Consider the following 142,798-nt stretch of genomic DNA (forward strand, 5'->3'; position numbering starts at 1 on the left):
CCCCAATTCTGTGAAGAAAGTCAGTGGTAGCTTGATGGGAAGAGCATTGAATCTATAAATTACTTTGGGTCATATGATCATTTTCACAACATTGATTTCTTCCCATCCATGAGCATGGAATGTTTTTCCATTTGTTTGTGTCCTCTCTTATTTTCTTGAGTGGTGGTTTGTAGTTCCCCTTGAAGCAGTCCTTCAGATCCCTTGTAAGTTTTATTCCTAGTTATTTTATTCTCTTTGTAGCAATTGTGAATGGGAGTTCACTCATGATTTGGCTCTCTGTCTGTTGTTGGTGGATAGGAATGCTTGTGATTTTGCACATTGATTTTGTATCCTGAGACTTTGCTGAAGTTGCTTATCAGCTTAAGGAGATTTTGAGCTGAGACAGTGGGGTTTTCTAAATATACAATCATGTCATCTGCAAAAAGAGACAATTTGACTTCCTCTTTTTCTGTTTGAATACCCTTTATTTCTTTCTCTTGCCTGATTGCCCTGGCCCGAACTTCTAATACTATGTTGAATAGGAGTGGTGAGAGAGGGCATCCTTGTCTTGTGCCAGTTTTCAAAGGGAATGCTTCCAGTTTTTGCTCTTTCAGTATGATATTGACTGTGGGTATGTCATAAATACCTCTTATTATTTTGAGATACGTTCCATCAATGCTTAGTTTATTGAGAGTTTTTAGCATGAAGGGCTGTTGAATTTTGTCAAAGGCCTTTTCTGTATCTATTGAAATAATCATGTGGTTTTTGTCTTTGGTTCTGTTTATGTGATGGATTACATTTATTGATTTTCATATGTTGAATCAGCCTTGCATCCCAGAGATGAAGCCAACTTGATCATGGTGGATAAGCTTTTTGATGTGCTGCTGGATTTGGTTTGTCAATATTTTATTGAGGATTTTTGCATCAATGTTATCATAGATATTGGCCTGAAATTTTCTTTTTTTGTTGTGTTTCTGCCAGGTTTTGGTATCAGTGTGATGCTGGCCTAATAAAATGAGTTAGGGAGGAGTCCCCCTTTTTCTTTTTTTTTTATTATTATTTTTTATTATTATTATACTTTAAGTTCTAGGGTACATGTGCATAACGTGCAGGTTTGTTACATATGTATACTTGTGCCATGTTGGTGTGCTGCACCCATCAACTCGTCAGCACCCATCAACTCGTCATTTACATTAGGTATATCTCCTAATGCTATCCCTCCCCGCTACCCCCTCCCCATGATAGGCCCCGGTGTGTGATGTTCCCCTTCCTGAGTCCAAGTGATCTCATTGTTCAGTTCCCACCTATGAGTGAGAACATGCGGTGTTTGGTTTTCTGTTCTTGTGATAGTTTGCTAAGAATGATGGTTTCCAGCTGCATCCATGTCCCTACAAAGGACACAAACTCATCCTTTTTTATGGCTGCATAGTATTCCATGGTGTATATGTGCCACATTTTCTTAATCCAGTCTGTCACTGATGGACATTTGGGTTGATTCCAAGTCTTTGCTATTGTGAATAGTGCCGCAATAAACATACGTGTGCATGTGTCTTTATAGCAGCATGATTTAGAATCCTTTGGGTATACACCCAGCAATGGGATGGCTGGGTCATATGGTACATCTAGTTCTAGATCCTTGAGGAATCGCCATACTGTCTTCCATAATGGTTGAACTAGTTTACAATCCCACCAACAGTGTAAAAGTGTTCCTATTTCTCCACATTCTCTCCAACACCTGTTGTTTCCTGACTTTTTAATGATCGCCATTCTAACTGGTGTGAGATGGTATCTCATTGTGGTTTTGATTTGCATTTCTCTGATGGCCAGTGATGATGAGCATTTTTTCATATGTCTGTTGGCTGTATGAATGTCTTCTTTTGAGAAATGTCTGTTCATATCCTTTGCCCACTTTTTGATGGGGTTGTTTGTTTTTTTCTTGTAAATTTGTTTGAGTTCTTTGTAGGTTCTGGATATTAGCCCTTTGTCAGATGAGTAGATTGCAAAAATTTTCTCCCATTCTGTAGGTTGTCTGTTCACTCTGATGGTAGTTTCTTTTGCTGTGCAGAAGCTCTTTAGTTTAATTAGATCCCATTTGTCAATTTTGGCTTTTGCTGCCGTTGCCTTTGGTGTTTTAGACATGAAGTCCTTGCCCATGCCTATGTCCTGAATGGTATTACCTAGGTTTTCTTCTAGGGTTTTTATGGTATTAGGTCTAACATTTAAGTCTCTAATCCATCTTGAATTAATTTTCGTATAAGGAGTAAGGAAAGGATGCAGTTTCAGCTTTCTACTTATGGCTAGCCAATTTTCCCAGCACCATTTATTAAATAGGGAATCCTTTCCCCATTTCTTGTTTCTCTCAGGTTTGTCAAAGATCAGATGGCTGTAGATGTGTGGTATTATTTCTGAGGACTCTGTTCTGTTCCATTGGTCTATATCTCTGTTTTGGTACCAGTACCATGCTGTTTTGGTTACTGTAGCCTTTTAGTGTAGTTTGAAGTCAGGTAGCATGATGCGTCCAGCTTTGTTCTTTTGACTTAGGATTGTCTTGGAGATGCGGGCTCTTTTTTGGTTCCATATGAACTTTAAAGCAGTTTTTTCCAATTCTGTGAAGAAACTCATTGGTAGCTTGATGGGGATGGCATTGAATCTATAAATAACCTTGGGCAGTATGGCCATTTTCACGATATTGATTCTTCCTATCCATGAGCATGGTATGTTCTTCCATTTGTTTGTGTCCTCTTTGATTTCACTGAGCAGTGATTTGTAGTTCTCCTTGAAGAGGTCCCTTACATCCCTTGTAAGTTGGATTCCTAGGTATTTTATTCTCTTTGAAGCAATTGTGAATGGAAGTTCATTCATGATTTGGCTCTGTGTTTGTCTGTTATTGGTGTATAAGAATGCTTGTGATTTTTGCGCATTAATTTTGTATCCTGAGACTTTGCTGAAGTTGCTTATCAGCTTAAGGAGATTTTGGGCTGAGACAATGGGGTTTTCTAAATATACAATCATGTCATCTGCAAACAGGGACAATTTGACTTCTTCTTTTCCTAACTGAATACCCCTGATTTCTTTCTCTTGCCTAATTGCCCTAGCCAGAACTTCCAACACTATGTTGAATAGGAGTGGTGAGAGAGGGCATCCCTGTCTTGTGCCAGTTTTCAAAGGGAATTTTTCCAGTTTTTGCCCATTCAGTATGATATTGGCTGTGGGTTTGTCATAAATAGCTCTTATTATTTTGAGGTACGTTCCATCAATACCGAATTTATTGAGCGTTTTTAGCATGAAGGGCTGTTGAATTTTGTCAAAAGCCTTTCCTGCATCTATTGAGATAATCATGTGGTTCTTGTCTTTGGTTCTGTTTATATGCTGGATTATGTTTATTGATTTGCGAATGTTGAACCAGCCTTGCATCCCAGGGATGAAGCCCACTTGATCATGGTGGATAAGCTTTTTGATGTGCTGCTGAATCCGGTTTGCCAGTATTTTATTGAGGATTTTTGCATTCATGTCAACATTAGACAGATCAACGAGACAGAAAGTTAACAAGGATATCCAGGAATTGAACTCAGCTCTGCAGCAAGCAGACCAAATAGACATCTATAGAACTCTCCACCCCAAATCAACAGGATATACATTCTTCTCAGCACGACATAGCACTTATTCCAAAATTGACCACATAATTGGAAGTAAAGCACTCCTCAGCAAATGTACAAGAACAGAAATTATAACAAACTGTCTCTCAGACCACAGTGCAATCAAACTAGAACTCAGGACTAAGAAACTCAATCAAAACCGCTCAACTACATGGAAACTGAACAACCTGCTCCTGAATGACTACTGGGTACATAACAAAATGAAGGCAGAAATAAAGATGTTCTTTCAAACCAATGAGAACAAAGATACAACATACCAGAATCTCTGTGACACATTTAAAGCAGTGTGTAGAGGGAAATTTATAGCACTAAATGCCCACAAGAGAAAGCAGGAAAGATCTAAAATTGACACTCTAACATCACAATTAAAAGAACTAGAGAAGCAAGAGCAAACAAATTCAAAAGCTAGCAGAAGGCATGAAATAACTAAGATCAGAGCAGAACTGAAGGAGATAGAGACACAAAAAACCCTCCAAAAAATCAATGAATCCAGGAGTTGGTTTTTTGAAAAGATCAACAAAATTGACAGACCGCTAGCAAGACTAATAAGAAAAGAGAGAAGAATCAAATAGACGCAATAAAAAATGATAAATGGAATATCACCACCGACCCCACAGAAATACAAACTACCATGAGAGAATACTATAAACACCTCTATGCAAATAAACTAGAAAATCTAGAAGAAATGGATAATTTCCTGGACACTTACACTCTTCCAAGACTAAACCAGAAAGAAGTTGAATCCCTGAATAGACCAATAGCAGGCTCTGAAATTGAGGCAATAATTAATAGCTTACCTACGAAAAAAAGTCCAGGACCAGATGGATTCACAGCCGCATTCTACCAGAGGTACAAGGGGGAGCTGGTACCATTCCTTCTGAAACTATTCCAATCAATAGAAAAGGAAGGAATCCTCCCTAACTCATTTTATGAGGCCAACATCATTCTGATACCAAAGCCTGGCAGAGACACAACAAAAAAAGAGAATTTTAGACCAGTATCCCTGAGGAGTCACCCTTTTTCTATTGTTTGGAATAGTGTCATAAGGATTGGTACCAGCTCCTGTTGGTACCTCTGGTAGAATTAGGCTGTGAATCCATCTGGTCCTGGGCTTCTTTTGGTTGGTAGGCGATTAATTTTTCCCTCAATTTCAGAACTTGTTATTTGTCTATTCAGAGATTCGACTTCTTCCTGGTTTAGACTTGGGAGGTTGTATGTGTTCAGGAATTTGTCCATTTTTCTTGATTTTTCTAGTTAATTTGCATAGGGGTGTTTATAGTATTCTTTGATGGTAGTTTGTATTTCTGTGGAATCAATGGTGATATCCCCTTTACCATTTTTTATTACATCTATTTGATTCTTCTCTCTTTTCTTTATTAGTCTGGCTAGCAGTCTAACTATTTTGTCAATCTTTTCAAAAAACCAGCTCCTGGATTCACTGATTTTTTTTGAAGGATTTTTTTGTGTCTCTGTCTGCTTCAGCTCTGACCTGATCTTAGTTATTTCTTGTCTTCTGCTAGCTTTTGAATTTGTTTGCTCTTGCTTCTCTAGTTCTTTTGTGATGTTAGGGTGTTGATTTTATATCTTTCCTGCTTTCTCCTGTGGGCATTTACCACTAAATTTCCCTCTACACACTGCTTTAAATGTGTCCCAGAAATTGTGTACATTGTGTCTTTGATTGGTTTCAAAGAACATCTTTATTTCTGCCATAATTTCGTTATTTACCCAGTAGTCATTCAGGAGCAGTTGTTCAGTTTCCATGTAGTTGTGTGGTTTTGAGTGAGTTTCTTAATCCTAAGTTCTAATTTCATTGCACTGTGGTCTGAGAGACTGTTTATGATTTTCATGTTTTGCATTCGCTGAGGAGTATTTTACTTCCAATTATGTGGTCAATTTTAGAATAAGTGCAATGTGGTGCTGAGAAGAATGCATATTCTGTTGATTTGGGGTGGAGAGTTCTGTGGATGTCTATTAGGTCCTCTTAGTCCAGAGCTGAGTTCAACTCCTGAATATCCTTGTTAATTTTCTGTCTCCTTGATCTGTCTAATATTGACAGTGGGGTAAAGTCTCCCATTATTATTGTGTGGGAGTCTAAGTCTTTTTGTAGGTCTCTCAGAACTTGCTTTATGAATCTGGGTGCTCTTGTATTGGGTGCATATATATTTAGGATAGTTAGCTCTTGTTGCATTGATCCCTTTACCCTTATGTAATGCCCTTCTTTGTCTCTTTTGATCCTTGTTTGTTTAAAGTCTGTTTTATCAGAGACTAGGATTGCAACCTCTGCTTATTTTGCTTTCTATTTGCATGGTAAATCTTCCTCCATCCCTTTATTTTGAGCTATTGTGTGTCTCTGTATGTGAGATGGATCTCCTGAATACAGCACACTGATGGGTCTTGACTCTATCCAATTTGTCAGTCTTTGTCTTTTAATTGGGGCATTTAGGACATTTACATTTAAGGTTAATATTTTTACGTGTGAATTTGATCCTGTCATTATGATCCTAGCTGGTTATTTTGCCCATTAGTTGATGCAGTTTCTTCATAGTGTCGATGGTCTTTACAAGTTGTTATGTTTCTGCAGTGGCTGGTACCAGTTGTTCCTTTCCAAGTTCAGTGCTTCCTTCAGGAGCTCTAGTAAGGCAGGTCTGGTGGTGACAAAATCTCTCAGCATTTGCTTGTCTGTAAAGAATTTTATTTCTCTTTCACTTATGAAGCTTAGTTTGGCTGGATATGAAATTCTAGGTTGAAAATTATTTAAGAATGTTGACTATTGGCCCCCAGCCTCTTCTTGCTTGTAGGGTTTCTGCTGAGAGATCTGTTAGTCTAATGGGCCTCCCTTTGTGGGTAAGCTGACCTTTCTCTCTGGCTGCCTTTAACATTTTTCCTTCATTTCAATCTTGCTGAATCTGACAATTATGTGTCTTGGTGTTGCTCTTCTTGAGTAGTATCTTTGCAGTATTTCCTGAATTTGAATGTTGCCCTGTCTTGCTAGGTTGGGAAAGTGCTCCTGGATAATATCCCGAAGAGTGTTTTCCAACTTGGTTCCATTCTCCCCCTCACTTTCAGGTACACCAATCAAATGTACATTTGGTCTTTTCACATAGTCCCATATTTCTTGGAGACTTTGTTCATTCCTTTTCATTCTTTTTTCTCTAATCTTGTTTTGAAACTTTATTTCATTAAGTTAATCTTCAATCTCTGATATCCTTTCTTCCACTTGATCGATTTGGTTATTGATATTTTTGTATGCTTCATGAAGTTCTCATGTTGTGTTTTGCAGCTCCATCAGGTTATTTATATTCTTCTCTAAACTGGTTATTCTAGTTAGCAACTCCTCTAACCTTTTTTCAAGGTTCTTAGCTTCCTTGTATTGGGTTAGAACACGCTCCTTTAGCTCGGAGGAGTTTGTTATTACCCACCTTCTGAAGCCTACTTCTGTCAATTTGTCAAACTCATTCTCCATCCAGTTTTGTCCCTTTGCTGGTGAGGAGTTGCGATCCTTTGGAGACGAGGCATTCTGGTTTTTAGAATTTTCAGCCTTTTTGTGGTGATTTCTCTCCATCTTTATGGATTTATCTACCTTTGCTCTTTGATGTTGGTGACCTTCAGATGGGGTCTCTGCATGGACATCCTTTTTGTTGATGTTGATACCATTCCTCTCTGTTTGTTTGTTTTCCTTCTAACAGTCAGGCCTCTCTGCTGCAGGTCTGCTGGAGTTTGTTGGAGGTCCACTGCAGACCATGTTTTCCTGGGTATCACCAGCAGAAGCTGCAGAACAGCAAAGATTGCTGCCTGTTCCTTCCTCTGGAAGCTTCATCCCAGAGGGGCACCCACCAGATGCCAGCCAGAGCTCTCCTGTATGAGGTGTCTGTCGACCCCTGCTCGGACGTTTCTCTCAGTCAGGATAAACGGGGGTCAGGGATCCCCTTGAGGAGGCAGTGTGCCTGTTAGCAGAGCTTGAACACTGTGCTGGGAGATTAGCTGCTCTCTTCAGAGCTGTCAGGGAGGGACATTTAAGTCTGCTGAAGCTGCACCCATAACTGCCCCTTCTCCCAGGCACTCTGTCCTAGGCAGATGGGGGATTTATCTATAAGCCCCTGACTGGGCTACTGCCTTTTTTTCAGAGATAACCTGCTCAGAGGAGGAATCTAGAAAGGCATTCTGGCCACAGTGGCCTTGCTGAGCTGCAGTGGGCTTTGCCCAGTTCGAACTTCTCAGTGGCTTTGTTTACACTGTGAGGGTAAAACCTCCTACTTAAGTCTCAGCAATGGTGGTTGCCCCTTCACCCACCAAGCTTGAGCATCCCAGGTTGACCTCAGACTGCTGTGCTGGCAGTGAGAATTTCAAGCCAGTGGAACTTAGCCTGCTGGGCTCTGTGGGGGTGGGACCTGCCAAGCCAGACCACTTAGCTCCCTAGCTTCAGCCGCCTTTCTAGGGGAGTGAACAGTTCTGTTTCACTGGTGTTCCAGGTACCACTGGAGTATGGAGGAAAAAAACAAAAACAAAAAAAAACTGCAGCTAGCTCAGTGTCTGCCCAAATGGCTGCCCAGTTTTATGCTGGAAACCCAGGACCCTGGTGGTATAGGCACTGCAGGGAATCTCCTGGTCTGCAGATCATGAAGACCATGGAAAAAGCACAGCATCTGGGCCAGAGTTCACTGTTCCTCATGTCACAGTCCTTCACAGCTTCCCTTGAGTAGGGGAGAGAGAGAATTCCTTGACCCTTTATGCTTCCCAGGTGAGGCAAAGCCCCTCCCTGCTTCAGCTTGCCCTCCATGAGCTGCACCCACTGTCCAAGCAGTCCCAATGAGATGAACCAGGTACCTCAGTTGGAAATGCAGAGATCACCCACCTTCTGCATCGATCTTGCTGGGAGCTGCAGACCAGAGCTGTTCCCATTTGGCCATTTTGATGGACTTTTCTAGATATAAAATCATGTCATCTGCAAACAAAAAGAGTTTGACTTCCTTTCTTCCTATTTAAATACGCTTTATTTCTTTCTCTTGCCTGATTGCCCTGGCCAGAACTTCCAATACTATGTTGAATAGGAGTGGTGAGAGAGGGTATCCTTGTTGATATGGTTTAGGTGTGTCCCCACCCAAATCTCATCTTGAATTGTAGCTCCCACAATTCCCATTTGTTGTGGGAGGTAATTGCATCACAAGGGTCACACTTTCCAGTGCTGTTGTCGTGATAGTGAGTAAGCCTCATGAGATCTGATGGTTTTATAAGGGGAAATCCCTTTTGCTTGACTCTCATTCTGTCTTGCCTGCTGCCATGCAAGACATGCCTTTCACCTTCTGCCATGATTGTGAGGCCTCCCCAGCCACATAGAATTGTGAATCTATTAAACTTAAGTTTCTTCATAAATTGCGCAGTCTCAGGTATGTCTTCATCAGCAGTGTGAGAACAGACGAATACACTCGTCTTATGCTGATTTTCAAGGGGAAAGTTTCCAACTTTTACTCATTCAGTATGATATCAACTTTGGGTTTGTCATTTATGGCTCTTATTATTTTGAGGTATATTCCTTCAATACCTAGGTTTTTGAGTTTTTGACATGAAGCAATGTTAAATTTTATGGAAGGACTTTTCTGCATCTATTGAAATAATCATGTGATTTTTGTATTTAGTTTTCTTATGTGATGAATCACATTTATTGACTTGTGTATGTTGAACCAGCCTTGCATCCTGGGGATGTAGCCTACTTGATTGTGGTGGATAAGCTTTTTGATGTACTGCTGAATTCAGTTTGCCAGTATTTTGTTGAGAATTTTTGCATCAATGTTCATCAAGGATATTGGCTTGCAGTTTTCTTTCCTTTCTTTTTCTTTCTCTCTCTCTCTCTCTCTTTTTTTTTTCCATGAGACAGAGTCTTGCTCTGTTGCCCAGCCTGGAGTATACTAGTGTGATCTCAGCTCACTGCAACCTCTGACACCTGGGTTCAAGTGATTCCCTTGTCTCAACTTCCCAAGTAGCTGGTATTACAGGAGAGCACCACCACACCCAGCTAATTTTTAGTAGAGACAAATTTTCACCATATTGGCCAGGCTAGTCTTGAACTCCTGAGCACAAGTGATCCATCCACCTTGGCCTCCCAAAAGTACTGGGATTACAGGTGTGAGCCACCATGCCCAGCCTGAAGTTTTCTTTTTTAATTTTATATCTGCTGGGTTTTGGTATCAAGACGATACCAGCTTCATAGAATGAGTTAGGGAGGAGTCTCTCCTTTTTGATTTTTTCTCTGAATAGTTTCAGTCAGAATGGTACCATCTCTTCTTTGTACCTCTGGTAGAATTCATATGGTCCTGGGCTTTTTTTTGGTTGGTAAGCTATTTATTACTATCTCAATTTCAAAATGTGTTGTTCTATTCAAAGATTCAATTTCTTTCTGGTTCTCATGTTTGGGGGCTTATCTGTCTTCATTCTTTGAGGTTGCTGACCTTTGGATGTGGGGTTGGGGGTGTGTGTGTGTTGTTGTTTTGGTTTGTTTTTAACAGTTTGGCCACTCTCCAGCAGGGCTGCTGCAGTTTGCTGGGGGTCTGCTCCAGATCCTAGTCATCTTGGTTTTTCCAGTACCTGGAGGTATCACCGGTGAAGGCTGTGAAACAGCAAAGATGGCAGCCTGCCCCTTCCTCTGGAAGCTTCCTTTCAGGGGAATACCAATCTGTTGTTGGGCTGAATGCACCTGTAGGAAGTGGTTGGAGAACCCTGTTGGGAGATCTCACCCAGTTGTGAGGAACAGGATCAGGGACCTTCTTAAATAAGCAGTCTAACTGCATTTGGTAGAGCAGTTGTGCTGTGCTGGGGATCCCTTCATCCCCCAATTGATTTGGGCTCTCCAATGCCTGCAGGCTAGACTGACTGAGACACCTAAACAGCAAAGGTGGCAGCCAGCCTTCTACACCTGGGCATTTCATTCATCCCAGGGAGAAATTAGAACTCTGAAGGCTGTAGAACATGGGTGGGGATGGCTGGAGGCCCCAGCTGGGAGGATTGGTCCAGTGAGAAAAAATGGATCTGGATCCTGTTTAAAGCAGCATTCTGGCCATGCCTCTACAAAACAGCCATACTGTGCTGGGAAACCACCTCTGCCCTGGTTTGCTGGGACTCTCCAAAGCCTGTAGGCTGAACAGCCCAGTTGTCCAAACACCAAAGGTGGCATCCCACCCCTCCCCCAGGGCACTCCATCCCAGGGAGAGATCAGAACTCTTTCTAGAATACCCGCAGATGAGGGTGGCTGGAGGCCCTGGCTGGGAGGTCCCACCCCATGAAGAGGAACAGATCAGAGTCCTCCTTAAAGAAGCAGTCTGACCACATTCTGGCAATGCAGTTGTGCTGCACTGGGGGAACCCTTCCTCAGACTGTCTGGACTCTCTAAAGCTTGCAGGCTGGAAGGGCTGAGTCGACCATACAGCTAAGATGGCAGCCTGCCCCTTCCTTTGGGACCTCCACAGGCAGGCTCCACCCTGTTGCCAGTGGCTGGTTGGAATTCCAAGGCAGTGAGTCTTATCTTGTGAGATGCTGTGGGAGTGGGTCTGCAGACTGACACTGCTCAGAACCCTGAATTCAGCCCTCTTCCTAGGGCTGGATTTTTACAGTTTCAGGTCTTAAATATATTTAAGTTTTTAACCCAATTTAATTTTTATATATAATGTGAGATAAGGATCAAATTTCATTCTTCTGCATGCGGATAGCTAGTGTTCTAGATGCCACTTATTAAAGAGATTATTTTTCTCCATTGTGTATTCTTGGTACCTTTATTGCAAATCAATTATTTGTAAAAGTGTGGGTTTAATTTTGGATACTGTATCCGGTCTCACTGGTCAATGTGTCTGCTTTTGTGATAATATTATGCTGTTTTGATTACTGTAGTTTTGTAGTATATTTTGATGTCAGGTAGTATGCCTTGAGCTTTGCTCTTTTTGCTTATAATTGTTTTAGTTACTGAGATCTTTTTGTGGTTCCATACAACTTTTAGGACTTTTTCTTTTTTTTCTATTTATGTGAAAAATGTTATTGTAATTTTAATAGGAATTTCATTGAATCTGCAGATTACATTGGGTAGTCTAGATACTTCAGTATTTTTCCAATTTATGAATATGGGATATCTTCCCCAATTTGTGTTTTTGTTCAATTTCTTTCACCTAAATTTTTGTTGTTGTGCAATTATTTAACACTCTCACTTTAACAGTAGACGCCTTGTGAGGCTGGAAGTTTGTTGTAACTCAGCCAAGTGCAAGATGAGGTCTAGTGTTTATTTTCAGCAATTATAGCCTTGTGGCTCTAGGAGATGAGATTCTCTCTCAGGGCACACTAGAAGCTCTTAAATTATTTATGCATTGCCTGAGCCAGAAATTCAAATCTCTGAGCTCATCCGTTTAAAAATTACTTTGTCCAGCAACATTAGGGGTAAGCAACTGACATAATTATATTCCTTAGTTTTCCACACGTGTTTGAAAGTATCATATACAGAATCACTAAATTACATGCCTCTTACAAGTGGTTGATCAGGAGTACTCAATCCAGATGTTTTGTGTATCACAATAAGCAGTTCATCCCATTAATCCTATAGACTATTAGTGCTCCCTGTACTGTTGGAAATAGACTCCTTAGCACTTGAAGTCCAATCAGATTAGAAAGCAAACTCTAGAAACCCCAAAACCAATTAAAGAAACTCATCCTAAAAGTTCTATTCCCCTAGAATAACTCCTGGTGCCACAAATCTGTATTAGGGTTCTTTAGAGATGTAGATCAAGATTTATCATGGGAGTTGGTTGACACATGATGGAGGGGCATAAGTCCCATGATATGCAACATGCAAGCTGGAGAAATGAAAGCCAGTGGTGTAGTGCTGTCCAAGTCCAACACAGCCTGAGAACCTGGGGGACACTGGTTTAAGTCCTGGAGTCTGAAGGCTAGAAAACTTACAGTTCTGATGTTCAAGATCAGAAGAAGGGTGTCTTAGCTCCAGAGAGAGGGTGCAAATTTGTCTTTCCTCTGCCTTTTTGTTCTATATGGGCCCTCAACCATTGGATGGTGCCTGTCCACATTGTGTGAGGATGGATCTTCCTTACTCGGTCTACTGATTCAAATGCCAATCTCTTGAGCAACAGCTTCACAGACATAGCCAGAAACAATGCTTTAGCAGCTCTCTGGATATCTCATAATCTAGTGGAGGTGACATCTAAAATTAACAATCACACTAGGAGAAGACAGATCACTTCTGGAGCTTGAATCTTTATAAAAACAGCCAGATGTATCCATCTTCTGTGTCCTCATCCTGGCCCCTAAGTGCAATGATTAAGGAATAGGATATGGCTGCTGGGTTTTTAGTTTTAACTAATAACTTTTAGAGTACTTACGGATCTTTACATATAGAACCGAAGACCTGCCATATACGTATATAGCTTATTCCAAAATAGAATATAGAATCGTCATCAAAATAGGATATACCTTTTCTGAAAGTAATTATATGATGTGTGGGGGAAAGAGAGATCATACTGTTACTGTGTCTATATAGAAAGAAGCAGACATAAGAGACTCCATTTTGTTCTTTATTGGAGATGCTGTTAATCTGTGACCCTAACCCCAACCCTGTCCTTGCAAGAGACATGTGCTGTGGTGACTCAAGGTTTAACGAACTTGGGGCTGTGCAGGATGTGCTTTGTTAAACAAGTGCCTGAAGGCAGCATGCTTGTTAAAAGTCATCACCATTCTCTTAATCTCAAGTACCCAGGGTACTGCGGAAGGTCGCAGGGACCTCTGCCTAGGAAGCTAGGTATTGTCCAAGGTTTCTCCCCACCTGATAGTATTAAATATGGCCTCGTAGGAAGGGAAAGACCTGATCCTCCCCCAGCCTGACACCCGTGAAGGGTCTGTGCTGAGGATTAGTATAAGAGGAAAGAAGGCCCATTGGCAGTTGAGATAGAGAAAAGCATCCGTCTCCTGCCCGACCCGGGGCAATGGAACATCTCAGTGTAAAACCCGATTGTATGTTCTATTTACTGAGATAGGAGAAAACTGCCTTAGGGCTGAAGGTGGGACTTGCTAGTGGCAATGCTGCTCATTATGCACTAAAAAGGTTTATGGAGATATTTGCATATGCATATCAAGGCACAGCACTTTTCCTGAAACTTACTCATGTCACAGAGATCTTTATTCATATGTCTTATTGCTGACCTTCTCCCTGCGATGATCCTATTATCCTGTCACTTCCCTTTTTCTGAGATGGTAAAGATAATGATCAGTAAATACTGAGGGAACTGAGACCGGGTGCCAGTGTGGGTCCTCTCTATGCTGAGTGCCGGTCCCCTGGGCCCACTTTTTCTTTCTCTGTACTTTGTCTCTGTGTCTCATTTCTTTTCTCAAGTCTCTGGTTCTACCTAACGAGAAACGCCCACAGGTGTGGAGGGGCAGGCTACCCCTTCATGATGTTCGCACGTCCCTGTGTTCCAGAACCAGGCACTGCTTGCATTTGGAATGAATGGCCTACAGACAGTCAAAAGGACAAAGGAAAGGATGGGTGCAGCTATACATTAATAGGCTCACAGATAAAAATACACAAAACACACTCAATAAAATAAATTACTTATAGCTTAAAATTTCTTTTACATAAAAAATAGCAAACCGTAATACTTTTACTACCTTCCAGGCATATGGTTACGGAGCACTTGAAATATGGCTAGTCCAAACTGGGATATGCTGTAACTGTAAAATGTATTTTGAAGATTTAGTATGACAAAATGCAAAAACTCAATTTTTATATCAATACTGGTAATATTTAGGTAGATTATATAAATTCGTTTCACTTGCTTTTTACCTTTTTATTTTTTAATTTTTTTTTTTTTTACAGGCAGGGTCTTGCTCTGTTCCAGGCTGAAGTGCAGTGGTGCAATCATAGCTCACTGCAGCCTTGAATTCCTGGACTCAAGCAGTCCTCCTATCTCAGCCTCCTGAGTAGCTGGGACTATAGGCACGTGTCACTACACCTGGCTAATTAAGAAATATTTTTTAAGAGATGGGGGCTTTCCTATACCATGGTGTGGTATCTTCCTATACCATGGTGGAATGAAATTAGAAATCAATACCAAAAGGAACTCTCAAAACTACACAAACATGGCCAGGCGCGGTGGCTCACGCCTGTAATCCCAGCATTTTGGGAGGCCGAGGCGGGCAGATCACCTGAGGTCAGGAGTTCAAGACCAGCCTGGTCAACACGGTGAAACCCCATCTCTACTAAAAATACAAAAAATTAGCCAGGTGTGATGGCGGGCGCCTGTAATCCCAGGTACTTGGAGGCTGAGACAGGAGAATTGCCTGAACCCAGGAGGCGGAGGTTGCAGTGAGCCGAGATTGCACCATAGCATTCTGGCCTGGGTGACAGAGCAAGACTGCGTCTCAAAAACAAACAAAAACTGCGCAAGACATGAAAACAAAACAACTTGCTCCTAAATGACTCCTGGGTAAACAATGAAATCAAGGCAGAAATAAAAAAATTCTTTGAAATAAATGAAAATAAGAGACATAACATACCAAAACCTTTTGGGATAAAGCAAAAGTAATGTTAAGAGGAAAGTTTATAGAATAAATGCCTACATAAAAAGACAGAAAGATCTCAAATTAACAACCTAACATCGTACCTCAACCTCAAGGACCTAGATAAATAAATGGTGCTGGGAAAACTGATTTGCCATATGCAGAAGAAATAAACTAGACCCTTACCTCTCATCATATACAAAAATTAATGCAAGATGGATTAAAGACCTAAATGTAAGACTTAAAACTATTAAAATGTTAGAAGAAAACCTAGGAAAAACTCTTCTGGATGTTGGCCTTGGCAAAGAATTCACAATGAAGACCCTAAAAGCAAATGCAACAAAACCAAAAATAGATACATGGAACTGAATTAAAATTAAAGGCTTCTGCACAGCAAAATAATCAACTAAATAAACAGAAAACCTACATAATGGGGGAAAAATATATGCAAATTATTTCCCTGAGATAGGATTAATATTCACCATCTAGAAGGAACTAAAACAATAAGAAAAAACCCCAAACAATCCCATTACAAACTGGGCAAAGGACGTGAACAGACATTTATCAGAAGAAATACAACTGACCAACTAACACGTGAAAAAATGGTCAACATCACTAACCATTACAGAAATACAAAAACCACTCTGAGATATCATCTTATACCAGTCACAATGGTTATTATTAAAAAGCCGTAAAACAACAGATGATGGTGTCAATGTGTAGAAAAGGGAACATGCGATAGTTTGCTGAGAATCCCAAGAACAGAAAGCCAAACACTGCATGTTCTCACTCATAAGTGGGAACTGAACAATGAGAACACTTGGACACAGGAAGGGGAACATCACACAATGGGGTCTGTTGAGGGGTGGGGGAGAGGGGAGGGATAGCATTAGGAGATATACCTAATGTAAATGACAAGTTAATGCATGCAGCACACCAACATGGCACATGTATACATATGTAACAAACCTGCACGTTGTGCACATGTACCCTAGAACTTAAAGTCTAAAAAAAAAAAAAAGGAACATGAATACTCTTTTGGTGGGAATGAAAATTAATTCAGCCTCTGTGGATAGCAGAGATTTTTCAAAGAAGTAAAAATAGAACAATCTCATTACTGGGAATCTACCCAAAGGAACAGAAATTATTATATAAAAAAGATACCTGCACATGTATGTTTATTGCATCAATATTTACAACAGCAAATTCATGGAACCAACTTAAGTATCTACCAACAATTGACTGGATAAAGAAAACGTGAGAGAGATATATATATAGAGATACATATAAATGGAGTATTATGCAACTATAAAAAAGAATGAAATCATGTCATTTGCAGCAACATGGATGGAGCTGGAGGCCATTATCTTACGTGAACTAAATCAGAAGTAAAAAATAAAATATTGCACATATGTTCTCACTTAAAAGTAGGAGCTAAACAATGGGTATACACAGACATAAAGATGCAGATTAGACACTGGGGACTCCAATAGGGTAAAGAGTGTGAGGGGCAGTAAGGGTTGAAAAATTACCTACTGGGTACAGTGTTTAATATTTAGGTGATGAGTACACTAGAAGCCCAATTCCCACCATTATTCAATACACCCATGTTACAACAAGCACATATATCCCCTGGATCTAAAATAAAAATTAAAAAAATCCCACATTATCAATAAAAATGTGGCACAGTATGTTCAATTTTCTTTTCTTTCTATTTCTAGCATACAAGTGAGACCTTCTCGGCTATAAAGGAACCTGTCCATAAATCACTTAAAATGTGACTGGTTAATGATTTTTAGTAAAATACACCATGATATGTTTTTATTGGTTAAAGGCAATTTATTTTGAAATGTTGCTTTGGTTGTTTGCTTTCTGGAAACATACTGGAACACTTGTTTTTCATAACCTGTCCTGGCAGTGGCACAATCCCATCCATTTTTTAGGCCTTTTAATAAGGTCATTATGAAATCTGAGTTTCTAGGAATACTCTGGTGCATTCACTTCATCTGCAAAAGCAACTGGCACAACCACCCCTTGCCGGTGCAGCTCTCGGAGAACATCTAATATTGAGTCTAGTTCTATGCGGAACTTCTCCAGCTCACGATTCTTTAACTGTGCCAGTCTTTTCCATTTTTCAACTTCTTTGTTTTGCTCAGTTTCCACTGCTTGGTGTGTTTGCTGTATTATCTGCAAATACAAAAATTCCACATTGCTATCATAGTTCATAGTGGTGGGTGAGGAACCTTTAACAATCTTAAAGTAGGCAAACCTGGGGTTTCTTTGGGGAACTCAGGTAAACTATAATGCTCTGCATGGATGCAGCATTTTCTGTCTTCAAGGAGTATATACATCCCAACTGTGTTAGGGACTAAATGTTTGTGTCCCCCTCAAATTCATATGTTGAGGTCCTAACCCTTAATGTGGCTGTGTGTGGAGTAAGGAAATAATGAATGTTAAGTGAGATCATAAGGGTGGGGACTTGATTTGATAATAATTAGTGTTTTCACCACTAGAGACACCAAAGAGATTCTCAGCAGAAGAGACACCAAGGAGATATCTCACCCCTCTTCCTCACCTCCGCGCACATGGCACTGAGGAAAGATCATGTTAGAATGAGAAAAAAGGTGGCTATCTGCAAGCTGGGAAGAGAGACCTCACCAGAAACCTAACTGACCAAAACCTCAATCTGGGACTTCTGGCCTACAGAACTGTGAGAAAATAAATTTCTCCTGTTTAACCACCCAATTTATGGTATTTTGTTACATCAGCCCAAGCAGACTATATACTGTTCAAACAAGTAAAATTTCAGCACCAAGGCAAGTGCCTAAAAACACATCATGCCTTTAGATCTGCTATTTTAATTAATCTGTTTGTAATTAAGTATAGTAATATTACTAGTGCTAGCTATATAATTTAAATAATCATATTAAAACAATTTATTTCTTATAAACATTTGCTGAAATGACTTGAATATGGAACACCATGCCTTGTTCCAGGGTAAGATGTGTAAGTTTTTAGGAACCCATCAATAATTAAGAACATGAAACAAAGTTTTGCTTTTTTTCCAGATATAAGGATACCAATCTTCAAGCACTTGAGATATAAAGTCTCATTTTTCTCGTAAAAGTTATAAATTTATTAAATTTTTAACAAGATCAAAATACACTGGAAACACTTTAAGTGGTAATTTTTGCTAGGGATGACAAAACTATAGCAAAGTAAAGGCATTTAAAAGTAAAGACCTATATAAATATGTAAAATGATTTACTTTACCTGTTGAAGTTCCAGTTCTCTTTGTGCATGTCTCATTTCCATCTGCTTAATTTTCTTTTCTAAGCCCACGAAATGTTTCATCTCTGGTGTATGGTTTTCTTTGGCTTCTCTCAATTCTTCTAAGAGTTTTGTAACCTAAAATTGACATTGAAGCAAATTGAAGCAAATGAAAACCTATGATCACAAGAACTAATTATTTTTTAATAGGTAATCTTGAAAATCAGAATATTTGTATAAAATTTCTCTATATAAGTAAGAGGCATCTTGGATTGTTAGATTAATTAATAGCTTTCATTCTCTATATCCAGAAAGTAAAGGCTCATCCTAGCTCTGAGTTGACCTCACAGTCTAAGAGGTTCCAGATGAATGGACCATTTTCTACCTCCCAAGTATGGCAGTCTGGTAAAGGGGCTGAAAATGAAGTTGGCACGTTCTTTAATGCATTAAGTTTCACTACAACGTATTTGTTAGTAAGGTGGTTACTTTCAGAATTTGAAAAAGTATATTTAAAGCACTCAACACAGTATAGTGCCCCATGTACAGAAAGAGTTCAATGAAAATGTATTTTTCTTCTGTTAACTCCCTATAATTCTATTTGTAATTCTCTATGGCCCTATCACTTTATAATTTGTAGTAGTTCATTCCACAAATAAATGTATACATATAAAAACAGAGATAAGGAAGTACTGAGCCCTTTCTGTGTTGGCTGCTGTCTTAGGACCTGGGGATCCAGAGATTAAAGACATAGACCCCACCCTCATAGAGTGTAATGCAGTGCCTTCATATTGAGCTTGGGAAAACAATTAATTGTATCTTCTTTATTCCATATAATCATGAACAGAAATTCCAACAAGAATCAGATCTTGCTAATTGTTTACATCAAAAGGCAACAAAAACCAAATGAAAATGGATAGAATTAATCACTCCTGTTTTCTATGAAAACACCCATTACCTAATAACAATAATAGCAAAAAATCCCAGTATCTTACCTACATTAGTTGAAAAACATGCAAAGATACAAGCAAATTAAATCAGAGGCAATCTATTTTAAATGTGGAGCGTCCCTGATGGTATGATCACTGAACAAAGAACTATGCAGACTATCCTTGGGATGATTTGCAGAGAGCTCAGGGAGAGGCCTCACAGAACATGCTGTGCTGATGAGTGTTGGTTGGGCATAAAAACTGTATGTGTGAAAATAGTGTTTACTAAAATGATTGTTTAAAGAACTAATGATGACTAACCTAAGAAAGCTGATAAAGGCACAGTCATACACAGAATGGTCAAATATTACTTCAATTCCTGTAACCTTTTTAATGGTTGAAAAATGATTTTGAGTAACATTTCCAGCTGTTACTATCTTGTGATACACCTGTTCCTGGTACACCAGTTAGGAAGCTCCGGTTTTCTGAATGAAGCAGTCAAGTGAATGAGAACTCTAATATGGTGTGCTATGATACAGAGATGGCCAATGAGTAGTGAGATAAGTGAGAACACCTCACTCGAAGAGAAGATGGGCCACAGAGAATTCCTAAGGCAGCTGTGCTTGAATTGAGTCTTAAAGGGTAAGTAGTAGTCAGTCATTACATTATGATGTGCTAGGGGTAGGCTAAGCACTTTACAGATGTTGTCTCATTTTTTATTAAACCTTATATATGTTTACTGTCTGATTCCTCACATAAAATGTAAACATCATAAGAGCAAAGATTTTTGTCTTTGTTCTCTTCACTATTCCTAGCACCTAGAGCTGCCCATGGCAGAGAGGTAGATGTTCAACAATTATTCATGAATTAATTAGTGCATTCACCTTTCGATGATTAAACATTCATTGGTAAATCATATAAACTTAGAAATCTGGTTTTAGGAAAATAGACAAAATTTCCTTTTAATTGCATGTACCTAAAAGAACCTTTAAGAATATAATGAAAACTGAATACGTATATTTTAAAAATCCTTTTATTTTAATGAATTATCCTATAGAGATAACTGAATACTTAATAAACACATATGAAAAAAAACACTTCCTGCTATGTACATATTATTAAAAAAACTGGAAACAACCCGCATACCAACAATAAGGGATTTGTGAAATAAATTAGTAATGATTAATAAGAGCCTGAGACCTAGAGTCACAGGCAACAGGTTCTAATGGTGGCACTTCTATATAGTGGTTGGTAAGCCTGGACAAGCTTTTTCACTTTCCTTAGCATCAGTATCTTCATCTAAAATAGGAATAATAGTAGTAACTACTCTTTTGGTTGTGATGAGAATCAAATAAAATAAGGCATATAAAACACTTTGTACAGTTCCTAGTACACATTAAACTTTTTAAAAAAATTATACTTTGTTCTGGAGTACATGTGCATAGGTTTGTTACATAGGTATACACATGCCATGATGGTTTGCTGCACCCATCAACTTGCCACCTACATTAGGTATTTCTCCTAATGCTATCCCTCCCCTAACCCCCAACCTCCCAACAGGCCCCTGCATGTGATGTTCCCCTCCCTACGTCCATGTGTTCTCATTGTTCAACTCCCACTCATGAGTGAGAACACGCTGTGTTTGGTTTTCTGTTCTTGCCTTAGTTTGCTGAGAATGATGGTTTCCAGCTTCATCCGTGTCCCTGCAAAGGACATGAACTCATTTTTTTTTATGACTACATAGTATTCCATGGTGTATATGTGCCACATTTTCTTTATCTAGTCTATCATTGATGGGCATTTGGGTTGGTTCCAAGTCTTTGCTATTGTGAACAGTGCCACAATAAACATATGTGTGCATGTGTCTTAATAGTAGCATGATTTATAATCCTTTGGGTATATAGCCAATAATGGGATGGCTGGGTCAAATGATATTTCTAGTTCTAGATCCTTGAGGAATTGCCACATTGTCTCCCACAATGGTTGAACTAATTTATACTCCCACCAACAGTGTGAAAGCATTCCTATTTCTCCACATCATCTCCAGCATCTGTTTTTCTTGACTTTTTAATGATCACCATTCTAACTGGCCTGAGATGGTATCTCATTGTGGTTTTGATTTGCATTTCTCTAATGACCAATGATGAGCTTCTTTTCATATGTTTGTTGACTGCATAAACGTCTTCTTTCGAAAAGTGTCTGTTCATATCCTTTGCCCATTTTTTTGATGGGATTGCTTCTCTTCCTGTAAATTTGTTTAAGTTCTTTGTAGATTCTGGATATTAGCCCTTTGTCAGATGGATAGATTGCAAAAATTTTCTACCATTCTGTAGGGTGCCTGTTCACTCTGATTACAGTTTCTTCTTCTGTGCAGAAGCTGTTTAGTTTAAAGATCCCATTTGTCAGTTTTGGCTTTTGTTGCCACTGCTTTTGGTTTTTCAGTCATGAAGTCTTTGCCCATATTGATTTTGGACTGAGATGATGGGGTTTTCTAAATATACAATTGTGTCATCTGCAAACAGACACACTTTGACTTCCTCTCTTCCTATTTGAATACCCTTTATTTATTTATTTTTTCTTGCCTGATTGTTCTGGCCAGAACTTCCAATACTAAGTTGAATAGGAGTGGTGAGAGAAGGCATCCTTGTCTTGTGCCAGTTTTCAAAGGGAATGCTTCCAGTTTTTGCCCATTCAATATGATATTGGCTGTGGGTTTGTCATAAATAGTTATTATTTTGCAATACGTTCCATCAATACCTAGTTTGTTGAGAGTTTTTAGCATGAAGGGCTGTTGAATTTTGTCAAAGGCCTTTTCTGCCATCTACTGAGATAATCATGTGATTTTTGTCCTTGGTTCTGTTTATGTGATGGATTATGTTTACTGATTTGCGTATGGTGAACCACACTTGCATCCCAGGGATGAAGCTGACTTGATCATGGTGGATAAGCTTTTTGATGTGCTGCTGGATTCGGATTACCAGTATTTTATTGAAGATTTTTGCATTGATGTTCATCAGGGATATTGGCCTGAAATTTTCTTATTTTGTTGTGTTTCTGCCAGGTTTTGGTATCAGGATGATGCTGGCCTCATAAAATAAGTTAGGGAGGAGTCCCTCTTTTTCCATTGTGTGGAATAGTTTCAGAAGGATTGGTACCAGTTCCTCTTTGTATCTCTGGTAGAATTCGGCTGTGCATCCATCCAGTCCTGGACTTGTTTTGGTTGGTAGGCTATTACTTCCTCAATTTCAGAACTTGTTATTGGCCTATTCAGGGATTCGACTTCTTCCTGGTTTAGACTTGGGAGGGTGTTATGTGTCCAGGAATTTTTCCACTTCTTCTAGATTTTCTAGTTTACTGGTACAGAGGTGTTTATAGTGTTCTCTGATGGTAGTTTGTATTTCTGTGGGATCAGTGGTGATATCCCCTTTATCATTTTTTCTTGTGTCTTTTATTCTTCTCTCTTTTCTTCTTTATTAATTTGTGCTAGCAGTCATATCTATTTTGTTGATCTTTTCAAAAAATCAGCTCCTGGATTCACTGATTTTGAAAGGTTTCTCGTGCCTCTATCTCCTTTAGTTCTGCTCTGATCTTAGTTATTTCTTGTCTTCTGCTAGCTTTTGAATTTGTTTGCTTCTCTAGTTCTATTTTGTGATGTTAGGGTGTTGATTTTAGATCTTTCCTGCTTTCTCTCATGCGCATTTAGTGCTATAAATTTCCCTCTAAACACTGCTTTAGCTGTGTCCCAGAGATTCTGGTATGTCATGTCTTTGTTCTCAGTGGTTTCAAATAACTTATTTATTTCTGCCTTAATTTCATTATTTACCCAATAGTCCTTCAGGAGCAGGTTGTTCAGTTTCCATGTAGTTTGTGGTTTTGAGTGAGTTTCTTAATCCTGAGTTCCAATTTGATTGCACTGTGGTCTGAGAGACTGTTATGATTTCCATTCTTTTGCATTTGCTGAGGAATGTTTTACTTCCAATTATGTGGTCAATTTTAGAATAAGTGTGATGTGGTGTTGAGAAAAATTCTGTTGATTTGGGGTGGAGAGTTCTGTAGATGTCTATTAGGTCTGCTTGGTGCAGAGCTGAGTTTAAGTCCTGAATATCCTTGTCAACTTTCTGTCTCATTGATCTGTCTAATGTTAACAGTGGGGTGTTCAAGTCTCCCATTATTATTGTATGGGAGTCTAAGTCTCTTTGTAGGTCTCTGAGGACTTGGTCTATGAATCTGGGTGCTCCTGTATTGAGTGCATATATATTTAGTTTAGCTCTTCTTGTTGAATTAATACCTTTACCATTATGTAATGGCCTTGTCTCTTTTGATCTTTGTTGGTTTAAAGTCTGTTTTATCAGACACTAGGATTGCAACCCCTGCTTTTTTTTTTTTTTTCCATTAGCTTGGTAGATCTTCTGCCATCCCTTTATTTTGAGCCTATGTGTGTGTCTCTGTACCTGAGATGGGTCTCCTGAATACAGCAAACTGATGGGTCTTGACACTTGATCCAATTTGCCTGTCTGTGTCTTTTAATTGGAGCATTTAGCCCATTTACATTTAAGGTTAATATTGTTATGTGTGAATTTGACCCTGTCATTGTGATGTTAGCTGGTTATTTTGCTCGTTTGTTGGAGCAGTTTCTTCCTGGCATTGATGGTCTTTACAATTTGGTGTGTTTTTGCAGTGGCTGGTATCAGTTGATCTTTTTCATGTTTAGTGCTTCCTTCAGGAGCTCTTGTAAGGCAGGCCTGGTGGTGAAAAAATCTCTCAGCATTTGCTTCTCTGTAAAGGATTTTATTTCTCCTTCACTTATGAAACTTAGTTTGGCTGGATATGAAATTCTGGGTTGAAATTCTTTTCTTTAAGAATGTTGACTATTGGCCCCCAGTCTCTTCTGGCTTGTAGAGTTTCTGCCAAGAGATCTGCTGTTAGTCTGATGGGCTTCCCTTTGTGGGTAAGCTGACCTTTCTCTCCGGTTGCCCTTAACATTTTTTCCTTCATTTCAACTTCGGATAATCTGACAATTACATGTCTTGCAGCTGTTCTTCTCAAGGAGTATCTTTTTGGCGTTCTCTGTATTTCCTGAATTTGAATGTTGGTGTGCCTTGCTAGGTTGGGGAAGTTCTCCTGGATAATATCCTGAAGAGTGTTTCCCAACTTGGTTCCATTCTCCCCGTCAGTTTCAGGTACACCAGTCAGACGTAGATTTGGTCTTTTCACATAGTCCCATATTTCTTGGAGACTCTGTTCATTTCTTTTTCCTTTTTTTCCTCTAAACTTCTCTTCTCACTTCATTTCATTCATTTGATCTTCAATCACTGATACCCTTTCTTCCACTTGATCAAATTGGCTACTGAAGCTTGTGCATGCATCACGTAGTTCTCATGCCATGGTTTTCAGCTCCATCAGGTCATTTAAGGTCTTCTCTATGCTGTTTATTTTAGCCATTCGTCTACTCTATTTTCAAGGTTTTTAGCTTCTTTGCGATGGGTTCGAACATCCTCCTTTAGCTTGGAGAAGTTTGTTATTACTGATCTTCTGAGGCCTACTTCTGTCAACTCCTCAAAGTTATTCTCCGTCCAGCTTTGTTCCATTGCTGGTGAGCAGCTGCGTTCCTTTGGAGGAGAATAGGTGCTCTGATTTTTGGAATTTTCAGCTTTTCTGCTCTGTTTTCTCCCCATCTTTGTGGTTTTATCTACCTTTGGTCTTTGATGATGATGACCTAGAGATGGGGTTTTGGTGTGTATATCCTTTATGTTTGTTAGTTTTCCTTCTAACAATCAGGACCCTCAGCTGCAGGTCTGCTGGAGTTTGTTGGAGGTCCACTCCAGACCCTGTTTGCCTGGGTATCACCAGCGGAGGCTGCAGAACAGCAAATGTTGCTGCCTGATTCTTCCTGTGGAAGCTTCATTTCAGAGGTGTCAGTCGGACCCTACTGGGGGGTGTCTCCCAGTTAGGCTACTTGAGGGTCGGGGACCCACTTGAGGAGTCAGTCTGTCCATTCTCAGATCTCAAACTCCGTGCTGGGAGAACCACTACTCTCTTCAAAGCTGTCAGACAGGGACACTTAAGTGTGAAGAAGTTTCTGCTGCCTTTTATTTATCTATGCCCTGCCCCCAGAGATGGAGTCTACAGAGGCAGGCAGGCCTCCTTGAGCTGTAGTGGGCTTCACCCAGTTTAAGCTTCCCGACAGCTGTTTACCTACTCAAGCCTCAGCAATGGCAGATGCCCCTCCCACAGCCTCGCTGCTGCCTTGCAGTTCGATCTCAGACTGCTGTGCTAGCAGTGAGCAAGGCTCCGTGGGCGTGGGACCTTCCGAGCCAGGCGCAGGATATAATGTCCTGGTGTGCTGTTTGCTAAGACCGTTGGAAAAACGCAGTAGTAGGGTGGGAGTGTCTTGATTTTCCAGGTACCGTCTGTCACGGCTTCCCTTGGCTAGGAAAGGGAATTCCCCGGCCCCTTGTGCTTCCTGGGTGAGGTGATGCCCTGCCCTGCTTCAGCTCACACTCCTTGGGCTGCAGCCACTGTCCACCAAGCCCCAGTGAGATGAACCCAATACCTCAGTTGGAAATTCAGAAATCAACCGTCTTCTGCATCGCTCACGCTGGGAGCTGTAGACTGCAGCAAAAGTTCCTATTCTGCCATCTTGCATTTCAGATGGGGGTTTTTTCTATAAGACCCTGACTGGGGCTGCTGCCTTTCTTTAAGAGATGCCCTGCCCAGAGAGGAGGAATCTAGAGAGGCATTCTGGCTACAGCAGCTTTGCCAAGCTGCAGTGGGCTCTGCCCAGTTCGAACTTCCTGTAGGCTTTGTTTATGCTGTGAGGGGAAAACCACTTACTCAAGCCTCAGTAATGGTGGACACCATTCCCCCCACCAAGGTTGAGTGTCCCAGGTCACTTCAGACAGTTATGCTGGCAGCGAGAATTACAAGCCAGTGGATCTTAGCTTGCTCGGCTCTGTGGGGGTGGGATCTGCTGAGCTAGTCCACGTGGCTTCCCGGCTTCAACCCCCTTTCCAGGGGAGTGTCTTGCTGGCATTCCAGGTGCCACTGTGGTATGAAAAAAAAAAAAAAAAAAACAACTCCTGCAGCTAGCTCAGTGTCTGCCCAAATGGCCTCCCAGTTTTGTGCTTGAAACCCAGGGCCTTGGTGGCGTAGGCACCCAAGTGAATCTTCTGGTGTGTGGGTTGCGAAGATTGTGGGAAAAGTGTAGTATCTGGGCTGGAGTGCACCATTCCTCATGGCACAGTGCCCCACGGCTTCCCTTGGCTAGGGGAGGGAATTCCCTGACCCCTTGCACTTGCCAGGTGAGGCAATGCCCCACCCTGCCTTGGTTCGCCCTCTGTGGTTTGCACCCACTGTCTAACCAGTCCCAATGAGATGAGCCAGGTACCTCAGTAGGAAATGTAGAAATCACCTGCCTTCTGTGTTGATCTCACTGAGAGCTGTAGAACAGAGCTGTTCCTATTTGACCATCTTGCCAGCCTCCCCCAATAGATTAAACTTTTGATAAATAATTATTACTACTATTATAATGCCTCTATTTTGAAATGGTATAACAGAAGTGCCAACAAAGATAATATACTGTCATGAAAAGATTTTATGCACACATACACACGCACACTATTACATTAAAAATGCTTTGAAAATCATATGCATGCATACATATACATGAACAAACATGTATTTGCATGTGTACACACATGAGAACCATATCCACAATATTTGTATTTCTCTATATTTATGAATAGAAAAAAATCTGGAAGGATATAGAGCAAAATATAACTAGGTAGTGGGATTATAGTGTTTTATACCTTCTAATTGCTAATACTAATTATCATGTATTAATAGTATAAAAACACATTGCATATTGAATCCATGCTCAACTAAGGACAGAAATAGCACCAATAAAAAGCATATATTCTTTAATGAATAAAACTCTATTATCTTATTCATTGTTTATTACTTTGCTAAAGTAAAAAAGAGTGATTTCACCCAGATGATGTCACTTAAAGGTGAGTGAAGATGCTTTTCTACTAGAGAAGACAGATATCACTGACTGCTGGCAGGAGTTGGCTCAGGTGCTAGAGTTCAAACAATCTGTGCATAGCCCAGAGACTGCTTCTCAGAGAAGACATTTGTCTTCGTTCTCTTACTTGTTGGTGAGTAGATAATCTTACAAATTACACATTTCAATTTACACTGAACCACAAAATTACTACTATTTTTATTACTTTAAACGAGCCTGGGCCGGTCGTGGTGGCTCACGCCTATAATTCCAGCACTTTGGGAGGTCGAGGTGGGTGGATCACTAGAGGTCAGGGGTTCCAGACCAGCCTGGCTGACATGGTGAAACAACTCCATCTCTACTAAAAATATAAAAATTAGCCGGGTATGGTGGCACAACCCTGTAATCCCAGCTACTCGGGAGGCTGAGACATAAGAATCACTTGAACAAGGGAGGCAGAGGTTGCAGTGAGACGAGATTGTGCCACTGCACTCCAGCCTGGGCGACAACAGTAAGACTGTCTCAAAAGAAAAAAAAAATGAGCCTGGTACACTGTGTCTGTGTACTTTTCAATCATGTCATGTACCTTCGTGCTTTGTGACTATTGGCATAAGTTTTCCTGGTCACTTTGCTAGAGGAATTGTGAGTGCTTACTTAATCTAGAGGGCTTAGATTCTAACTAGGCTGGCACTGAAGGAGATACTGGGCACTGTGTCTTAAGCAGCCATTCCTGCCTTCTTTGCTGACAAGGCCTTGATATTGTTCAGGTGTTCATGTCATGCTGGGGTAAATTCTGATCAGTTTTACTGTCAGTTTACTGGACAACTACTGGACAAAAACAACTGATTAGTTATAGCTGTCCAGTTTTTCTTGGCAGTGATTGGTTTAGAGGTGGGCACATGTCTTAGTCTGTTTTCTGCTGGTATAACCAAATACCACAGACATTTATTTGGCTCACAGTTCTGGCATCTGGACAGTCCAAATGCATGGTACTGGCATCTGGGAAGGGCCTTTTGCTGCGCTAACCCACGATGGAAGGGCAGGCGGGTGATGAGACAAGAGGGAATGAGAACCACTGAACTTATTCTTTGATCATGAGCCCACTCCTGTGATAACTAACCCATTCCTGCTTTAACATCAACTAAATTTTTCCTGGTCCTTCTTTTCCATATTCAGATTGGTAGAAGAAAAAAATTTGTACAGTTCTTTGAATTTGTGACTCTTGTGGGTTTGGTTTTGGCGACCTATTCGTTATTATCTTTAGCCTCCTTGAAAAGGTCATTGTTTTCTATTGTCTTTTGCATCATTTGTTGTAAGGAGGAGAATCACAGTATAGAACGCAGACATAGGTCATAAAAGCCTGTTGTTCCAGCCACCCTCTCAGGCTGATGAGTTTATGGTTCTCATCAGACTGGTGTGCTCACGGTTCTCACCAGACTGGTGTCTGTTTAGACAAACTTTGCTGAGGGTCCCCAGTAAGAAAAAGAAAGGATGAGGTTCACCTTTTGTCTTGTTTTATGTCGTGAGAGCTTGGCTTTTATGACCACTAAGAACACTCTCTCTGGTCTCTGCCAGGTGGGGGGGCACAAGCGTGTTGGCTTGTGTCAGGCAGCCAGGTGAACAGGGTGGGAACCCAAGACACAAGTGACAAGCAGCGTTCTCTTTGTCTGATGCAGCTCAGGGGAGTTTGTCTGAATAAGAGATGCCAGTCCATAAGGAGCCTTTGGCGTTTCAAACTTTGTTGCTTGGTTCATACTGGGAGAGTCCTATCCCAGTAATGCCTGTGTGGTGTCACAGATTAGCAGGTCTGTGACTGGAGTTGTCTCTGTGGGAGGCTTGAAACACCATTTTCACACAACTATTCTGTCTGCAGAGCAATGAAGGCCTTTGTTTTCTTAGGCTATTTTTGGGAGAAGCTTTGCATATTGAGGGAGATTTGATCTTTTGCAGACTTTTTGAGGAAGCCCCCGGCAACCATGGTTAAGCTACAAAAGGCTTCTTGGTTGTTTTTTTTTTTTTTTTTTTTTTGTAAAGACAGGGTCTTGCTCTGACACCCAGGCTGGGGTACAGTGGCACAGTCAGCTCACTGAAGCCTTGAACTCCTGGGCTTAAGCAATCCTCTCACCTCAACCTCTTAAGTAGCTGGGACTACAGGCGCATGTTACTGCACAAGCTAATTTTTATATTTTTTGTAGAGATGGTGTCTTGCCATATTACCCAGGCTGATGTCAAACTCCTGGCCTTGAGAGATCCTCTCACTTCAGTCTCCCAAAATGCTGTGATTTACAGGCGTGAGTAACCCTGCATGGCTGACTTATTTTAAACCATAAAAAAAGCTTATTGGTCTAGAATAGCAGTTCCCAGCCTTTTTGGTACCAAGGACTGGTTTTGTGGCAGACAGTTCTTCCACGAAAAGGAGGATGGTTTTGGGATGATTCAAGCTCATTACATTTATCATTAGATTCCCAAGAGCCCACAACCTAGATCACATGCATGTGCAGTTTACAACAGGGTTCACACTTCTATGAGAATCTAATGCTGCTTCTGATCTGACAGGAGGCGGAGCCCAGGCAGTAATGCTCACTTGAACCCTGCTCATCTCCTACTGAGAGGCCAGGTTCCTAACAGGCCACAGACTGGTACTGGTTTGTGGTCCAGGGGTTGGGGACCTCTGGTCTAGAGTCACATTAAAATGGGTATACCTTTAAAAATTTGAGCTTTTATATTGAAAAATGATTTTTTTTTTAATTTTAAAGGGAGCATTCATTCTAAACAAATGTCTTACTGGTACTTATGGTAAAATAAAATTTAAAAGAGGGCGTAAAAGAGTATCAAGTCTAGTCCAAAAAAGAAAAAAATAAACAAAAGTCAGATTAGACTTAAGACCGAAGTTAATATCCACACCTGCTATGGATTCCTTCTCACCTACCTATAGTTTCCTTTACTCCCAACTGCCTGACGTTGATCTACCAGAAGATCTTCCGATCTCTGGGTCCCTGACTAAAAAATCCAGTCTCATCCTCTGAACAAATTCTTTTAATCTTAAAACTCCTCCAACTTCCCCAGGAAATCTTTTAAATGCCCAGCTGCCTACTAACTTGCCTTCCTCTGAAAGATTTACAGAAAGTACTCCACTGACATACAGGGCCGGGGTGTATAGGTTACTTGTGTAAATACTGCCAACCAGGAAGTAAACAGAACACTGTCTCAGGGAACTGGCAGCCAGGCTGGCTTTGCTGTACCTACATTCCACCTACTTTCCAGGGCTCTATAATCAACTCCATCAGCTCCAGGCCTTCCTATAGTTTGGGTCCCCACTACAAAAATATTCCTTAAGACTGTCCTGTGCTCCAGGAAAAGAAAAACTAAAAAAAAAAAAAAAAATACCCGGATCTTTCATAATAGACAAATATGTCCTAAAACTCCTTCTTGGAGAAAAACTTCCGTCCTTTCTCAGTCCCTCAGAGATGTAAATCTTACCATGTCTTTGAAATTTAAACATTCAAGGAGTTAACTAAAACAACCCCCACATACATTTGAGACTAAAGAGAAAAAGGTGGCCCAGGCGGAGAAGAGTTTGTTTTTTTAAACACACTGCTATAAAAACTCCTTTACCCCAAATTTAGTCCATACCCTCCATAAGATTACCTACAAAGGGCAAATGAAAAATTTTAAGTCTTCCTCAGAAATACTAGTAAAAAGTTTGGCCATCTAAACAGGTAACCTTAATTTATTCTATCTGCCAAATATACAATTTGCATTCAACTATTCTTTTATAAACTAGTGAGTTTTTGGGGCACACCCAAGAGGGCCGAATAGGAACAGCTCCAGCCTCCAGCTCCCAGTGTGAGTGACACAGAAGACAGGTGATTTCTGCATTTTCAACTGAGGTACTGGGTTCATCTCATTGGGGAGTGCTGGACAATCAGTGCTGGTCAGCTGGTGCAGCCCGACCAGCAAGAGCTGATGCAGGGCGAGGCGTCTCCTCACCTGGGAAGCCCAAGGGGGAAGGGAATCCCTTTTCCTAGCCAAGGGAAACCGAGACACACAACACCTGGAAAATTGGGTAACTCCCACCCTAATACTGCCCTTTACCAAGGGTCTTAGTAAATGGCACACCAGGAGACTATATCTCACACCTGGCCAGGAGGGTCCCATGCCCACAGAGCCTCCCTCATTACTAGCACAGTAGTCTGAGATCTAACTGCAAGGCAGCAGCAAGGCTGGGGGAGGGGCACCTGCCATTGCTGAGGCTTAAGTGGGTAAACAAAGCCATAGGGAAGCTCAAACTGGGTGGAGCCCACCACAGATCAAGGAGGCTGGCCTGCCTCTGGGGACAGGGCATAGCTAAACAAAAAGCAGCAGAAACCTCGGCAGAGGTAAATACCCCTGTCTGATAGCTTTGAAGAGAGCAGTGGATCTCCCAGCATGGAGGTTGAGATCTGAGAACGGACAGACTGCCTGCTCAAGTGGGTCCCTGACTCCTGAGTAGCCTAACTGGGAGACATCCTCCACTAGGTGCAGACCGACACCTCACACCTCACATGGTGGGGTACACCCCTGAGATGAAGCTTCCAGAGCGAGAATCAGACAGCAACACCCGCTGTTCAGCAACACTCTACCTTCTGCAGCCTCCACTGCTGATATCCAGGCAAAGAGAGTCTGCAGTGGACCTCAAGCAAACTCCAACAGACCTACAACTGAGGGTACTGACTGTCAGAAGGAAAACTAACAAACAGAAAGGACACCCATACCCAAAACCCCATCAGTACGTCACCATCATCAAAGACAAAAGGGAGATAAAACCACAAAGATGGGGAAAAAGCAGTGCAGAAAAGCTGGAAATTCAAAAAATCAGAGCGCATCTCCCCCTCCAAAGGAACGCAGCTCATCACCAGCAACGGAACAAAGCTGGACGGAGAATGACTTTGACGAGAGAAGAAGGCTTCAGTCAATCAAACTTCTCAGAGCTAAAGGAGGAACTACGTAACCAGTGCAGAGAAACTAAAAACCTTGAAAAAAGAATGAATGAAGGGATAACTAGAATAATCAATGCAGAGAAGACCTTAAAATAACTGATAGAGATGAAAACCATAACACGAGAACTACGTGACAAATGCACAAGCTTTAGTAAAGACTCGATCAACTGGAAGAAAGAGTATCAGCGATTGAAGATTAAATGAATGAAATGAAGTGAGAAGATAAATGTGGAGAAAAAAGAGTAAAAAGAAATGAATAAAGCCTCCAAGAAGTATGGGATTATGTGAAAAGACCAAATCTACGTCTGATTGGTGTGCCTGAAACTGACGGGGAAAATGGAACCAAGTTGGAAAACACTCTGCAGGATATCATCCAGGAGAACTTCCCCAACCTAGTAAGGCAGGCCAACATTCAAATTCAGGAAATACAGAGAATGCCACAAAGATACTCCTCGAGAAGAGCAACTCCAAGACACATAATTGTCAGATTCACCAAAGTTGAAGGCACACATAGGCTCAAAATAAAGGCATGGAGGAAGATCTACCAAGCAAATGGAAAACAACAACAACAAAAAAGCAGGGGTTGCAATTCTAGTCTCTGATAAAACAGACTTTAAACCATCAAAGATCAAAAGAGACGAAGAAGGCCATTACATAATGGCAAAGGGATCAATTCATCAGGAAGAGCTAACTATCCTAAATATATATGCACCCAATACAGGAGCACCCAGATTCATAAAGCAAGTCCTTAGAGACTTACAAAGAGACTTAGACTCCCATACAATAATAATGGGAGACTTCAACACCCCACTGTCAACATTAGACAGATCAACAAGACAGAAAGTTAACAAGGATATCCAGGAATTGAACTCAACTCTGCACCAGGCGGACCTAATAGACATCTACAGAACTCTCCACCCCAAATCAACAGAATATACATTCTTCTCAGCACCACATCGCACTTATTCCAAAATTGACCACATAATTGGATGTAAAGCACTCCTCAGCAAATGTACAAGAACAGAAATTATAACAAACTGTCTCTCAGACCACAGTGAAGTCAAACTAGAACTCAGGACTAAGAAACTCAATCAAAACCGCTCAACTACATGGAAACTGAACCACCTGCTCCTGAATGACTACTGGGTACATAACAAAATGAAGGCAGAAATAAAGATGTTCTTTCAAACCAATGAGAACAAAGATACAACATACCAGAATCTCTGGGACACATTTAAAGCATTGCACAGAGGGAAATTTAGAGCACTAAATGCCCACAAGAGAAAGCAGCAAAGATCTAAAATTGACACCCTAACATCACAATTAAAAGAACTAGAGAAGCAAGAGCAAACACATTCAAAAGCTAGCAGAAGGCAAGAAATAACTAAGATCAGAGCAGAACTGAAGGAGATAGAGACATAAAAAACCCTCCAAAAAAATCAATGAATCCAGGAGTTGGTTTTTGAAAAGATCAACAAACTTGATAGACCGCTAGCAAGACTAATAAAGAAGAAAGAGAGAAGAATCAAATAGACACAATAAAAAATGATAAAGGGGATATCACCACCAACCCCACAGAAATACAAACTACCATCAGAGAATACTATAAACACCTCTATGCAAATAAACTAGAAAATCTAGAAGAAATGGATAATTTCCTGGACACTTACACTCTCCTAAGACTAAACCAGGAAGAAGCTGAATCCCTGAATAGACCAATAGCAGGCTCTGAAAGTGAGGCAATAATTAATAGCCTACCAACCAAAAAAAGTCCAGGACCAGATGGATTCACAGCCGCATTCTACCAGAGGTACAAGGAAGAGCTGGTACCATTCCGTCTGAAACTATTCCAATCAGCAGAAAAAGAGGGAATCCTCCCTAACTCATTTTATGAGGCCAACATCATCCTGATACCAAAGCCTGGCAGAGACACAACAAAAAAAGAGAATTTTAGACCAATATCCCTGACGAACGCCGATGCAAAAATCCTCAATAAAATACTGGCAAACCGAATCCAGCAGCACATCAAAAAGCTTATCCACCATGATCAAGTGGGCTTCATCGCTGGGATGCAAGGCTGGTTCAACATACGCAAATCAATAAACATAATCCAGCATATAAACAGAACCAAAGACAAAAACCATATGATTATCTCCATACATGCAGAAAAGGCCTTTGACAAAATTCAACAGCCCTTCATGCTAAAAAACTCTCAATAAATTCGGTATTGATGGAACATATCTCAAAGTAATAAGAGCTATTTATGACAAACCCACAGCCAATATCATACTGGATGGGCCAAAACTTGAAGCATTCCCTTTGAAAACTGGCACAAGACAGGGATGCCCTCTCACCACTCCTATTCAACATAGTGTTGGAAGTTCTGGCTAGGGCAATCAGACAAGAGAAAGAAATAAAGGGTATTCAGATAGGAAAAGAAGTCAAATTGTCCCTGTTTGCAGATGACATGATTGTATATTTAGAAAACTCCATCATCTCGGCCCCAAATCTCCTTAAGCTGATAAGCAACTTCAGCAAAGACTCAGGATAGAAAATCACTGTGCAAAAATCACAAGCATTCTTATTACACCAGTAACAGACAAACAGAGAGCCAAATCAGGAATGAACTTCCATTCACAATTGCTTCAAAGAGAATAAAATACCTAAGAATCCAACTTACAAAGGATGTAAACCACCTCTTCAAGGAGAACTACAAACCACTGCTCAGTGAAATAAAAGAAGACCAAACAAACGGAAGAACATACCATGCTCATGGATAGTAAGAATCAATACCGTGAAAATGGCCATACTGCCCAAGGTAATTTATAGATTCAATGCCATCTCTATCAAGCTACCAATGACTTTCTTCACAGAATTGGAAAAAACCGCTTTAAAGTTCACATGGAACCAAAAAAGACCCTGCATTGCCAAGACAATCCTAAGTCAAAAGAACAAAGCTGGAGGCATCACACTACCTGACTTCAAACTATACTACAAGGCTACAGTAACCAAAACAGCATGGTAATGGTACCAAAACAGAGATATAGACCAATGGAACAGAACGGAGCCCTCAGAAATAATACCACACATCTACAGCCATCTGATCTTTGATGAACCTGAGAAAAACAAGAAATGGGGGAAAGGATTCCCTATTTAATAAATGGTGCTGGGAAAATTGACTAGCCATAGTAGAAAGCTGAAACTGGATCCTTTCCTTATTCCTTATACGAAAATTAATTCAAGATGGATTAGAGACTTAAATGTTAGACCTAATACTATAAAAACGCTAGAAGAAAACCTAGGTAACATCATTCAGGACATAGGCATGGGCAAGGACTTCATGTCTAAAACACCAAAAGCAATGGCAACAAAAGCCAAAATTGACAAATGGGATCTAATTAAACTAAAGAGTTTCTGCACAGCAAAAGAAACTACCATGAGAGTGAACAGGCAACCTACAGAATGGGGGACAATTTTTGCAATCTACTCATCTGACAAAGGGCTAATATCCAGAACTTACAAAGAACTCAAACAAATTTACAAGAAAAAAACAACCCTATCAAAAAGTGGATAAAGGATATGAACAGACATTTCTCAAAAGAAGATATTCATACAGCCAACAGACACATGAAAAAATGCTCATCATCACTTGCCATCAGAGAAATGCAAATCAAAACCACAATGAGATACCATGTCACACCAGTTAGAATGGCCATCATTAAAAAGTCAGGAAACAACAGGTGTTGGAGAAGATGTAGAGAAATAGGAACACTTTTATACTGTTGGTGGGACTTTAAACTAGTTCAACCATTGTGGAAAACAGTATGGCGATTCCTCAAGGATCTAGAAATACCATTTGATCCAGCCATCCCATTACTGGGTATATACCCAAAGGATTCTAAATCATGCTGCTATAAAGACACATGCACACGTATGTTTATTGCGGCACTATTCACAATAGCAAAGACTTGGAATCAACCCAAATGTCCATCAGTGACAGACTGGATTAAGAAAATGTGGCACATATACACCATGGAATACTATGCAGCCACAAAAAAGGATGAGTTTGTGTCCTTTGTAGGGACATGGATGCAGCTGGAAACCATCATTCTCAGCAAACTATCACAAGAACAGAAAACCAAATACCGCATGTTCTCACTCATAGGTGGGAATTGAACAATGACATCACTTGGACACAGGAAGGGGAGCATCACACACCGGGTCCTATAGTGGGGAGGGGGTAGTGGGGAGGGATAGCATTAGGAGATATACCTAATGTAAATGATGAGTTAATGGGTGCAGCACACCAACATGGCATATGTATATATATATATGTAACAAACCTGCACATTGTGCACATGTACCCTAGAACTTAAAGTATAATTAAAAAAAAAAAAAGAAAGAAAAAAGACAACCCTTTTCCTAGGTGAATTCATCTATGTCCTAAGCACCTGCCATCGCGAGTGGAAGTGTGAAATATACTTTAGATTGCATCCTCTTGACTTAGTGCCCTTGCACTAGGTACACGATTAAGGCAGTTAAGTGATAACTGCAAAAGCAAATGGTCAGCAAGTGACAAGGAACTCATTATATGATACTCTGAGGGCTGTGTGGTTTGGGGAAGTGTGTATGCTAGAGAAATTTATTAAATTTTATTCTATATAAAAAAAATTGGTGAGTTTTATATTATTGTGCCTGTCTCATGGCTAAAACTTTAAAATGAAATCTATATGATCTCTGCATTATGTTTACATACATCTATGTGTGTGTGTATATATGTATACATATTTTTTTCTACCTCTGGATGGTACTGTCAACAGTAATTCATAAAAGAGCACTATTTAATTGGCTTAAAGAAAAAGAAGCACTTACATAAATTAAGAATTCCAAAAACTCTCAGAAATATAGAAACTAACCCAAATGCTTTTCAAGTTCATGTGTCTCAGGTAATTCTGGTATATGATTAGTTTAACATTATTGACTTAATAAAAATAGGCATGCCTTCAGAGTTGTCAACAGTAAGTATAACGCAGACATACAACCCTTATGCTACCTGGGTTTACTAGTCAAAAAAGTATCTCTGCTAGATATTTAAAATTAAAGACCTAGGAGTTCTTTCCCAAATCAAACGTGCAAGTCGAAGTACAGTATCCATTATTCCATGTATATTAAGCACAGCAGGAAAAGAAAAACATGTATTTAACTTTGCTGCTTGCCTAACATGCATGTGTTGTAAAAACAGTTAACAGGAAAATAAGATGATGACTAGCTGTTTAATGGCTCATGAATTTTCATGAGCAATCCAAGCATAATTGTTAATAACAAGTACATTAAGTAAATATTAGTGGGATAAAATTTATAGTCTTCAATAATGATTGTTTTATGTTTGCAGAAAAAAATTAGTTACCCAAATCTTTTTGGTATAACTTACATCCTTGGGGTTTTGCTAAGTTAAATAATAAATATTCATTGAATATCTAGATCATTTCCAAATATACTGAAACACTAACTTATGTTTCATAGACTCATGTTGCTGAATGTAAGATTATCTACCTTGGCTTCTTAATTTTTACAGAGAAACAAATCACCTGTTCTTATTGTCACATTAAAAAAAAACTATAAAAATATGCTTCTAGAAATCATGAAATGATAATCTACAAAATGCTGGTATATGACAAGTCATAGCTGCTTTGTAGTAAAGAAATTAATGTTACTAAGGATTAAAAGTTCTAATATACATATATTTAACACTACTAAAGATTAGGGAAACAACTTTGTATGCAAAATATACAAGAAAAATAATATGTAGTTTTGGTAAGCAAAGTTATAAGGAATGAAGATGTGTTTTTGTTAAAGGAAAAAGGATAATTAAATCTGCACTAAAGTAGAATGACAGACTGTTTTAGAATGAAAAAGGAGAATGAAGAACAAAAAAATGAATGAATATAGAAAGCTTGGAGAGGGAGAGAGAAAGTTAGAATGCATGAATATCTTATGTGTCTGAGCAGAAGATAAACAGAATGTATTTATTATAAGGGTTTTAAAAATGAGCCTTAATGTCAGAAGTACAGTGGAGAAAACTAGAAACTGGTTTTCTCTTTTAAAACAACAAAGCTTTCTTGGAGCACTGGTCTGCTCTTGATAAGATTAAGATTTTCTTTAACTTTAAGTTAATTTACGTAGAAAGCGAAGATTTTGTGTTTCAGTAAAATAACTTCCTGTGTTTCCTATGGTCTCTATCAGTTCTTTGATTACTTAGGGAAACTGAGTCTTCTCACTATGTGATTTTCTGTATTTGCCTTTAGAATCTACTTTGGATAACTAAGTATTGTTTCATAATGACCTGTGATCCTATTTAACCAAATGTTTTAAACTTCTTGACATTTTTGACAACTTCCCCAAATCAAATTATATATTAAATTCTTTTGACCTCAAACTAGCTTTGGGATGTTCCAGAGGGCCCTGGAAAATCTCAAAAGAATCTGTTCTTTCTCCCAGATAAATTCAAAGGAATTAGGCTTATTTGACATGATAAATTGTATGGGAATCACTGACAAAGACAATGTTTAATCTTCTTTGAGTTATTTTTGTATAGATATATTATTAACAAATGTTCCAGAAGTTGTATACAATTCCTAAAAATCTGGTATGCCTTGGCATGATGTTATCAGTAATAATTCTAATTAATATCTTAAAATGTTGTATTGTCACAAAAATAACTAAATTTCCATATCAAGTGCATTATAATGAACTCTCATCAGATGTTTAACCATGGCAAGTTTAAAGTCTTGTCATCCACAGAGAGTTAATTGTTTTACTCTGTTACTTTCCTAAGAGCTTTTGTAAGCAACTATAAATACGAAGTGTTTTATCTTCAGAAAGATTCATGGAAAGGACTCTGACAAGTACAGGTTTCTGATAACTTCAAGATTATAACATTTGGCCGGGTACTAATTTTTCAGAATTCTAATGAAAAGAATGATTGGTTCATAGAAGTGCTAACCCAACATCAAGCAGAACAAGAATTAATTACATGGGACTAAATAAACTGATGAAGAATTCTTTTTAGGGACTTTGTTTAAAACACTGCTGATTCTTTAATATTCTGCAAGAGAAGTTTTTCTCTTAAGCTATCCATAGCTTACAGCAATTTGGTAAATTATACTTTTGTAAACAGAATTGAAATATTTATCTTTTTTCCCTCTCTCTCTCCAGAAACCATTAGTTGAGTATTCTTATTTTCATAGCTATGTAAGTATTTGCGTAAGTTCAGTAAGAATCTGTTCTCTTTAACACAACTGGAAACATCAGTTACATTACCAAGGCTTTGACTGGAATATCATATTTCAGAATGTGCATCGAATCAGATATAATCAGACAGTTTCAAAAAATACATTGACTTTCTGACGCCAATAAAGTCCCTTGGAAAAAACTGGCTTGGTACCTTATATACACGGTTTCCTTACAGATGAGTAAGAAATGTCACTTCCTGGCAAGCCCAGGAGCCTCAGAATATTTGGGGGATCTCTAGAAAATAAAAGAATTTACCTGGATCTATCGGTATCGGAGGCAAAAATCTGAGGCAAGCCTTTGGCATGCATTCCTAGCCTGGAGAAACTAATGAAGGGCCAATCTGAGAATCCTTATGATAAGTTCCAGCAAAACGGACTTATAAAAGAGCCTATATGATTAATCACTATTCTTGCTGCACTTTTTATGCAAATAACCAAGCCAAGTTTAATGAGACTAGACTTATTTTTGCCAACAAATTGGTCTTATTGTGATTATCTCTGATAGAAATCAGGGTGACTGCAGAGAGAAAAATACTGTGCTTCATTAGAAAACTGTAACACACCCTTGTAGATATCAGATTCTAGCCTTGTTCTTTATCTCTGGGGTTTTATTATTTACATGTAATCTAGTCTAGATTTCTGTCAATAATTCTCCAAACTAGTATTTCGAATTTTTCTCCTACCCTCCTGGCTTGGAATCACTAAAATATTTAACTGCCCTTTTCCTAAAATCCTAATAAGCTGAAGCTGAATAACTTGATATAAACTGCAGAGAATCACCACAACAGCTCATATATGGACAATTTTCATGCCAGTTGCTGCATGGGCCACACACTTTATAACTAGATATTCAAACTGTAAAAAATGCTTTGAGATCAACATCTAGAACTCTTGATTAGCTGCTCTTAGGATTCAGAAATTAGTATATAGACTACTCCTACCATTAACTTTTGTTTTTCTTTTGTTTCCACAGAAATGCCTCTTATTAAATCACCATATAGAGGCCTAACTTTGATGACAGCACACCTGCAATATCTCCTGAAATGAGACACAATTGCTTAATTGAATTGACCTGTTCTCAGCACTAAGACAATTATTTGATATGGGACGATGTACTTAAATTTGTTCAGTTGCACTTGTTCCAATCGATGTTTTTCTCTTCCTTTGCCAATCTCTGATCTCACAATCTCTAATCCAAATCTCTTCAAAGCTACCAACTCGGAGAGTCCTAAGCCACCATTTTGAATTACTTTGTGTTGCAGTTTCTCCCGTATCGTGTGCTGCACGTGTTAATAAACTTGTTTTTCTCTTATTAATCTGTCTTTTTTTATGGGGTCTGTCTCAACTAAAAACTCATGAGGGTTGAGGAAAAAATTATTTTTCCTCCTTGACAGTACTTAACACAGAAACGGCCTTCACTATTCAATTGTCTCCTGAAGAAAACAAACAGAACACCCAAACATCTCCCATCCCATTTTCCCCACTATCCACAAAATCTCAACAGCAAATAAAACGTAGACAACTTAATGACTTAATATCTGAACTTCATCTGGGGAAAGCAGACTTTACATAAGCATGCTACTAATATTTTCTTGACACGTGATACTTTCAGGTTATGTCTGTACGTTTAGGTAAAAAATTTATAAATATGAGTATGATTGAAATGCCTAAGAAACTTATTTTAGCCCAATATTTTTGCTATTTCTTACCCCTTTCTGTAGAATTTCTTCGCGAACTTGAAACTTATTTTAGCCCAATATTTTTGCTATTTCTTACCTCTTTCTGTAGAATTTCTTCTCGAACTTGAGAAACTACAAGAGACTCTTGTTTACTCTGCAGCTCATTAACTTGACTTTGGAAATGTCTTATAAGTACCTAGGAAATTGTTAGAAGTGCTGAGTTAATAAAGCTCCTCCTTGAACACTATCTGAAAAATATAAGAAGCCAACTCACAAAAGGAAACTTATATACTGTTGGTGGGAATGTAAGTTAGTACAACTACTATGGAAAAAAATTATAGAGAGTTCTCAAAAAACTAAAACCAAAATTATTGTATTATCCAGCAATCCCACTACTGGGTATCTATCCAAAGGAAAAGAAATTTGTGTATCAAAGGGACACCTGGCACTTGCATGTTTATTGCAGCACTATTCACAATAGTAAAGATATGGAATCAACCTAAGTTCCCATCAACAGACGAAAAGAAATGTGGCATATATACCCAATGGAATACAATTCAGCCTTAAATAAGAAGGAAATAATATCATATGTAGCAAAATGGACGGAACTGAAGGTCATTATGTTAAGTAAGCTAGGCACAGAAAAATACTGCATGTTCTCACTCATATATAAGAGCTAAAAAACTTGATCTCATGAACACAGAGAATAGAACAATAGATACCAGAGATGGGAGTGGGGGGTTGGGAAGGATGAAGAGAGGTTGGTTATGGGTACAAACATACAGTTAGATAGATGAAATAAGTTCTAATGTTTAATAGCAGATCAGAGTGGCTATACTTAGCAACAATAATATGTGTATTTCAAGGTAACTAGAAGAGAAGGTTTGAAGTGATACCAAGACATAAAAATGAATGCTCAAGGTGACAGAAATCCCAGTTACCCTGAGTTGATTATTACACATTCTTTGCACGTAGCAAACATTCACATGTATCCCATAAATATCTAAATCATTATATATCAATAAAGGGGGAAAATAAACATGAACATTTTTCATGACTAGAAAAAGTCCTTTTAAAATAAAGCTCTAGAAAGTCTACACATTTGGAAAAAGGTAGACAACACTACCTTTATACTCTGTAGTTAAGTGTGATAGTTTTTATTTAAGAACTATTGATTAAATATAACACAAGCCTCATAATACCTGTGAAATAATGTCAGTCTCATATTTTTAGGTAAACTGAAATACATGTACAGATACTTTCATTAAGAAACTAAGAGAAATTGTGAAAAATTTATCTTATCTCTAATGCTGTACTTTTAATGATCAGACTATGCTGACTTCTCTTTAACTCAATTTTACAATATTACCTTTATAACTCTGGGAAAATAACATTTATGGCACTACGGCATCATAATACTACCTTTCCTACCTCTCCCAGACTATTCCTTACTACAAAATCACTTGATAGAATGCTTACAGTTGCCTTCTGACACCCTATTCCTATGGAGGATAAGGCCAGAGAGGTTCTCTGTAAGGCTGTATGGATTGTTACTTTCGAAAGGCACTTTAAGTATTTTTCATTAATGTAGTCAAACAGTCCTTTTTTTTCTCAGGGATCTGAAGTTCAGTTACAGACTTCATTACATTTTGCCCCTAAATACTTCAAATGTCACTTTGGGAGGCCAAAGTGGGCAGATCACTTGAGGTCAGAAGTTTGAGACCACCCTGGCCAACATGGTGAAACCCCATCTCTACCAAAAATATAAAAATTAGCCAGGCATGGTGGTGCACACCTGTAATCCCAGCTACTTGGAAGGCTGAGGCAGGAGAATTGCTTGAACCTGGGAGGCAGAGGTTGCAGTGAGCTAAGACAGCCTGGGTGACACAAAGAGACTGTCTCAAACAAAACCTTCAAATGCTTCAACATACATCTCTTTAGAATAAGGGCATTTCTCACAAAACCGTAACATTTTATACCTATGAAAATTTATAGTAATTTCTTAGTATCAATAGCCAGTCCATATTCAAACTTCCCCAATTGAGGAATTTATTTTTAATTAAGATGGTATTAAATAATTACTTGGTGAGATAATTCTTTCTTGATGTTTTTCTCCCTGAGCTGCCTTCTTAAAATTGAAGCCTACAGACAAGATGAACACAATAAACATTCATATATTTTTCAACTTGATAACCCAAAAGGTGGCCGATTTGCCACCTTTTCATTTTCTTGGATATACCATTTGAAAGTAGATTGTAGATAAAAGTCCTCTTTTAACGCTATTTTTATAAGAGACAAACAGTACAGAAGACAGGCCACAGGGTAACGCTCATAGATATTCTAAGTAGATATACCTATTATTCAAAAAGAAACACACACTTATTTGAGGAAATGCTGATGAGTTGGCAGCATTCCCTTTAATAATTCTTAGAAGACTATGCTCCATCAGAGCGAGAGCTGTGTATCTCTCTGTTCATTATTTTATTCCAGTGCCTCATTGTCTATTGACCTGAATCATTTGTTCAATAAATAAAAGATCATGGGGCAGGAAGAATGTCTAAGGATAACTGTCAGCTGGGACCTAGAGACTCAGTTCAACATCCAAGTTCAAGTACTACGGTCCTAATCATGTTAGACATATACCTCACCACCTGTGACAACAAATTTAGAGAAAGACTTATTTGAGAAGTATAGGGACAAAACTGTAAAAAACATTTATATAGTATAGTTTTAAAGTAGAAAAATTAAATACATAGTATTATCTTCTTTAAAAAAATTAAATATATAATATTTTCTTCTTTAAAAAAGAAATCAGGCCAATAATAGTTTCCCATTTCTATCACCAAGATGAAAAAGTTAAAACATTTCCAAATAAAACAATGTTAACTTTAATCTCATTAAAGTCAAAACAAATTTATTCAAGTCAAAAGATAAAACAGATTTGTCATCTACCTCTTGAGTTGCTATTTTACGATTTAGTTCAGTTACTTTGGAAGAAGAATTTTCTACTGCATTTTGGCAAAGGAGTTTCTCTATTTCTCTCTGATGAGATGCTTTGAGGGATGCAATGTATGCTGCAGTATCTTCCTTGACCCTACAGAGCAAATGAAAGAAAACCACACATAAAAGCGGCTCTTCAACCTCTAATTCAGACTTAGCACAAAAACAGTGTAAGAAACCTGGAAATTAAGAAAAGGGAAAATGGGCACCAATATTAACTGTACTGTGTTAGGTGCTTTATACATTACTGCCTATGAGTTCTTAGGACCAATCCATGAGCTATTATTAACTGAATTTTATAAGGGCAAACTTGAGGAAATAGTGATATATCTCCACTTTATCCCCAACCTGAGGCTATACCTTCTGAGGGAATATGGGGTTCCAAAATAACTGTCTGAATTTAAAGTAAAGCACTTGACATTTGATCTTTTAAGATAAACTCAGATTTCTTGCCCAGATGCTTCACTGGAAAATCACAGCTGTTCCCTTTAGAATCTTCAATGCCTTGTAGGCAGCATTAACCAATTTTCAATCCATGCATGAGACTCCAGGGCTAGTTGCATGTTGTGAGAATGAGACAATCTTTATGGTAATTCTCAGGACATATTATGCTTGAAATATGCAATTAAGTAATTTGGACTGTAAGTGTGAGAGACTATTCATTTGTCTCTGTGATAAAATTTATTCAGAGGCAGTTCAGTAAATGGTTAAAATTATAAATAAAGATTTGATACACTTTCTACAGATAAACATTTTCTCTCTTACTGGAAAGACTTTGAAAATAACAGGATTTAACTTAAAGCATGTATTTTAGTAAACTGCTATATTAATATGGTGCTTCCCAACTACAGAGAAATTTAACCATTGCTTATTTCACCATATGAATATTTCTCCATGGAAACAGTGTGATTAGGGTCCTAGGAAAAGAATAAAAACCTAAATTAAAGCACATATAACTGAATGATAGTAAAAAGTCGAAATATAGGGCTAGAAAAGTTTATTCTTCACTTCTCAGGTCCAGACTTATCTAAGAAACAGATTGACAATATTAACAAATTTTATATGATGTACAGGAAAATTCATAGGAAAACCTGAATTTTAAATTCTTTCCTGGAAAGAATGTGGTTCTTATTAAACAGTTTCATGCTACTATCATAATATTCAGGACTTAAGAAACAAGGTTTCCATTTGGTAGCAATATGACTGCCATATGGTAACAACATGACTCACTCACTGCCATGGCTGCAGTCAATAAGCATTTGTTGGGTGTTTCCCATGCTCCTTCTGCTCCTACAGCACACTGCTGTGAGGATGCAAAGCAGCATAATCTTACAGCAGTTCTCAAGGAACTACAAGGCTGGGTATGATTAATCCTTTCTTGGTACATATTAGTAAGTTTTGTAGGAGTTAGGGGTAGGAGAAGGCAATTTCCTGGGAAGTTCCATGAAATGATATGTGAAGGTAGTACTTATAACAAGAATGAGCAAAAGGCATGAGGAAATGTGACAGATTAGGTAAGTACAGTAGTATTAGAATAGTGATGAGACTTGAGATGCCAGGCAGAGAAATTTAGTCTTGATATTTAAGGAAGTTGGGAGTCACTGGAGAGCAGAATGACCCAGGTGTATGAGTATTTAAAGAATATTAATGATTTTTAAGCAAGATGACTGGGGAAGGTTAAAAAAAGAAGGAAGATTGGAGTGGGAAAATTGTATAATGGCAGCACTGGTTTATTAAAGTAAGGAAGAATGGAAAATGGGAAACATTTATACCCAAGGAATAACAGAGATAAAGGTGGCCTGGTAATTAAAATAAATATAGACAGGGAAGGGGAGCTTGGGAAGAGGAACTAATTTACAGCTAAAAAAAAGGAAACCTGAGGTATTGGTGATTCCAAGAGAAGCAATCCAATAAATAGTTCCAGGTTTCACATCTGAACTCAGCAAAGAGAACAAACTTTAAAAGTAAATCTAGAAGTCATGGTTCATAGAAACCATAAGAATGGGTAAGTTTAGCAATGGAGAAAGAACAGAGAATGAACAGAACACCAAGAGCTCAATGCTGGTAGAAAGCCAGATTTTTGAGGCTGGAGAAGGAAGAAGGGTCAGAATTCAGAAAAAGAAACAGAAAAGGAGTTTTGGTCAGAACTGCCAAGTCACGGAGGTTAAGGGAGGAAGGCATTTCAGGAGAAGTAGTGTGGTCAACACTGTTGAAGAAAATGAGGATGGAGAAAATGCCACTGGCCTGGGAAAGGTCATTATTGAGACCAGGTTTAAAAGGGGTGATGATGAAAGCCATATTTAAGAGGAAGTGAGATAGAAATAAAAGACTACTTGTGAAAAACGGGTACTGAAAGACGGGATTGGAATTTGATCAGGTGAAAAAAAGATCTGAGGATGTCAAAAGACTCAGAGGAAAGAGACAGTGGATAGCAAATGGAGATTGTGAGAAGGAAATGGATGAGTATAAAGTTCCTTAAGGCATGAATGGATGTGATCACAAGGTCAATTTGAAAAGTGATTTTTGAAAAGAGGACCTTTTCCTTTTAGACTGCCAACTAGCTTTAACAATAACTGTTTTCTGAAAGCAATCTGCCTATAGCAATAATGAACTATGACATTCCTTTGCTAGAAGAGCCCAGTGAGTCAGCTTATTAATATCATATGGGTACACGCCAAAAGGCAAGACTGGCGAGCCCAAGGACACAATTTGGGTTGACACAGAGGTTCAGGTACATCAGAATTTGGGCCACCAGCAGGTAGAAGACCCTATCCTGAAACAGATATATGCTCAGCAATGTAATATAATTTATTAATATTCACTTATGAATTCAGTTCTGGGTCAAACTAATTATCTGGAGGAAATATATCTTATAATTTTTCAATTTTTATCTTTTTATTTTTACAAATATTTATAATTTAACATTTTACCTTCTCATGGAGTTTTCAAATTGATTGATTGCTGCTTCAGATTTCACCTTCAGCTCATTCTTCTCTGAAATTAATCCCTCTAGCTCATTTTTTAATCTGTAGTTTTCTTGTAAAACTTCTGAAACATGGGAATCAGTGAAAGTATGTGGTTGGTAAAGCTTGCTGTCCAGGGTTCCAGAGAAGGAGTTAGCATTCCCTTTACTTGAGTGCAAAACATCTTTCTTTGCCCTTTTGGCAGACATTTCCTCTCTGCCCTTAGAGTTCTGATTTGATAGCATCATTCTTCTTTCTTTCTGAAGCCTTTCCACAGTTTTTGAAAGGTCTTGTATTTCTCTCTTTTTTGCAGCCAGTTCTTCATTGAGTCTTACTAATTTAGCTTTAGCATGAGCCTGTTCCACCTGGAATTCTATAGACTGAAAATCTTTATCATCTTTATCATTTTTCTTGACGTCTAATTCAGCATTCTGATGTTTAAGAATGTCTATTTCGGCTTCAAGGTTTCTTACAGTGATCTGATGGGCTTCCTTAATGTCATCAAGTTCCTTCTCTAGTGCTTTAATTCTGGGAGAGTCATGTTGATTCAATTTGCAGGCAAGTAGCTGGTCCTGCTGCTCTAGTCTTTGTTCATACTGAATCTGAAGGAAAGAATCCATGTAACGCCAAACACCTGTTAAACGTTTCATTAGTTGCTGAAGCCCTGCACACTACTGGGTTCTACCTAATCCTTTATTCAGGTACTCATTATACATTCTGATGTCTACAATTCTGTTTCTTGAGTGAGTCAAATGTATAGAAGTCCTATTCTTTCAGGGCATAACATTATGTATTCTTGACATATGTTATGTAATTTAATAATTGATATGTTGCTTCATAAACATTAACTTACCTATGTTCTTACACACTGCAAAATTTATTTTAAACCTCACAACAAAACCTATTATTATGCAGCCTTTTCCATGCAAACTGTCAGCACACTCTTTGAGGATAAACAGTAAAACAACTGGGGACACTGAAGTCTTTGGGAAGCAGCACATTTTCAACTTTCTAACATCAATTTATTAATTTCATAGAGAGTAAAATGGCCTGGAATTTGTATACTGGAGCTTTAATATTTTGTTGAGTGTTCAGCAAATGAAATAAATAATTTCTCCTACAGAGGGAGGCACCAGCAGTGTTTGCTCATTCATTCAACGGATATTTACTGAGCTATGACCTTATGCCAGGCAATATGCAGGTTCTAGCAACAAAAAGACTCAGTTCTTATTTTCAAATAGCTCACAGCTTGGTGAGGAGAGCAACATGGCAGCAGCTACAATGTCCCATAAGTGCAATAATGGGCCTGTGAACATAGTGCAGTGAGTGTAGAGGAGGCGAGGCTGCCCAAGTGTCTGGAGGCTTGACAGAAGGTGGGAAGACTACACAGAGACAGCACATTTATGTTCGGTCTTGAGAGATGAGTGTTAATTTGGGGTTAGGTGGACTCAGGGATGTTTTGGAAGCAGGAAGAGCATATGCAAAGCTGGTCGAATGCTTGGTATATACAGGGAATCAGAAACGAAAGGGGGAAGAGGCAAGTAGTGAGCAAAGGCAGGAGTGGGATGGGGCAGGCAGCTGCAAAAAGAAAAAGTGTTTAGATTTGGATATATAAAAGTGGAGTAGGGGGTTGGAGTTTATACCTGAGAGTCTTATTTGGTTGGTGGAACACTAATAATAATTACAATCATTAATTGTTTGCTAGACTCCATGCTGGTAATTGATACCAGCATGTTATCAGGGATCTGTATCTCTATATCTCTATAGCTATCTCTATCTATCTATCTATCTATCTATCTATCTATCTATCTATCTATCTATCTATCTATCTATCTATCTACCTACCTATCTACCTATCTACCTACCTACCTATCTACCTACCTACCTACCTATCCATCTATCTGTCTATCCATCTATGTGTAAAAGAGGGTGGAATGGAAGAAACCCAACCTCCTTGATGTGACCTTAATTACCAGGCCACTGTATTATTTCCCGGTTATCAACCTTCTACTGTTTCTGGAATCTAATGTTCTTTCATTTGTCGCTTTTCTCAGGATATAAATCTGTGGAGAATTGAGATGAACTTCCTAGAACATCTCAGCTCCCTCATCTGCAGTATAGTGTTAACAATATCTACTCCTCACAGGTGTTTGGAAGGATTATGCGAGATGAACAGAGATATTTATGAAAGTATCTAGCATGAATTCCTGACAGAAACCATGTGCTCAACAAATTTTTAAAAATAATCTATAACTGTTATTGGTCTACAAAATGTTTTTTTAAAGTAAATTAAATATGTCTTCTTTCATACTTGGTCTGTTCTAGCATTTGTATTTTCCGATTCATTCCTGTTTCACAAAATAATGGAAAACTCAGAAAGTAAGACATTTCTGGAAGATGCTCCCTACCCGCTGTTCCTAAAGTGCATACTTCTGTCTTATTCCCTTACCCTTCTCTAGATAAATTTCAGTGAAAATATTTTCAAACATGGTAATTTCTTTTTTCCTTTTGTACTGAATACATATCAGGTGTGTTTTATTCTGCTTTTTCATGACTTAATTTCCACTAATTCTCATATTGAGAGAGGTGATGTAAAGATTATCTTGTGCTTGATTATTCTGTCAGAAATGAAAAGTTGCTGAAAGATGACACCAAAATAGGATGGACTTGGTTTCTTTTGCACCTATTGATACCAGTGGTAAAGGTTTCATGGGAAAGAATGTTTATAGCTATTTGTTAAAGTGAGATCCTAAGAAATGCCAGCCCCCACTGTCCATCTCTGACCTTAATTTATCTCTGAGGCTACTTAGCACTTACCTTCATTTTCTGAAACTGCTGTTCCATGGTACGAAGGCTTTTCTTTGCTTCTTCATCTTTGCCCTCCAGATCAGCTTCTAGCTTTTTTATCCTTTTCTCCATAAATTCTACTGTATTTTTATCCACTGTATCACCAGCTGCTGATGCAGCCAATATTAAAGCAGGTAAAGAATTGGGATATCTTCTCTTCAGAATCCCTTCCATTTCCTTAACCTATTAAGACATATTTTCCACCAAAAAACTCTTAGATTTAATAAATGAATTCAGTAAAGTTTCAGGACACAATCTACAGAAATCAGTAGCATTTCTATATACCAAAAACAACCTCGCTGAGGACCAAGTCAAGAACTACCTAGGAATACATTTAACCAAGAAGGTGAAGGATGTGTACCAGGAGAACTACAAAACACTGATAAAGAAAACTGTGACACAAACAAATGGAAAAACATCCCACGTGCATAGACTGGAAGGATCAGTATAGTTAAAAAGACCATACTGCCTAAAGCTATCTACAAATTCAATTCAATTCCTATCAAATTACCAAAGTCATTTTTTACAGAATTAGAAAAACCAACCCTATAATTCATATGGAACCAAAAAAGATGCCGAACAGCCAAAGCAGTCCTAAGCAAAAAGAACAAAGCTGGAGGTATCACATTACCCGACTTCAAATTGTACTACAAGGCTATAGCAGCCAAAACAGCATGGTACTGATAAAAATAGACACATAGATCAATGTAACAGAATACAGAACCCAGAAATTAAGCCACATGCCTACAATCAACTGATCTTGGACAAAGTCAACAAAAATATACACTAGGGAAAGGACACCCTATTCAATAAACGGTGCTGGGAAAAATGGACTGTCATGTGCAAAAGAATGAAACTGAACTCATATCTCTCACCTTATACAAAAATAAACTCAAGATGCATTAAAGATCTAAGACCTGAAACTATAAAAATCATAGAAAAATTTCTAAGAAAAACTCTTCTGAACACTGGCCCAGGAAAGAATTTATGACCAAGTCCCCAAAAGCAAATGCAACAAAACCAAAAATAAACAAACGGGACTTAAATAATCCCATTAAAAAGTGGGCAAAGGACATGAACACACATTTTTCAAAAGACATACAAGTGGCCAAAAAATATGAAAAAATGTTCAACATCACTAATCACCAAATAAATGCAAATTAAAACCACAATGAGGTACCATCTTACACCAGTCATAAGGGTTATTAGAAAGTTAATAAACAGCAGATGTTAGTGAGGATGTGGAGAAAAGGGAACACTTGTATACTGTCGGTGGGAGTATAAATTAGTAAAATCATTATGGAAAACAGTATGGACGTTTCTCAAGACCTAAAAAGAGAACCATTTCATCCAGCAATTCCACTACTAGGATTGAAAGGAAAATAAATCGTATCAAAAAGACACACACACACACACAAACAAACACACACTATTCATCCATAAAAGAGAATAAAAGCATGTTTTCAAGCAATGTGGACGGAACTGGAGGCCATTATCCCAAGTGAAATAACTCAGAAACAGAAAGTAAAACTCCACATGTTCTCACCTATAAGTGGGAGCTAAACAATGAGTACGTATGTATATACAGACTGGAATAACAGACACTGGAGACTATAAAAGGTGGCAGGGTGGGAGGCAGTGAGGGCTAAAAAATTACCTACCAGGTACAGCGTTCATTATTTGGGTAGTGGCTACCCTAAAAGGCCAGACTTCACCACTATGCAATATATGCCTGTAAGAAATCTGCACTTCTACCCCCTAAATCTATAAAAATAAAACAGTAAAAATTTTGAAACATATATAAGGTCACAAATACATGTAAAATAAAGCAATTTAATGCATAAACTTAGATTATGCTACACTTGTCAAAATTTCAGAGATATTTATAGCATGTCTCCAGATTGAATCAAATGCACAGAAGCACAAATTAATTTCAAATTTTACATCTCTAGATTATCTGATAAAAAAACCTTAAAGTATATTGTCTAATTACCTATTGGTTTATTTACAGAAATCCTCTTACATTCATTAGAAATATATCTTCAGGGCTGGGTATGATGGCTCATGCCTGTAATCCCAGCACTTTGGGAGGCCAAGGCAGGTGGATCACTCGAGGTCAGGAGTTCCAGACTAGCCATGGCCAACAGGATGACACCCTGTCTCTACTAAAAAAATATAAAAATTAGCCGGGCATGGTGGTACACACCTGTGGTCCCAGCTACTCAGGAGGCTGAAGTGGGAGAACTGCTTGAACCCAGGAGGCAGATGGTTGCAGTGAGCCAGGATTGTGCCACTGCACTCTAGCCTGAGTGAAGAGTGAGACACTACCTCAAAAAAAAAAAAAAAAATATATATATATATATACACACACACACACATATATATGCCTTCAGACTTTCAATTAGTAATAACCAGTCCTCTTGAGCACAAAGCTCTCCTGTTCTTTTCTCCAGACTCCTTCATATGATAGTGCTTCTACAATGTACTGATTGAAAAATTACTTATATGCACATGAGTGTGTAAACATTTTGCAATAAACATTCAGCTTCCTAAGCCCCTGACTCTGCCTAAAGCTCTACTCCACCCCAATCTCCTGGTCCAAATAAAGTTTAATCTACTTTAAAATAATTTCTTTTAATTGGAAAGCAAGGAGGACTAGATAACATTTAATGAAGTCTTCATAAAGGACTGGATACTTTTCATTTAATCTAAAAAACAATGGCATATTATATAATGAAAGAAACACATTAGGGTCCACAGAAATGACAGCTTATTATATGTGCCTGTCTATATACATGCTTTTAAAAACTATTATGGTGAAGACATCGTTGCAAAACACACAAACACTGAATTCTTTGTTGAACTGTTTTCCAGCCTATGAGCATGCAACAAAATAGCACCTGAGAGGCAGTCTAGTGTCAGTTAAGAGCATATTTGGGTTAGACTGTGCCACCAGCTTTAGGACCCTGTGTCAACTAATCCCTCAATTTAAATTTCTCTTGCCTCGTGGGTAAGATGGGGATGGTAACAGTAGCAATTTCAAAGGGTTGATATAATTGAGGATCAAATGACTTTCATCTTGGTAAGCACTGAGAGTGTCCAGCATATAATAGTGAGGGCTTGGTAAGTGTTGGCTTTTATGATGATTTCATCTCCTAAGGTAAGATGGTTTGCTGGTGTTCAAAATCCTGTTCATATTAGGTATCTAAGTGGCATATGATTTGCAAAGTTAATATAAATATTTCCATTTGTGAAAATGCTTACACATTTATTGATACATCATAAATTGGGATATATCCATCTACAAATATTAGTAATTCCTTTCACCTGAAAAATTCAAAGCTTTGTTTCCTCTGATATCAGTTAATTGAGTTAGTTGTAGGTATACGAAAATACATGTATACATACCAACACTACATATCTTAAAAGGAGAACTAGATTTTATAAATTTAACATTTTAAATTAATGTATTTATTTAAAAACTTAAAAATATTTTCAATCTGATTTTGATATCTTGAAATATATACTATTTTTTGGGAAAAATGAGATTTTATTTGTATTTTCTTTAATTTTGCTTTTTAATGTTATTCTTTGGTCAAAAATATCAGTTTGGTATACAAAGTAAACTTTTTTTTAACTCTCATTGCAAGTTAAACCATGAAATATTCCATTAAATAAAAAAAAGTACAAACACAATCTAAAATTTTCATTACAATATACATCTAATTAGCCCCATTTTTACTTATATTCTATTTAAAAATAGATAATTTATAATTAGTCTATTTAAGAATATTGTGAGGGGCACCGAAGATGGCCGAATAGGAACAGCTCCAGCCTGCAGCTCTCACCGTGAGCGACACAGAAGACGGGTGATTTCTGCATTTTCAACTGAGGCACTGGGTTCATCTCACTGGGGCATGTCGGACAGTCAGTGCTGGTCAGAGGGTGCAGCCCGACCAGCGAGAGGTGAAGCAGGGCTAGGCATTGCCTCACCTGGGAAGTGCAAGGGGTAAGGGAATTCCTTTTCCTAGCCAAGGGAAACTGAGACACACAACACCTGGAAAATCGGGTAACTCCCACCCTAATACTGCACTTTACCAGGGTCTTAGCAAATGGCACACCAGGAGATTATATCCTATACCTGGCCCAGAGGGTCCCACGCCCACGGAGACTCCCTCAATGCTAGCACAGCAGTCTGAGATCTAACTGCAAGGTGGCAGCGAGGCTGGGGGAGGGGCGCCCACCATTGCTGAGGCTTAAGTAGGTAAACAAAGCCGTAGGGAAGCTCGAATTGGGTGGAGCCCACCGCAGCTCAAGGAGGCCTGCCTGCCTCTGTTGACTCCACCTCTGGGGACAGGACATAGCTAAACAAAAAGCAGCAGAAACCTCTGCAGATGTAAATGTCCCTGTCTGACAGCTGGGAAGAGAGCAGTGGTTCTCCCAGCATGGAGGTTGAGATCTGAGAACGGACAGTCAGTGGGTCCCTGACCCAAGTAGCCTAACTGGGAGACATCCCCCAGTAGGTGGAGACCAACACCACACATCACACGGCTGGGTATACCTCTGAGACAAAGCTTCCAGAGCAAGAAACAGACAGCAACACTCGCTATTCAGCAATATTCTATCTTCTGCAGCCTCCACTGCTGATACCCAGGTAAACAGGGTCCGGAGTGGACCTCAAGCAAACTCCAAAAGACCTGCAGTTGAGGGTCCTGACTGTTAGAAGGAAAACCAACAAACAGAAAGGACACTCACACCAAAACCCCATCAGTACGTCACCATCATCAAAGACAACAGATAAAACCACAAAGATGGGGAAAAAGCAGTGCAGAAAAGCTGGAAATTCAAAAAATCAGAGCACATCTCCCTCTCCAAAGGAACGCAGCTCATCTCCAGCAATGGAACAAAGCTGGATGGAGAATGACTTTGACGAGTTGAGAGAAGAAGGCTTTAGTCGATCAAAATTCTAAGAGCTAAAGGAGGAACTATGTACCCAGCACAAAGAACCTAAAACCCTAAAAAAAGAATGGATGAATGGATAACCAGAATAATCAATGCAGAGAGGACCATAAAAGAACTCACAGAGTTGAAAACCATGACACGAGAACTATGTGACAAATGCACAAGCTATAGTAACCTACTCGATCAACTGGAAGAAAGAGTATCAGTGATTGAAGATCAAATGAATGAAATGAAGTGAGAAGAGAAGTATAAAGAAAAAAGAATAAAAAGAAATGAACAAAGCCTCCAAGACATAGGGGATTATGTGAAAAGACCAAATCTACGTCTGATTGGTGTGCCTGAAAGTGACAGGGAAAACGGAACCAAGTTGGAAAATACACTGCAGGATATCATCCAGAACTTCCCCAACCTAGTAAGGCAGGCCAACATTCAAATTCAGGAAATACAGAGAACGCCACAAAGATACTCCTCGAGAAGAGCAACTCCAAGACACATAATTGTCAGATTCACCAAAGTTGAAATGAAGGAAAAAATGTTAAGGGCAGCCAGAGAGAAAGGTCAGGCTACCCACAAAGGGAAGCCCATCAGACTAACAGCAGATCTCTCGGCAGAAACTCTACAAGCCAGAAGAGAGTGGGGGCCAATATTCAACATTCTTAAAGAATTTTCAATCCAGAATTTTATATCTAGCCAAACTAAGTTTCATAAGTGAAGGAGAAATAAAATCCTTTACAGACAAGCAAATGCTTAGAGATTCTGTCACCACCAGGCATGTCCTACAAGAGATCCTGAAGGAAGCACTAAACATGGAAAGGAACAACCGGTACCAGCCATTGCAAAAACATGCCAAAATGTAAAGACCGTTGATGCTAGGAAGAAACTGCATCAACTAATGAGCAAAATAACCAGCTAATATCATAATGACAGGATCAAGTTCACACATAACAATATTAACCTTAAATGTAAATGGACTAAATGGTCCAATTAAAAGACACAGACTGGCAAATTGGATAGTCAAGACCTATCAGTTTTCTGTATTCAGGAAACCCATCTCACATGCAGAGACACATAGGCTCAAAATAAAGGGATGGAGGAAGATCTACCAAGCAAATGGAAAACAAACAAACAAAAAAAAGCAGGGGTTGCAATTCTAGTCTCTGATAAAACAGACTTTAAACCATCAAAGATCAAAAGAGATGAAGAAGGCCATTATATAATGGCAAAGGGATCAATTCATCAGGAAGAACTAACTATCCTAAATATATATGCACCCAATACAGGAGCACCCAGATTCATAAAGCAAGTCCTTAGAGACTTACAAAGAGACTTAGACTCCCATACAATAATAATGGGAGACTTCAACACCCCACTGTCAACATTAGACAGACCAACAAGACAGAAAGTTAACAAGGATATCCAGGAATTGAACTCAACTCTGCACCAGGCGGACCTAATAGACATCTACAGAACTCTCCACCTCAAATCAACAGAATATACATTCTTCTCAGTACCACATAGCACTTATTCCAAAAGTGACCACATAGTTGGAAGTAAAGCACTCCTCAGCAAATGAAAAAGAATAGAAATTATAACAAACTCTCTCTCAGACCACAGTGCAATCGAATTAGAACTCAGGACTAAGAAACTCAATCAAAACCGCTCAACTACATGGAAACTGAACAACCTGCTCCTGAATGACTACTGGGTACATCACAAAATGAAGGCAGAAATAAAGATGTTCTTTCAAACCAATGAGAACAAAGATACAACATACCAGAATCTCTGGGACACATTTAAAGCATTGCACAGAGGGAAATTTAGAGCACTAAATGCCCACAAGAGAAAGCAGCAAAGATCTAAAATTGACACCCTAACATCACAATTAAAAGAACTAGAGAAGCAAGAGCAAACACATTCAAAAGCTAGCAGAAGGCAAGAAATAACTAAGATCAGAGAAGAAATGAAGGAGATAGAGACACAAAAAAACCCTCCAAAAAATCAATGAATCCAGGAGCTGGTTTTTTGAAAAGATCAACAAAATTGATAGACTGCTAGAAAGACTAATAAAGAAGAAAAGAGAGAAGAATCAAATAGACGCAATAAAAAATGATAAAGGGGATATCACCACTGACCCCACAGAAATATAAATTACCATCAGAGAATACTATAAACACCTCTACGCAAATAAACTAGAAAACCTAGAAGAAATGGATAATTTCCTGAACACTTACACTCTCCCAAGACTAAGCCAGGAAGAAGTTGAATCCCTGAATAGACCAATAGCAGGCTCTGAAATTGAGGCAATAATTAGTAGCCTACCAACCAAAAAAAGTGCAGGACCAGAAGGATTCACAGCCGCATTCTACCAGAGGTACAAGGAGGAGCTGGTACCATTCCTTCTGAAACTATTCCAAGCAATTAAAAAATAGGAAATCCTCCCTAACTCATTTTATGAGGCCAACATCATCCTGATACCAAAGCCTGGCAGAGACACAACAAAAAAAGAGAATTTTAGACCAATATCCCTGATGAACATCGATGCAAAAATCCTCAATAAAATACTGGCAAACCAATCCAGCAGCACATCAAAATGCTTATCCACCATGATCAAGTGGGCTTCATCCCTGGGATGCAAGGCTGGTTCAACATACACAAATCAATAAACGTAATCCAGCATATAAACAGAACCAAAGACAAAAACCATATGATTATCTCCATACATGCAGAAAAGGCCTTTGACAAAATTCAACAGCCCTTCATGCTAAAAACTCTCAATGAATTCGGAATTGATGGAACGTATCTCAAAATAATAAGAGCCATTTATGACAAACCCACAGCCAATATCATACTGAATGGGCAAAAACTGGAAGCATTCCCTTTGAAAACTGGCACAAGACAGGGATGCCCTCTCTCACCACTCCTATTCAACAGAGTGGTGGAAGTTCTGGCTAGGGTAATCAGGCAAGAGGAAGAAATAAAGGGTATTCAGTTAGGAAAAGAAGTCAAACTGTCCTTGTTTGTGGATGACATGATTGTATATTTAGAAAACCCCATTGTCTCAGCCCAAAATCTCTTTAAGCTGATAAGCAACTTCAGCAAAGTCTCAGGATAGAAAATCAATGTGCAAAAATCACAAACATTCTTATACACCAGTAACAGCCAAACAGACAGCCAAACCATGAATGAACTCCCATTCAGAATAGCTTCAAAGAGAATAAAATACCTAGGAATCCAACTTACAAGGAATTTAAAGGACCTCTTCAAGGAGAACTACAAACCACTGCTCAGTGAAATAAAAGAGGACACAAACAAATGGAAGAACACTCCATGCTCATGGATAGGAAGAATCAATATCGTGAAAATGGCCATACTGCCCAAGGTAATTTATATATTCAATGCCATCCCCATTAAGCTACCAATGACTTTCTTCACAGAATTGGAAAAAACTGCTTTAAAGTTCATATGGAACCAAAAAAGAGCCCGCATTGCCAAGACAATCCTAAGCCAAAAGAACAAAGCTGGAGGCATCATGCTACCTGACTTCAAACTTCACTACAAGGCTACAGTAACCAAAATAGCATGGTACTGGTACCAAAACAGAGATATAGACCAATGGAACAGAACAGAGCTCTCAGAAATATTACCTCACATCTACAACCATCTGATCTTTGACAAACCTGAGAGAAACAAGAAATGGGGAAAGGATTCCCTATTTAATAAATGGTGCTGGGAAAATTGACTAGCCGTAAGTAGAAAGCTGAAACTGGATCCTTTCCTTATTCCTTATATAAAAATTAATTCAAGATGGATTGGAGACTTAAATGTTAGACCTAAAACCATAAAAACTCTAGAAGAAAACCTAGGTAACAACATTCAGGACATAGGCATGGGCAAGGACTTCATGTCTAAAACACCAAAAGCAACGGCAACAAAAACCAAAATTGACAAATGGGATCTAATTAAACTAAAGAGCTTCTGCACAGCAAAAGAAACTACCATCAGAGTGAACAGACAACCTACAGAATGGGAGACAATTTTTGCAATCTACTCATCTGACAAAGGGCTAATATCCAGAACCTACAAAGAACTCAAACCTATTTACAAGAAAAAAACAACCCCATCAAAAAGTGGGCAAAGGATATGAACAGACAGTTCTCAAAGAAGACATTCATACAGCCAACAGACACATGAAAAAATGCCCATCATCACTTGCCATCAGAGAAATGCAAATCAAAACCACAATGAGATACCATCTCACACCAGTGAAAATGGCAATCATTAAAAAATCAGGAAGCAACAGGTGCTGGAGAGGATGTGGAGAAATAGGAACACTTTTACACTGTTGGTGGGACTGTAAACTAGTTCAACCATTGTGGAAAACAGTGTGGCGATTCCTTAAGGATCTAGAACTAGAAATAGCATTTGACCCAGCCATCCCATTACTGGGTATATACCCAAAGGATTATAAATCATGCTGCTGTAAAGACACATGCACACGTACATTTACTGCAGAAGTATTCACAATAGCAAAGACTTGGAATCAACCCAAATGTTCATCAGTGACAGACTGGATTAAGAAAATGTGGCACATATACACCATGGAATACTATGCAGCCATAAAAAAGGATGAGTTCGTGTCCTTTGTGGGGACATGGATGCAGCTGGAAACCATCATCCTTAGCAAACTGTTCCATCCTCAGCAAACTATCGCAAGAACAGAAAACCAAACACCACATGTTCTCACTCATAGGTGGGAACTGAACAATGAGAACACTTGGACACAGGAAGGGGAACATCACACGCCAGGGCCTATTGTGGGCAGGGGGGAGGGGGGAGCGACAGCATTAGGAGATATACCTAATGTAAATGACGAGTAATGGGTACAGCACACCAACATGGCACATGTATACATATGTAACAAACCTGCACATTGTGCACATGTACCCTAGAACTTAAGGTATAATAATAATAAAAAAGAATATTGCTCCATAATTATTCTGACTATATTGTGATATACCTTGATTAAAAAATATGTATTAAGGTTTAAAATATCAGGATAGAAATGCTCAGGAAACCTAAATAAACATGATCTGAAATGTACATGCAGCAATCCAACTACATAGAAAATTATTTTAGAAAAATGTAAGATGATGAACTACTGTTTTATAAAAGCATTAATAAGAAAGGGAGGTTACTTTTATAAAGTGGTGTATCTCTGACCAATATGGATCAATTCTACATAATTTCTCTTAAAATAAGTCATTTAATAAAGAAGTAGCTCCTTTAGTGTTTTCTCTCTCCCACTTCTGGATGGTTTCTTAGATTGGCTAATCTAAACCTTTAGCACTAAAGAAAATCCAAGCAATGCCAGACTATACTCACTTCACAATATTTCTAGGTATTTTTTTTTTAAATTATTTATTTACTTTTTTTTCTTTTATGAGATGGAGTCTCGCTCCATCACCCAGGCTGAGGTACAGTGGTACGATCTTGGCTTATTGCAACTTATATCTCCCAGGTTCAAGCAATTATCTTGCCTCAACCTCCCAAGTAGCTAGCATTACAGGTGTGTGTCACCATGCCCAGCTAAAACCATGCCTGGCTAATTTTTCTATTTTTTAGCAGAGAGGGCATTTCACCATGTTGGCCAGCCTGGTCTTGAACTCCTGGCTTCAAGCGATTCTCCCGCCTCGGCTTCCAAAGTGCTGGGATTACAGGCATGAGCCACTGCTCCTGGCCAGATATTTCTAGTTCTTCATACCACGTTTGGCTGATCCTTTCTTGACCCTGATCCAATCTACTCAGTCATACCTTTTAATATAAAAATAGGTCTTGTAAAAGTAATAAAGTTAATTCTTTGCTTAGTTTTCCTTCTTCTCATAAAACTGGGATAATATTCAGCCCAGTAATGACCTCACAGTTTTGGATTTATGATGGAATAATACCTATATGTTTAAGTACCATGACTTGACTACAGAATCATGTTCCCTTATAAACAAGGCTGGCAATTCATATTTTGTTTTAAAATATTTAGTTATGAATATAAATGCTATATTACAGTGTTTTAAAAACAGAAGGAAAAAATAATCCTACCTTCTAAAACAAATACTTAAATAAAAAAATCTTTATTTTAATAAGCTTCACTTTATGACTAAAGGTCTTCCACATTGACCACAAAATGAGTATTTCTAAGTCTGAACAGTAAGAAAGGGCTCAAGATAATGGCTAGCTCTTTGGGAAGCTGAATGTTTTGTTTATAGGCTGTTTTGTAACATTTCCCAAGCATTACCAGCATGTTCCCAACTCAGGGATCTCCCTCCTATACTCCTCTCTCAGCTGTCTATGGTCAGGAAGAGAAATCCTAACTCTATATCCAGAGTTTCAAAATTCTACTTCCTTCTTCCTAGATGTCTAATAGAGCTACGGTACCAAATAACCTTTTATCAGTAGGTCTACCATCTTACAAATGAGGCGCATTAGTCTAAAAATTCTGTAATTATAAAGCTGTAGGTACATAAAATGATGTTATTACTTTTACTAATGTAAATACTTTCAAACAAAAATTTCCAGGTTGACTCCATCTCGTGGGAACTCCTGAAACAAAAGAGAAAACCAAAATGCACTATACATAAAATATGCTCATGAAAATTTACCCTGAACACATACTTGTCGCTCCAGATCTTGAATTTTTTTGGCATCTGCTGCTTTATCTTTTAAGCGTATCTTCTGCTGAATAGATGGATTCCCAGATTCAGCTTTCAGTTTCTCAATCTATCAATAAATAAATAACATGCTAAGAAGCATATTTAAATGTAACAGAAAAGTTCCGGGGGTGGGGGGAAGCATAATATTAGGTATTCATTCATTTATTAATTCCTCAGCAAAATTTGGGGAATTAATGCCTCAAATTCCTTGAGCTCCTCCCAAGTTCCAGGCACTTCCTAGATCTGGCAGGAGATATGGATGGCAAACAAGAGAAACTAGGTCCCTGCTCCCAAGATGCTTATGCTCTAGTAGAGGGAGAGAGTTGATAAGCTAATAAATAAAGTAAATCAAAGGGAAAATGAAAAACCTTCAGAGTGGTAAAGGCTAAGAAGAAAATAAAACAGAGTGAAGGGATAGGAACAAAGAACCAGAAGTTGAGAGATTGGCAGCTACATTAGGAAAGGGAGTCAGGAAACATCTTTTCTAGAGAGTAGATATTTGAGCCAACAGGAACAAGGAGGAGGAGTGAGACGCAGAAAGAACTCAGGCCAAAGTATTCCAGGCCAAGAAAACAAGTGGAACGAGTCCAGCATGTTCAAGAATCAGAGGAGCTCTGATGCAGCTGGAGAAGAGTGACTCAGGGGAGTGTGGTATCCGATGACACTGAAGAGGCAGGCAGGGTTTGGACCCCATGGGGGCCCGACAGGTTGTGATAAGCAGCTTATATTTATTCTCAGTCTAATTTAAAATAGACTATATATCTAAAAGCAAACCAGCGATCTTAATTAATAGTTCAGAGTAATGATGCAATGACAAAAGGTTACGTAGCACTGATATTACAGATAACAGGATTCATCTAGAGAAGAAATACATTCTGAAATGATCCATTACCTCAAGTCTGAGTTTCTCAATTTCCTCATTTGCTTCTCTAAGCCGAAGTGCATCTTTATCCAGAAGTTCCTGATTTTCAGCATACCACTGTAATCTTTTTTGCAGACGACTGATTTCTTGTTTATGTGTTTCTTCTAAAATTTTTATTTCATATAATTTTTCACCTATAAGATAAAATAACTCAATAACCTGCTTGTTGTTCTCCAAAATATGGAAATAAACTAAATTAAAAGATTTTAAATGAAATGCCCATCTAATGACAGCATTATGAAAAAATAAGAAGCATAAAACAACTGATGTATACAACATAGTGTCTAGCTTAATCTATTAGTCAAAAGAAATAAGAGACTGTGTTTATAATCCAAATCGTCAACCTTACAGCAAAGTTGTCTATGTAGAAATTTTGGATAAATTATTTTCCACTGACCTTTTTAAAATTATAAAAGTAAAGTTGTTTCCATGGGAAAATAAATGTTGTATTTAAGAAATAATAAAATAATAAAAATGAAGAACGTCTATAATACTAAAAAGTAACAGGACAAACATTCAGGAGTCCTTATTACCATTTATTATGTTATTTACTACAACAAACTTTTACAATGGATAATACTATTATTGTTATTACTCTGTATTTTACAGATAAGGGAAGCAAATGTCATTTTCTTACACACAGGTCAGAGTGGATTTCTCTGCACATATCTCACACTGAGGTTCGTAATACTGCAGAGGAAAGATCCTATCTTTTGCAAACAAGGGCTCCTCTGATCTAAGTTTCTATCCCTGTGTTCTGCCACTCTAAGTTATGGAATATACTTGTGCAGCCTCTCTCCATCCCTTTACTTTCAGATTTTACTACCCGTCAAGGCCCAGCTCAAATGCCACTCTGCCCCAAAACCCTCATTTGGTATCCCAATTCCTATCATGTTTGCTTGTGATTTTTTCTTATGTTACGCGTATTCTTATCTTACTCCCCTTGGTTTTCGTAGTAGGGACCATGTCACATTTCTCTATGTGTTCTTTATAAAACCCAGTGAGCTATTATTTATTCACTTGGCAAATACTTAACAGCCTACAAAGTTTCAGACCCAGGGAAAAGAAGACAGGCCTTGCCCTCAGGAAGGTCACAGTCTAGCTAGGATGACAGATTTGTGAACAACCAAACATACATGCCATGAATCCAAAGCAATTCTTGATTTTCTTTTGTCTCGCAATTATTCCTATTAAACCCAATCAAATTCACACATCTTTTAATAATGAATTTTAAAAAATATTTCTAAAATTACAATATACTTTAAGGAGTAGCATTTTGATTATACCATTCAATCAACATTAGAACAGTTATGATTATAAAGGTACACAGTTTCAGCTCAGTGTTTTACCTGTGACATAAGCAATCTGATCTTTGGCTTGGTCCCTCTCTTTCTTCATTTTTTCCAAGTCTACTTCAAGAGCTTGTTTGTCTTGTTTCAGTCTTTTGATGTCTTCCAATAAACTGTCTTTTTCTTTCTTAATATTCAAAGAAATATAAAAGCAAGTTTTTTACAACCACAATAAATTGTGGTATAGTCTTTCACACAATCCATCATGAACGTTGTTGCAAAATATTTTCTCTAAATTTTAGCTCTGATGTTGTTACCACCTGCCCTACCCCAGAATTTTTAATGGTGTGCAATAGCCTATTAAAATCAGTTCTAATCATCTCAACACAGCATTAAAGACCTTTCAATCTACTGTTCTAACTTCTTCCATATACTAACCATATTGATGACCCACTAATTCTCTTGCTTGGATTACTGTAATAAGCTCTTAATTAGTACACCTCTTCTACCTCTGGCCCTACAGTCTATTCTCACAGCAACCACATGAATTGTTGAACAGTCAGTTAATGTCATTCTCCATCAAAAACTCTCTGCTGGCCAGACGCGGTGGTTCAACACCTGTAATCCCAGCACTTTGGGAGGCCAAGGTGGGCGGATCACTTGAGGTCAGGAGTTCGAGACCAGTCTGGCCAACATGGTGAGACCACGTCTTTACTATAAATACAAAATTAACCAGGCATGGTGGTGCCCGCCACTATGACAAATGGGATCTAATTAACCTAAAGAGCTTCCGCTTAGCAAAAGAAACTACTATCAGAGTGAACAGGCAACCTACAGAATGGGAGAAAATTTTTGCAATGTATCCATCTGACAAAGGACTAATATCCAGAATCTACAAGGAACTTAAACTAATTTACAAGAAAAAAAAATCCAAAAAACATCAAAAAGTGGGTGAAGGATATAGACAGACTCTTCTCAAAAGACATTAATGCGGCCAACAAACATATGAGAAAAAGCTCATCATCACTGGTCATTAGAGAAATGCAAATCAAAACCACAATGAGATACCATCTCAAGCCATTAGAATGATGATCATTAAAAAGTCAGGAAACAACAGATGCTGGCAAGGATGTGGAGAAACAGGAATGCTTTTACACTGTTGGTGGGAGTGTAAATTAGTTTGACCATTGTAGAAGACAGTGTGGCGATTCCTCAAGGATCTAGAACTAGAAATACTGTTTGACTCAGCAATCCCATTACTAGGTATATATCCAAAGGATTATAAATCATTCTACTATAAAGACACATGCACACATATGTTTACTGCAGCACTATTTACAATAGTAAAGACTTGGAACCAACCCAAATGCCCAATAATGATAGACTGGATAAAGAAAATGTGGCACATATATACCATGGAATACTATGCAGCCATAAAAAAGAATGAGTTCATGTCCTTTGCAGGGACATGGATGAAGCTGGAAACCATAATTCTCAGCAAACTAACACAGGAACAGAAAACCAAACACTGCATGTTCTCACTCATAAGTGGGAGTTGAACAATGACAACACCTAGACAGGACACAGGAAGGGGAACATCATACAAGGGTGCCTGTTGGGGGATGGGGGGCAAGGGGAGGAGAGAATTAGGACAAATACCTAATGCAGGTGGGGCTTAAAACCTACATAGGTTGATAGGTGCAGCGAACCACCATGGCACATGTAATCCTATGTAACAAACCTGCACATTCAGCACATGTATCCCAGAACTTAAAGTAAAATAAAAACAAACAAAACCAGAAAACTCTCTGCTGGCCCCTTGCAGGGTTAACCCAAAGTCCTTACCATGACCTTTAGTGTCATATAACCCAGCTTTACCCACGACTGATCACCTCTTCTATACATCCCTGCCCATTCCATTCTAGCCAGAGACCTCCTTGCTGTTTTTTGAACACTCCTACCTCAAAGGGTCTGCAGTGTCTCTTCTGCTTGTAGTGGTTTGGGACCCAGATAGCCAGGTAGTTTCCTCCTTCACTCCATCAGGATTTCTGCTCACATGAAGCCTCAGAAGGCTTTCCTGACCACCCTATCTAAAATAGCAAGCCCCATCCTGGCCCCCAGGCACAGTTTCATTTTTTTCTCACAGCACTCATCACCACCTGACATATAAAACGTAGGATTTTATTTTGCCAAACTTTGTATCATAAATGCATAAAAAATGCTTGGGACATCAAAAAATAAAAATGAAATTCTCAATATGGACTACATTCCATACCACTCTCAGTAGTTCAAAGTGTTGTGCCCCATTCCTCTGCTTGACAAAAATCACACTTATCTTTCAAACCTCACTTCAAATTAAGCTAAGCTATTCCTGATAGTACCCTCTTCTGCCTCCCACAACTTCAGTTGTACCTCTAGCATGGCATTTATTACTGTTTCCTATGACACTGATTCATTTATATGTAACCTCTTCTCTTTATTAGGCTGAAGGCTCTATGGGGACCAAGCTGATTTAGTACTACTTGTTTACTTTATGGTACTAAGTGCATGGCATGTATTAGATAAATGTAGACTAAACTGAACTTATGAAACTACTGGACTCAACAGCAGTCAACTCGGTATTTAAGTTTCAAAATGACAAGTTCTTACAAACTCTGGTTTACACTATCTTACAATTTAAAAATCAGTCTTAGAAAGAAAATAAGAGCATTTGTAAAGCATTGTATAATCTTAGTTCCTAGTTGCATCGCAGATTTAACTGCATCGTTTCATTGTTTAATCTTCTGTAGATGTCCTTTCAGGAGAGCCCTGAAACTAAAATTAATCTAAAAGCTGCTGAATGCTTTTTCTGCAAAAACCTGTTGCTTAATTAGTTCAATCAATTTAGAAATGTTCTCTATCAATGTCTACTTTATGGAATTACAGTATTTTACAATTCAAAGAACTATAAACATCTGAAGTTTAATCATGCTCAATCAATGGATGTCCACTCCAGGCTTGCATATTTCAGGGAGAGAAAATGCCCACCTTCAAGAAAGTGAGTACGCCCCATGTTAAATCTGTGGGCCACAGGCTTTTGGCTGACAAGTACTTTTCCTCTCTCATAATTTACCGTGCAGACACTGAGAGAGGCCTCTGCCACTCCTGTCTTTATCCACTTATGCTTCAAAGGCCTCTAGCTTCTGGAAAGGAACAAACTCAGGGCTTTTGCATTTGCTCTTCCCTCTGGCTTGAAGTCTGAATCTGCCTGGTTGGCAGTTCCTCCTCTTCAGCTCTCAACTCAAACATCTCTTTCTCAGAGAGAGCTTTCCTGTCCACACTATTAAATGCCGCCTTACCTCTAACGCATCACCCATTATTCTCTATTTTCATTTTCTTCAAAGCACTTCTATCTGTAATTATTTATTTGTGTATCTGCTGTCTGTCTTCTTCACTAGAACATATGTTCCTGATGAGCAAGATCTGTGTCTGTCTTATTTACCTACTATATTCTCAATGCTTGGATGAATGCCTGGTCCATGGCAGGCGTTCAATAAAGGCTGTCTGAATAAATGAGTTGTAGTCAGCCCCATTCTCTTCCCAATCCTGGAATACTAAAAGGAAAGGGCTCAGGAACTTACCTTTTATTACATTTCCACCTATACTTTATAACCAACTGACATTTTAAGAATATACTAATTGGCACTAATTTTTAAGGTATAAAGTAGACTATACACAAATATACTTGACAAGATTATTTTGTAGATTTATCCCAGTATAAATAATTTTTACTCTAAAACTATTTAAGAATACTAACGTAAATCAAAATAAAGGTATGTTTACATTCTATCTTATAGTATGTGCACAAAAAAATTCCCAAATAATTTTTACTATTATTTTAAACTAAACTAACACCTTTTTTTTTTTTTTTTTTTTCCTGATTTCTTTTAGGCTTCTCCTGACTTTGGTAGCTTTACCATGATGGGACTAAATGTGGATTTTTACTCATTTATGTTGAGTGGGACTTATTGTGCTTCCTAAATTCGAGACTTCACCTTTTACCACTTCTAGAGAATCCTCAGCCATTACCTATTAAAACATTTAAATGTGCATTAGGGCATCTCATATTTCTTAATATTTCTGATATTTTACATTTCTCTATTTTTCTGTTTCACTCTGAGTTCCCTTAAATTGGTCTTTCAGTTTAATGCTTTTCTTAGTTGTTTATGATCATCTATTTAATTCTACTTTCTTAATTTCTGGCATATCTCATTCCCACAGCTCTGTTTAATGTTCGTTTGAATTTGCCTGGCCTGTTTTGTTCTTTTGTCATACTTTCTCAATTATTTTGTATATTTAAGCACTTTAAGTCTATTTATTTTATTGCCTCTATTCAATCATTCTATTGGGGTTCTGATCTTGCTGTAAAGCATCTCATGCCTGCAGATGGTGGGCTGTTTCTCTAGGTTTTGTAATTTTGCATTGTGAGCACATCATCAGTTGGATTTTATCTGTGGGAATATTGTGTGGACTGGGTTAAAGAGTGTATACCTCTAAGAATTGTTTTGCATTTGTTTCTTCTAAATCTACTAGAGGTTATCACTGACTTAGAACTACTGTTTATGTTTTTTTTTAGTTTAAGCATTGCAAGGTAGTGTCAATTCAAATACTAAACACAAATGGGCAGAAGAGATACTATTTATATTGAACAACCATTAAAGTATGTGCAGAGGAGACTTTTTACCTCTCCCTACCCAGAGACCAAATTAAGACAGAAAAGCTTCCTTGACATCTCAGTTTCTTTTTTCCTAATCCACTATTTTAGTGAAAGATGTGGTCCTTTAAGGGTATCCCATCTACAATTTGCTGTTAAAGCTCAGGCTTCTTGGTTACTAAACTTACTGCCATCTTTTTATCCCTCCTTACTTTTGGCTTCTAACGATTTCCCTTACTTTCTTGAGAGCATGGTTAATCATTTACAAGATATTTATTATATTTTTTTCCAGTATATTTTGGTGGTGTTAGTGGGAGTTTTCAAATTTTCTGTCATTAAAATATGTTCAAAACAGGACTTTTAAAAGGTAAAAACAACAGCCTTTGGAACTAATGCTAACACTATGCTTGAAACCTTACTTTGTTCCCCTAAGCCTTCATAAAATATGGTAACATTAATTGCTGTTTTAGCTTGCTATTTTTGAGGCCCACTGAAATGGGCTTTTTAGTTTAGTGCTATGATTCTCAAAGGGAGCGGTGCGAAGAAGTAACTGTCCTCCACAGGCCATGTTTGGAAATGTGGCAGAGTGGTTTTAATTGTTACAATGACTGGTGGGTGCTATAAGCACATAGTTCTTAGGGACAGGGATGATAAAAATCATGTAGTGCATGAATTACTTCTGCTTAAAATAGAATTCTGCCCTGCCTTAAATTCCCAAACTCTTCCTATTGATAAATACTGCTTTAGAAAACTCTAGGCCATATTTTTAATAGTACAATTTAATAAACATAAAAAAGTTATGGAACAGCATTGCATTTCAACTTTATGTTAGGTATGCGGGATATAAATACTTGTAAGATACAGTCTCTGCTCTCTAGAAGTGCACAGTCTACTTCGGAAGACAGGCAGCAAGCTACTAACTTTTAAAGGTAAACAATTATCTCCAAATTACGCTATTTAGGCTGCACACTTTCAAATAAGGAATTGGTTTGAAATAAGGTATACATGTCCTAAATAAAATCATGCCTCTGATAATGGCTCCATGATAAACAGGCCTGATGAGATGTGACAAATGCCTGATGAAAGGCTGAATCATAAAGACAATGATATCTAAAACCAGTATTATAATGTTTCCTCTATACTAAGGTCACGCATATACTATACGCTAATTTAAGATATTTCTCCCTAAGTTTTAAATGGTATGAAATTTACAGATTTTTTCATACATATGGGGATTTTTATAGAAACCTTTATTATCCCTAATAGTCAAAATCCTTATGCAACTTACCTGTGCCATCCGTAGTTCTGCTAACAGATCTGTAAAATTCTGGTTTCTTGTGGGCTCTGAATCTTCAACTACTTGAGACAGAAAACGACTTTTGTGCATCTGTTCTCTGATTTATTTTGAAAATAAAAAGTTGTTTTTCTTTCTTACCAGGTGCTCCTTTCAGTAGAAAATATTCAATTCTTAAAAATTAAAAACTAACATACATTGAAGCTATATGAATAAATGAAGGTAAACTTTTCATTTAATCTAAAGATTAAAATACTACCACACTAAAAGAGAAATATACTTTAAGGGAAATGCTTATATTTATTCTAAAAGAACTGAAACCTAAGATTATTGGTTTATTTATAATATAAAAATATTAATTCCCAATTCTCACAGGAAAAAAATTAATGGTCCACAAAGATGTGCTGCATTTTTCTGTGGGGTTGTTAATGCACTCACTCCTTGGCATATTGTTCTAGAATCTTTTCTGAGAGTTGCCAGTCTCATACATGGAAACTAACAAACAAAACAAAACACATCCTAATATGTGGACCTTAAATTCAATTTTCCTGTTATTCCAGAGATATTATAGAAGGAGTTTCGGATTCCACATAAGATCATCTAACCCTAATGTACTAAAGAAACCATTTATTTCATTCTGAAAGTTAATTTAGAGCTTCAGTTTTGGATCCTGGGATAGATCTTCTTTTAGAAGCCAAGTAGTACAAGGTAAGATATTTTAAAATAACTTTACTGAAACATCTGGGAAAAAAAGCTTAAGTAAATGCATTCATGCATTACCACTGTGCAGATTATCACACATGGCCTGGGGTTACACTTACCAACTTATCAGGAGAAAGTGGCAATAAATATATATATTTTGTCTGCTACGAAGTGTGCCTTTTTCTATTTTGCGTGAAAGATCAGTATGAGCTATTATTAGCAGCCCTGCCTCTTAGGCCCTAGTTTATATAACCAAAAAAGGGGGAGAAGTATATAAATAAATTTGGTAAACATTCATGATATTCATGGGTCAAAGAAACTTCTGCTAACAGTCCTTTCTGAGTGATTAGGTGTTTATATAAAAGGATACACAAATACTGGTCATTTTCTAAAAGGAAGAGAGTATCCTAGCTTGTCCATGTTCCTGGGCTTGGCTTTTTCACTTAATATGTTAAAATTGGAAGCAGTAACGTCCAAAAGACCTTACAGTCTGAAATATGATTCCTAAGTAGGTGCTGGTGCCCCATTACCCTGCCATGATAAATGCTGGCTGAAAACAACTTGCAGGTGCGCCTTTAAACAGCAGCCCCTGCCCCCTGACATAAAGGGCAGCCCCCACTCCTTTCCACGGTACACTCCAGCCAGTGACTAAGGCTGCCCCCTTGCCTCAAGCAGGGACCAACTCTGGTACAATCTATTCTCCACAGCTTCTTGGTGGGAGGAGAATGAAGCCAGTCTCCAGCTGAGACCACTATTTGCCCTCCCCCTACCTCACCGTTCCTGCTTCCCTTGCTCCTTTCTCCTGAGAGTTATCCTTCAGTATATCATCTCCACAAGGACCTGCACCATCTCAGGCTCTGCTTCTATGGAACCTGACCCAAGAAGATCATAAGTGATACTGGATGACCTTTCTTTTTTAGTATTATTAATCACATGGTTCCTCGGGAAACGGTTATCTCATTCTTAATGACTGATCAAGAGGAATACTGTATATTCAATTTCCTGAAACTGATGTTTGAATCATTTATGAACATAAATTCATATGAATTCAAATATGAATATGCTGAAAATACTATCAAGTATGTGCTAGCCATCTAACACCAAAAGAAAAATCCACTGAGTATTAAACATATAAACTGGAAACGAGAATACAAATAAAAATAAAAATTTACCATCTAAGTAAAAATAAATGTATTATTAACATAATAAGAAAATGCTTAGAAATAGTTTAAGTATATTTGATTTTAAGAAGTTCAAAAGGACTTACTTTAAGGAAGCTACCTCACTGAATAAACTCTGGTTTTCCTTAAACATTCGCTCCTCATTTTTCTTGTTTTGTTCTTGGAGATCTTTTACTTGATTATATAATCGTTCATTTTCCTTTTTAAAAACAGAATATTGCATTTTAGTTAAAAGTCATTAGTACTTATATAACATAATATACGTGCTCATAATAGATTAATCCTTTAAACGGTCTTTTAAGTTGCTTTAGTTTTTGCATAGTAAAATCTTTTTTAAACTTTTTATATTATAACAGAAGAAATTTGGTGTCTAAAAACAGTTCTTTCCATAATGTTTAAAACGCCTCATTGAAAAACTAATTTGCCAAAATTCCCACAGCTAAAGGGCCTAAGGTGAGTTGAATGCACTGCATTTCACAGGAGTTAAGTGGGAGAGTGGCTGAAGGAATCACCACATCCTGACTATGTGGACGCAGGTGGAAAGACCCAGTGAGACCCTTTATGTTCTTTTCTGTTTCTGACCCGAGAGAGAGAGAGAGAAAAAAAAATCGAATCACTGCTGGACGAAGATTCTGGAAGTCTGGCTGCCAGTGGTGAGATAATCACATGTATCTATGGGTGTTCATGCTTGTATCTGATATTGACCATAAACAGGGAGTTAAAGACCAGTGTTTCAGAAAGTTGTCAGGACAAGGCAGAGCAGAGGACAGATCCAGTTCACCAAAAGGCTTGAGCTAAAGACCTGAAGAGTGACTCAACCAGTTGAGATCAGAGGGAGAAGAAAATGTACCAATCTGCACTTTGATGCCCTCCCTGGCTTATTAACCTGTTTAAAATTAAAAATCAGATGCAAACCAAGGGCTTTTGAGTATCTAATGCAAACTGTAGACTGTTATACCACGTCTGGAATAGTGCTGGGCAGACAGTCTGTGCTTAAATACATGCAGAATTAATGAACATCCCCCTCTACTATTTAGACACATAAATTTTGTGTTGTCTCTGTTGGATGGGTTAGTTGGCATACTTATGGGTCTGTTAAATTTTCTTAAAAACCCCTGTTTTTTAATGGCAAGATCAAACTGGCAGAAGAATTTGAATGGTTCCCAGTAACCAAGGGCAGTGTGTCCTGCCAATTCATTCCAATTCGGCTACAGCAAACATTGTAATCACTGATGTGGCAATGCTTTCGATGATGTCCCTGGGTGATAACGCATGTTACTAAGGCTCAAGGTTCAAGTTACAGTTGTCAAAAGAGAAGAATATAATGAGCGACAAGAAAGGGGAGCAGTAAGAAAAAAGGGAGTGACAGGCAGGGAACAAAGATGCTGAAGAAAGATGCTAAACCTGTCCTGGTTGACTGTTAGGCTAGCAACACCAAGATGTCATCACACATTGCAAACATCTGCCTCTGTAGGACCCACAGATCTTCTTACATTAAATTCAAAATTTTTTCACCCTCAGGACATTATCAATTAATTCCAGATTCATATTTCTGAAAATAATAGCAAAATCAGCCAATATTGTCTACTGAAGAGCATTACAGGAAACTAAGAAAACATAGGGCAGTTTTTAAGAAACTGGCTATTAAAAATAATAACAGGTAACTTTCATTGATTGATTGCTGTGTGCCACACTAAGAGTGTACAGATGCTCCTCAACTTGCTTGCCCCACAAATGGCTATATCCCAATAAGCCCAAAAGTAAGTAAAAAATGTCCTAAGTTGAAAATGTACTTAATATCCTGATAAACCCACTGTAAAGTCAAAAAATAGTAAAACTTATGATGAGGTTACATCCTGATAAGCCCATCATAAAAGTTAAAACTAAGTCAAACCACTGGAAGTTGGGGATCCTATATATTATCATCTCCACTTCACAGATGAAGAAACTAAATTAGAAAGATTAAGTGATGCCCAAGGCACACAGCAGGTGGTAGAGCTAAGTAACTCAAAACCAGTATTTTCCAATCCAGAACCCACGCTCTTAGCATTTAATTCTCCTCATGGGAAATATATAGACTAGTCAAATTATTACCTCCTATTTGCCAGAATTCCCATTATCTGTTAAATAAGCACAGAAATATTTCAATATGCCTTTTTTTTTTTGAGATGGAGTCTCACTCTGTTGCCTAGGCCGGAGTACAGTGACGTGATCTCGGCTCACTGCAACCTCTGCCTCCTAGGTTCAAGTGATTCTCCTGCCTTAACCTCCCAAGTACCTGGGATGACAGGTGTGCACCACCATGCCCAACTGATTTTTTTAAAATTTTTAGTTGAGATGGGGTTTCACCATGTTGGCCAGGCTGGTAAACTCCTGACCTCAGGTGATCTGCCCGCCTCATCCTCCCAAAGTGCTGGGATTACAGGCATAAGCCACTGTGCATGACCTGCCTTATTTTAATAACTAAAAGATGAAGAAGAGTAAATTTGCCATATGCTAAAGGATGGCCATACCTGTTGATATCCTTGAAGAAGTGTCTCTTGTTCTTGTATTTCCTTTTGGATTTGCTTCAATTTTTCTCCAGTGACAGGATCAGCTGCTTCTCCAAAATGTAACCACCTTGTTTTTTTGTTTGTTTCTTCAAAGCTGCTTAACTTTGAGAAATTGCAGCAATTGTTTTATTTGGGGAAGGAAATGATAAGGTGAGAAGTGAGAAAGAATAATAGAAAACTCCTATTTAGATTGAAAACTGTTTTATAATATTGAACACACTGGAATGTGACATAACTACAGTTAAATCAGCAAAGTGCTGTTTTGTGCTGATGGTGCCGTTAATAACTCACAAATGCTACACAATGTCATCCTCTGGGTCTATACCTTCTTTGGCAGTTTTGCTCAAACTTTGATTTCTTTGAAGGTCAGAATGAACTGATTCTCTTTAAAAAGGACGGCTAATAGAAGAAAACCATCAAAATGAGCCAATTTAAATTTAATTTTCTCCCCCAAGGGTTCAAAATTTAGGCTCTCATGTACGGAATCACTCTTCGAACCATGTCTATATTTTATACAGCAAATACATCAAGTCAAACATCTCTAGGAAACAAGGATGACAATGTATTTAGCAGGGAATACAGGTTTTTTTAAAAAAATAAATATTAAAAAAAACAGAACAATGTGTCTAGTACCTTGGCTTGAAGAATATAATTATCTTGATTCAATTTGAAGAGTTCTTTTTCCTGTTGTTTCTTTAGTTCTTCCAACTTATTTTCTAGTTCTTTCTCTTTTTCTGAGAATGTGGCTTTAATTTGCTCAATTAGGGCTTGTGCACCCCTCCATTTTTCCTCTGCTTCCTGAACTCTTTTAAACATAAGTAATTCCTCCTCCTTGTTCTCACCACAGTATCCTAAGGAATCCTTTCAAGAAAAGCATTACTTCATTACAGTACACTTATATATAGGATTTGAACACAAGCCGTTAATTAAAAAAAGAATAAAAAGGACATGGTTAACAATGTTCTATTATATAAGAAAATTAACTGTTTAGTAAGAGTGATTACAGTATCACTCGAAGGAAAAGACATTTCAGTCCTTATTATATTTTGTTAAATATAATTTAGCTTTAATGTAATTTTAGAACATAAAAACATTATGATTATTAATTTTGAATTTAATACCTACAGTCTGAAACTGAATACAGGAATCAGTTTCTGCGGGATCTTCAGACTTCTTAGGAGTAACCAGGCAACTTTCAGTTTTGGGAGCTGGTTTATCCAAAGCTGCAGGCTTGATGAGTTTTGTTCCAGATAAGATTTCTAAATATTATAAGCAATGTATAAATGCACCACAAATGTAAAGTTAAATGTGTACTCATCAATTGTGCACAATAACTAAAAATACAATGGAAACACTAAAATGAGGATCTCAAAATAGGCTGATGGACTACACTATAACACAGCTGTTTCACTATAACTGATTGTATTCAGAAAAATTGCCACTCCGTAATCAATGTTCTACTAAATTTGACACAGATGGCCAATTAACCCAAGACTATGTCAACTGACAAATGGAGCTAAATAAATGTGAGAATGTAGATAGAAATAACTTTCAGAGTTTATTACTTTTAAATAAATTCTTCTGTTAAATGTTCATAGCAATAATCAATCAAAATTTCTAAATGACCAAGGAGCAGCTGATAACTTTATGAAACCTTTTGGTGCAGATTAAGTGTGCTTTCGGAGCACATTTTTTATAAACAACATATATCATGATATCGTATCAATGGAATAATATAAATTGCAAGGAGGATTTTATAACTGTTAATTTAAATAGGATTTTAAAAGATTAACACTATTATAAAAACCTGGCTCACTCGCTCTCTCTCTCTATATATATAAAATTAGAAAAAAATGTGATTAATATATATTCTGTTCCAATTTTCAGCTTTTAAGGTAACCTGTAAATTCTTAAACAAGAAATCATTCTAAGGCTAATATATTATTCAGTTAATAATAAACAATGTTTAAGAACAATACCTAGAAGGGACCCTAAGATCCATATTCAACTACTACAGGCCCTGAGTTTAATAAACACTATCTGATTGCTTTAGAGATAAATTAAGAACTTCAAAATTTAAATTTTTAAAATAATTTATTCAAGATGTTAACTTTTTAAATGTAGAGTTTACTTTTTAATTACAAATGTTCTACATGATTATTAAATATTTGGAAAATATAGAATAGTCAAAAGAAAAAATAAATTACCAACAGTCCCTCACCAAAAGATTTCATTTCAATTATTTTTCCAGGTATGTGAAGGTTTTCCTTATAGAGTTATGATCACATTTAATTAGACTGATGTAAGTTTTCTGAAGAAATTTCTAAAAGTGTTCATGAAGAGACTGTTTTGAGTCATTGTAAGAGGAGGCTTTTAAAACTTCCAAATCACTGGAGGCTCATTAAATGAATGGGGTGTGATCTGCTAGCACGATTCTCCTCAGGACAAGGCAGCTAGTACAGGTGGAACGTTCCAGACCAGAAAATCCAAAATCCAAACTGCTCTAAAATCTGAAATTTTTTGAGTGTCAACATGATGCTCATAGAAAAATGCTTACAGGAACGTTTAAGATTTTGGATTTTTAGACTGGAGATGCTTAACTAGTAAATATAATGCAAATATTCCAAAATCAAATGAAATCTGAAATTTGAAACACTTCTGGTCCCAGGCATTTTGGATACATAATACTCAACCTATCACATTTTCTTGTTCATAGCTGTAGTCTGCCAGTCCTTTTATGCCAGAATTCTCCCTTCTTGAATTCTTAATTTTGACTTCTCTTTCAGTGGACTAAAGTATCAAATAATTATTTTAAATAATTGCACGTGAGCAGTACTTGCTCCTTTTACACATGAAAAACATTTGCTTGAATATGAAATTTAAACATGAAAACACTGAGGAATTTGGAACCCATGAAACCTTCTTGGAATAGCAATGCATAAGAAAATTCAGTCAAAAAAGAAACCAATCAAAATAATTCCAGAATAGAGAAACTATGGCTAAGAGACAAGAGAAAAGCATTCAGTCTCTTTAATAATCAGAACCAAGAATTAAATTCAAAAGCTGAGGGAAATTAAGGTTGTAGTAGAGAATATACTAAATATATCTTAAGTAAAAATAAAAATGAATAGGAGGTATGTAAGTTGGGGATACAATATGCTTTATATTTCACAGAAGGGAAGGAATCGATTGGTAATGTCTAAAATTGAAAAAGTTAAGAAACAACACTACAGTTATGGCAACCTTTGAGTTTTTCATAATCTCTTTCCTTAAAGATTTTTCATAATCTTTTCCTTGTATTTTCGATATACAATTTCTTGGGATGAAATTTATTTTTCTTCTTATAGATATAAGTAAACCTAGATCTAATATCCTATTTTAAAAGAACATGTAAAGTGTAATCCCATTCTTACAAAATATTTTGTCCATTTATCCACATCTGCCTCTCTCTTTCCATCCATTCATTCACATTTCCTTCTATTATGTAAGTATATACATAGTGAGATGCATGGAATCTGCTAACCCACCATAACAACAGTTGTTTCTGGCTATATCATTGCTTTCTTCTTTTACTTTTCTGTAATTTTGAATTTTAAACAATAAGCATATACTAAGAATTTTTAATTCTTAATAAGAAAAGACAATAAGAATTTTTGTCCTTTCACGAAAAAAAAAAAATTAATCTAAAAATAAAAACACAAGTTACAGCCAAAGAAAATTAATCAAAACTAAACACGGAAAACAACTACATGGCTGGTACTGCTAACTGCCAACCTTCTCTTCCTTCCTATTAATAAAGATCTAATTCTGTCCTGAGCAGCAATGTACATAGTTAAACATACTCGACCCCCTGAACTCCATGCAACTGAGGGCCAGAAGATCAAAGGTCATTAAGATGGATGCAAAAACTTTCCTGATTAGGAAGCTGATGATTTGACTGGCATCTACCTTTTACCTTTCACCCTGTCTCATGGACAGGGTCCAGAGGCGGAGTGGCCATTGTGACAGTTAAGACAAAAGTCACATACTAGGGATTTTGCATCACGAAAGAAAAAGGGATCTGGTTCCCTGCACAGCTTACCAGCCATGAACTGCCTATCTCTGGACTCTTTGTTACATAAAAAAGATACCTTTAATTTGGTTAAGTTCTAGTAGCTGGGCTTTTTCTTCATCCTAACCAATGTTGACTTTAATTTTAACTGCATTCTGTATATTTTCTGAACACTAATCTCATCTCAAACTCTGCTTCCTGGAGAACTCAACCTTTAACAAGTAACCACTATCCCAAAGGAATTACAGTTCCTCTGAATATAACTAAAACTGCTCTGGGCAATTCTTCAATAAAAAACAGAGATTAAAAACAACATACTTAATAGACAGTCTAGTGAGAAAAAGTAGTTCAGTATAAAAATATTTATGGTCCATCATTATACTTTACTATAAATTTACTATAAATTTTAATAATGTGTTTTATTTTTATTTTGGATATCACAAATGCTATGAAATTTTAAAATGTGAAAAATGAGTTTAAGATTATTATTTCACTTTACTCATAAAAATATTAGTCTTCATCTAGCAACCTCCTCATGATTCCTCTCATTTCTTTTTCACTCACTGTGACATTACCTCTGTCTTCATTCTTGGTAATTTCAACATATTCATAGGTGATCCTTTCAACTCCCTGGCTTTTGGTTCCTTGAACTTCTTTCCATCTCAGCTACTCATTCCCATTGGCATAGTTTAGGTCTTTCCTAGACTATTATCAATAATGTAACCACTCCCCAATCTCAGTCCCTCATCTAATCACCTACTATGACTATCATCTCTGTCTTCCCTCCTCACACTCTCTGGTACCCAGATTCCAACAATCCTTTGACCCCACTAGGACTCACAGTTGATGGATCGTACCTGTTGCACATTGTTTCACACTCCCTTGATGCCCTTTCTTCCTTCATTGCTCAACTTAAATTCCATGGTCAACCATTCTAATCACTTTTACATACATCATCAGCTTCACTTGCCAAAAATGTATTTTTTGGTAAACCCAACTGTTTTACCAAGTACAGTTCATTTAACAGTTGGTTAAACAAGTTGGTTATTTAACGTGTTAAATAACAACTTAATTGTTATTTCAATTTAAATTCATGATCACTAACTTTAATTAGACTGTCTTGATTCCTGACAGTCTAACTCTCCTAGATGGCTACTTCATATCTTCTCTTTTCTCTTGTAACCTCTCAAACACCTTTGCCTAACCCTCATGCTCATCTAATGATACTTTCTATTTCTCAGAGAAAACTGGAGCTATCACAAAAAGCATTCTCTCCTCAGCACATCTAACCACCTGCCAGCATACACTCTCCCTTCCTATCTGCTTCCACAGTGCCTAGAATGCAGGAAATAGCCATGTTACTGTCTAATGCCAACCCTTCTTCCACTGTGCACCAGATCCCATTACAGCTACTCTACTCAAAAACATTGCTCCAGCAATTCTTCCCTCACTCTTGTACTTTGTCAATTATTTTTCTATCAAATCTTTCTTAACATCATACAAAAAAACCAATCATTTATTTCATAAAAACAAAGCAAAGCAAAAATGTTCTTGGTCTCATCTTCCATCTCGGCTACTGGCCCATTATTTTGCTGCCTTTTACAGCAACTATCTGCAGGGTGGTCTATAACTTGAAGCACCATTCCACTCCTATTTCCGCTTACTCCATTTAATTTGCCTTTTACAGCCACCTCTCCACGGAAACTGCTTGTACACTTTATTGATCACCTCCTCCTTGCTAAACCCAAAGAGCAGTTCTCAGTTCTCACCTGTCTTAATCGCTCAGCAGTAAATGACAGAGCAGTCCTTCTCAACACACTTTCTTCACTTGCTTGTTTTCAGGATTCCACATGCTCTCAGGATTCTTCTAACCTCACTCTGTTTCCTTTGCAGGTTCCTCCTCTTCTGCCTGATTTCTTCAGGTTAGCAAGACCAGGGGCCTCAGGCCTTGGCTTGCTCCTTTCCCTCTATCTATGCTCACTCTTTTGGTATTGTCAATCAGATTTCAACAACTCCCAAATGGTATCTATAATTCATATTTCCCTCCTGAACTCGACTTTTATATCTGTCTGCCTTCTTGTCACTTCTGCTTGCATGTTGAATAGACATCTCAAAACTATCATCTCAAAAATTAAACTCCCAGTTTTTCCCCAACTCTCAAATCTACTCAGTCACAGCCTTCCCCATTCCAGTTGAGTGTAACTCCATTCTCCCAGTTGCTCAAGCCAAAAATCTTAGCAATCCAAAACCAATTTTTCAGATTTTTGGTTCTACCTCCTAAATATATCCTTATCTAACCACTTTTCATCACCTCTACTGCCACCACACTGAGTCAAGCCCTGCTGCCTCCTGTAAATTGCATCTTACAAATAGAACGTGGTACCTTAAGATTAATTCTCCTCCATGGAAGCAAAGAAAGTAAAACAATATACTAAATAAAGAGTACATGATTACCTTTTCTCCTAGGTTGATTAGAGGTGGAAATCGATCTCAAGTTTTTGCTTTTTATAATGTCCCCTGAAGTTTTATTTTCAAGAGTAGAAAACATCTTGAGTGGTGAACTGGGTTTGCCATAGCCTGAGCTCCTAACTGATGCATATAATCCACGATGGGGTTTCCTTTTAAGTAAAGGAGGTGCACTTCTGGCTTTCTTGTATGGTACCTGTTTACCCATTACAGCCCCTTCTTCAGAGCTAAGTTGAGATCTGTAAGTCTGTACACAACAAGCAAAAGCTCTTCAGTACCTAAATAAACTTTAACTATTGTTGTAAATGAATATTTAAAGGATAGCAAAACAATAGTGATGATCAAATAATGTAGTTTGTAAAAGGCAAACTACCATAGTTAAGTTCTTGAAGTCTAATGCATTCGAATTTTAGTATTTTGAAGCAGACCTTCAAAGTTAGCATTGAAACAAAGTAAAGCAAAATAATAAAGCAAAATTAGCTTGCCAGAAACCAAGATGTGTAATTACTTGAATGAACACAGCAGAAAGAACATATTTTGAAACGACATAAAATCTTATTTAATTTGTTATCTGAATTTCTCAAGATGCTTTAAAAATGTTATTAATACCTTGCCTTATTCCACAAAGAACTGGAGAAGACTTAAAAACATAATTCAAAATTATAAAATACAAGTAGAATGTCTGAATCATGGGAACTATAAAGCAGAAGAGATCAAGAATACAGGAAAAAGAATCAGCAAAATGCAAATTTCTTCACAGGTGTTAATTGCTTTCCTATAAAATGACAACTTAAAAAATACAAATGACTGGAAAGACTGAACAGTGCACACTACAATGATGAATAAACTTTTTCTTATACTGTTTAAATTCTGGACTATATTTTATTCAAAAAAAGAAAAAATGTATAAAGAATGGCTTCTAAAAGCAAGCTAATGTTACGGTGGTATTTTTGAATTTGGGGATTGGCTAGCATTGTAATAAATATTACTCACAAATATCCAAGATCTACTATGGAGGTTAGTATACAATCAATTCCACTAGTTTAAAAAGCACACACCTACCAATAGTACTTACATACTTTACATAACTTCGGTTCTCAATATCTCAAATCAATTTAGACTACAAATACTTACTTTACTAATTTTGTCATCCTGAGATAATGATGAAGAATTAACAGATATTTTTTTCCTCAAAATATTAAGGTACATTTTATCAACATGTTCTTCTGTGGCAGTTACTTGTGGACAGCTGTTTTCCATACTCTCATTTGTGGTCTTTTGTAAAATCACATTCTCATCGTTTTTGTCAAAAAAATGGTTCACATGTTGTGAGTCTTGAGACATAATATTTGGGTTCATCTTCAGGGGTAAAGAGTTAACAAATTCAGTTTCTTTACTTTCGGCCACTTTCTCAGAGCTATACAACAAAACAGGACACAGATAATGAACCCTATGTAACAGCTCTTCAAATATCAGTAATAACCACGTGTGTGTGTACACGCAGACGCACTATATATATGAGTTGTTAACTATTCATATTAAGTTACTGATGTTAAATACATTATTTATAATTTTGGTTAATAGTACACTCACGTAGTGTAATGGCTTTTAATTTCAGATAATAATTTTAACGCAGTATAATGCAAAGGATTATAAAGGTGATGCTGACATCTATTTTAGAGAAAGACCAAACCAAACAAGACTGAGACTGCTTTTGTAGAAGAAAAGTAAAATATAAATTTCTAAGTGAACTTTCTGTAATATATCTTTTATCTACAATTTCTTATAAAGTCGACATGCATTTGAAATAAGAAAAACATTTTAAACATTTCTAGAAGAAACTAAAGAAATAATCATAATTTATGTTAAGGAGGCTTAGAGTATAAATACTAAAAAAGCATATATTTAATCACAGTATAGGACAAATTTTAATGTAAAACAGAAAAATCACTAGGCTTTGAAACGAAAATCACTTCTGTGGTTTGAAACACTTAAATGTAACAATTCAATTAGATATTAAAAATCTAGAAGATACAACGTAAGGAAATGTTTTAAATGTGGTTAAATATTGGCAAACTACAGGGTCTCCAAAAATATGGCAACTATGGTTTAAAACACTTAAATGTAACAATTCAATTAGATGTTAAAAATCTAGAAGATACAACGTAAGGAAATGTTTTAAATACAGTTAAATATTGGCAAACTACAGGGACTCCAAAAATATGGGAACTGTTAGTCTTAAAATATTTAATCATGTGTCAATTAGGCCATTTAATTTTATAATTTATAAAATAAGATTAAAGAAAGTTTAAGAGGCTACCATTTTCATATAATGTAGATTGACTTCTCGGTAACCATTAGAAGCTTCTAAAGTAGCTGGAATCATCAAAAATATAATAGTTCTTTCCTTCTTCATAGCAGCAGAACCTGGCTAGATGTTAATCAAAATTGTTTCTCATTCTTGCTGGGTACCAACTAAACTATATTTCCTTGCCAACTTCCATCTAGATGGGACCATTTACTAGTTCTTCCCTTTAGAATGTGAGTGCTATGATGCCAAGAACCCAACTTATTTGTTACTGGCTTAGTTGTCAGGTTTAGGGTGGCAGGAAACTGGTAATTAGAGTCTGGAGAGATGGCAGCCTATGTTTTACAGTGGCAAAACATTGCTAAATTGTCATCTACAAAAGTTTGTAAGGCAGACCACATGCCAGCCGACCATGGAGAACTAAGAGAAATGACGGGAAAGAACAAGGAGTTAAGTGCTGGCTACTATTAGCTTCTTTTGACAAGATATTACCAAAAAACTGATGAGCTCAACACAGAATGAGCTGGTTTATAAGCAGAATTTAGAGAGAATAGAAAGAATCTAGAAACTCTAGAAATGGGTTCTCTCTCTTTGTAGACTCAAGCTGTAAGATTCAGCCTTGAAGAATACTATGAAAAAGCAAGATTTCATGAGACTTCTTGGTTGAAGAGTGAGGAGTGACCCAGTCCCTTAGCAAAGATCATATTAAGAGTGTCATCCAGAGTGAGACTCCGTCTCAAAAAAAAAAAAAAAAAAAAAAAAAGAGTATCATCTTCACATTTAAGGTATTGTTTCCCCAAATATCCAGAGAACTGCAAATAAACGCAGAGAAAAAAATTTGAGGGACAAGGAATCAAAGAATAAAGCAGATTTAAAACCTTTGTCTAGCAAAGAACTTTTTTTTTTAACTTTTATTCCAGGTTCAGGGATACGGGTATTGTTCACGGGGATTTGGTATTCAGACTATTTCACACCCAGGTAATAAGCATAGTACCCAATAGGTAGCTTTTCGATCTTCACCCTCCTCCCAACCTCTCAAGTTGGCCCCAGTGTCTGTTGCTCTCATCTCTCTGTCCATATGTACTCAATGTTTAGCTCCCATTGATAAGTGAGAACATAAGTATTTTGTTTTCTGTTCCTGCATTAGTTTGCTTAGGATAACGGCCTCTAGCTCCATCCATGTTGGTGCAAAGGATGTGATCTCATTCGTTTTTACGGCTGCATGGTATTCTATGGTGTATATGTATCACACTTTCTTTATCCAGTCTATCACTGATGGGCATTTAGGTTGATTCCATGTCTTTGCTGTTGTGAACAGTGCTGCAATGAACATATGCATGCATATGTCTTTATGGTAGACAATTTACATTCCTTTTGGTACATATCCAATGATGAGATTGCTGGTTGAACAGTAATTCTGCTTTAAGTTCTTTGAGAAGTCGCCAAACTGCTTTCCACAATGGCTGAACTAATTTACATTCCCACCAGCAGTGTATAAATGTTCCCTTTTCCCTGCAACCAGCATGGTTTTTCTTTTGTTTGTTTTTTACTTTTTAATAAGAGCTATTCTGACTGGTGTGAGATGGCATCTCATTGTGGTTTTAATTTGTATTTCTCTAATAATTAGTGATGTTGAACATTTTTTCGAATGCTTGTTGACTGCATGTCTTCTTTTGAAAAATGTCTGTTCATGTCCTTGCCCACATTTTTTTTTTTTTTTTTTTGAGATGGAGTCTTGCTCTGTCACCAGGCTGGAGTGCAGTGGCGTGATCTCGGCTCACTGCAACCTCTGCCTCCTGGGTTCAAGCGACTCTCCTGCCTCAGCCTCCTGAGTAGCTGGGACTACAGGTGCGTGCCACATGCCCAGCTAATTTTTGTATTTTTAGTAGAGATCAGGTTTCACCATGTTGGCCAGGATGGTCTCGATCTCTTGACCTCATGATCCGCCTGCCTCGGCCTCCCAAAGTGCTGAGATTACAGGCGTGAGCCACCGTGCCCAGCCTACTTTTTAATGAGGTTGCTTTTTGCTTATAAATTTGCTTAAGTTCCTTATAGATTCTGGGTAGCAAAGAACTCTAAATTTCATCGCTGGCACATGGAATTCACTGGGACCAAAGAGATTGCTAGGTTACTAAACTTTCTGAAAGAATATAATGTCAAAGAAACCATAACCCTGTTCAAAAGAAAAAAAAAACAAGAAACCCAAAAGCCAGTGACTGGGAAACTTAAAGCTACCTGTAGGCAGGAAGTGGATTGAAAAGGGAGTGTATCCCCCAACACGGGTATACCCCTCAACCTAAAATCCACTTCAGTTGTAGCCAATGGTGATAAAATACAAGACAAATCCTCCAAGGAATGGAATGGGGGCTATATAGAATAATAGATTTAAGATAGCCCCTTCTTAATAGAATAATAACCTAATCAAGGAAAATCCCTATTCCCAAGGTAGGAGGCCTTTACAAGTTCTTTCCAGTGGTTCTCAAAGTTGCAACATTGATTACTGTATTTTCCTCATACTTTTCCTTGCTGAAAGGGCATATCTACTGCAGTTCCACCATTATATATTGGGATGGGGGCGAGGAAGTATATAACCTTGTCTTTTTAATTCATCCACTGGTAGACAATGAGGAGTTGTACTCAAACCTGACGGAGAGGACTGTGTTTCACCTGGAAATCCTGGTCTTTCAGATGCATACAGTCCTGAATGGGGCTTGGGGATGCCTGCTTGGGGAAGGGGATAAGTGAGTCTGGATATGAAGAAGAGTGAAATTGATATTTTGTTATTAGAAAGATATATCCTGGCAGAGAATGACTAGATACTGACCAAATTCATTTTTCTTTCTTGGCACAGAAACAAACCACATTTCACAGCCTCCTTGGACCTAGTTAGCTAGATGTGCTGGTTCCTACCAATGGAATGTGAGCTGAAGTGATATGAAACATATGAAACTTCTGTGTTAAGACAGTTAAAAGAGAGGATGTAAAACCATTCTCTTTCTTTCCTTACTGACTGGTTGGATGATGTCATAACAAATCTTAAAACTATGTGCTGATGACAGAAGTAGCCTGGGTTCCTAAATGACTGTGTGGAGCAGAGCCCCAATTCAACCCCACTGACCCACAAGGGACAGTGATATGAGCAAGAAATACATTTTTGATGATAACCTACTAAGATTTCAAGGATTATGTTATGGCAGCTAGGGTCATTTACTCCAGAGTTTACTAAAAAATTTTTAAGTATGTGTACTAGAGATCATATTACTGACATTTCTATTACATATGATTACTGTTATACCTTTAATATAAGTATATCTGTTTTAAGCTTTTAAACACAAATGTAAAAATCTATTTTAGAATTCCTATTATTGAAATTGTTTTATCTATAACAACAAAGACACAAGACATGTAAGAAAATCTCTTTAGTTATCACTAACATACCCCCAAAGAGCAATGATGAGTGGGCACAATCTCTCCTTTAAAAATACTTATTAGCACTATAGATCAATGGAAGACTACTAGACTTAGCACTGAAGTGAATGAATTTTAGTGTAAGGTTCACTGCATCATTTTTTTCTCAACTAGCACAAATGTAGAAACAAGGCCAGGAAATCATCACATGTGGATTTACATCATGAGGATATAGTATAGGAAGGGGGCTCAAAACATGTCTGTTGAAGACACAAATGAACAAATGACAACATGAATGAATGACAGGCTACTTCACAGAAGTATTTTATGGAGATCAAAGACCTGACAATATAAGTGGTTAGGCACATGAATGGCCTGTGTTCCTGGTCCACAGCTCTATGGCCTTAGGCAATGGCTTTATTTATTTTAACCTCTTAGGCTTCAGTCTTCTTGTCTATGAAACAGGGATAATAATGGACTATAACCCATGGAGTTGCTGTAAGGTTAAATGAAATAATACATGTAAAGTATTTGCCCAAAGTAAATGTGACAAATGTTAGCTGTTATCACCTACCAGGAAATTGAGTTCATCTCAGTTTCATTTCTTGAATTACGGGCATAAAGACGCCTTCTCTACTTGTTATGAGGATCGCGTGGGAGATTGGAAATGACATTTCAGTGCTACATAAAAGTAACGCTGTCTATGATAAGGTTACTGTGACGTGTTACTCCGTGTTGAAGAATGACAGTGGGTTACACATACTTCCACTAAACTGTATTGGACCTGAAGCATTTTAATGAGGATCACTTCTCTTGTGGCTACAAAACTCACCCTGTGAGATGACAGCCAGTCTGTGACTAAGTCAAAACTAACTGGTTTATAAAGAAGCAAATCTATGACTCATAAACAGAATAACATTCACTTTCTCCCTCATCGTGAATGAACTGTTCCAGCACTATTTAAAGCTGAGGAGTCTGTATTTTTCAGTGAAAACCTTTAGGACTATTTGGTGGCAGCAACTTTTTTATAGCGTCTATTTATTTTTTCATTTAGACCAAGATTTTTGATGACTTGAGTAAGGACAAATATAAAAAGAAGAGAGTAATGACTCACAGGTAGACTCAAGCTAATATTAGTCATTAATCATTCACTAGGAATGATTACATAGAACAAATGACTATAAAAGTTTCCAATGACAAAACAATAAATAAAAAAATTCATACCTCACAGGTTGTAAATCAAAACCACTGACCCCAAAGGAATCTATTCTGATAGGTTTCATCAGCTCCTCTACTGTGGGCAGATCTAAGAGGCGGAAAAAAGAGCAGAAACAAAAAATGTAATGTAGGTTGCTTAATTTACATGTGTAATAGCACCAAAATTATATTTTCTCTGACACAGTTAACAAAACAGTACATGCAATAAGCCTGGTTTTCCATCTTAAGTTTCCTTATACCAGGAAAACTTCCTTTCTTATGAAATATCAAATAAATATCTCAAATATCAATATTAAATATATTTATCAAAAAATATTTATACACAAACACACTCTCAGTACATATTTGGTTGATCCTGAAATGCTGTTCTCTAACAAAATACAACTTTAGTATATGTACAGGCAAAAGAGTAAAAATGTCCCTTTAAGTGACTTCTTAATTTGATCAAGGCATATTGGAAAAGAAACTAGGCCAGGCGCAGTGGCTCAAACCTGTAATCCCAGCACTTTGGGAGGCCAAGACGGGTGGATCACCTGAGGTCAGGAGTTCGAGACCAGCCTGATCAACATGGTGAAACCCCATCTCTACTAAAAATACAAAAATTAGCTGGGCGTAGCAGCAGGTATCTGTAATCCCAGTTACACAGGAGGCTGAGGCAAAAGAACTGCTTGAACCAGGTGGCGGAGGCTGCAGTGAGCCAAGACAGTGCCACTGCACTCCAGCCTGGGTGACACAGCAAGACCCCGTCTCAAAAAAAAAGAAACTGAATTTTTGTTTTGTGTTTGGCTCTAATTTTATAGTTAAGCCAATGATTCCTGTATTTCATTTGAAAAAAATCTTTTTTTTTTTTTTTTGAGGCAGAGTCTCACTCTCTTGCCAGGGCTGGAGGAACACTGGTGCGATCTTGGCTCACTACAACGTTCGCCTCCTGGGTTCAAGCTATTCTCCTGCCTCAGCCTCCCAAGTAGCTGGGACTACAGGCATGCGCCACCATGTCCAGCTAATTTTTGTATTTTTAGTAGAGATGGGGTTTTATCATGTTGCCCAGGATGGTCTCAATCTCTTGACCTCATGATCCACCCACCTCGGCCTCCCAAAGTGTTGGGATTACAGGTGTCAGCCACCTCGTCCGGCTGAAAAAAACTCTTTAATTAAGCTCAGAGACTGAGAAACAATCACTACAGCAAATTGTATTTTAATTATATTACACTAAAAACTCTTTAGAAAGGATATCAAATAATTGAAAAATTCATCTATCAGTTTTTACCGGATTCCATAGTAGAGATGTTTTTTGAATTCTCTTCATTTTCTTGAGAATGACCTTTCACTGAGCTCTTGATATCTTCCATTGTATTACTATCAATTTTTTGTTTGTCTTCATCTCCCAATGAATGGGCTATATGACAATAAGCTTGATGTAGGGCTTCAACATCACTACTGCTTTGCCCATAGGAAACACCTGCTGAAATAAACGTAATCACCAGAAATAATTACACCACAAATACATGAGAACTATAAAACACTAATATCATTTCTTAACCTGTTAGGAATACAAAAGTAGGGTTAAGTACCAACTAGGTAATTTGCAGCTATGGCCTACCAGCATGGATTCACAGCAGGCTCAACAACTCTTTGAACAAGTTGAGGCGTGTCCTGATGTGGTAAGTATAAAATCTGCCTTCACTAGTCATTGCTCTTTCTACTACTATTCTTAATCAACTCCTTCTGCATTGGATAAAACTATTCTTAAGTTTCCCAAACTAAAAAATTCCTTTGAAGGATTCTACCTCTCCTTTACCATTACCATTCTCTCTGCTTCTCTGTACCACCAAGCATCCTGTCATCTACACTTTTTCAACCACAATGAATTCAGTCCTCTAACTTTGCAATCCAATGTATTCCAACATCCTGCTAAAGCTGTTATGATCAAAAGCAGTTTCCTAATGACCAACTCCATTTGTCTTTAGTTCTCTTCAACTATGTGAGACATCTGACATTGTCTTTTTCACTTTATCTTAGCCAAAAGGCAGAGAGGTCATACATTGTTTTTTTTCCTGGTAACTGTTTCTTCTGCATGCCTTCTTCTTTTTGTTATTACCACCATTTTGACGGCAGTTTTCCATCTCTTATGCTCTATAGTTCATTTCAGGGCTCCATCTTCAGTCCTCTTCTTTTGAACACCTCACTTACTAGTTTTTTGGCCTGGCTAATTTCATGAAGACTTTTAGCTTCAACTATTACCCATATGCTTATGACTCCAAAATCTATGTCTTGCGTCCTTATAACTCTTTTCTGAATATCAACTTAACAGGCATCTAGATTGTCCTATATCACATCTACATATTCCCCAACTGAATTCATTATATTCCCTACTAAAACTTGTTCTACTACAAGTATTTCCTAATCACATCACTATTTAGTCAGTCACAATAGAAACCTTGATGTCATCATTCACTCTTCCTTCCCTATTAGTCTTCTGATATAGTTTGGCTGTGTTCCCACCCAAATCTCATCTTGAATTGTAACTCCCACAATTCCCATGTGTCGTGGGAGGGACCTGGTAGGAGGTGATTGAATTATGGGGGTGGGTCTTTTCTGTGCTGTTCTCATGATAGTGAATGAGTCTCATGAGATCTGATGGTTTTAAAAACAGGAGCTTCCCTGCACAAGCTCTCTTTGCCTGCCACCATCCATGTAAGATGTGACTTGCTCCTCCTTGCCTTCTGCCGTGATTGCGAGGCTTCCCCAGCCATGTGGAACTGTAAATACAATAAACCCTTTTTCCTGTATAAATTACCCAGTCTTGGGTATGTCTTTATCAACAGCACGAAAATGGACTAATATACCCTCTCTTTCCACCAACTGACAAATTCTAGAAAAAAGAATTCAAAAAATTTAATGTTAATAATGATTGCACAGTTTTGAGTACTTACTCATTTTGTAATTTTTATTACTGACAAGTGGAATTTTCAAAATTAGAGGAAAATAATGAATCAAAGAAGACAGGAAAAAAAGAAGAAAAACAGGTGACTAATCTCTTCTCTTCATACCCATGGTTAATTAACCAGTTATTAAAAATAAAATAGTATATATAGTCTCATCTTCCTATATATACAATGTAAGTTGTGTATATACACAACTTCTAAACAAAAGAGACAGCCAAGTGCTACATACAAGATTGTGTAAGAATGCCTTACAATGAGATGTCTTTCTAGCTAGTGCTTCAGGTCCCCATGGCTACATGAAGTATACCCAAATAACAAGTTTGCTTAAATAAACTAAAAACAGAAGGGGATACAGCCAACAGTTGAAGGGCAGAGATTTTCAAGAGGACATGAGGAAAAAGGTCTTGCTTGTAGCATGAATGAAAGAGATCATTAATTTTCAAGAAAAAAGGAAAAGCACACGGTGCCATTTTTTCCTCTACAAAAATATCAGGTTGAGCAAGTATCTGCTGAGCATACATAAAAGAAATTACTTCAATGGTAAAGACCATAATAGTATCAAATGCTCATACCTAATTTAGTAGGTATGAGGTGTCAGAAAGAATAGGTTCTAGGCTTTTAAGCAACAACAGAGCAAACATGCAGAAAAACAAATGATCTAAAAGTTAGAAATGAAAAAAAAAAAAAGAGGTAGAAGAGGCTGCTCAAAAAATGGCAGGAAAATGGTACTTTTCTAACTTGAGTTATTAACCTAAGTCATTTTAAAAATAATTTCATGGTTATGTAAGTTAACTTTTTTTTCCAAGTATATCATGAAAAGGGGTTCCTTATCTGCCTTTTACATTGAAAACAGAAGACTCTGTAGTTATTTTATGTATTATTATAAGTCAAAAGCTCTCATATATTTCAACTTTAGAAAATTGAGGCTAGGCATGGTGGCTCACGCCTGTAATCCCAGCACTTTGGGAGGCTGAAGCAGGCGGATCACTTGAGATCAAAAGTTCAAGACCAGCCTGGCCAACATGGTGAAACCCCATCTCTACTAAAAAAATACAAAAATTAGCCAGGCGTGGTGAGGTGCACCTGTAATCCCAGCTACTCGGGAGGCTGAGACAGGAGAATCGCTTGCACCCAGGAGGCAGAGATTACAGTGAGCAGAGACCACGCCACTGCACTCCAGCCTGGGTAACAGAGCAAGATTCTATTTCAAAAAAAAATAAACAAATAAAAAATAAAAAAATAAAAGAGAAAGTTGAGAAGTGCCAGATACTATTTTGCAGAGGAAAGGGTCTAATTTCATGGAGCAACACTGTCATCCTGTGATGACTCCAGTAATGGAGGCATAGCACAAAATGGTACTTGCCTGTGAGACAAATGAAAGTAAATGAAAGGTTAGATCTAGTCTGGTGTTAGGAAACCTTAAGTCCTATATTTACTAACCTCTTTGATACAGCAAAGCACAAAGAATTTCAGAAATAATATTTTTAACAAAAGAGAATCTTTGACAATGTTTAAAGTTAGGCAGTGTTTGAAAATTAACCAATGGTTGTTAAAGTTAGCTGCTTAACACATGAAGTGATATGGTAAAACAAAAAAAAAACCCCACTGAATTTTTCAGTTGTTAAACCTAGTTCACATACTCATATGAAGACTTTCAAGTATATCTTTTATTTTATTTATTTATTTATTTTTTGAGATGGAGTCTCACTGCATCGCCCAGCCTGGAGTGCAATGGCATGAACTTGGCTCACTACAACCTCCACCTCCCAGGTTCAAGTGATTCTCCTGCCTCAGCCTTCCGAGTAGCTGGGATTACAGGCACGTGCCACCACACCTGGCTAATTTTTTGTATTTTTCAGTAGAGACCGGGTTTCATCATGTTGGTCAGGCTGGTCTCGATCTTCTGACCTCAGGTGATCCACCTGCCTCAGCCTCCTAAAGTGCTGGAATTACAGGCAGGAAACAATGCACCTAGCTGAAGACTTTAAAGTATGTATTTTAAACACCAGAAATTCAATACCCCGCAGCCAACAAGTGTTTATACTGTATAACTCTAGGTTCTCTACTGCAGCATGTATTAGTAACACAGGGTTGACATAAATAATGACGATAATAACAACAACAAAGTTGTAACTGTTTAGTGACTCCTAAAAATGTACTATGGACAATATTTCATCTCAGTTGACCATCATGAGGGTTCATTTTAAAGAAGAGAAAACATGCTTAGAGGTAGGTACTCATTATCCAATGTCACATAGCTGCTAACTGGCAAGGTTGAAAATATGAATCCAAATCTACATGATAGTAAGTTCATGCTCTACTACGTTCAAGTAACGGACTACTCAAATTATCCTGGAGTCAAGAATATTTAAGAATTAAGACCAAAAAACTACAGCTTTATATAACTGCTTAGATCATCTTAATAAAATTTTTACTTTTAGAAATACATATTTTATTTCTGAGTTTTTCTTAAAACCTACAGTACTGGTTTTCATACTGTGTATGCAACTGATTTTGTTATCAGTTTTTCAGAGAAAATCATGGGTTTCACAGATGTATTATTGAAATTCCATTTTAAATCATGCTTTAAAACTTAAACATTATAATAGAAGCTAATCTGCACACTCAAATGTACCATTTCTGTAACTGTAGTAATCTGAAGACATTATGTAATTATAGTATTTTTAATAATTTTGCTTTCTTCTTTACTTGTTTCAATGCACATCTCAGAATAAAGTTTCTCTGGTCATCCTGAGTACATGAATTTCCTATAAAATACTGTTAATCAGAAAAGCTGTAGCTGTACGATGGCCTTTTAAAAAAATTCATGTCTGCCTACTGAAAACTGTGCAAGGGGACAGACTATCAAAGCACGTATGTGACATGGTTCCTTAAATCAACAGCAGTAAAACTGGGGGACACGCACTCAGCACATGCTTACATCATGGTGGAATACTCAGTTGGGCAACAAGTGAGTAATGTGTCTTGATGGGGAAATTATGTCTTATAGTTGTAATTTTTTGACCTTTATATTTTAAAATGAAAGTAGATGTAACAAGTCAAAATAGTGGTGACTCTTGGAAAGACAGTGACTAGAAATAAGAGATGTGATGGACACTGTGGTTAAAGTCCTCTTGTTTTTTATCTGGTTGCCAATTACATGGGTGTGCTCGGTATTTCAAAACTCATTGAGTTGCACTATTGTGATACCACAAACTTTTCTATAGGTATATTATATATCAATTAAAAAGTAAAAAGCAAAAAAAAAACCCAAATGAAATGCAAGCTGATGATGGTTAGTGATTTCTGAGTTGGTTAGTGATTTCCATTACTCTTTTTTATCAAGTGTCCGAACTGGTTTAGTTAACCAGTATCCATAGACTGCAAAGCAAGCTGATTAAAAAGTTCCCACTTGCAGCTATTTATGTGATAAAACAAGAGTATTTTTATACTATTCAATCAACAAAAACAAAAAACACAAACACACTGGAAGGCTGATGGTGATATGAGACCGTAACAATCTCAATAGTTTCTAATTTCAAAAATTCCAAAAGACCATTACTATCCTCACCTATTTTATGAACAAATGTAACAAATATAAGTTTAAATATTTATCCTGATAAAATATCATTTTTACTTATGAGAGTTCTACATAAGATTTCAATTGAAGATGTGCACTTCACTGCTTTAAAAAATTTTGAAAAGGCATTATCTTGAAGACCTTTATAAGCTTTAGGAAAGTCTAGTTGGTCTCAGGTATTTCAGAATTTGGGGATGGGGTGTAGCTTTTTCCTAAAGACTACCCGAAAAGCACAATAAGACCAAAGTCCCATTTCTCCTACACATGGCAGATTTAACGGAATACTCTGGAGAGGCATAGAAAATTAGTTAACGTTCACCTACAGTGCTACACTTTTATCAACATCATTTATTCATTTATTAATAAATATTTATTTAAAACCTCACTTTACTTGGCCTACTTGCATTGTGCAAATTTCAATTAAATTATTACATATGGTAGAAAAATGTGAGATTTAAAGTTTTCATTATCAATATGGTTATTACATATACATTTCCTTAGAAATGTAGTCAATTATTCATAAAGCATTCCATATTTAGAGAACAGTCAGGTTTCCAAACATTTTTACCTGTTCCTGTCATTTCATTCTCAGTCATTTCTGGTAGGCCCCTTGGCTTAGGTGTTATTTGATCTTGTTCATCAAGATTGATCTCTGCAACAGAGTCTAGTGAATCAAGCAGCACAACTGGAATAATATAAAAGAAAAATGTAAGGAATGTAGATAAACTCAGTGGTTCTGCTGATCGAATAAAATTATTTTAAACATATGCAATGCAGGCCGGGTGCGGTGGCTCACGCCTATAATCCCAGCACTTTGGGAGGCCAAGGCTGGCATATCACAAGGTCAGGAGATTGAGACCATCCTGGCTAACACGGTGAAACCCCGTCTCTACTAAAAATACAAAAAATTAGCCGGGCGTGGTGGCGGGCACCTGTAGTCCCAGCTACTCGGGAGGCTGAGGCAGGAGAATGGCGTGAACCTGGGAGGCAGAGCTGGCAGTGAGCCGAGATTGCGCCACTGCACTCCAGCCTGGGTGACAGAGCGAGACTCCGTCTCTCAAACACAAAAAAACATATGCAATGCATATAAAAAGAAAGATAAATGCTTATATACAAAGAACATATAATCTTATATATACATGTAACAAGCATGTTTTATCTATATGCGTGTGTATGTATATAACAAATATGATTTTCTTCCGATGTAGAAGACAGTAGACTAACATCAACATACATATCTATGCTTATGTACAGCCTAGTGTACATGTACACACGGAAGGCAAAGGGCATTAAGAAAAGTAAAAAAAATCTTAAATATAACAGAATGGATTCAAAATAGACAAAAGAAACACATTATTGAGAAAAGCCAGGAACTTTAATTCCTTAGAAATATTTAAAAACAAACACAGATAGTGACTCATTCAGAATTACTTAGATGAAATTCTGAACAGACTAATTTTTTGCCAACTAAAAGATGAATATAAATAATATTTACCATTAGCTAGCATGCCAGTTTTTTCTTCTTCCTAAATTAAAAAAGGAAAATGATGACATGTTTTGAAATCAAAATTAGGTAAAATGACCACAATGCAAATAACAGCAAAATCTGAAATCCAGGGCTTTGTATTCCACATTGAAAAGATCAGGAACTGTGTTTTCTAGGTTTCTTTCACCAACCACTCTCATTTATCAATAATTCTTCAAGACTAGCTCTGACGGAACATCTAAAATTCTCTTCTGAACCTTGGCAATTACCAAAATTAATTCAGACAATACAAATTCTTGCTTAAAGTATTTAAGTTCCATTTGCTCATCTACCTTGCTCAAGAATTCTCTAGTTTTTTTGAATGTCAAGACAACAGAGCTATTTCACACAAGAGTTCTGCAATTATAACATTACCAGTCTATTTTCACTTATTGTTCAAAATTAATGGCCAAATACCTTGTACTCACTATTTCATCTATGTTTCAAAAGACACAACTTTCAGAAAGACAGGCCACCAAACAGCAAGACAGATGAAGTTCTTCAATATTAGAGGTTCCCTTAGAATAAGTTTTCCTATTAATATCACCTCTACCTCCTACTTGGGTAGGCAGTTTGTGGGATCTTCCAATAACAGAGCTTTAATCCTTCCTATTTTGATTCTTACCCAGACAGTGCTCTGAAGCTTCCACAGTTAGGCTGATACATTTTTTTATATATGGTACACCTTCTAAATATACCACGGTATTATGCCTTCTACGCACCTATTCATCTTTTCTTTTTTCTTTCTTTTTTTTTTTTGGAGACAGGGTCGTGCTCTGTCACCCAGGCTGGAGTGCAGTGGCTCGATCTTGGCTCAATGCAACCTCTGCCTCCACGGTTCAAGCAATTCTCCTGCCTCAGCCTCCCGAGTAGCTGGGACCTCAGGCGCATGCCAACCATGCCCGGCTAATTTTTTATATTTTTAGTAGAGAAGGGGTTTCACCATGTTGGCCAGGCTGGTGACCTATTCATTTTTCAATAAAATATTGTAATGGCCATATTCCAAGTATAAATCTTATTAAATTTCTAAGGATATTCATCAGTCACATTAATTTCGATATTATTTCTAAGGTCATCTCATTTTTCCCTCAAAACTGAGTGACACGTAGACACCCAAGGACCAAATACTAAGTAAATTTAAAAATAAGAGGATTTATATATACCTGAAAAGTGTTTATCTTGAGTTTACAATTTTATTCACGTTAAAACATCTAGTCCTAACACACAGAACCAAAGAGACTGTGCCCAGACACAGATCAAATAAATAGTAATAACAAATAACAAAACAACAATATTAATTGTTCTAGCTACTATTAGATAGCTTCAAAGATAAGTTCTATAAGGTAGGCAATATGAAGAAGCAGCCCTGAACAATTCTTGGTAAGAACTGGGAAATGAGAGAATCAGAGAATGAAGCACCACTGAATATGAATGGAATCATGTCGTTCCTTATCCTAGCCAAGTAAGTTTCAGACGTAACTAGCATAAATATCAGGGAGGAACATTTACTACACTTCATAAAGGCAAGTCATACCAAAGAAAAAGTATGTTAATATACTTGTTTAAAAATTAGTTTTGAAATTTTAATTAAGCTTTCAATTTCTAAAGCTTAACTTAAGCTTAACTTATTTGCCAAAAGAAGTCTTTGTCTGTTTGTCTGAGATAGGGTCTCACTTATCAACCAGGCTGGAGTGCAGTGACATGATCACAGGTCACTGCAGCCTTGACCTCCCTGGCTCAAGTGATCCTCCTACCTCAGTCTCCTAAGTAGCTGGGACTATGGGCACTTGCCACCATACTTTGCTAATTTTTTAAGGATTTATTTTTTGGAGAGATGAGATCTCACTATGCTGTCCAGGTTGTCCTTGAGCTCCTGGGCTCAAACAGTCCTCCTGCCTCAGCCTCCCAAAGTGTTGAAATTATAGGCATGAACCACTGTGCCTGGCCAAAAACCTCTCATAAAATCATCAATTGTCATAATTTTTTTCATTAAGATTTACATTAATTTGATATCTTGAATTAAGAAAATGTTTAACTGTTAAGAGACCTGTGAGTTTACAACAATGAGCAAGATTATGAAGAACTCCATTTTTTGAGCTCTTCATATAGCAACAGGCAGCCAGGTTGATGAAAAAAGTTGCAAAACTGTCAAATATATAATTGATATATACCTGTTTGGGTACACTTATTTTTTCTGATTTGGAATTCTCTTTGGAAGGCGTCTCTTCATCTTTAGTAGTCAACGGTGCACCAACATACTCATCTTCAAAATCATCACTGTAATTTTCTGAAGAAAATAATTATTAAAAGTACAAAGACCACACTGTCAAAAAAGTCAAATTCCAGGAAAAGGCTGTTGATTTCCAAAGGAAGAAGTCTGTATAAGAACAGTTTATTGAAATGTTAACATAAAGATGCCTTTGGAGAATCTATAGAACTCTCCACCACAAATAAACAGAATATACATTCTTCTCAGCATCACATTACACTTATTCCAAAACTGATCACATAGTTGGAAATAAAGCACTCCTCAGCAAATGTAAAAGAACAGAAATCATAACAAACTGTCTGTCAGACCATAGTACAATAAAATTACAACTCAGGATTAAGAAACTCACTCAAAACCACACAACTACATGGAAACTGAACAACCTGCTCCTGAATGACTACTGGGTACATAACGAAATGAAGGCAGAAATAAAGATGTTCTCTGAAACCAATGAGAACAAAGACACAACATACCAGAATCTTTGGAACACATTTAAAGCAGTGTGTAGATGGAAATTTATAGCACTAAATGCCCACAAGAGAAAGTAGGAAAGATCCAAAATCCACACCCTAACATCACAATTAAAAGAACTAGAGAAGCAACAGCATACACGTTCAAAAGCTAGCAGAAGGCAAGAAGTAACGAAGATCAGAGCAGAACCAAAGGAGATAAGAGACGCAAAAAACCCTTAAAAAAAATCAATGAATCCAGGAGCTGGTTTTTTGAAAAGATCAATAAAATTGATAGACCGCTAGCAAGAATAATAAAGAGGAGAGAAGAATCAAATAGATGCAATAAAAAAATGATAAAGGGGATATCACCACCGATCGCACAGAAATACAAACTAGCATCAGAGAATACTATAAACTTACCTCTATGTAAATAAACTAGAAAATCTAGAAGAAATGGATAAACTCCTTGACACATACACCCTCCCAAGACTAAACCAGGAAGAAGGTGAATCCCTGAATAGACCAATAACAGGCTCTGAAATTGAGGCAATAATTAGTAGCCTACCAACCAAGAAAAGTCCAGGACCAGACGGATTCACAGCCGAACCCTACCAGAGGTAAAAAGAGGAGCTGGTACCATTCCTTCTGAAACTATTCCAATCAATAGAAAAAGAGGGACTCCTCCCAGACTCATTTTATGAGGTCAGCATCTTCCTGATACCAAAGCCTGGCAGAGACACAACAACAAAAAAAGAGAATTTTAGACCAATATCCCTGATGAACATCGATGCAAAAATCCTCAATAAAATACTGGCAAACTGAATCCAGCAGCACATCAAAAAGCTTATCCACCATGATCAAGTGGGCTTCATCCCTGGGATGCAAGGCTGGTTCAACATACGCAAATCAATAAACGTAATCCAGCATATAAACAGAACCAAAGACAAAAACCACATGATTATCTCAATACATGCAGAAAAGGCTTTTGACAAAATTCAACAGCCCTTCATGCTAAAAACTCTCAATAAATTCAGTATTGATGGAACATATCTCAAAATAATAAGAGCTATTTATGACAAATCCACAGCCAATATCATACTGAATGGGCAAAAACTGGAAAAATTCCCTTTGAAAACTGGCACAAGACACAGATGCCCTCTCTCACCACTCCTATTCAACATAGTGTTGGAAGTTCTGGCTAGGGCAATCAGGCAAGAGAAAGAAATCAAGGGTATTCAGATAGGAAAAGAAGAAGTCAAATTGTCCCTGTTTGCAGATGACATGATTGTACATTTAGAAAACCCCATCATCTCAGCCCCAAATCTCCTTCAGCTGATAAGAAACTTCAGCAAAGTCTCAGGATACAAAATTAATGTGCAAAAATCACAAGCATTCTTATACACCAGTAACAGACAAACAGACAGCCAAATCAGGAATGAACTTCCATTCACAATTGCTTCAAAGAGAATAAAATACCTAGGAATCCAACTTACAAGGGATGTAAACCACCTCTTCAAGGAGAACTACAAACCACTGCTCAGTAAATAAAACAGGACACAAACAAATGGCAGAACATACCATGCTCATGGATAGGAAGAATCAATATCGTGAAAATGGCCATACTGCCCAAGGTTATTTATAGATTCAATGCCATCCCCATCAAGCTACCAATGACTTTCTTCACAGAATTGGAAAAAACCGCTTTAAAGTTCATATAGAACCAAAAAAGAGCCCGCACTGCCAAGACAAAGTCCCAAGTCAAAAGAACAAAGCTGGAGGCATCACGCTACCTGACTTCAAACTATACTACAAGGCTACAGTAACCAAAACAGCATGGTAATGGTACCAAAACAGAGATATAGACCAATGGAACAGAACTGAGTCCTCAGAAATAATACCACACATCTACAGCCATCTGATCTTTGAAAAACCTGAGAAAAACAGGAAATGGGGAAAGGATTCCCTATTTAATAAATGGTGCTGGGAAAATTGGCTAGCCATAAGTAGAAGGCTGAAACTGGATCCTTTCCTTACTCCTTATACGAAAATTAATTCAAGATGGATTAGAGACTTAAATGTTAGACCTAATACCATAAAAACCCTAGAAGAAAACCTAGGTAATACCATTCAGGACATAGGCATGGGCAAGGACTTCATGTCTGAAACACCAAAAGCAACGGCAACAAAAGTCAAAATTGACAAATGGGATCTCATTAAACTAAAGAGCTTCTGCACGCAAAAGAAACTACCATCAGAGTGAACAGGCAACCTACAGAATGGGAGACAATTTTTGCAATCTACTCATCTGACAAAGGGCTAATATCCAGAATCTACAAAGAACTTAAACAAATTTATAAGAAAAAATCAAACAACCCCACCAAAAAGTGGGCAAAGGATATGAACAGACACTTCTCAAAAGAAGACATTTATGCAGCCAACAGACACATGAAAAAATGCTCATCATCAATGGTCATCAGAGAAATGCAAGTCAAAACCACAATGAGATACTATCTCACACTAGTTAGAATGGCAATCATTAAAAAGTTAGGAAACAACAGGTGCTGGAGAGGATATGGAGAAACAGGAACGCTTTTACACTGTTGGTAGGAGTATAAACTAGTTCAGCCATTGTGGAAGACAGTGTGGCAATTCCTCAAGGATCTAGAACTAGAAATAGCATTTGACCCAGCCATCCCATTACTGGACATATACTCAAAGGATTATAAATCATGCTACCATAAAGACATATGCACACGTATGTTTATTGTGGCACCATTCATAATAGCAAAGACTTGGAATCAACCCAAATGTCCATCAATGATAGACTGGATTAAGAAAGTGTGGCACACATACACCATGGAACACTATGCAGCCATAAAAAAGGATGAGTTCGTGTCCTTTGTAGGGACATGGATGAAGCTGGAAACCATCATTCTGAGCAAACTATCGCAAGGACAGAAAACCAAACACTGCATGTTCTCACTCACAGGTGGGAAGTGAACAACGAGAAAGAACACTTGGACACAGGGTGGGGAACATCACACAGTGGGGCCTGTCATATGGTGGGGGAGGTGGGAGGGATGGCATTAAGAGAAATACCTATTGTAAATGACGAGTTAATGGGTACAGCACACCAACATGGCCCATGTACACATATGTAACAAACCTGCACGTTGCACACATGTACCCTAGAACTTAAAGTACAATTTAAAAAAAAAAAGAACTTTTTCTTTTGCAAAGATTTAATGAGCATTCAATTTATAAGACTTTGGTTTATGTCATTATGGTACTTTCAAATAGTTCTTAGAGTTTTATATTTTTAGTCTTTTATATAATTAACCAAATAAAAACTTTTAGAGCTGTCCAAAGGATCTTGTATTACCTTTAAAATAAGACTTTAATATTTATTTTTAAAAGACAAACATGACCGATTGCTTACTTATAAAAGGAAGGACTTTTGTGAAATCTTGCCACTTTTTAAAAGGTTGGATTTTGCTTCTTAGGTTGACTGATTTTTTTTTTTTTTGTCTCTACAGGTATCTCTACTGTAAGTCTTAACTAGTACTTATGAAAGATCTCTGACCCTTTCCTTAGGTAACTACTGGCCTTATATGACCTTTGCTGTTTTCCCAATCCTGAGTGCTTCTTATTTAAAGCCTCCAAATTATATCTCAATGACTTTGTGGAGAAGGAAAAGGTGTCTCCATGTTAACTCAGGCATTCAGTCTACTTACGGGCAAGGTTGGACAGGAATTATTTGACCAGGATGTCTTCTTCAATTTTTAACTTGTTCACAGTATTTATTCAGATTTGTGGCTATGAAAGGGAACACCTTTTCAGAGTGGAACTGGTCATTTTAGAAACAAACATGATCTAATTTGTATTTCAAAAAACTACATCACATTGAGAAACAGGATGGCCTGATGGGAAAAAGACTACATAAGGTACTAGAGTCTACTTCTGGAATGCCTGTTTTTTACTCTTTTCTTAGAATGAAGATGAAGACGACAACTTGTAATTAATACTGGAAGTTAAGAAATGAATTTGAGAGGGTTTGGGAGTGAAACAGGGATGCTTCCAGTGAGATATGGCTACAGAAACATCTACATTTTAGTTCATAAGAAATATGAGCTTGGAACAGCATGTATATTGTAACTTAGGTAGATAAACTAGGTTAGTTGGTTAACTATGTCAGTATCTGTATTCTGAGGCTGAGACGTTCACCTTTGTTTCTCTTCCACGTAAGAAAGAATGCTGCTTGGGATTTTTAAGTATCAGTAGACATATAGTTAAAATCATAAGACAGTTAAAAGTAATTACTTTGTATTAGGCACACTTCTAAGTGCTGAGACCAATACAAGATGATCCAGACTTTAGTCGTCTAGGTGGGAACCACCGAATTTTAAGTAACCCGCGAGATTAGAATTGCTTAAGAAAAGATGATGAACGAGGAAAGAGGAGATATGGGAGAATATGACATTGAACTTGGACAACTGCTTAGGATTCGGGAACCAATGGGAGGCGCTGTGGTGTGTGTGTGTGACTGCGTAAATAAAGTGTTAGAAACAGTTCAGGCAGTATGGCATAGTGCTTAAGAGCATCACCTGGAGCCAGAAGGCCTAGATTCAATTCCTGGTTCCACTACTTTCAGCTGCAGAACCACTGGCAGGCCACAAACTCCCTTTGCTTTACTTTTTCCATCTGTAAATTGGGGATAATAGGACTTTTCTCAAAAGATTGCTGAGATGATTAGCTATAATGTTTATAGTAATTATTGCTGTTAACATTATTATAGTTACTTTTTTTTTTTTTTTTTGAGACGGAGTTTTGCTCTTGTTGCCCAGACTGGAGTGCGATGGCATGATCTCTGCTCACTGTAACCTCTGCCTCCCGGTCCAAGCGATTCTGCTGCCTCAGCCTCCTGAGTAGCTGGGATTACAGGTGCCTGCCATCACGCCCAGCTAATTTTTTGTGTTTTTAGTAGAGACAGGGTTTCACCATGTTGGCCAGGCTGGTCTCAAACTCCTGAAGTCACGTGATCCACCTGCCTTGGCCTCACAAAGTGCTGGGATAACAGGCGTGAGCCACCACACCCAGCCTACTATAGCTACTTTTGTACTTAATCCAAATCAAAAGCTTATACAGTCAAGTATTATTTCTGATTGGGAAAAGTGCCAATCTAACAAGCATTCTTCAAAACTGTATTTTATTATTTTCATGTAGTAACTAAACAGCCTACAGGCAAATACTAGCATCCAGCACATGAATGACTGACTTCCTCCCCAGAAACGGGAATAAAGTACATTTGAAGTTAGAAGGAAGTGTCATTGGTAGACACAGAAATGAGAGATAAGAAACAAAGAAAAGAAAAACAGCACATGTCAGAGATTTCAGGAACAAACATCACGGCAAATTAAGTTTACATAAAAATGAAAGAGTAAAACTAATTTGAGAGGGTGATTCTTATATGAGAAACATCAGAGATAATATCTAGGCTCTTCCACATTGTTCAGAAAACAATCAGAATATTCACTTGTACCATTCTGACCTTTTTCGCAGGAAGATGTTACATATTCAAGTTACTAGGTTTCTATGATTCTCTATCCTTATAACTTCAAAAATGTTATTTTCAGAAATAAAAATGTTCTTAAAGTTCAGATAAACCATATGCAAAGTAAAAGATCCTTTCGGAAGACATTCTTCATCTTTTATTGGCAAACGTAGCTGCAAATTTTTAACTTTTTTGCCAATCTAGAGGACTTTCTCCTCTGCCATGTTGGAGTTAAAGGGATTGTACTTTCTTTGTAAACAATACAATATATAAAACAACTATTTTCAAATATTAGAAAACTGGCAGCAAAAAAAATGATTCCTAAGAAAAGAAGGGAGCTAGCCCTACAATTACCTGAAGGCACATACATTCTGAAGTACTGAGCAGGGGCGGGAGATCAGGACAGTCTCACTGAGTAGAGGAGAGAGAGATAAGTTCAGAAAGGCTGAGGCAATTTAGAAAATATAAGACAGTAATCAAGAGAGGAGGTGCCTAAGTAAAAACAAAGCCCCAGAAATCTGCATAGGGTGCCCTTGAATCTTTGTTGAATACTAAGCTGTTAATGCATAAAATGAGCCAAGAACAAGTGGGATGCTGTAAGTTAGACAATTCTCAGAGTTCATACAAGACAGGGAGACTTTTGAACTCGAATCTGCTTAAGTGGAGAGTCCTCATTGATCACTAGGGGCATCCAATAGAAGCCTCAAAAGGGATGTGCTTTAGCAGTAGGGTTAGAGGTTACTAGAGTTACTCTAGACTTCCGCTAACAAAGCATAAGAAAAGCCTTGAAAAGAAATCAAGTGGTAGGATCAACTACTTACCAGACAAAGCTCAATAATACTCTTTAAAAGAGGAAAATCAAATCCAAACACTGAATAACATAAAATTCACAATACCCAATATCCAATAAAAAATTACTAGACTTCTAAGAGGCAGGAAAAAGTGTCAGGAAACTAGAAGAAAAAAAGCCAACAGAAAAGAGACCCAGAAACAAACAAATACTAAAATCTGTAAAATATGCTTAATATTAAGGACTTGAAAAAAATGAACATAATGAAGAAAAATACTAAAGAATTTTAAAACAAAGACCCAAAATGAACTGTTAGAGTGAAGGAAAAAAAGGATGGGATTAGGCCAGGCGTAGTGGCTCACGCCTGTAATCCCAGCACTTTGGAAGGCCAAGGCGGGCAGATCACGAGGTCAGAAGATCAAGACCATCCCAGTTAACACAGTGAAACCCCATCTCTACTAAAAATACAAAAATTTAGCTGCGTGTGGTGGCAGGCACCTGTATCCCAGCTACTCAGGAGGCTGAAGCAGGAGAATGGTGTGAACCCGGGAGGCGGAGCTTACAGTGAACCGAGATCGCACCACTGCTCTCCAGCCTGGGTGACAGAGCAAGACTCTGTCTCAAAAAAAAAAAAAAAAAAAAAAGATGGGATTAATAGCAGATTAAAGAAAGGAAAAAGATCAGTAACTTGAAGCAAAGGAACTGTTCTATCGTGAACAGTGAAGCACAGAAAGAAAAAAAGGTTTTAAAAAATGGAACAGTCTTAGTGACCCATAAAACAAAGCTTAGCACTCTAACATAATAAGGGTCAGAGGGCAGGAAGCCGAAAGCAGCATTATTATTAATATTTTAAGAATTCATGGCCAAAATATTTTTTATTTTGATGGAAACTATAAATCCATAGATCAATGATGCTCAACGAACTCTGAACAGAATAAATATAAGAAAAGCATACCATGACACACCATAGTCAAACTGCCAAAAAACAAGGATAAAACCTTGAAAATAGAGGGAAAAAAGACATGATATACACAAAATAACAATAACAGGAATTACCAGAAACTTCTCATGAGAAATAAGGTCAAAAGACAATAGAATAAAATCATTAAACCGCCCAAAGGAAAAAAAAAAACACTACATAAAATTCTGTATCAAGTAAAAGCATTCCTCAAAAACAAAGGCAGAGTATATTTTCAGATAAACAAAAGCTGAGAGAACTTGTTCCTAGCAGTAACCTGCACTACAAGAAATGTGAAAGGAGGCTCTTCGTGATGAAGAAAAATAATTTGAGATAGAAATTCAAATCTACGCAATGGAATACAAAGCACTGGGAATGGTAAATATATGGATAAATACACATTTTTACATAAATATCCATTTCTTATATTCCTTAAAAGTACTTTTAAATGATAATTGATTGCTTTAACAACAACAATAATAATGCGCTTTTTAAAATAATAATGCGGTGTTTTTAAGACATGTAGAAAAACGTTGACAAAAATAGCAAAATGGTTGAGGAGAGTTTATTGTTGTTAGAGTTCATATAAATATAGTGATACAATGTTATGTGAAAGTAGACTGTAATAAGGTAAAGACATATATTTTGACTCATAGGGCAACTAAGAAAAAAAAAATACAACAAAGAACTATAGCTAAAAAGCCAAAAGCAGAATAAAATGGAATACTATAAATAATACAATAGAAGGGAGGACAAAAGCAACAAAAACAAAAAGATGAAAAGAAAACACATGGCAAAACAGTAAACAACTATATCAATAAATACATTCCTGTAAAGGGTGAAAACACATCAGTTAAAAGGCAGAGACTGTCAGATTGAACAAAAATGCTAAAACCAGCTATACGCAGTCTATGAAAAAAACATTTTAATATAAAAGCACACATGCATTAAAAGTCAAAAAGCAGGAAAAGGTACACCTCTCCATCAACATGCTTTGCAGGTCTTACCATGTCTTCAGAGATGCCCACAATCCTGGCACAAAAATCCTTTTTTCTTTCTTCCCAAGTGGTCCACTGCCCACTCTCAACAAACGAGGCAGTTCACTTTTAACAATTTCTTAGCAGCTCAGTTTATAACACAGGCAAACCCACTCTATCTATTCAAAGCTCTAAGACAATATGATTTTCCTTTTAATTATTTTTCTTATCAATGTCTTCATTAAAAGCTATTATCTTTTCAAATATTATAAATTTAAGAACCAATGAAATTACCTGCCAGTTCTTCATGTTTCGATTCATTCTCATGTTCGTCATCAGTTAGTTCTACATTAGCTTGATTACTGGAAAAAATATTTATTCAATTTAGCATTATATGTTAAAAATATATTCTCATGCAACTCTTTCTGTATACCTTTCAAAAAAATCCCTAAAATTATACACGTTCTCTCTCAAGTCCTCTTGTTCTATCAAAAGCTAAAAATTTGGGAGCTTTAAGGAAAATGTTTTGAAAATAAAGCATCTTCAAAGTATATGATTAATTGTAGCTTGAAAGTAATACAAAGGAAAAAGATGTCCTATTTCCTAAATATATACAATTTTATTACTATGTGCATTTTACATGTCCAAATATTATCTTATGATCCTAGATATCCCTTCTACACTAAAGATTAGAAATTGACCACAAGCTATGAGAACCAGTGAAGTCCATACGAAAGCCAGAAAAAAATTGCTAAGGTCAGCACTTACATGCTAATAAGCCATTTAATCCTGAAATGGAAGCTGAATAGGAGCCTTAAAACAAAACCTAGCAAGGGAACAAAGGAGCTTGAGTATGATTTAATTATATTGGATGTATTAGTTCATTTACTGCTTTCTCTCAAGCCAGGAATCAGTTCTACCTTTTCAGTCTATCAACCCTCTTTAGTGAGATTGTAAGAGAAACTATAAGACTATGTAATAATGATGAGAGCTACAAACACCTAATATTGCATGTTCAATGCTATTCTGTACTTTGACCGGCCTGTTCTAGAGCAGAAATATCAATAGTTAAGAATACTGTTAAGAAATAAGAAAAAAGTTAAAAAATGTAGGAAAGTGGCAAAAAGTTGTGGCCCACAAACTCGGCATGCTTAACCTGTACTGACACCGTTGGGAAAGGCAATGACCATAGGCCCTGAATGTCTCTGCACATTCTTGCTGAATATGCCAAGAGTGCAAGACGCTGATCATTTTTCACCATGCCATTTCGGTAACATTTCCGACCAAATAAAGAGCAGGCTTGTCTCCACTTTATAAAAGTAATACATTTTTCCAAGCTCAGTGTTCCTCTTCTGTAACACAGCCCACTGTGTGTGCATACATCAGTTATGGATCCTTTGCCTTGCCCTCAGCATACTCATAGGGCATGGGGAACCAATGCAAACAAATGCGACACTCAGGTACTGCCTTTGTTCTTTAATTCTGATCCAGGAATCTTCTGTCTATTGTCAACATCATAAAACTGGAAGACTAGCTTGTTAGCTTGCCAAGTAGGGTAAAAACCTCAGACCCTGAAAAGTTCATGACGATAAATGCATTTCTTCATCCGCTGTCTATAAAAAACTAATCATCCTGTAGAGCCTAGGCACTCCAATAATCAGAGATTATGATTCTCCCGACCCTGAACTCAATTATACCTTTGTGATCTCAAAATCCTAAATAAAATTGTAATCTGCTTTCCATTCATAATTTTAAGAATTACATGGATAACTAAATAAGGGCATTGAAGACCTCAGGTTTCAAAGGTCTTGAGAATGGCAATGGTCTAGTGTAATAAAGAGAGGATCAGCTCAGTGAACTAGTGGGATTCCTAGAATAAATGAGGTTTCCCGATAACCATCAGGGTCAACCATACAAAGGTTAAGACACAGATCAAACTTGTCTTTGCTCCTTGGTTCCCACCTGCCTTTCTGTTGTATTTTTTCCTGAGTTTATAATAGTAACCTGGACTCTCTTATTTATCTGTGGAAAATGACTTAATAAATTACTTTCCTAGTAAGGACTTCTTGGCAATGTACTATTAGTCTCCATAGCATGAAATTTCAGACTTTGGAGGCAGCATGGGCTCTCAAATACAAAGAAACATATTCTATTCACACATAAGAAAAACCCTAACTGTAAAATGAACAGATAACAGATTTAAAAAATAAGATTTAATTTTGCCTGTTATAATGTTTACCTATTTAAAATCATGCATATATCAGCCTTCCAAAAAACACAGAAAACATAAAAATCATTAACAGTTTACACTGTACTTTACCTATGTAAAGCTTTAAAATGTGTAGAGTCATTAGAATCCAATTCCTTATTTAATCTCGAATAATCAATGGAAGATGTCAAGCCCTTCTCAAGCCTGGCAAAAAATTGTTCTTTCTCCTCTTGTTCTTCTAATGTGTCCAATCCCACTCCGAGAATACTATGGTTGAGCTCAGAAACTACTAGTTCTAAATGGAAAGCACAGATATATTTTAGTAATATACAGAATTTTGAAAACATTGATTTGAATGATGCATTTACTGACATTATGTAGTAAATTTTTAAAATTTTACAAATATTTACTCTCTTACTCATCAAATACGAATTCAGATTAATAATATGTAAGGTTTAAAGCTTCTCTAGAATGATAATTCTAAACCTCTAGGAAGATACTAAATCTGTCTACATGCTTCAGTAAAGGAGGCTTCAAGATAGTTAACTTTTGTAATTCTGAATATAAGCATAACAATTAATAATTGACCAACTCATATCCCTTGCATTTCTTACCATTTGTTTCTAAGCTATCAGTACTTAAGAGAGAGGTTCCACTGCTCTTAAGAAATTGAATCTTTTCAGCAGACTCCTCTTCTATTTCCATAACAGGTTGAGAATTCTTCTTTGTTTTCAAATAGCTCACATTTGTTCCAAGCTGTCCTAGGAACACAATTTAATACAGATGAACATTTATGTTCAAAGAATTGTTTTGACCACTATGACAACACAATAATGTTATGCTAATTTTATGCACAGAACCTACAAAATAAATCTGCTCTATTAAATAAAAATCCATCAGACCTAACACTCACAAAAGAAAGATTATAATGCTATTTGGTGGCACTGTATCATATTAAATAGAATACTTCAAAGGGTTGCACCATAAGACAAAAATTTTTTTTAATCACTTTGAAGCCCAAGTACTTAATGCAGTATACCATCCCACTTTAAGGAATATCTTCTGCCTCATTCCTTCTGTTCTTTACATTTCTCAGAGGGTTTTTGTTGCGGAACTCTTAACACTATTGGAAATAGACTGTGGGCGGCATGAATCAGTATAACAAAATACAAGGGGGCAAAGTAGGTACAATTAAAAACCTACTAGGCTAGACAGAAGCCTTCGTTAGTGTAAATATCATTTCAAAAAATAGATGGAAATAGTTAAAGCTCTTTCAAAGTCATTATTTCTAAAACAATGGCATCAGTGGCTCACTGCAGGAGAGGTTCTCATGCCAGGATATGTGCATATTGTTGGGGACAGGAGGGTATTATAGTCTCTCACAGCATTCAGGAATTTGAAATTTTCTCTAAGGCTAATATATATTAAGCATATTAAAAGTGTTTTATGACTGATTAGATGTTTGATGATACTAAGAAATTATTATAGATATTTCTTAGACAATATTTTTTGGTTATATTTTAAAAAGAGAGTACTTATTTTCAGAGATACTTTGAAATATATGTGGAGAGAACTGATAAGCTGTTGGAGATTTGTTTCAGTATAATCCTGAGTGTTGGAAGGTGGAAAATAAGAGAGAATATCGATGAAAAATGATTGGCCATGAGTTAATAACAACTGTTGCAGCTAGGCAATGGGTACACAGGAGTATGTGGTACTTACGTATATGTTTGAATTTTTTTATAATAAGAAGTTTCAAAAATGTTCTATGAATCCTGGGTAAAAAAGTATAACTTATGTTTATGTAGCAAAGGTTTGAGTATTATTTACTTTATTCAAATTTTTTGACAAACTATGTGCCTAGAACATTGTTAGTGCCAGCTACACAATGAAGTCCTTTACCATCATGAAGGTTAAAATCTAACAGGAGGAGACAATCGACAGCAAATATTCATGGGTGCCTACTACACACCAGGCATTGTTCTAAATGCTGGGGCTTTATCAGTGAATAAAAAAGACAAAAATCCCTGCTCATTCATGTGATTTGAGGGAGGCAACAAGTAAAATAAGTACATTGCAATTAAATAGTACATTAGAAAACAGTTAAGTGCCAAGAAGAAAAATAAAACAAGAAAGAGGAACAGAGAATGCAGGAATGGAGGGCACTACAACTTTAAAAAGGATGGTCAGGAAGGCCTTCACTGAGAGGTTAACACATGAGCTATGGCTTGGTGGGGGTGAGGGACCAATCTATATGAATACATGGGGGAAGAGTGTTTAAGGAGGAGGAAAGAAGTGTGAAGCCTCTAAGGCAGGAAAATGCCTAGGCATGTGTGAAGAGAAAGGAGGCCCAATGTAGTGATATTGGCATAAGCAAGGGAAAGGTAGTCTAAGTTGGGAGGTCAAAAAAGTCAGGGTGTAGAACTGACGTGGGTGGTAGCTTGAATGAAGGTCATCAGCTTTTATAACAAGTGAAATGAGAAGCTATTAGAGGGAGGAGGTGGCTATGATGTGGTAGGCAAGATTTTTTGGTGTAAAGAAGTTTAAGGAACTCAGAAGTCAGGTTATTAGAGGCAACAGCTATGTTGTTAATGTAGTCACCAATAATTAGACAAGAGAATTGGAGACTCACAGCGAAACAGCAGCTTAAATCTTTGAGGAATGAGGAGGAATAACCTGGAGTTCAGTAGATAACTGCAACAAAGAAACATAGTAGGTAGGTGGCCTGATGGCAAGGTTCATAAGGAGATGGGAAGGAGAACAGTCTAGAAACAGCAATGAACAATAACTTACTCCTTTTCCAAGTCCAATGGAACAAAAGATGTGGTAAAGAAAACAGTAACCATTGGAGGTTACCAGAGAAGCAGCACTGTTCATAGAGCAAAGTTAAATGTGAATTATAACTCTGCTTTGAAGGAATTATGTAAGATTAATTGGGGGGGTATACCAAGACAGGAAAATCCAAGAATATTTCCATGAGGAAGTAACATTTCTGCTAAGATGTGAAGAAAGAGCAGGAAATAACTAGGTGAACTAGGCCAGGGAGACCAGTACAGGCAGGGGACACAGTAGGTACAGAAGCATGACAATGGGAGGGGCAGGACACATTTGCAGATGCCAGAAGGCCAGTGAGGCTGGACTCAGATTTGAGGGTAAGCCTAAGGGGAAATAAACCCAGAGCAAGAAGTCAATGGTTGGACCATGCTCATCCTCATAGGCCAGGCACACGGCCTTGCTCTGTATTACAAGAGCACTAGAAAAAACTGGTAAAGTTATATAGTATCAAAATTTCCTTATTTTAACAGTATATATTTGTTGTAAAAAACTGATATATGGAAAAGGTAAATAATTATAATGAGTAATGTTTTGTTTTTGTTTTTTGCTTTTTAGTATTCTTTTGTTCTTTGTCTTCTTCAAAAACCAGATGACTGAAAATGTGTGCTATAAATATTAAGATTAGAAAAAAACATCACTTTTGGTTAGAAGGAAGCCTTATTAAGAAGTCACGAATTCTGACTTCAATTTCCTAATTAGTGTCCTCTTGGAAAAGGCTAAGAATCAATTTATTTTATGCCTTTCTGTAAATAATGGTTTTACTGGATCAAATAATAACCTCCATAAGTCGTAAAAAATCAATAGATAGATTCACAGACACTTCAAATGCAAAAGTATATGCTAAGTTGGTGTGCTGTGGTGGCAACATGTTCAGGGTGTCACCCTGGCTCTAAAGCAGGACTCGGTGTTATAGCTCACACTAACCAAGCTCACAAGAGATTAATGTAACAGAAACAAAGATCCAGTTTAGTTATTTACAATAAAGAATACAATCAGCAAGAGGATGAGATAGTTTCACCTTCTAAGTTGATCATTTTATTCCTATGGCAACCAGGAAACAGGCAAAATTATAATGTAAAAGTTGCTCACTGTTAATGTTTAATGGTACCTGTCTTAAGATTAGTAATGCATTCTTCTTCTCAAGAGGGGTGTTGAATTCTCCCTCAGAAGGTTCTACACTCTTGATACAGGAATCATGTCTTGGCTTTTTATACTAATGCCTAGTATTTAGAACACAATATGAACTCAGTAAACATTTGCTTGAATCAGGGACCAGGTTATTCCCATGGGCAGGGAAACCTCCCTCTGTTTAAGTTGACATTGCCAAAGTTTGCTTCTTGACTATCCTTCTTTCCTTCTTTCACTAATCAAATCTATTTTTGATACATTTAAAAAAATTTTAATACCATCAATCAGGTTACATGTGAATATTTTTGGTCTAGGAGCTATTCTTTTCCTGTAGGATTAGGCTGTATATATCTGCTCCGATTCATTACCTTCTAGACAAAAGGCTTTATGTCCCAAATCTCTGTCAACAATTCCAACAGTACTTCATCTTATAACATCCTTTTCAAGCATTAAAAGCAGGGAGAGATTCTAAAACATAATTCTTCACTACAAAGTTCAGCATGTTGCATAAGAATTTATAAAAAATACACTGAATTTTTCAATAAGGAATTTCTTTAAACTACAGTATTAAAAAGAACAGAGAAGTGACTGTCAAATCTACTTTAATATGCATTTATTAAACAAATTTATCACTTAATGTTGAGGGTCAGAGGATATAAGGACAAAGAGGTGCTTCCTACCCTCACAAAGCTCCCAACCTCAGGACTTGTCCTATAGGTTACAACTATCAACCCAGTGTGTAAGTGTTACTATGGTGTTCTGACATCAAAATGAAGGAGAAACTAATTGTGACAAGAGAACTAGAAGATAGGGTGAAGGACTGCAAAAAGTGGTGATGCTAGGCTTTACTGGACAAGAAGGATGAGAGGAAAGGCATTCTAATGGCAAGGAAGCATGAGATAATGCACAGAGGCAGGGAGGCCTATGGTGTTTTCCAGGAGATGAGGAATGATTTAGTATGGCTAGAACACACGAGAAGGCAGGGTTCCAGACAGATCATGCAGAGCCTTAATTATGACATGAATTCAGGCTCAATTTTTATGGGGGAAAAAAAAAAGTCCATATGTAAATTTTTTCCCTAGAGATCCAGAAATTCTATCATTTTACAAAATTGTGCTTAACACTGATCCACAAATGGTATGAATGTAGGTACTGAAATAGAAGCAGTCGGGGTTGTTGACAGATACGGCAGTATCATATATAGTAAACCTATCAGGCCAGGTGTGGTGGCTCATGCTTGTAATCCCAGTGTTTGGGGAGGCCAAGGTGGGAGGACTGCTTGAGGCAAGTTTGAGATCAGCCTGGGCAACAGAGTGAGAGACCCTATCTCTACAATAAATACAAAAAAATCAGACAGGCATGTTGGCATGTACCTGTAGTTCTAGCTACTCAGAAAGCTGAGGTGGGAAGATTGCTTGAGTCCAGGAATTTGAAGTTACAATGAGCTATGATTGTGTTACTGCCCTTCAGCCTGGGTATATCATATACATATGTATATGAGACATACATATATGTATATGAGACATATAAGACATATATATAGAGCAGTAATTTTTTTTACTACTGTCATTAACAAACTGTGATACCAAAGTCTATAGGTTTGTTAAACTCTTCCCAATGCAATGACATTAATATACTGCCAGAATATCTTATTAAATCACATTAAATCAATTTATCATTAAACATGATAATAAATATACCTGAATTGTCACCTTAATTTGAGTAAATATAAATTATCTCCATGTAAAATAAGCTGATAATGTTATAACACAGATTCTCAATTACATAATAAATACATAATAAAATACTAGTTATATGAAAATCAATTCAAACTTCAAAAATCCACACTATTAGTATTATTTTCTTTATTTATAGTGAAGTAACAAAATACAGGTCTTGACTGACCCCTTGTGGTCAAATAATTTGAAACTAAAAATCAGCAACATTTACCATCATCTTTAAAATCATCTTCAGTTATCCACCAAGGCACTGTATCTTTCTTCTTCATTTCTTTTTTAGATTGTCTAGCTGTTTTGTCTGAATTTTCAAAAGAATCATCTGAAAGCTGAATTGGATATAAGATAGTGAATTTGAAAATACAGTGCAAATTCAAGAATTTCAGATTCATCATTAAGCATGTTTCTATTAGTTCGCTCACAGTTCAGCTATCACATAGATAAACAACATTCTCACCAATAATGTATAAGTTCATAGCCACAAACATATTTGGCCAAAATAACTTAAAAATCAGACATACATCTCTGAGCATCAATTTCATAATTAAACAAGTAAACCGGGAGAATAACAACAAAGACATAAAACTTGATCAAGAATTTTTTTCAGGAAAGAAAAAATAGGAGGATACAATCCTGTCTTCTAGACATTCTCTAGGGTTTAAGAATAAACTTGGCTGAACAAAATTGCATAGCACCACTCTAGAAACAGAATTTCAAGAAAAGGAAGAACTGAGTTTCAGGGTGTAAAGAGGAGAATGAAATTGACCAGAAAAATCAGTATATTTTTTCAGCGATTAATAAATGCTTATTCGCTTTTTTCTACTCTTCCAATCCAAATTTTACTACACTCCTAAATCTCATGCTCTAACCTCAATACCACCCCCCACCACCTAGCCAGTAACTTGGTCACCCTTGTCTCTGAGAGATAAAAACCTTCAAACACCACCCACCTCACTCCACTACTAAACTGACTTGTGAAGGCACTTCTTTTGTCTCTCAGACAACACAATCCTTTCCTCCACTCTAAGCAGAACTTCTCTAGGTTCTTCCTTCCTTGGTTATCCCATTTGATTTCTGTACGTTCACTCCCTTCTCTCTCTACTCCCCTCCCTTCCCTCTGATTATACACCTGCTCAGCACTGCATCTCCATTGCCTAGCACAGTACCAGGCACAATTGTGGAATGAAAAATGAGTATTTACTCAACTTTGAAAAAAAAAAAAGTAAAACAAAACAAAAAAATTCCTTATCCCTATATCCCTTTTACTCTACCTATCACATTTCCTTGACATATTAACTCCTTGAGTTCACTTAACCACTTATAATCTGGTTCCCATCCAAAACAGCTCTCCTCCAGGCACTAAAGGACTCCGAAATGCCACGAATAATGTAGCACTGTCAGTTATCCTCCCTGATCACATCATGGAATTTGCTACTGGTGATCAACTCTTACTCTTACTTCTTGAAACTCTCTACCTTGACTTTAGTAGCATCACTTCCTCTGGGTTATTCTTCAGATCTGTGGCTACTCCCACCCATCTATTTTAATAGCTTTTGCCTTTTTGCCCATTTATTTAACAGGAGACTTCTCCAGGACTCTGCTCTTGATCCTTTTTCAATCTCATTCTACATTACTTTTTCTGGAAAAGAAATCAACATTTACTACATGCCTGCTCTATGTCAGGATCTACACTCAGGTTAACTCACTTAATCTTTAAACAACCCTGCAGAAATTTACTCATGGTGAAACTGAAGCTCTAAGAGGTTAAGCAACTTGCCCAAATTGCTACTGTTAGTAAGTGTTACGAAGTGACATTTAAACCCATGTCTTACTAACTCCTGTCCACTTTCCACTATACTATGTAGTTCCCCAACTAGATTATTGTTATCTGAGAGACCTTTTAAACTTCTAAAATGACAGCAGGCACACCCATGTGCGTGCGCCACCCCCCCCCCCCACCACACACACACTTCCACTTGCCAAACAAAAAACTCTACCTTAGTGACTTGAAGAATGTCAATTTTAAAACGTTCAAGAAGAACTTACTGTCTTCACTAACAACCAGGTAGGAAGACAGGAGGAGGGAAGAAAAAATATTTCTTATCCCATCTGAATTTCTGAAACTAGCTGCATCACTTTTCACTTTCTCTCTAAACTTCAGTATCACCTTGAGGTGTTCCATTTCTCTCTCCTCCCATTTTTTCAGTTTATTTATCTGTAACACAGGCATGGTACCACTGACCTTGTAGGGCCATGACAAAGAGAAAAAAAAATGAAGATTTCTAATACATGATAAGTGTTCTTACTTTGATCAACCTTCCAGAGTGCTTCCCAGCACTTTCATTAATTATTTTTTATCAATATGATTAATTAAAAATAAAACAAAACAGGCCGGGCGCGGTGGCTCACACCTATAATCCCAGCACTTTGGGAGGCTGAGGTGGGCAGATCACAAGGTCAGGAGTTTAAGACCAGCCTGACCAACACGGTGAAACCACATCTCTACTAAAAATAGAAAAATTAGCTGGGCGTGGTGGCACGTGCCTGTAATCCCAGCTACTCAGGAAGTTGAGGCAGGATAATCACTTGAACCTGGGAGGCAGAGGTTGCAGTGAGCCAAGACTGTGCCACTGTACTCCAGCCTGGGTGACAGAGCAAGGCTCTGTCTCAAAAAATAAATAATAAATAAATAAAAATTAAAATTAAATAAACAAATAAAACACAATAAAAAAAGCTGATTCTCAGATATAACAGTTGTTGGCAACGATATGGAGAAACTGGAACTCTGGGCTGGGTGCAGTGGCTCACACCTGTAATCCCAGCACTTTGAGAGGCCGAGGTGGGCAGATCACTTGAGGCTAGGTGTTCGGGACCAGACTGGCCCACATGGTGAAACCCCAACTCTACTAAAAGCACAAAAGTTAGCTGGGCCTGGTGGCAGGCACCTGTAATCTCAGCAATTCAGGAGGCTGAGGCATGGAAATTGCTTGAGCCCAAAGGCAGAAGTTGCAGTCAGCCAAGATTGCACCACAGCACTCCAGCCTGGGCAAGAGAGCAAGACTCAGTCCCCCACTACAAAAAAAAAGAAGAAATTGGAACTCTGATAAACTAATACACTACTAGTGGAAATGTAAAATAGCACAGCCATTTTCGAAAATAGTCAGGCAAACACACAGCTATCATATGATACAGCAATTTCACTCTTTGGCATATACACAAGAGGAACAAAAACACATCCACACAAAAACTTGTACATGATCATTCATAGCAGCATTGTTCGTAACTGCCAAAAAGTGGAAAGAACCCAGATGTCCTTCAACTGATAGGTGGAAAAACAAAATGTGGTACATCTATACCATGAAACATTACTTAGCTATAAAAAGAAATGAAGTGTTAATACATACTATGACATGGATGAACCTTGAAAACATCATGCCCAAAGGGCCCCATAATACATAATTCCATTTCTACGACATGTCTGTAACAGGCAAATATTTAGAGACAGAAATCAGATTAGTAGTTGCCTAAGGCTAGGGAAGGGGGAAGGAGGAGATGGAGTAACTACTAACAGCTATGGGATTTCTTTCTGGGGTGATAAAAATTCCTACAATTGATTGTGGTGATGGTTACATAACTCTGAAACCACAGAACTGCATATTTAAAATGGGTAAATTAAATGGTATGTGAATTATGTCTCAATAAAGCTATTTTTAAAAAGCTGGTTACCACTACTCTCCTAAAAATAGAGATAAATAAACTGTCTTTGAATAAACTGAACAATAATTTATCAAAGCGAGAAAAGTTAGCATGACTCTAAAATCATGACTTTCATAGTAAAAAAAAAAAAATGACACAATGCAACTGAGGATGGATATAAGAGGGAGAGAGACAGAGACAGAAGGGTGGGGGAAGGAGAGTATTGGAGAATGTGTGTGCTAGAAGGGTGGTAAATGAGTGAAGAATAAAAATATCTTCTAAATGGCCTGTTCTGCTATCTTTTACAGTAGAAATCATTCTTATAAATTTAATTTTCAAAATGTGTCTGTATTTGAAATTAAAATCAACTTTTCAAATGGTAAATGAAACTTATTCCAAGTGCCTAATTACATCTTGGCAACAGGTAGATGCTTTTTTTAATCCTTAAAACAATCCTACAAAGAAGGCATTATTTTTCCATGAGACAGACAATGAAAGTGAAGTTTTTTTGTACCACATTAAACTCCCCCCCTTTTTTTTAAACAAGAATGTCGTACAATAGCTTAAAATGTGACTCTGTTGAATGCGCTACAAGGCCCCTCCATTTACATAAATAGAGTTATGCATCGCTTAATTATGGGGATATGTTCAGAGAAACGGGATTTCATCATAGGAGCATCATAGAGTGTATTTACACAAACCTAGACGGCTCCATGGTATAGCCTACTCCATACCTAGGCTATATGGTATATAGCTTACTGCTCCTAGGCTACAAAGCTGTTCGGCATGTACTGTACCAAATCCTGCAGACAACTGTAACACAATGGCAAGCATCTGTGTATCTAAACAAAGAAAAGCTACAGTAAATATATGGTACAAAAGATAAAGGTACACCTTTATAGGGCAGCCCCATTATAATCTTATGGAACCACTGTTGTATATGTGGTCTGTTGCTGACCAAACATCTTTATGAGGTGCATGACTGTACAGAGAACTTGGTATGACCATTTAATGTACTCATTCAAATATTTATTATTTATTAAGTACTGTACATATAGTAATGAACATGTTGATATATAACAGCAATGAACATACAGTCATCACATTACAGACCATACATTCTTATAATGGGAAGCAGAAAACAGACCCATACAAGAAAAATAATTAATGTGCTAAGTGCTATAAAAAGAATTAAATACATACTAGACTAAGAAGTGACTTTGTGGTTACCTTTTACTGGATAAACAGAGGAAGCCTCTCTGACGTGGTGATATTTAAGTTAAGATTTTCACCAGCCAGGTAAAGAGTAAGGGAGGAGCATTATTGGCAGAGGGAACAGTGAGTGCAAAGCTCCTAAGGTGAAATGAGCTTGAAATGTCTGGGAGAGAAAAAAGGGCACAGTGGAAAAATAAAGTGGATGAAAGAGGAATATGAAGGCAGTGAGACAGGTAAGAGCGAAATCATGAAAGGCTTTAAAACCATGGTAAAGAGTTTGGTTTTTCTTTCTACATGTGATGGGAGACCAACAGAGTCTTTTACTGGGGAGGAACAGAGTCTGGCTGCAGTGTGGTGAAAGGAATGCTGGGCCATGAGTTGGGAACTGCTGCAACAGCCCCGTTGAGATGATGGCACTGAACTAGCAGTGGCAGAAAAGGGACAGAGCTAGAGGGATGATGGGAGTTGGCAGTTTGGTGATGGACTAACTGTATCTTCGAGGTGACAGAATTGAAGGATGAGTCTTTTGAGACAAATTTGACAATACAGTTTTTAAAAATATAAACTTACCTCTTTCATAAACTGTTCAAACTCTTCATCTAGCTCTTCTTGGGAATAGTTAGCCATAGTCAACAATTTTGACCTCCCAAAGTAAACATTCTAAAGTATCTCAAACATTGGAAACACTAAATGACAAGAGACATAAACATCTTTTGAGGAAATCCATCACATCATGAACACGGTAAGGCTTAGACTTCAGACATTTGTTATGATTCAGTATATGTGCACATTTTTTTTTTTTTTTCCCAGTAAGCTGGTCAAGAGATTCCTAATTCATTAAGCAAACTGATTTGGAAAATCAGCTTTGACAGGATGTCTTGTACTCAACGTTCAGAATTATGTTTTCATCTGTTAACATCCAATTGTTAAAGAGTGGTCTCTACTATATTTCCCAAACCTATGTTTGTGTACATGTGTTAATTAGTACCTCTCAAACACAAACCAGGTCCTCACAGGGAATCTTAAAACCTGTAAGTCAGCAAATCCAAAGGACTGTTTCTTGCAAAGCACACAACTGTTTGTGCTGCCTTATCACTCGGCTGGTTATTTTACCAATCCATAGTAATAATTTCGTAAAGCAGACTGCACAGTTTCGTAAAGCAGACTGTATCCAGATACGGGGATGTTTCAAAATATACACAAATAGAATTTAGTAAGAATTAGTAATTTAGTCAAAATACTTACAGAATACTTAGAGTTAATGGAGTACACAAATCAGTACTATGTTTCTTTTGAAGCTAGGGAAGACCGACAAAAACTATGCGCTGAACACAAGCAGAATCCAGTGATTTGCAACGGAAAGCGTTCCCCTAGACACCTAATGAACCCAACCGTGGGTCGACCCGCAGCTCCTGAACTCCCTAGAGCAGCTCAAATCCCAGCTTTCTTTTGTAGAGATGGGGGAGGGGAAGAGGGCTTGCAGACCCAGACAATACCCTCCTCATTGTGCAGAATAACACCTCTTCCCCTCATTAGCACTTTCGATCAGTTCAGGGTAAGTGCGGTTAAGGTCTTGGCCTGAATAGCTTGGTTAGAGGTAGACTCCACCAAAAGCTTCTCAAGCCTGGCTGCGACCCCGTCCCCGGAAGCGCGGGTTCGGGAATTAGAGGGAAGACAAAGACGCATTCGCCGTGGGCTCCAGGCGGAGAAGGGAAATGACCCGGAAAACTAAAGCCCTTCGGTCGAGTATGAAGTACGGCCTCGGCCAGGACGATCTGGGTGGGAAACCAGCGTTCACACCTTACCACCTACCTCTACCTCCCAATTCCGCGCTTTCCCGGAAGGTCTGTGCGGGTCAGCCAGTTGTCAGGGTAACAAACTTCAGCTGCCGGGTTCTGGAGTCACATGACCCGGGCTGGTCACGTGGGCCGTGGGTTTCCCAATGCCTTTACAAGCGAAGGTCGGAATTACCAAGGCTCAGAAAGACACTCTAGTGGCTAAACCTTCGCTGCTGCAGTAAAATGCCTTTCCTTCACTGGCTTTCTCTACGTTCCTTAGAAAAGAGGACGGCGGCAAACCGGTTACTGTAGAAGCGAGACGGAGGCTTCCAGCGGGATTGGGGGCCGCGGTGGTTGTAGGCCAGCCCGTGGCTTTCTGGGAAATGTAGTTTGGCTCCCTGGTGCTTGTGTTTCCGCACTCCGCATCTTCGCCTCCCAGCCTTCCCCATACTTGTCATTCGAGCGCTCTGTTTTTCCAAGGGGCAATTTTGAAGAGATTGAATTTCTTGGATTTATTTGGCGTGCAAAGACCTGTGTAGGCGTTGTGAGAGAAACACAAACCTGTGAGGAAAAGAACTGTCATTTAGATGGGGACTCTGTTCCACCACCTAGTGGACAAGAAATCGAAAATACACAAACAGCAAGATTCTCACTAAGTTATTGCTCCTGGCCTCAGAGCTTCTCTGTGGCTTCCTGCTACCCCTACTTTTCAAAACTCCATTCTTTACTGGCATTTCACAATTACTGACTTGGATTTTGTTTTCTATTTGTTTTCTTTTTTCAAAGCATACAACATTAGCTGGAGTTTCAGAGGACAGCATTTAGCATAGTGTAAGTAAAATCTACAACAGCTGCAGATTTTGCTGATGGTAGACTTAGTTCGGGACCTCATCTTTAGCTAGAACTGTTTATTCTTCAAGTCTTTTTTGCAATCCAAATATGTACAAACCAGGAGCTGTGGACTATGATGCAAATATGAATAATAAAAATATCTTAAGCTAGCATTTATTGAGAAGTTGACTTCCTGCCACCTTCTATCAAAGACTTATCTTCCCACATATGATCTAGAGCCTTTACACATTCTTCTTCTCACTGATCTTGTTCCACTGGTCATTTCCGCATAATCCTTCGACTCTGGCTGGCTGTGGGATTTTTCCTAACAGCATTTGAACATGCCTTGAGATCCCCACCTAAAACATCACTTTTGACACACTCTCTTCGTTCTATTATTTCCCAGTGGTTGAAACGATCTCTCTCCTTACCTTACTTGCCAATCTTTTCTGAGGAATTATTTCCACTTTAGCTCCCTTTCGTCAGACCTTTGAATCCTGTCTCTGTATGTGTAAGTATACATATATGACAGCATTTTATTTGATCTCCCGTTACTATTTGATACACTTGTCCCTTCTCTCTTTCTTGGTTTTTCTTTCACATTTATAGCCTCCTGTCAAAGATTTTCACTGTCTCCATCTATCGTAGCTGACCTCTAAATGTTAGAATTTCTTTGCTTTTCTTCTTTTTCTTTTTTTCTTATTCTTACTGTTCTTGAGACGGAGTCTTGCTCTGTCACCCAGACTGGAGTGCAATAGTGTGATCTTGGCTCACTGCAACCTCCACCTCCTGAGTTCAAGTGATTCTCCTGCCTCAGCCTCCCGAGTAACTGGGATTACAGGTGCCCACGACCACACCTGGCTAATTTTGTGTTTTTAGTAGAGACGGGGTTTCACCATGTTAGTCAGGCTGGCCTTGAACTCCTGATCTGCCCACCCCGGCCTCCCAAAGTGTTGGGATTACAGGCGTGAGCCACTGCACCTGGCTAATGTTAGAATTTCTTAGGGGTTATTTCTGGACTCTTATTCTGTCACACTTTATGGTACTTCCATACACCTACTCATTCAAGACAGAAATCTAGGAGTTCCCTCTCTACCATATTTTATTCATCAAGACTTGTCAGTGCTACCTGCAAAATGTGTCTCTATTCTGTTCATTTTACATCTTAATTACTAATGACAGAGGCATCTTTTCCTCTTGTCTGAACTGCCTCACTAGCCTTCTAACAAGTTTCTCTATTTCAACTCCTATCCTCTTCTAACCCATTGTCTACCCAATAGAAAATGTGATAATTTGAAAATGTAAATCAGGTTACTCCATTGCTTAAAATCCTATAATGATTTCTCACCGTACTTGGACTAAAATCCAAATATCTACAAGGACTTGTATGATATGGTTGGCACTACTCTCTTCTACAGCCTCCTCTCACCCCCACTCACCAAGGCATGCAGAATTATTTGCAGCTCTGGTACAGAGTTCAATCCTATTGAGGTTAGAATTGAAGCTTTGGTATAAGAAGTGGAGGATGTATGTTACTGTGTCTAAAGAGTGAATAATCGGCCGGGCGCGGTGGCTCACGCCTGTAATCCCTGCACTTTGGGAGGCCGAGGCGGGCGGATCACGAGGTCAGGAGATCGAGACCATCCTGGCTAACACGGTGAAACCCCGTCTCTACTAAAATACAAAAAAAATTAGCCAGGCGCGGTGGCGGGCGCCTGTAGTCCCAGCTACTCGGGAGGCTGAGGCAGGAGAATGGCGCGAACCCGGGAGGCGGAGCTTGCAGTGAGCCGAGATGGTGCCACTGCACTCCAGCCTGGGCGACAGAGTGAAGACTCCGCCTCAAAAAAAAAAAAAAAAAAGAGTGAATAATCATTTTGTCTCTATGCATAAACCTACAACACTTATGCTTATAGGATCCAAGAGTTTGTTATACTGAATTGTGGTAGGAATGTCACTAAATTTTTGATACTCAATTGCATTGTTATACATTTTTCGAAATAATAGTCATTAAAAGAATGATTAATGTTTATTGAGAGTTTACACTGTGCCATATAACTATTGTATTCATTTTTATAAAATGAATTGACCTCATGACCCATAATTTAAAACACCATTTAATACTAGCTCTCATCATAAATATGTATCTAAAATGTCAATGAAATAGTTGCTTTAGTAGTTAAATCATTCTGGGTAGCATCAGTTTCCTACTTTTATATTCTCCATAATTGTTACAGGTTTCTCAATCGTTATGTGTTTCTTTTTGTGTTTCCTAGAATGATATGAAATTTGATTTATATTTGGTGTTTATCCAGCTCTCTAGTGAGGTTCTAGAGGGGGAGACTGTACCTCAAGCCTTATATTGCCTTTTCTCATAGCAAACAGTACAGTGTGAGAACTCAGTCAACATTGACAGTATAGTTGTAGCCAAGACCTGCAATGGTAATGGGATGTAAACTTAGCACATTGTGGGAGTGGATTAAGGAGAAGAACTGAATCAGATACAGTTACACAATAGTTCCAGTTGCTTGCTTCTTTACCTCTAATTTTCAGAAGGGGGCATTCTCTTCACGTATGTGGATAATGAGGAAGACACCGAAGGAATCATGTCATTCTAGTCATAAGAAAATTAATGATTTTTTTTGTTATTGCCATTGTGACTTTGTTTGTCAAAGTCATTGTTGACTTCTGTTCGTTTGTCCACATCTGACTGCTTTTGACTACTTAAAATTTTTCTTAATTGTTTTATATTTGAAATGTAGTAGTCAAAGTTTAAGCTGTTGTTATAAGTTTTCCCCAAGTAAAAGAATAATAATTGTTCATAGTACAATATTGAGAAATTTTACAGTCATATTTACAAGTGTTTAAGTGTTTCTAAAATAGAAGCAGATGCTCTTTCCCTAGAGTATGCAGAGCTGCCCATTTATAATTATATCATGAGCTCATGGATGGTGATTTAGGTAATGAAATCGTTTTTAAAATAATTCTTTAATAATTCAGTAAATGGCCACTGAGGATGTCAGTAATTTGGCTATGCTTCTAAATAATACAATTAACAACATGGTTTTATAATTATTATCAAAATGCAAAAACACAAAAATTGATGAATCAAGGAAAAACTCAGCCTGTGAAAGACCCTGTAAGAGGAGGAAAAGACTAACTAAAGATTAGGATAAACTATTTGCAAGCTGCTATCTAGAACATACGAAAAACACTAGTAAAATAGTAAAATCAGCAAAATACACAATTAGAAAATGGACAAAAGACACGAGTGGACATTTCACCAAAGGGGACATGAGAAAGGTATATGAAAATGGTGAATAAGCACATGAAAAGACGCTCAACATCACAAAGATATTCCACATCATTAGGAAAATGCAAATTAGAACCACAATGAACTATCACTGGGTGAGGGTAGGTATGAAGAGGTAGCACAAGAAATCTTGATCGTTCTGTATCCTGATACAGTAGCAGTTATAGCAAGCTACATATTGATAAGATTGCATACGAATGCACATACATGCCACGCATATACAAATGAGTGCATATAAAATTGGTGAAATCAAAATGACCTCTATTCCATTTTCCCCAACTTTCTGTCAATCTGTTACTAGATAGAATAAGATTATAGGTTATATATATATATATATGTTTCACAATCCCTTCTTCTAGGAAAATCTTGTGAGAAGCACAATATAGAAAACAAATAAAAGCAGAGTTGCCATGGTTGGGAGGCAGGTGAAGGATGGTTTTGAGCTCTCTTTCTATGCTTTTTTATTGGCCTTGAAGGGACCTCCGCCAAGCTCCAGCATGCTGTCTACAACTGCTTATTTTAGACTATAATTCTGTAACCCAGATAATCACATAATTTCTACATGTCTATTAATATATAATCAATGTAATACATATATGAATTCACCAGCAAGTTAGAGAAATAATTAAGTATAAATATGTGTTTTAGTATATATACAAAATTGTGATTTTTAGCATATCTAAAATATGGATTAAGCTCATCTGATTATTAACAAAGTATTAGGCTGTGTCTATGTGATAATGTTAGTCTAAAATTAAATTTTTTGTATTCACATATCTTAGATGATGGTGAAATGGATACAAGAAGAAAATATTAGAATTTATTTTCAATGTATTTTTATCTTAAACTTAATAAATTAAAGTTTGACTAATATTGTGGACTAATTGTAATAAATGTATTAATTTATAAATAAATATTCATAAAGTGAGTGTGTTTGCCTCCAAATAGTTTTACTGACAGGGCTATGTGGAACATTACTGATTTATTGAATGGAACTCTTACAACACAGAATTACTTTATTAAAATATGTCAATAAGGTAGAAGTTTGAAGTTGTGTTTATTATTTCCTGAGCTACCTGTTTTGGATTACAAATATCACTATTTTGTTGTATTAAGAAACTCTAATAAAGAAAAATGATCATAATGTCTTTGAGCTAGAAGTATTTTTCTAGTCACAATCTGTAGTCTTAAGCATAAATAGGCCATATAGAGTCATTTTCTAACCCATGGTCCTTTATTAGTTCCAATTTTGATGGTCGATACTCTATTTTTCTGTGTGCTCCATTGGACTGCCTTATATGTCACATTCACGTGTTCATGGCCTCATCTTTCACTCTTGCCACTGCTGCTGGGACCAGTTTCGCTCAGGCTTTGACTAGCTTCACAGATGTAAGTCAAAAGTGTGCCTGCCTTAAGCCTGCATGTGAACCTCTTGCTTTCTGCTCCCTGGGTTTTCTCTGATGCTTGAGAGAACCCATTCAGCACTCAAAGCTTGCACATTGGAAGTGTAAGGGACTTAATCTCTGTGGGCTCACCCTTGACCAATGCGGGGAGGCACTGATGAATAAATGCCTTCTACTTTTCACCCTAGGGTAGACAGTATTGATACACATTTCATAAGACTTTTCAGAACGTCTGCTGTGATTTGGAACCAGTTGTTCACAGCAATGGTTTGATGATACATTCTCGTATTAGCTTTCTCTCTCTCTCTCTCTCTCTCTCTCTCTCTCTCTCTCTCTCTCTCTCTCTGTCACTGTCCTTATTCATCACTTCTACTACTTGACAACTCATTTCCAAATAAATTACTTTCATTCAAGTCTATGTTTCATGTTATCCTTTCAGGGGAACCCTGGGAAAGACAGATAGTGTTAGAGTTATCCCTAGAAAGCAGACCATTAGCATAGGATTTGGGAACTGAAGAACTCGCCAGTAAGATGGCAATGAAGACGCCATTGCTAAAAGAAATGGAGTGGTGATAACCAGTGGAATGCAATTGCTAAGATTCTCACATGAGGTTGGTTAGGCAGAAGTACAGGTGGAATGTGAGGGGTTACTCATATAGTATGATGGCAATGGTAATTATTAATATTGTAGAATGACTGGATTTTACTAAATGCTTTAGATGCCTTGAAATAAAGACAATTAACGGCTCATGTCAGGCAAAATCAATGTGCATTATAAAAGTCAAGGGCCTATATCAGCATTTGAGGGAATCATCCTTTCCTGAAGCTGCTGTAGAGTATGTGGTGAAAGTCATGCCCAAGATCAAATCATAAGAGTGGCATAGCTGCAAAGGGAATTGAAGCCACAACCTTTCTGGGTCTTCTTTTATCATTATTATTATTGTTATTACTATACTTTAAGTTCTAGGGTGCATGTGCATAACATGCAGGTTCGTTACATATGTGTACTTGTGCCATGTTGGTGTGCTGCACCCATCAACTCGTCAGCATCCATCAACTCGTCATTTACATCAGGTATAACTCCCAATGCCATCCCTCCCTCCTTCCCCCTCCCCATAATAGGCCCCGGTGTGTGATGTTCCCCTTCCCGAGTCCAAGTGATCTTATTGTTCAGTTCCTACCTATGAGTGAGAACATGCAGTGTTTGGTTTTCTGTTCTTGCGATAGGACTTCATGTCTAAAATACCAAAAGCAACGGCAACTAAGGCCAAAATTCACAAATGGGATCTAATTAAACTAAAGAGCTTCTGCACAGCAAAAGAAACTACCATCAGAGTGAACAGGTAACCTACAGAATGGGAGAAAATTTTTGCAATCTACTCATCTGACAAAGGGCTAATATCCAGAACCTACAAAGAACTCAAACAAATTTACAAGAAAAAAACAACCGCATCAAAAAGTGGGCAAGGGATATGAACAGACGTTTCTCAAAAGAAGACATGCGTACAGCCAACAGACACATGAAAAAATGCTCATCATCACTGGCCATCAGAGAAATGCAAATCAAAACCACAATGAGATACCATCTTACACCAGTTAGAATGGCAATCATTAAAAAGTCAGGAAACAACAGGTGCTGGAGAGGATGTGGAGAAATAGGAACACTTTTACACTGTTGGTGGGATTGTAAACTAGTTCAACCATTATGGAAAACAGTATGGCAATTCTTCAAGGATCTAGAACTAGAAGTATCATATGACTCAGCCATCCCATTACTGGGTATATACCCAAAGGATTCTAAATCATGCTGCTATAAACACACGTGCACACATATATTCATTGCAGCACTATTCACAATAGCAAAGACTTGGAATCAACCCAAATGTCCATCAGTGACAGACTGGATTAAGAAAATGTGGCACATATACACTGTGGAATACTATGCAGCCATAAAAAAGGATGAGTTTGCGTCCTTTGTAGGGACATGGATGCAACTGAAAACCATCATTCTGGGTCTTCTGAGTCAAGGCTCTGCTAGCAAAAAGTGGAACACTGAACTTGGAATATGAACATTTGGGTAGATAAGTCTGGGAGTCTTGAACTCTCAGATTTTCCTGAACCCTCAGTAATGGTAGAAGCACTCCCATTCTTCTTACTAGAGCAGAACATCCTCTTCTTGCCTGGAGATCTTGAAAAGGCCTAAAAACCCTTATATGAAGAAGGAAACTCACAAGATGATGCTTGTCCTCCTCAAGATCTGTCTGGTCACCATTCATTGTCCCCATGCCAGTAGCTTGGGTCAGGTCTCAAAACACCTGAGCTGGGAAATATAATTCTTTCTCCAGGAAGAAGTAGTTTATAGGAATTGCAGGTCCTAGATTATATGTACTAAAAGAAACCAGGGAAACACATGTAGGGGTAAATTTTGAGGGTGTTTACTGGTGGGGGAAATAAAATAAGACTGAATAGGGAAGATTTTATTGACATGAGAGCACTCACTCCTGAATTGGGGCTCAATGTCCTAGTAAGGACATCTGGAGCTGGTCTTAATATTCTTCTGAGAAGTTTCCTTGAAGTCTGCATGTGATGATGGCAAATAGGAAAACGATACAGAAATGCTGAAATTGCTTTGGCTGGTATTAAGGAAGAGTTGATAAGTCTCATGAAGATAGGAATGTTAGCATGGATTCATTAGGTCATATCTAGAATCTATCACCCAACTTTGTTCGCTGAGAGGACCCAGAGGACATACCCTTCAATAAGGCAGAAAACAATTTGCTGGTGAGGGGAACATCAGAATCGGAAAATCTTGGTGATGTCTATCCTCCCTAGGTCAGGGTTAGTAATAGGAGATGCTGCTTGAAACTAGTCTCCGTAGTATCAGTAAAGTTATGGGATTTCTCAATGAAAAAGTATATGTGGATTTCTCAAAGAAAAGTATATGTGGTAATACTAAACTGTCACAGGCAAGATAGTTGCAATTACTGAAATGGGCAGAAGTCTATAGTAGCAGTCCGGCTGTCTTGACCTGCAAGAATCTGTGGCAATGGCTAACAAATTATGGTTTGAGGGATGAGGTACATGGACAGCTGACTGGGCAATTTGTGTGTGTGTGTGTGCAACAACAACCAAAAGATCTTCATATGATCTGCTCCATTAGAATATAAGAAGAATATGAGCATCAGCTATCACAATGGAAAATTCACGTCCTTCATCCAGCTTCTAGATTTATGTAATTTTGTAGACCAAGATCTCACTGGTTAAAAGGCAGGGTGAGTGCCCTTAAGGAAGGACCCTGCATTGTCACATGAATAATTATAAACGTTCTCCCTATCTTTCCACAAAGGGACCTATGACCATTTACTAGGGTAACACTGCACTGAGGAAAGAATTATAGTTAGATTTGTTGAAGACTGTTGAATAAGGAGTATGAACTCACCCTAATACTAACTGTTTTAGAGAGCCAGAAAAGCTTCCATGGTTCTCTAGTTAGAGTGGGAGTGTTTGGAAGCCAGATGAAAACTGGAAATAAGAATAGTTAGACTTTTCAAGGATTGTTGGATAAAAGGTATGAGCTAATACTGATGCCAGGGAACTTGAAATGCTATCATGGCCTACCAGTTAGCATGACGGCATATGGAGGAAAGGTAGAAGAGTCCCAGCCCAAATATGTCTCACACAAGTTTCAGTGGGTCTGTGGCTCACTCTTTGATTGTTTCCCCAGTCCACAAATAAATAATTTATAAAATTTCCAAGTATGTAACTGAAAGGAGTCTTACTTTGGTTCCAGGATCTGTGGAGCCATTGTGGTAGGAAGTACTAAGTGGAAGTCTCTGAAAACATGCCACCACCATCCAAGTGAGTAAATCAGAATCAAGACCTCTTCATGGGAGGGATGCAGAGACTAGCACCTCTGTGTATTTGGAAAATATTGTCTTTTAAATCACCTTTGGAAAAAAACATCAAAAGCAGTTGGTATGCACTTGGGTAGGATAATAGTTTACATTCCCAATTTCCCCCATGGCTGTATTAACTCTGCTGTTCTGTATCACAATGTAGCCTGTAGGAAACTTAATTGGCTTGTCATTTCATAACATCATGATGGTCTGCTATATTGATGGCATCATGATAATTGCACTAGATAAGGAGGAAGTGGCAATTATTCTAGATGCCTTAATTAGGCACATGAACACCAGAGGGTGGGATATGAACCCTACAAAATTTTAGACTACTGCCATATTTTCGAAGTTTTAGATGATTATAAAAGATAAAGATGAAAAACAAATTGCTACACATTGGAACCTCCCACCCAGAAAAAGGCATAGTGCTTCATGGGCTCTTGTAGATTTTAAAAGCAGCATATACTGCATTTGAGAGTATTATACTAACCCATTTATTGGACTTTGTTGTTACCTAGAGCAATAGAATGGTCTGTAACAGGTCCAGATAGTAGTGTAAGTGTGCTAGAAGCTTGGTCCACATGACCCAGAAAATCTGATGGTAGCTAGCAATATCCGTGGTAAATAAGGGTGTGTTAAACATTCCCCAAACCTCAGTTGTATAGTCAGAAGACAGATCAGTAGATAGTGAAGAAGATCGTTTTTTCTGCTCTTGGAAACTACTTGCCAATTTGAAAAGTTTTTAGTGTGTTACTTGGTCCTGGTAGTGGCTGAGTGCTTGACCATTAGTGTTTTAAAACCACAGTGCAATCAAATTAGAACTCAGTATTAAGAAATTCACTCAAAACTCCACAACTTCATGGAAACTGAACAACCTGCTCCTGAATGACCAGTGGGTAAATAACGACATGAAGGCAGAAATAAAGAAGTTCTTTGAAACCAATGAGAACAAAGACACAATATACCAGAATCTCTGGGACACAGCTAAAGTAGTGTTTAGAGGGACATTTGTAGCACTGCATATCCACAGGAGAAAGTGAGAAAGATCTAAAATCGACACCCTAACATCACAATTAAAAGAACTAGAGAAGGAAGAGCAAACAATTTCAAAAGCTAGCAGAGGACAAGAAATAACTAAGATTAGAGCAGAACTAAAGCAGATAGACACACGAAAATCCCTTCAAAAAAATCAATGAATTCAGGACGTGTTTTTTTTGAAAAGATTTACAAAATAGACCGCTAGCCAGACTAATAAAGAAGAAAAGAGAGAATAATCAAATAGACACAATAAAAAATATTAAAGGGGATATCACCACTGATCCCACAGAAATACAAACTACCATCAGAGAATACTATGAACACATCTACGCAAATAAACTAGAAAATCTAGAAAAAATGGATAAATTCCTGGACACTTACACCCTCCCAAGACTAAACCAGGAAGAAGTCAAATCCCTGAATAGACAAATAACTGCCTCTGAAATTGAGGCAGTAATTAATAGCCTACCAACCAAAACAAGTCCAGGACCAGAGGGATTCACAGCCAAAATCAACCAGAGGTACAAACAGGAGCTGGTACCATTCCTTCTGAGACTATTCCAAACAATAGAAAAAGAGGGAATCCTCCCTAACTCTTTTTGTGAGGCCAGCATCACCCTGATGCCAAAACCTGGCAGAGACACAACAAAAAAAGAAAATTTCAGGCAAATATCCCTGATGAACATCGATGCAAAAATCTTCAGTAAAATACTGGAAAACTGAATCCAGCAGCACATCAAAAGACTTATCCACCATGATCAAGTCGGCTTCATCCCTGGGATACAAGGCTGGTTCAACATATGCAAAACAATAAACGTAATCCATCACGTAAACAGAACCAATGACAAAAACCACATGATTGTCCCAATAGATGCATAAAAGGCCTTTGACAAAATTCAAGACCTCTTCATGCTAAAAACTCTCAATAAACTAGGTATTGATGGAACATATCTCGAAATAATAAGAGCTATTTATTACAAACCAACAGCCAATCTACTGAATGGGCAAAAGCTGGAAGCATTCCCTTTGAAAACCAGCAAAAGACAAGGATGCCCTCTCTCACCAGTCTTATTTAACATAGTATTGGAAGTTCTGGCCACGGTAAACGGGCAATAGAAAGAAATAAAGTGTATTCAAATAGGAAGAGAGGAAGTCAAATTGTCTTGTTTGCAGATGACATGATTGTATTTAGAAAACCCCATCGTCTCAGCCCTGAACCTCCTTAAGCTGATAAGCAACTTTGGCATAGTCTTAGGATACAAAATCAATGTGCAAAAATCACAAGCATTCCTATACACCAATAATAGACAACCAGAGAGCCAAATCATGAGTGAATTCCCATTCACAATTGCTTCAAAGAGAATAAAATACCTAGGAATCCAACTTACAAGGGATGTGAAGGACCTCTTCAAGGAGAACTACAAACCACTGCTCAAGGAAATAATAGAGGACACAAAAAAATGGAAAAACATTCCATGCTGATGAATAGGAAGAATCAGTATCATGAAAATGGCCATACTGCCCAAAGTAATTTATAGATTCAATGCCATCCCCATCAAACTACCATTGACTTTCTTCACAGAACCAGAAAAAAACTACTTTAAATTCTGTATGAAACCGAAAAAGAGCCCCTACAGCCAAGACAATCTTAAGCAAAAAGAACAAAGCTGGAGGCATCATACTACCTGACTTCAAACTATACTACAAGGCTACAGTAACCAAAACAGCATGGTACTGGTACCAAAACAGAGATATAGACCAATGGAACAGAACAGAGGCCTCAGAAATAATGCTACACATCTACAACCATCTGATCTTTGACAAACCTGACAAAATCAAGCAATGGGGAAAGGATTCCTATTTAATAAATGGTGCTGGAAAAACTGGCTAGCCACATGCAGAAAACTGAAACTGGACCCCACCTTACACCTTATACAAAAATTAACTCAAGGTGGCTTAAAGACTTAAATGTTAAACCCAAAACCATAAAAACCCTAGAAGAAAACCTAGGCAATATGATTCAGGACATAGGCATGGGCAAAGACTTCATGACTAAAACACCAAAAACAATGGCAACAAAAGCCAAAATTGACAAATGGGATCTAATTAAACTAAAGAGCTTCTGCTCAGCAAAATAAACTATCATCAGAGTGAACAGGCAACCTACAGAGTGGGAGAAAATTTTTGCACCCTATTCATCTGACAAAGGCTGATATTTAGAATCTACAAGGAACTTAAACAAATTTACAAGAAAAAAACAAACGACCCCATCAAAAAGTGGGCAAAGGACATGAATTGACACTTCTCAAAAGAAGACATTCATGCAGCCAACACACATATGAAAAAAAAGCTTATCATCACTGGTCATTAGAGGAATTGCAAATCAAAACCACAATGAGATACCATCTCACACCAGTTAGAATGGGGATCAACAAAAAGTCAGGAAACAATAGATGCTGGAGAGGATTTTCAGAAATAGGAATGCTTTTACACTGTTGGTGGGAGTGTAAATTAGTTCAACCTTTGTGGAAGACAGTGTGGTGATTCCTCAAGGATCTAGAACCAGAAATATCATTTGACCTGGCAATCCCATTACTGGGTATGCACCCAAAGGATTATAAATCATTCTACTATAAAGATACATGCACACGTATATTATTGCAGCACTATTCACAATAGCAAAGACTTGGAACCAACCCAAATGCCCATCAATGTTAGACTGGATAAAGAAAATGTGGCACATATACACCATGGAGTATTATGCAGCCACAAAAAAGGATGAGTTCATGTCCTTTGCAGGGACATGGATGAAGCTGGAAGCCATCATTCTCAGCAAACTAACACAGGAACAGAAAACCAAACACCACATGTTCTCGCACATAAGTGGGAGCTGAGCAATGAGAACATATGGACACAGGGAGGGGAACATCCCACAGTGGCTCCTGTTGTGGGGTTAGGTGCTAGGGGAGGGATAGCATTAGGAGAAATACCTAACATAGATGACAGGTTGATGGGTGTAGCAAACCACCATGGCACGTGTATACCTATGTAAAAAACCTGCACATTCTGCACCTGTAACCCAGAACTTAAAGTATAAAAAATTTTAAAAAAGTGGAAAAAAAGGAAGGAAAGTCATACAACATGAATGAACCTTGAAAATATTATGCTACATTAAATAAACCAGTCATAAAAAGATAAATATTATATGATTCTACTTATATAAGGTACATAGAGTCATCAAATTAATAGAGACAAAAAGCAGAATGGTGGTGGTCAGGGACTCGGGGGAGGGAGGAATGCAAAATCATTGTTAATGGGTATGAAGTTTCAGTTTGAGAAGATGAAAAGTTCTGGAAATGGATGGTGGTTAAAGTTGTGATATGAAAAGTACTTAGTGACACTGAACTATACACTTAAAACTGGATAAGATGGCAACTTTTACGTATCTTTTATCACAATTTAGAAACATATATTTAAAGCATTTAAGGATATAATAGAAGAAAGCTTTCCTGAAATAAAGAAATATAAAGCCAAAAAGAAAAAAAAAAGAAAAAAAATTAAATGACAAAGTGATTATGTGACTAGAGCTATATCAAACTGAGAATTATCAGCTTTATCAAGTCTAACATCAAATAGGCACAGCAGAAATTCACTGTATTGTGGAAACAGTACAAGGCCTGAGCAGGTACAGAACATAGAAGTAATGTACTTTACCTAAATGGATGAACAAGACTCCCATAACTATCCCTTTCACACTATGCTGCTTCCTGATTCACACAGGAATTCCTCTTTCTGTTACCTCATGGGTATTTCCTATGACCAATTAATGAAGGAGAAAATACCCTGGCCTGGTTCATACATGAATAAGGGTGATATATTGATGCCAACCACATTTAGACTGTTGTTAGTCTACTGCTACACTCACAGGTATCCCTAAAGAAATGTAGTATACAGAAATTCTCCCAATGCAAAGAGTTCTAAGCAGAGCACGTTTTCAGTTACTACACGGAGACAGTCATGGCCTGAGGTATTATCTATAGCATATACATAGACTACTGGGTAGTGACAAATGGCTTTGCTTCTTGCTCAGGGGCCTTGATAAAAACAAGATCAAAAGATCAAAGGCAAGTATATCTGGGGAAAGACGCATGTGGATGGATTTATGGGAGTGGATACATGGCATGCACATTTGATATGGTTTGGCTGTGTCCCCACTCAAATCTCATTTTGAACTCCCATGTTGTCAGGGGGACCTGGTGGGAGGTGTTGAATCATGGGGCAGGTCTTTTCCCGTGCTGGTTTTGTGATGATGGATGAGTTTTGTGAGATCCAATGGTTATAAAAAGAGGAGCTTCCTTACACAAGCTCTCTTCTCTTGCCTGCCGCCTTGTGAGATGTGCTTTCACTTTCCATCATGATTGTGAGGCCGCCCCAGACACATGGAACTGTAAGTCCATTAAAACTTTTTCTTTTGAAAATTACCCAGTCTTGAGTGTGTCTTTACCAGCAGCGTGAAAATGGACTAGTACAGTATTGCTGTGCCTCATGTTAATGTTCACTAATGAGCACTCTAAATAAGAGGTACATGACAACAAATAACACAGGTTAGGTTTCTCTGTGGAAGTGAGCTGTACTCTCTTTCACTTTTACATACCTCACCGCTTGGATACTTGGTTTGTGAACAAATTTGCCACCACAGCTGGAAAACAGGCTATTAATGGGCACGGCTCCTTAATGATGATCTAACTACTCCCCCGTGTTGAATGCCCAGCTTGTCAGTAGTAGAAGCTGGTGGTGAAAGCTCAATATGAAATTGTCAGAGTCTAGCCAGTCATTTCATATCAGATTAATTTTATTAGATCCTTTCCACCATGGAGATGGCAACAATTCATCCTTGCTGGAATTAAAACCTACTATAGTAATGGATTTGCATTCCCTGCCAGTAAATCCTCCACCAGCACCACCAACTGAGGGTTTGCAGAAAGTGCTACCTATTGCCATGGCATCTGTCACAACATTGTCTCTACCCAAGTGGCTCATTTTATGGCAAAGGTGGTTCAGAATGGGTGCATGATGATGGAATCCACTGGGATTACTAAATACCTCATCACCCGGAAGGTGATGACCTATGGTAAAAGAACCTGTGGAAGACTCAGCTGAAGTTCCAGGTTGGGATAGGATGAGATACATGTATGTATTACATCAGTCCTGACATACGATGCTGTGTCCTTTAAGCTAGAATACATAGATTCAGGAACCAAGGGGTGGAAGTGTAATTTGTCCCTTTCACCATTACTCCCAGGTGACTTATTTGTAAGGCTTGGGCTTCTTGCCTTTGAAATCTTAGGCTTTGCTGGATTAGAGGTCCTGGTTCCCAGGAGGCTGAGCACTTCTGCCAGAGAATGTGGTAAGAGTCCCACAGAAATTGACTATCTCTTGCTGACTATATCTTTGGGCTCTTCATTCCAGGATTGGACTCCTCATTCCTGGATCAGCAGGCAAAAGAAAATTAATATAGCTGAAAGTCTAGTCTATCCTTATATATGTAAAGAGCCAGTGTAACTGGAGGCAGAGAGGACTATCCAGGGACTTGACTGATGCATCTCCTGGTGTTTTCATGCCAGGTGATAATAGTGAACGGGTAGTTATGGCAACTACGTCCTGATAAGGGAAAAGCAAGCCTTGAGAATAAAGATCTGGATTACTCTACCAGGCAAGAAACCTTAAATTAGTTGAGATGGTGGCCAAGGGCAAGAGAAATCTAGCATTGGTAACGGAAGACAGAGATAATACCTTTCAATAAAGTCTGGGGACCATCTGTAGCAGGGGTTGTAGCTAGTTCCAGAAACCCTCCTGCAGAGATTGTGGCTGGCCAGCTCCTTAAAGGGGACTCTGCGATAGACTGAACTTAAGGAAGAGAAAAGATAGATCTGAGTAGTGCAAAAGATCTACTGTATCAGATAACACTGTGTGTGTCACTTCAAATCCTCTTGGTGCCACATCTTACTGCAGTCCCTGTTTCAACAACCAATTCTTGTAGACTTTGACCAGCTTCCTGCAGGTGCAGCTGAAGAGTGCCTCACTTTTAACCAAGGTGTGAGCTTCTCACTTCCTTCCTTGGAACTTTTCTGACATTGAATTGTGAAGTGTTCATTGAAATGCCACACATACACAAGTTGCAAGTGGTTATGTGGTAGTCAAAGTCCCAGGAACCACCTTCACTCGTGGGGAGGGGAAGCCCATGCAGAAATGATACTCTTTTCTTCATGCATTTAATTATGCCTTCTCAAAAGATCTTTGAATCCAGCACAGGTTAGCCATAGCTGCAGTCATTTGACAATGAATTCTTGTTTCAGCTTTCTCATTTTCCCTGTTTTTGTTCCCCCGATCATATAACTGCTCTCTGGGTCCATGTTCCCAGATAAATTCCTTGTGAGCAAGCCTTTTTCGGAGAAACTCAGGCCTAGACAACAATCTTATTAACTAAGTTGAAACAATAAATGAATCTAAAGAAATCAGATTTTAACATGCAAGTCTGCTTTCTTACTCATAACTACCGAGATTTAGGAAGAGTTATGATTTTGTAAATTAAAATATTTGTTTCAACTTATCTAAACTCTATTATTTATTCAATTTATATTTGAGAGCGGGTAGTCATTGTGAGCTGCTATATCACTAAAGTGTTCATTCTTCTACGTAAATCGCATACATTATTAGAGACTCACATGCTGTGAATAAGAGGCTTCTAAAAAAACACTTTGGAGTAGTATGAAATTGCCCAACATTACTTCCATATTGTTGAATAATTGATGCTGTTACATTCTCAAGGTAAATAAATATAAAAAGAAGGAGAAAGTTCTTCAATAATAAGGTAAATGGAATTTGTGGCATTATTTCTGATAGTATTTGTAATGTCAGTTTATACTTTCACCATCAGAGGTCATGAAAGGACAGTTTAGAGCAGAAAATGTGAGCTTTGTTGAAAATAAATTTAAGTTTGAAATTTAAACTGGAACTTTTTTTAGAAGGCCTTTTTAAAAAAGAAGTCACAATCTACTTAATGCCATTTGTAAATGAAGAAAAATAATTTTTAAGAATAAAACTATCTGGTGGATTCCAAGAACATCCGGTTAATTATTGACTTTAGTGCTCTCAATTTATATTTTAAGAGCAATTTTAAAGTGCAAAGTATTGTTGACTACTTGTCTTTCAAATATAAATATAATATTTAATTTCAGTTGGGTTTGTGGGGTCTATAATTGATAAAAGTATTCTATTTTTTTTAAAAAGGAAAGAAATTAAGTGAAATGAAAATATAGAAGTGTTTTGCAATATATTTCTTAGTAACATAGCATGGATTTCATAAATTTACATCTGAGATCCTGATGATGCAAAATGTGTCTGTTATCTTGTCAACAATAATAAACTACATTTAAAATATCTACTATTAATATGTATTTTGGCTAAGTCATAGGTAGCATGTATTGATTTAAAACTTCTCTTGCTCTAGATAAATTATTAGACATGCAAAAACTAGTATGTTAAAATAATTTACATTTGGGTTTTAGAAACACAAAGTCATCAGTTGTCGTTGTTCCTTTTTGTTTATATTTAAAACTCCTTATAAAATGGTAAGTTTTGCATTAACAAAAAGTTAATGTTTTGCATTAACATAGTTTATGCTTTAAAAAATACTGTGGCACATGAAATAAGTGAGTCAGAAAAAGACTAATACTATCTGATTGCACTTATATGAAGTACCAAGAGTAGTCAAATTTATAGAGACAGAAAGTAAAATAGTGGTTGCCAGGGGCTGGGGATAGGAGAGAATGGAGAGTTGTTATTTAATGAGTGTGGAGTTTCAGTTTTGCAAGATTTCTGGAGATTTGTTGCACAGCAATGTGAATGTACTTAACATCAGTAACCATATACTTAAATGATTAAGATGGTAAATTTTACGTTACTCTATAAGTATTTTGCATTAATTAAAAGAAATGGGGATAACAAACACTGTGACCCATGAGTTGACATTAAACATTCAAAATCCTCTCCACTAAAGTGGGAGTACAACGTTACCAGCATTTGTGGTCTGCCTTTGCTGCCTCTTGACAACACTGGGTCTGGCCAGCCAAAGGAGCCACCAGTGGGCAAAAGGAACCCCTGCAGGGCTGAGGCCTGGTTTAGAGGAATAATATTTGATTTATATGAAGAGTTTATACTAAAATGTGGCACCATCCATCACAAATTCCTCATTCATTCAATAGGTACAACAATAGCTTTTACATTATACCATAGAGTTATGAGAGCTAAATGAGTTAAAACATATACAAATATTGAATAGTACCTTGTACATAATAATGCTTAATACACATTAGCTGTTCTTACATTGATTGTTATTTGTGAAGCACACCCTATAGCATACGTAGCAAGCAATGATTTGATACCTATTATTATTATGGCCATTATTATGTGTACTTTTCTTCCAGCAGAGAGTATAGAAAGATATTTTTCATTTGTTTCATAGTGCCCCAGAAAGGGCTGTCAAAACTATCAGAAAGTCTTAAAAATAATAAAAACATAACTCCATGACTGAGTAGAGGAATCTATTTTTATGAACTATTTGTTTAAACAGCTAAACCTTAGTCTTCACAAACGTCCATACAATTGTCCCTCCCCTCAATTCTGTCTTCTTTTTTGAGTCAGTTCTATCTTACTTGGTTTACTGTCTAATCTTCCTGTGGCTCTCACGTTTAAGGAGTCTCCATGAGGCTACTAGGTGCAGCCTACTGCTATCTGATAGCATTCTCTTTACCTGCAGGGACCATGGTAAAGAGGCAGGCTTGGCAAGAAGTTGGATGAGCACCTATCAGGATCTGGAGTTTGAGAAATGTTTACCAGAGACTTTGTTATTTTAATTCATGCTCCTTTATGGATACTAGTAACTATTTTAATTAATTATTTAGGTATTTAAAAATAGTTTTGGACTTTTGTTGTTCACTCTTCCTTCATTCATTAATATATTTGGGGTTCATCAATTTTAACACAAAACATAGCATTTAGACATGAAAATAGATTCACTACCTGTGCAAAACCTGCTACTTGTGCAAAAAAAATGTGTTCTGTGTGATGAGAACGATTTCACTCCATTTTTTGTTTGTTTTTAGTTATGTATCAATCTTAACAGGAAAATATAAATTAATATTTGATATGAAACGGTAGAAAATTTTAATTTTTTCATAAAGTCTTTCTTTGAAGAACTCCTTTATCCAGAAAGTTAAAACACACATACATTTTCTAGTCACCATATAAATCTCATTGATGAAAAACAAAGTTTCTTTGAAAGAAAAAGAAAATATAAAGAGACTGTTTCTACAATTCTACCAAACCTTTCACCAATGCTTCCAACAAGTTCCAAAATGAATTTCAGCCCCATCCCCTCCCTTGTTTGCCCTCTGCAGGAGGTTTTAATGAGCAAGGAACTGCTTCTAAGGGTGAAAGCCAAAGGAAAGAAAATCCTGAATAGTCCACCACCTGCATTATTCCACATGTAATAATCAAGAATACTGAGAATAGCATTAGTTCTGTAACACTACTGCTTTATTAAAGAAGCCTATTCAACTTTACAAAAACTGCAGAAAGAGCAAAAGAACCATCCAATTCAGGTTTATTTTATGCTCACAGCCAAGTTTTCAGTGACCTTCTAATACTTTAAGTTGGGAACAACAATTTTTCTTAGTTTATATATCTAGTAAAAAATGTTATCTTATTTACTTTTAAAATTTTATTTATTTGTTTAATGTATGCCCTTTCTCTTTTTCTTACCCGATTATAAAGTTTCTGAGGTTGGGTGTAGTGTTATTAACTTTTATATTATACCAATGTGTGGTTGTCAAAACTATTGGCTATATTGCCTATTGGTCCAATTTATTATCTAATGATTTAAGTCAAAACTTAAGACACCTTGAATGTTTAACACATCTTGAATGAATGTCATGTGTATGGGATGATGCTTCTCTCCCTCTCAATCCTCACTGCCACCTTCTAACCTTCCTGAATGTATTAGGTTAGAGAAATTGTTCTTTAGTCTAAGCAGGAGCAAGCACATTATTTGCAGGCAGGAGTCCAGTTCCAAAAGATATATGGTGATCTTTTCTTGCTCTAATTTCAATGATAGCAATGATGACAAATGTCTAAGGTAGTACAATGAGAGATGTGGGAAGCTGTGGCATCTCCTCCACCAACTCAACAGTTACTCAGAGTTCACTTGCTTGTTTTCTTGCCTCCCAGGGTCTAGTAAATTGATGAATAAGTTAATTATTTTAATTTGGATAAATATTGCCTCAATGGGAACATTCTTTCATTTGGGCTCTCAATTCTGAAAGGCTTGGAATTAATAAAATATCTTGACTAATTGCTTACTGCTGTAGAATAGGGTTCCTCAGAGTGAGCATGAGCATTGGTGATGACCTTTGGGTTAGGGACCTGTCCTACTGTCTTTGGGAAGCTGGAGGAAGCCTTGCTACTTTTACCACATTTTTCTCACAAGTTAATATAACCTTGAAAGTGACTTTCTTTGGCAGTTTCATTTCCTTCATCTTATGCAAAAAACACATTTAGACTCCTTGCCTACTCTGAAAGCCATTTGCAACACACAGGTAAAGGTGTGTTTATGCTCCTCTCTTCTTTTTCCTCCAAGGAAGAGAGATGTTAATGATCGTTATTTTCTTTCTTTCTTCCCTTCCTTCCTTCCTTCCTTCCTTCCTTCCTTCCTTCCTTCCTTCCTTCCTTCCTT

General features: G+C 37.6%; 1 protein-coding gene across 2 annotated transcripts; it reads right to left on the reverse strand.

Annotated features, from left to right (window-relative positions):
* Positions 1 to 16,325: 16,325 nt before the first annotated feature.
* Positions 16,326 to 121,616, reverse strand: CEP162 (centrosomal protein 162). 2 transcript variants are annotated; one of them, XM_025384453.1, is made up of 27 exons: positions 121,560 to 121,616; positions 120,318 to 120,433; positions 115,051 to 115,165; positions 109,752 to 109,898; positions 109,249 to 109,432; positions 107,223 to 107,290; positions 98,103 to 98,218; positions 95,902 to 95,932; positions 94,975 to 95,091; positions 89,149 to 89,340; positions 87,888 to 87,969; positions 82,082 to 82,364; positions 80,936 to 81,194; positions 75,556 to 75,689; positions 75,064 to 75,291; positions 74,392 to 74,532; positions 71,965 to 72,077; positions 69,990 to 70,095; positions 64,069 to 64,195; positions 62,690 to 62,853; positions 61,760 to 61,864; positions 50,102 to 50,314; positions 47,252 to 47,886; positions 44,274 to 44,415; positions 41,419 to 41,517; positions 18,447 to 18,581; positions 16,326 to 17,360 (listed from the first exon to the last, which is right to left on the reverse strand). In XM_025384453.1, exons 2-27 carry the CDS (start codon positions 120,372 to 120,374, stop codon positions 17,151 to 17,153), a joined length of 4,203 nt encoding a protein of 1,400 aa, XP_025240238.1. In that variant the 5' UTR covers positions 120,375 to 120,433; positions 121,560 to 121,616; the 3' UTR covers positions 16,326 to 17,150. The 2 variants fall into 2 exon arrangements, with proteins under 2 accessions (XP_025240238.1, XP_025240239.1); XM_025384454.1 differs by lacking the exon at positions 120,318 to 120,433 and adding an exon at positions 111,770 to 111,831 and having other exon boundaries at positions 121,560 to 121,615.
* Positions 121,617 to 142,798: the final 21,182 nt, after the last annotated feature.

Source organism: Theropithecus gelada, chromosome 4 (assembly GCF_003255815.1).
Source record: "Theropithecus gelada isolate Dixy chromosome 4, Tgel_1.0, whole genome shotgun sequence".
Lineage (NCBI taxonomy): Eukaryota > Metazoa > Chordata > Mammalia > Primates > Cercopithecidae > Theropithecus > Theropithecus gelada.

Coding starts and splice junctions, on each gene's coding strand:
- CEP162 (XM_025384453.1), bottom strand. CDS start 120,374: ATGGCTAACTATTCCCAAGAAGAGCTAGATGAAGAGTTTGAACAGTTT. Junction 64,196..69,989: donor CAGAACTACGGATGGCACAG/GTAAGTTGCATA, acceptor TTGAATATTAAG/AAAGAAAAAGACAGTTTATT. Junction 41,518..44,273: donor GTAAAATAGCAACTCAAGAG/GTAGATGACAAA, acceptor ACAATTTCCTAG/GTACTTATAAGACATTTCCA.